Source organism: Dryobates pubescens, chromosome 18 (assembly GCF_014839835.1).
Source record: "Dryobates pubescens isolate bDryPub1 chromosome 18, bDryPub1.pri, whole genome shotgun sequence".
Taxonomy (NCBI): domain Eukaryota; kingdom Metazoa; phylum Chordata; class Aves; order Piciformes; family Picidae; genus Dryobates; species Dryobates pubescens.
In genome coordinates this window covers 16,846,151-16,953,735 of record NC_071629.1, presented here as the reverse complement: position 1 = coordinate 16,953,735, position 107,585 = coordinate 16,846,151, and the positions used below count along the sequence as shown (strand labels likewise).

The following is a 107,585-nucleotide window of genomic DNA, read 5'->3' as shown; positions in this document are numbered from 1 at the left end:
GGAATTTTTGCTGCTGCATTTCTGTGCTCCCGCCGTGCACCGCGGCCTCCCCCGGATGGAGCTCACAATTCTTGTCATGTTCCTTCTGCAAAGCAGCCTGGCTCTGGGAAAAGTGGGTCAGGGACAGGGTCTGGATGTGTGGGACCTCTACTCCTGGGTTGCAGCCCACAGCAGCCAGCCCAGCCCAGCCCAGCCCAGCCCAGCATGCTCTGGCAGCCAGAGACAGCTCCCGGCTCCTCCCGGGGTGGGGGAGAGAAGAAGTGCTGCAAGTTTCAGATTAATTGCAAGTTCAATGACTGTGTGCATGAATATTTAATTACCCACATCTCCCATGAATATGCATGGTATGCAAATGCAGGAGGGAGCAGGCAGGGAGACAGAGCAGGCACAAACACAGGGGGAAGGCAGACAGTGGGAGGCAGAGAGGGAACTTTCGCAGCTCTGAAGTGCGGAGACCAGGAGGGTCCTTGTAGGACTGCATCTGCCAGGCTTCAGGCCCAGGGGAGTCCATCCCTCCATCCTGCTCTCAGCAAAGCCACCGCTGGCCACGAGTCCACCATTCAGCCAGGCGTGCTGCTGCTGCTGCTTCTGTGCCGGGAACAGAACTGAAGCAGGAGAGTGGGGGCGGCGCAAACGCCCACCCCGTGGGCTGGGTGCTCCAAGCTGCTGAGGTGTTCTGCACCAGCATGGGCTTGGGGTGAAGGCTGCCGAGCCGTGAGGGCGCTGGAGGGGCACACAGATCACCGGGCTGGGGTGGGGCTGTGGTGGGACAGGTGTGGGGCAAGGCTCACCACCGATCGCTGCTGGGGATGGTTATTGTGATTAGCTGCTGGCGGCCCGGCTGCCAGAGGCAGGCAGGGGCTGTTATAGATCTGTCAGCACAGCTCTTTTTATCACTTGTAATTACAGCATGAAATAGCTTTTTTAAAAGAAAGAAAAAAAAATCTCCTGGCATTAGGAAGAGCTATTAGGATGTGGGGACAGGGCTGCTGCTCTACTTAATGTTCTCATAAAGAACAGTCGGTGGCTCCTGGGGCACAGGGGCCATGGGAGGAAGCCAGGAAGCTGCCCATCAGCTGGGCTTCGCCTCCCACCAAGACCCATCACAGCCCATGCTGGGGTGTGGTGTGTGCACAGCCCTCCAGAGGGGTGGCCCCAGGCGGGCCAGGTTCTCAGCTCTGCACCATAGGTGATGCTCCTTTTCCTAAGCTTTCATGAGAGCAGCTCCAGATGGACAAAGCATCCTGCCTCAAAGGTTATGGAAGGATGACATTGGTGCAAACCAGCATGTCATGTCCTGTGAGGACAGACTGAAGGAGTTGGGCTGTTCGGTCTGGAGAAGAGAAGGCTCCCAGGTGACCTTATTGTGGCCTTCCAGGATCTGAAGGGGGCTACAAGAAGGCTGGGGAGGGACTGCTCAGGATATCAGGTAGTGATAGGACTAGGGGGAATGGAAAGAAGCTGGAGGTGGGGAGATTCAGGCTGGACTTGAGGAGGAAGTTCTTCCCCATGAGAGTGGTGAAGCCCTGGAATGGGTTGTCCAGGGAGGTGGTTGAGGCCCCATCCCTGGAGGTGTTTAAGACCAGGCTGGATGTGGCTCTGGCCAGCCTGATCTAGTGTGGGGTGTCCCTGCCCATGGCAGGGGGGTTGGAGCTAGATGATCCTTGTGGTCCCTTCCAACCCTGGCTGATTCTGTGATTCTATGATCAGGTCAAACCATACAGCATGTGTACTCTGGATTCACCTGAGGGAAGAAACAAACCTCTCACCTCAGGCTCTGCCCTGGCAGAAGATCACCAGCCTAGGCTTTGGTGTAAACGTGGTGGTTGAAGAGTCTGTCTCACTTCCAAGTCCTCTGAAGATGGGGCCAGACTGCTCTGGCTGCCCTCCCTCTGCAAGAGTGGTGAGCAGATGTTCTCCATTTGCCTTGTCTGTCACCCTGGTTGTCTTGCAAGCCTTGGTCTGGTTGTCCATCAGCCTTCTCTCCAACTGATGGAGCCCTGGCCTTCTCCTCTAGATCCTCACCATCTCCCTCTGGAGATGGGTGTCCAGAACCATGCACAACTCTCTGTGCACACAGGCTAAGTGACAGCATCCCAGCTGCTCCCAGCACCCCCTCAGGTGATGCTAGAGTCTGAGACAGGTGTTTTGTTCCAGCTACTGCTGAGCACTGCTTGAAGAGATAAGTCCAGAACAACACCTTTCCTTGGGGGGTTTGGACATTGTGATGGGGGATCCTTTGTGTCCAAAGGGGTTGTCTCTGCACCCTGACAAGAGAGCAGTCAGACCTGGACAGGGCAGCTGGAGTCCCCAGCTGTCAGCTCCCACTCAAAAGGTGCCATTTTCTGGTCCCACTTCCCCAGTTAGCTCTCCCCCATCAGCCCTGTCACTGCTGGGATTTCCCTGAGGCAGCCCCATCTGCCTTGCTCATGGATTGTGGTGTCTTGTCACCCTCCAGGCTTCCCAGAGGCTTACTGAGCTCTGTATCCATTGGACCCAGCTAGACCACATGTCCTTCTTGCTGCCTTCCCACGACCCCTGGTTTAACCCCTGCTCCCCAGGACTTCTCTGGTTCCAGCTGAGCTTTCCTCTATCTCCTGCCAAAAGAGTCTCCAGAATCTAAGCTGCTAAATCCCTTCTCCTTTGCTGGGGCTTCTCCCAGGCATGGGATGTATTTCAGGGAATGCCACCAGCTTCACCATCTGCTTCTCACTCCTGGGAGACCCCCAGAAGCCCTCAGCTGTGCAGCTCTGCCATGAGCCCAGCACAAGAGGAGAGCCAGAGAAGAGCTGGCATCACAGAGGGTCCAGTTTGGATCATTCCTTGCCTGCTCTGCACCCTGTCCTTCCAGCCATGGCCAACTTGGGACACCCCTGCTCAAGGGTCCCAGTGCCTGAGCACTCCTCAGGGCAGAAGATCAGGCCCTTGGGGGCACAAGCACTGCAGCATGGCTGGAGTTCAGAACCTTACAAAAGCAGCTGCGCCGCCAGGAGTGCCCTTGTCAGTGCACAGTCAAAGGGGATCAGCAGGCTCTGAGCAGTGTTAACCAGGACAGGCCCTTTTTTAGGGACTGGAGGGTGTGAATTATTAATTCTCTGTCTGTCCTACTTTCTCAGCCTGAGAGAGGGAGTTTTACCCAGCGGTGGGGGATTCACTGCCTCTGAGTATCCCTGGCTTTACAGCCCAAAGCGATTCCAAACTCTCTCTCAAATGCCCAGGATGAGGCAGCGTGGGCTGGGGGTTGTCTTTGGCATGGGGCAATTGGGTGTCATCACTTGGGACTGGCAGCATCATGTCCTGAAGGTTCCCATCCCTCCTGGCCCCTGCCGATGGCCAGTGGCCCAGGGCTCTATGGGGCTGTGCTCTGCCGTGCTGGTACAAGGCTCCCAGAGAACAAACTCTGCCATAGACACTGGTTGGATGAGCTCACCTCTGCCTGGTGAGGCTGAAGAACACATAGCTGTGTGCTCCATGCTAGCATCCCTGTCCTTGGCATCCCAGTCCACCCTGGGAGGACAGTGAGTGATGGGAACCTGCCCAGGGCCTGACTCTAGCAGACAGGACGGGGAGCACATGCCACTGAGTCCAGCAGCCTTGCAGAGGACAGTCCAAGGAAGAGGACCTCCTGCATCTACTTAGGAGTCTTTAACACCTCTGAAGTAATTCTTGGGGGCCAGGGAGAGGGCTCACCTGCTGGCAGCTGTGCTGCTTTCCCCACCCCAGTGTCTGAAGGCTGTGTAAAACATCGAAGCTCTTGCTGTAAGCCAGCACTTGGTGTTCTCTCAGGCTGTCTTGGTTGGAGCTTACAAAGGAGCAAACATGCCTGTAGCACCAGCCCTTGGCAGCTGGGTCTCCTGCCCCATGCTCCTGTTGGGCAGTGTCCTCTCAAGGGGAAGATTTCAGCCATATCAGCTCCTGGATCCACAAGAGCCTCATCTGCAGCCATCCCCAGGGTGTCTGCCCTGCCGTGTGTGGCCAGCCCGTGGCTCCAGCATGCCTCCTGCAGACCTACTGTGGCCCTTCACAGCATCCCTCAACCCCTGTTGCAGAGGGGTCCTGCTGGATCCCTGTCCAACAGGCTCCTGGATTAGGTGTCAGCATCTCTGTTGCCTTTGCCAGTGGGCAGTGCTGGTGGTTCCTGGCTTCTCTCAGAGCTTTATTCTTCCAGCACTGCATGGCTCCCAGCATCAATCCTGCTGTCTGAGAAGTGTGCTCAGCACTTCTGAACCCACTGTCCCCAGCACCTGGCCCCAGGTCCCTCCTGCTGATGCCATGTCACACGATTTCTAGAGAGCAGAGGGGGCTTTGAGGAAGGAAATGCCCTCCTCACAGTTCCTCAAAGAGCAGGAGCTGCTCCATAGCTGCTGGGATTGTATCTGCTCCTGGTTTGAATCAGGCTCAAGGTGCTGTCACTGAGGGGCAGAAATGAAGGGACACAGACATTTACCCATAGGGCAAGAGCAGCCACACCAGGTCTGAGTCCCACAGAGCCCCTAGTGCTGCAAAGCTCAGCTGCCAAAGGATGTGGTGCCACCTTGGAAATGCTTGTGTGGCCTTGCAAGGAGCCTCTGCCAGCAGATATTGGCATCAGAACTTGCTCTTCTGCTTTGCCTGCCTAGATTCAACCCAGACCCTCCCAGCCCTGGTTTGTGACATGGCTGCACACCCATCTCACACCACAGGGGAACTGGGGAGGGGATGAGGCAGGAGATCACTCTTTTTTTTGGTCAGTGATGATGCCTTTAAAAGAAACCTCTGGCCAGAAGCAGCAGGGTCTTGGAATTTGTTTTAGCATTCCAGCCTCACCCCAGGAAAGCTGGGAGGAAAGGCAAGGCGTTGCAGCTTCTCCTACTTTTGCAGATCCTGGGCTAATGAATAAATCAGTGGAGCTGAAGGCTTGCTTGCAAGTCACCACAGTAGATCTAAACCCAATTTAGCTACACCACAGCCCTACCAAACAGGACCCAGATCATTGCAATGGGGTGATGAGCTAACTTAACAAATGCCCTCATGTCCACTCGCCTCCTGTGAGGGTCTGGCTCGGTGTTCACAGCTGATGCAGACATCACCTCTCTGTGAATCACAGAGCAGATCCAACAGAGCTTTCCTGGCTGGTGGAGCTCATCCATGAGCTCTGGATCACTCCACTGTGGGGATATGGATGCTGCAGGGTCTCCCTCCTTGACTTGATGCTCCCCAGTTGCCCCATCAGTGAGCTGAAGGAGGAGAAGCAGCATTTTCTGGGGTGATTTCAGCCTGCCAGAGCTTTAAATTTCAACAGAACAAAACAGGCTCCCAGCAGGGAGGGCCTAGAGGGTATCATCTCGGCTGGAGGAGCACAAACCCACCGTCAAGGACTGCAGGACCTTCTGGAAACCTGCCCTCTGCCACTGTGTGTGGGGCAGAGCTGCTCCCTGCTCCAAGAAATCAGGCCTGGGAGGAAGGAGCAAGCAGCCCACGCAGCCTGGGCGTGGGGAAGAAGGTCCTGCCAGGTCCGTGCAGGGGCTGCCGCATGAAAAGAGCACCTCTAGCCCTCAGCCACGCCACAAAGGTCCTTAAGACCTTTGATGCAGAGATGCAGAGCTGGGCAGCTTGCCCTGCTGACAGGGCAGCAGCCTGGGGTGTCCTTGGCAGGACTGGTGCCGCTGATGCCAGGGCAGCAATGCGGGCAAAGCTGGCTGCCCCCCCCCCCGAGAATCTTCTGCAGGATGGGGGCTGAAGGTGTGAGGCTCCAAATGTGTTTCTGGGTGCAGGCAGCAGCAGGGGTGCTTGGCAGCACAGATGGTCTCCTGCTGCTCTCTCAAAGCATATTCCTGTCATCAGAGCCACTGGCACTGATAGAATGGAAAGGTTTGGGCAGACTGCTGGTGGGAAGGTTGGGGATGTCGTGCCACACAGCCTCTGCTGCCCACATCTGCTCCCTGCATCCTCCAGCACTGTCTGCCCAACTTAGGAAGCAATGAGCAACTGCAATTGGCAGGTGAAGGCCAGAGCAGAGGGCACAGGATGAAGCAAAGCCTCACACTGGCCTCTTGTAGGTTAAATCACACCACGAGTCTTCAGCAAACCTCTGCCCTTACTCGACATGACAGCCCTGGACCTCAATGGATGAAGCGTTGCCCTGGTCCTCAATGGATGAAGCGTTGCCCTGGTCCACAGGGAGAGGAGCAGGTGAGGGCCAGTGAGTGTCTGTCTCTCCCTGCAGAGGTAGACAGGTGCCATGGTTTGCAGCTGGCACACCAGACTGCCTGGGTGATGTGATGGAAAGAGGGTGACAAACACCCAGGACAAAGGCAGCCACAAACTGCCCTGATAACAGAATTGTCCTTCGGGCTGCCTCCTGCCCAGAACAGTGACAGATGTAGCCCTTTGCTCGGGGCTGGTGACTGAGGCTGGCCCTGGCCTGGCTCCAGCCCTCGGGCAGCTCCAGGCTCAGGGCTGCACATGGTCCCAGGGCAGGGCAGAGGTTAGGGTCAGCCCAGCAGCGAGTCTTGGTCACAGGCCTCATCTCCTGTGTCTGGGCTCAGCCTGCCCTTGCACTGAGTCAGCACTGAATGAACCAGGCTAAGAAATGAGACAGCTCAGAAATAAAAATAATCCCTCTTGCTCTTTATAAAGGGATTTTCTGGGTTATTTCTTGGTTGGATTTCTTCCCTGCCCTGGTTCACAATGCTTGTCCCTGCAGCGGGAGGATGACGATCAAGGACAGAAGAACAAACTCCCCAAACTGTCCCTGAGGCCACAGGAAGCCTGTGCCAAGCCATGCCAGGAGGGACAGGGCACTGGCTGGTGACCAGCACGATTGTCCCCCGGTGTTTCGCAGTCCAGCATGTCCTTCAGCTAGCGTGGGAGCTCAGCGGGAAGGGACGGAGCTGAGCCAGCGCTGTGTCGCAGCAGATGGGCACAGTGCCGTGTCCCAGGCAATGGGCACAGCCCCGTGTCCTGCCAGAGGGCACAGTGCTGCGTCCCAGCTAGAGGGCACTGTGCTGTGTCCCAGCTAGAGGGCACTGTGCTGTGTCCCATCCAACTGGCACAGCCTGGCCGGCACCGGGCCCCGGGGTGTTGGTGTCTGAGCTACATGCAGACTACATCCAGAATTAACCAGGTTGGAAAACACCTTGGAGATCATCGAGTCCAAGCTATCACCCAACATCATCTGATCAACTAAACCATGCACCAAGCACCCCATCCAGTCTCTTCCTAAACACCTCCAGGGATGGGGACTCCACCACCTCCCTGGGCAGCACATTCCAATGGCCAATCTCTCTTTCTGGGAAGAACTTCTTCCTAACATCCAGCCTAAACCTCCCCTGGCACAGCTTGAGACTGTGTCCTCTTGTTCTGGGGCTGGCTGCCTGGGAGAAGAGACCACCACCTGGCTACAACCTCCCTTCAGGTAGTTGTAGACAGCAAGAAGGTCTCCCCTGAGCCTCCTCTTCTCCAGGCTAAGCAACCCCAGCTCCCTCAGCCTCTCCTCACAGGGCTGTGCTCCAAACCCCTCCCCAGCCTCGCTGCCCTTCTCTGGACACCTTCCAGCATCTCAACATCTTTCCTATACTGAGGGGCCCAGAACTGGACACAGGACTCAAGGTGTGGCCTAACCAGTGCAGTGTAGAGGGGCAGAATGACCTCCCTGCTCCTGCTGGCCATGCTGTTCCTGATCCAGGCCAGGATGCCATTGGCCTTATTGGCCACCTAGGCACACTGCTGGCTCATGCTCAGCCTACTGTCAACCAGTACCCCCTGTTTAAAGCCAGCCTGCAAATGGGGACATTCAGGTGTGCCCAGACTGTTAATGGCAGCCCTTGGCTCGTGCTGGTCACCAGCTCAGCACCTCAGGGTGACTCTAGCCAAGTATTTTGTTCATTTAAATGCTGTTGCATTTTGTGGGCTGAAATAACCCATGTGAGGTTTGATCCTCCATCAGCTTCTGCAGCTCCAAAGACTCAGTCAAAGCTGGTGAAGGTTCAGGGTCAGCATCGTTCCTTCCCTCCCCAGAGCCAGCCCTGCCCAGAGTCAGTGCTGCAGGATGAGCCTGGGGCTGGTCAAGGCTGACTTCAAGCAGTCAGATGGCAACAAGTTATGTTGTCAGCAGCACGAAATGTGCTGTTCAGCTGGGCATCAGCTGGGTTTGTTACCAGACAAGGGTCTGTCTCTGCCTGTGGGAGTTGAGCACACGAGGAGAGGCTGAGGGAGCTGGGATTGTTTAGCCTGGAGAAGAGGAGGCTCAGGGGAGACCTCATTGCTGTCTACAACTACCTGAAGGGAGGTTGTAGCCAGGTGGGGGTTGGTCTCTTCTCCCAGGCAAGCAGCACCAGAACAAGAGGACACAGTCTCAAGCTGTGCCAGGGCAAGTTTAGGCTGGAGGTGAGGAGAAAGTTCTTCCCAGAGAGAGTTGTTTGCCATTGGGATGTGCTGCCCAGGGAGGTGGTGGAGTCCCCATCCCTGGAGGTGTTCAAGAGGGGATTGGACGTGGCACTTGGTGCCATGGTTTAGTAGTCATGAGGTCTGTGGTGACAGGTTGGACTTGATGATCTCTGAGGTCTTTTCCAACCTTGGTGATTCTATGATTCAGAGGGACAGACCCAGGTGGCCTTGACCTCCAGCTGTGACAGTTCTACCCCAGGAGGGGGTCCTCACCCTGGGAACCTCCTTCCCAGCCCTGAAGCTGGGAGATTTCTGGCGTGTTTCCAATGTTTTTGTTTAGGTAGAGAATTGGAGGAGAGGGGTAGGTGTGAACAGCTGGCCCCATGGGAAATGTGAGCTGGTGGTGACTTCAAAGGGGTCAGCAGAAACATCGCCGTAAACAAACCAGAGTTCAACCCAAATATTTTTGCTTTTTTAACCCCAAGGTTTGGCAAAATGTTACAAATGTTACAAAGCAGCTGCTGTGAAATACAAAACCTGAGCAGCGCAGCAAAGCTTTGCCGTCAGGGGCTCTGCTCCTCTCTGGGGCCACAGGCACTAGGAGAAAGCTGAGTTTTTCTCTCCGGCTGCCTTTTGAACTGGGAGCTCTGGCGTCCCCGGAGTGCAGTGGCTCTGCAGGGTGTTGACTATGCAGAGACACTGTGCCAGGAGCTGGTGCCAGGCTCTGTTGGTGCCTCCAGTGGAGACAAACCCCCTCCTGCAGAGCCTCCCCCCACAGGCAGTGGGAAATGTTCCTTCTTCTCTACATCCTTCCCCCCACAGCAGCTCCCTGCTTGGGTGGATGCTGCTCTGGTTCCCAGAACAACTTGCCAGCCCAGCTCCATGTTTAGTCATGGCAATGGGAGCTCTCCTCGGGCTGAGAGCTCTCAGCTCTGGGCAGCATTACCTCCCCCTTCCTCCTGCTTGCAAATGTTCTTGTCTTTTCCCCTCCCCTGGGGCTGGCCTCCTGCCTGTCCCTGCTCCTGAGGAGGCTTCCAAGTACTTCACGTTTGCAGCCCACCGAGGACGACTTCTCCCCAGTGCAATTTAAAGTGAGATCTTCCTCCATGACAGCAGAGAGAGGAGATGCGGTCTTGGTCTGCCCTGGAGCTGGTGCTGCTCAAGGCCTTCCCTGCAGCACCAAGAGAGCAGGAGGGAGCTGGGGGTGTTGGGGACCCCCTTGTCTCCCTGCACCCCTCTCCATTCACCCCTGCTGGGAGGGGGAGGCCACGGATGGGCATTGCAGCTCTGCCTCCTGCCAGTCTTGGCACAGTCCCCTGCCCAGGCTCGTAAATCCGGGCCGCTTAGCGATGGGCATGGGCTCCTGGACTGCATCAATTAAAAACCTCACTGCATTTTAGTTAAGAGAATAAAACAACAGCAGTGATGGAAGGGTCCTTTAATGGCACCTCATGGCTGCAGCTCTTTGCAGCCCCAAATGAAGCACGCTGTGTTTGAGTCAATTAGGCACCATAAACCTCCTCCCGTTTATCCCCTTCAGATGGTAATAAACTCACAAACTCAAACTCACTTTATTTGTAGCTCTCCCAACACCAAACTGCTGTTATTTATACATTTCTAAGCTGTTTCTAAACAGAGCAGATTTTTATTACTTTCTGGCCATGTGCCCAGAATGGGTAAAGTTGGGGGGGGGAGAGAAGACAAACCAGCAAAGGGGAATTTGTCTGATTTCTCTCCTCTGACTCCATAAGCTGTGAGAAGAGGGACAGGGGGTTAACCACTGTAGGGGGTCACACCAAGCACCATGCAGCAGGTCCTGCAGCCATGCAGTCACAGAATCTCCCCCTTGCCCCATTGCTCCCTCCATGGTTCCTGCTTCCTGAGGATTCTTCCTGCTTCTGGAGGCTTCTTCCTGCTTTTGGAGACTCCTTCCTACTTCTGGAGGCTACTTCCTGCTTTTGGAGACTCCTTCCTACTTCTGGAGGCTCCTTCCTGCTTCTGGAGGCTCCTTCCCAAAGCAGGTTTCCTCTGACCCCTCTGGGAGCTATGCTGCAGGAAGAGTGTTGGGGTCATGGTGGAGAGTGGAGCTGGTGATGCTCACAGAGGCTCCTGTGATAGAGACACGGGCAGAGGAAGCACCAAACCTGCTGGGCTGAGGGGCAAGGGGGCACAGGAGCCTTTTCACTGCTGGTGGGGGATAGCACAGTTGGATGGATGCACAGATGGGTGAAGCCTGGAATGAAACTGCCATGAACTCAGTGCTTTTGAACCCACCTGGTCACCAGGACCATGTGTTTCTGCCAGCAGATGAGCTCGGGGTGGGTATTTGCAGCCATGCCTGCATGGCACAGACCTGGCAGCGGTGGTGCAGCTCCATGGTGCAGGACCTGGCATGGCTGCAGCACAGGAAAGGTTTTACCCAATGCAGGCTGATGCTTGCTGGGAGGGACATGCACAGCCAGCACCTTGAAGTGGTGAAGTGGTGAAGCTCCATCCATCTGTGATGGCTTGAAATTTCCACACACCCACCCCCCAACATTAAATTTGCCAGACCAGCTCAGCTGGAAGCAAATGAAAGCTGCATTTACAAGCAAAGCTACAATCTACAATGGAATGCAATGAATAGGTACAAAATATACAGCACTGACAATATTTACAGGGATTTACAACTGATAAACAGCACAAGGACCCCCCCTGATCAAAGACGTAGGGGAAGCTACTAGCTTCTCCCTCCCTCCCTCCCTCTTGCCCTGCTGTACAAAATGGAGAAGAGAAAGGAGCAGAGAAGTTATACTTAGCCAAAACAACGCAGCCAAGGTCAAGCAGAAGCAAGTTAGTCTCTCTCCTAGAGGGAAGAAGTGAGAAGAGAGAGAAAAACTGCTTTGGGACCAAAATCTTCTGGTAGATATCTCTCAGATGGGACTGCTTAGAATGATCTTTATTTTCCTTTGGATGCCCAAGAGTGACTTATTTATGCCCAAGAGTGATTTATTTACTACTTTCTGTCCAAGATCTGTGAAAGCATTTTAAAGGCATAGCCTAAAACTACCACACTGTCATGCAGAAAGCACAGCCTGACGATGCCTTCTCTTCCTTCAGCCTCCGGGCTCTTGGCCCTGCTGTAACACAGCACACCAGGAGCAGCAGCCTGTTATCCATGGTCCATCGAGCCCCGAACCTCCAGGAGACTCAGCTGCCACTGGAGTGGGTGTTGAAGGCGTCCCTGCCTCCAGCACATGTCACAGAGATGAGGAGATGCCACCGAGCAGCTGCCTGCTGGAAATGGCTCTTCTTGTTAGGAGCTCTGCAGAGAGCCACCAGCCCTGTCACCTGCAGCTCTGCACCCCAGCCTGTGGCCTTCTGCCCTGACTGTCCCTCTCCTGATGCAGGGATGAGGAAGAAGATGATCTTCACAGCTCTGCTCCCTAGTCTGGGTGTAGATGAGTTAGAAAAGGAGAGGGGGAATGCCTCCAAACCCTGCTTCTGAGCAATTGCTCTTGGGCTAACCTTGGAGCGGGTCAGTCATAAGGGCAGGTTTGGCACTGGACGTCCCAGCTGCCGAAGCACTGAGATCACACAGCGCAGGCAGCTGGGGCATCTGGCTACCACGTCCTGTGAGGGGGCCAGGTTCCCTCCTGAGGTGGCCTGGGGAGGTCTGTGTCCCTCTGGGCACCACTCTGAGCATATAGCATGGGGCAGGCAGGCTCATAGGCTGGTGTGGTGTGCAGGGACCTCGACGTGGTATCCATGAGGACACCTGATGGTTCTCCGTCTCGGCTGCTCCTCGGTTATTAACTGGTGGCTGAGCTGCAGAGGGACTCATGCTCAGCTCCCTAATTAACAAGAGGGGAGTTTTCTCAACTAGTTAAGTCCTAGCTGTAATGAGCAGCTTCGTGCTGGTGTTGCTGGTGTCTCACTCACCCCATGGAGTGCTGGCAGGTCCCCACAAGGCAGGGCTGGCATGTCCCCAAGGATCCTGCAGGTCCCCACAGACTTCCCAGTGCTTTCTTCTCCCTTCCCCTCTCTCCCCAGTGCTCCTTCCTCTTCCTGCAGGTCCCCACAGACTTCCCAGTGCTTTCTTCTCCCTTTCCCTCTCTCCCCAGTTCTCCTTCCTCTCCCTGCAGGTCTGGAGGCTGTGTGAGGCTCCCACCCCAGCTGAAGCTGCTGAGGGGCTGCTCATGCCAGGTACCCTCTGCCCTCTCTGGGGACTGTGCACCGTGGAGAGATGTTTGGGCCAGGACATGAAGCACTGACATGGGGTTCAGGGCCCAGAGCTGAACAGAGAAGTAGAAATTAACTGGGCTGGCATCACTGAAATTAAAAACAGAGAGAAAGAAGCTTCCAGTTTTCTTCATGCAAAACTCAGCTCCAGCTGAACAACAGATCTCATGGGTGGACAAGTGACAAGGGGGGGATGTCACCAGCATCCACCTGCATGCGCATTTGTGGCTGCATTGATTCTGATCAGCAGCAGCTTCTGCCCTCTTAGCAGAGTCTGCCGCACAGCTGGAGCCAGCACAGCCAGGCCGAGGGCAGCGTGGGGCCAGGCAGAGACACAGCTCCTCAGGGCTTGTGTCCCTCACTGGCACGGTGCCCAGCCCATGCAGCTCCTTTGCCAGAGCCTTCTCCTTCCACAGGCAGCAGCTCAGGGACTAATCCTGCTCTAAATGTCACAGATCTACAGCAAGAGCTCCTGCTGATTTGTCTCCCTTGACTTTTTCCCTCTGGTGACACTGGGTGGTGTGAAGTTTTGTTCAGGAGGAGCCATTCGAGTCACTCACTGTCACCACTGCCCACTGCAGGTCTTGCAGCCCCGGCTGACCATGCCTCTGCTCTCACTCTGCTCTGTCCTTGCCTCCTCCAGCTGCCCAGGGCCCATAGAGACACCAGCAATGGTGTGACACGCCAAACACCTGCAGCACTCTGTCATCCCCAGGAGGCTGCAGTGCCACCAGCACTGGGGCTGGCCAGCCTCTTCCCTTTCCCTCTCTTTGCCATTCATTCAACTTTGCTGTTTTGTTTTGTCACATCTAACCTGCCTGCAGACACACTTGGTGCAGCTGTGTTGGAGCAAAGGGAGATGGGATGAGCCCACAATTCAGTCACACTTTCCTCAGCCCAGGTTCAAGTGGGAAATGACCCATTTCTCCCTCTTCCCACTCAGAAATCCTAGGTGGGATTTTTGCTCCTCACCACACTTTCAGTGCTTGAGAGCTCACATCTTGGTCTGTGTTGGCCTAAGTCAACCTTTGACTTGCCAGCCTGGGGTTCCCACTGCTGGGAGGTAACAGGGACCCTCACACAGGTCAGTACAGCTAGGCAAAGCTGCCAGACACCCAGGGATGTCCCAGCCCTACCAACACATTCACTGAAGCAGGATTGCAAAGCTCAGCAAGCACGATTGCCAAAGCAAATGTGTTGTTCACACTGTCTGGAGATGTTGGCTCGGTGACCAGATCCCACAAGGACTTTTTTTCCCAGGGCTGGGACAAGATCCTAGATGACCTTAGGATGATCTCTGGTGTGACTCAGAGCAGGCTTGGCCAAGTCCAGACAGCCATGCCCAGCTGAACTGTTGCTTTCACAGCATACAGTCCTTGAGGTCATGCTCCTGACTTTCACTTATGGGAAATCAAGGCAAGGAAGGGATCTAGGCTGGGGAGCCTAGATGGAGATGGTGAGGCCTTTGGAAGGCTCTCTGCCATGTTCCCTCTGGTTCCTGGTTCCTGGCTCCTGGCTGTGTCTAGTGCTGATAAGCACTCAGGGGCAGCAGACTGGCATGGCAGGTCCTCTCTGTCCCTCCCCAGGGTGCCTTGTTCCCTGCAGACATGAGAAGCCAAGGACTTGAGATCTTTGGCCTCAAACCCTTAACCCACGCCTGCCAGCCAGGATTCAGCAGCAGTGTCTGGTTTGATCTGAGCTTCAGAGCAGAGCCAAGCTGAGGCACACGTCCTGGGATTGCCATGACTGGGAGCAGGTGACAGGGACCTGCTGTAGCTCACAGCAGTGTCCCCACAGACAGAGGCAAGCTGAGCAGCCCAGCTCCTCCTGCACCTCAAGCTGGCACCTGGCAGTGCCAAGCAGAGAGCATTTCATAACCCAGCAACAGAGGAGGAGATGCTGAGCTGGACACTACTGCAGACACATCTCTGATGATGCTTTGACTCCAAACTCTTTCAGCTTTGGAATGAGAGCTGTCAGGCTGTTAGTGCCTGGTGCAGAACAGAGTTGCCTGGAGACTCTGGGGCGGGAGGGAGATGATGTGCAAGTCAGAGGATGATTCCGTATGCATGTTCTTTTCTTTTGTCTCTTTTCCTAATTCCCCTGAGGCTTCTCAACTTATGAGTCTGTGCACTTGTGTGGCAGCTACGTTGAGCAGCTCTGTCATGTCAATAACCCATGTCATGCAGCGTCCCGGGGAGCTCGTGACACAGGAGAGCACAGAAGCTCATCCAGCCCTTGGTCCCTCCTCCATCCACTTCCAGGGATATCTCATCAATAGAAGCTGACTTGAGCACATGGGATGGGAGCAGCAGGGACTGCTGGAGAGTGCAGAGAAAGTTCAGGACAAGCTGGAGATCCAGGACTGAAATAATCTGGTAAAGGGCACCAGGCAAAGTAAGCAGAAGCAGCAAATAGGAGCCTGGGGAAGAAGCGGAGCTGAGCTGGTTCCAGGACCTGGGAAGCCACATCTGGTGCCAGGTCAGGTCCAAAGAAGTGAAAAGGGACCATAGCAGTGGTGGGCACCATGTGGAAAGGAAAGCCCAGCACAGCTGCTGCAAGCTGTCTGCCTTTCTTCTAGCCTTGGCAGCAAACCCCTGTCCAAGGTGAAGCACCACGCTGTGGGTGCCTGCCAGTGGCTCCCACCACATCATTGCTGAACAGGAGAGGTTCCAAAGCACCTCTCTGCTCTCCCAGGAGGAAGCTGCCTCCCCTCACCTGCTGCACTCTCCCCAGCAATTAGCTGCTGAACACCAGTGCTTGAATGAATTCTCCTCGTTAAGGAGCAAAGGCCTCAGTGCTGGGGGCCAGCAGAGCCCCTGCCCACCCACCACCTGGCTGGACACACGGCCTCTCAGGCTGCTGCTGGGATGGGCTTTGTCGGCCAAGCCCTGACCCCATCTGATCTGCCTCGAAGGTGGGCTGCAGACCCCCCCACCCCAGAAACAGTCCTGAGGGAGGCTGCTTGTGTTTGTGCTGAAGAAGCACACTGGTGGCCCCCACGTTTGCCTTTGCCTCAGATGCCAATCCAGGATGGCTTTCTGAGGTGAGGAAACCTGCTGGGACAAATTCACACCTCCTGAAGGACATCAGCTCACAGGACTACCTGGGAGGGGTGTTTTTCTCCCCAGCCCCACTGGTTTCTCTGACAGCAGCTGCTGGCTGCAGACCCAGCCTGTGTGGATTAAGGGATTTGTAAGGAAACAGAAGAAAATATTCCAGGTGATCATCACCATTCCCAAAGCACAGATCAGCAGTGTGACTTTGACTCACAACTGCCTCTGCCATTCTCCATTGCTGGATGGACCCAGGGCACCCTCAGAGGCTTGGCACCATAGCACCCACCTCTGCCTCCCACCCAGGCATCCATCTCCACAGAGTTTGAGGCCACTTTCACTTTGCTTGGCAGAGATTTGACTGAGCAGCTCCTTGAAGCCAAGGGCATTGCTCTGGGGGGCAGCTCAGGGGCACTGATGTTGACATGGCCAGGCTGAGCCACCAGCCCCACACAGGCATCCAGCCTGCCCCACTTGCCTTGTGCACGTCTCCCGATGGTCAAAGCCTTCCTCTGGAGCCCAGACCCTGCTTTTTTGCCACAGACACAAGACACTTGGAAAAGCTCCTCCACGAAAGTAAACCCCCAGGTTTTCCTTTAATTTCCCTGTGCAAAACAAAAGCAGCTCCCCCACTCTATTTTTAGCCTCCCCATAACAAGCTGCCTGAGCAGGCGAGAGGAGCAGCATGTTGATGAGAAGGTTCTCGTGCTCCCACCGCTCCTCAGACAAGTTGTGCTCAGCAAGGGTCACCAGCAGCCCGTGCCAAGGTCTCTCCCAGCTGGAGAGAAGGAGCAGAGCAATGCCCCAAGCAGCAGCGACAAGCAGCAGGGTTAGGGAAGCTGTTGGGCTCCTCCTTGCTATGAGTGAGAAGTTCAAGCCTGCCCAAGAGGCTGGGGGTGAGGCTGAGATCTGTTGGTCCTCAACAGCATCATCCTGCTGGGACAGAGCAGCCCAGCTGTGGCTGAGCTCACCGTGCTAGGGATTCCTGGATGTGTTTGGAGTCTCTGCTTCAAGCTGAGGTTTGAGCTTTGTGTGCTGGGCAAAATCCCTGTTGTGGGAGCGAAGAACAGCCCCTGCTCGGGGAGGAAAAGCTCCACAGGCACTTCTGGCCCAATGAAACCTCTCACAAGGCAATGACAGAGCTGAAGCATGGCTAGATGGCAGGGAAGGGCAGCACTTCAAGCTCCCTGAAACATTCTACAAAAGGAGGAATGAGCTTGACCTAGATACATGAAATAACGTGGTCCTGGCAAGCAGCTGTGGTGGGAGCAAGGATTTCACACTCATTACCAACCCAACTCACTCGCTGCCCGCAGATCCAGCAGCCCGGCTTCCACACGCAGGGGATGGAAAGGCTTCAGCTGCATCCCGATCCCCAGCCCTGGGCTGGCTCTGAATGGCAGCCCCCAGGAAAGCTGTGTGCCCCACCTGCTCTGCCCCAGGCTGCTGTGCCTGGAGCCACTGTGCCAGGAGCCACTGTGCCAGGAGCCACTGCCCTTACCCATCCTCCAGGGACTTCCCTTGGGGCAGGCTGGGCCATAGCTTGCTCTCCAAAGGCTGGAGGCCTTCAGGAATCTCATTTGTCCCCAGCATGCTCCAGCCACAGCAGATGGTGGTGGTCAGGGGAGTTTATGTCACACCAGGGTGCCCCAGCAGTGATGTTACAGCACTGGTAAGGGTGTATGGGATCCTGCTGTCAGCAAGGAGCAATGGTGAGGTGGGAGCCTTCTTCTGGCAAGACCTGGCCACTGTGGCTGGTTTTGCCCTGTATGCATTTGTGTCCTGCCACATATGATGGGGATGCTGTGCTCTAAAATAGGTGGCCCACAGGTCTCTACAGGTAGTCCATGATGTGTGAGAGGCTGGGAGGCACTGATGGACTCCTTCCCTGGGGCTGCTGGTTGGCATCATTGCTTGTGTGCTCCCAGCATGGTGTGAGGCTGCTCCTGCTGCTTCCATCGCCCTGGGGCCATTCTTGGCTTTTCCCTCTAGAGTGCTTGACTTCCTGAGCTGAAATGAGACTGCTCAGGCCTGCTCCTCATGCTGTGGAGCAGGGAACATAGAGAAAGGAACACGGACCAAGGATCATGGAGGTCTCTAATGCTCATACTGTGTGCAGAACATGCTGGGACTGGCAGAGCCTGTCTGGCAGGGGCTCGTTAGCAGGAGCAGCTCTTCTTTGGCACTCTGGGTTCCTTTTGGAGTTTGGGCACAGCCTCAGCTCCCCACCCAGGAGTGTGGGAATCACAACTGGCACTGCAAAGCCAGAGCAGGGTGCTGAACATGGGCAATCAGAGCCAGGGAAGTGTGAGGGAACTCAGGCCAACTTTAATTTGGGAAGCAAGGAATTTGTGAAAGAATCCCCACCCACAGCCCACAGGCATGTTGCAGCAGTGCTGGCCCAGGTTCCCTCCCACTGGGAATGCCAGCACAGGGGGTTGATCCCAGCCACACAGACTCATCCCATGGCAACGAGTGGGGACTGACCCTGATCCTGGGCTGCTTGGCCCCTGCCCTTCTCAGTGACCAAGAAGAAATGTGTCAGCACCTGGGCTGCCATCTGTGTCAGAGTCAGGAACAGGCAGAAGGCAGAGGCAACAAAAGCCTGGCAATAGTTACAAGGAGGGAAAAGGCCAAGTCTGGGCTCTGTGAGGGGCTGGTGTTCTCTGCATAGAAGGAAAGTGCTCAAGAAAGTCAGTTTCATTTGGGCTCAGTGTCACTCAGGGCTGCACACTGTTGGGAAGCTCTGCAGTGCCACAGGCCCAGGAGGTTGTCCCCAGCTTTGGTCCCTCCAGGGCAGCTGGTTTGGTGGAGCCATGGACGTCTGCTGAGCCCACAACCAGCACAGCCACAGCCAGCTGCACTCGGACACCCAGCCCTCAAGGGCACGTTGCATTAATCTGAAGGGAAAAGGTTGAGGGCTTGGTGTGCTTGGCTTTGCCTACTTTGATGGCTGTTTTTCACCCTGTCCTCTCCTGGCCTTGTGGGAACCTTATTAAGAACATATTTCTGGGCACCATTGATGTGACCCAGCAGGGTCACCACAGAGAGCAGAGAGCAGAGGCAGCCTTGTGCGTGCAGCACAAAGCACACCCCCTGATGCTCAAGGGAAATCATTTGTTGGAGGTAAAAATGTTGTTTCCCCTCTTCTGGTGAGGGGAGAAGTCCCTCCCAAAAGTGATGGAGTTTCCATTGCTCAGAGTGGGAGTATGCCATCCCTTCTGCCCCTGCCCAGCTCACACAGCAAGAGCTCAGCTGTGGTCAGCCTGAGCAGGAGCAGCTCTAACTCAGAGCCTATCACAGGCAGTGAGAGTTTCTCCCCTGGCATCAAGGTGGCTTTTGATCAGGGCTGCACCAACCTGAGTCCTCTCCCTTGATTCCATCCCACAGCTGCTCCTCCTGTGCCCTTTCCCCCCAGCCCACAGACATGAGGACAGTCTGTTGATGTCTTCAGTGACTTTGAGTGCCAGAACCTCTCTTTGAGCTCTTCTTCCTTCATCACCTTTGCAGTGTGGCCCATCCCAGGCAGGGACACTGCAGCTGTCTGGTGTCTGCTGTGCCATTGATCAGTGTGGGAGCAGCAGGCACCCTGCAAGGGGGAGCAGGGGTTACAGCCTGGATGGCTAGTTTCAAGCAGAAGAGTTGAAAGCCTCCTAAACCTCAGCTGTCAGCAGTTCTGAGCTCCTGTACTGAGATCTCCAGTGCTGGGTGGATGAGAGAGCTGACAAGCTCTATCTGGGATCCAATGCTGTCCAGGGTGGCAGTGCTGGCCTCAGGGCTGTTCCCACTGCCTGCCATCAGCAGAGTGTGATGGGAGCCAGGACACCAGGAGCAAGGCTGGAAGAGAGCAGCTTTCCTCTGCAAGAACCTTCTGGGAAACGCTTTTCTCTCTGAAAGCAGGGTGCACCACTCCATCAGCTCTCCATCACTGACTGCCCAGGAAGAACTCAGCCAGAGCCACTTACAGCTTACCTGCCTGACAAATTCCACCTTCATTTGGAGCCATTTTAAACTTTTCACTCTATGTTCCCCCAATATGAGCTGACATGTGCTAGCCTCGCTTTTTACTTGCTGCAGAGCCTGCAGCTCTGATGGGGTTGAGACCATGGCCAAGCCTCTGCTTGTGAGCATTGGCTCCCAAAATGAGGAGCAGATGCTGCTGCCTCCCTTCTTGCCCAGATCCTTTCCTGCAAACTCCTGCAAGATCTGGGCTGGGAAGGCAACAGCCTCATGTGAGTGGCTGCAGCTTGGGCCAGCCACGCTGGAGGTGGAAAGCACAACCCTTTCATATCAAACAGAAAGATAGCTGGGGGGGGGGGGGGAAATTGTGCCCATGGGAAATTTTCTGGGACCTGTGTGTCTAAAAGAGAAGTAAACAAGGTCTGGAGTTATGCTTCTGAGGTATCATTTGGGAATCCAAGCAGAGACAACGAGCTAACAGGAGTTGTAAAGGAGAAATATCTGCAGCCATTAAGAAGGGGCTGGAGCAATGCTGCCTCCTCAGCTCTCATCCCCATGGATGAGGGGTTTTACAAGGTACATAAACGTTATTGTCGCTGGTTTACAGCAGGGGAATTGAAGTGTTTGCAAGTGACATGATTTGCTGAAAGTCACCAAGCAGCATCCAAGCCTCCTGCCAGCAGCCAAAGGAGCTGTCTGCGGAGTGCACCCTGCCACGCTCACCCCCGGTGCACAGGCTCGGCAGGTCCAGCTCCGAGTGCCTTAACCGATGGTTAGTCTGGTGCTAAAGCACGTGTGTGGGGGATGTGGCATGCCTGAATCCTGCTTTCCACCTCTGCCACAGGCTCCTCACACTCCCCTTTCTGCTGCCACACGGGGCAGGGGACAGGCAGCTGCTTCCCTGCATGGGGAAGAGCAGCAGGAGAGAAAAGCAGTGAGATGGCACCAGACCAAGTCCCTCCAGATTTCACTTATGATGGGAACCAGGGCATGTGCTTTGCCTGGGGTCAAAGGGACTAAAACACTCTGGGTGGGAAGCTCCTTCACCAGCTTCTTCTGCTCCTGAGCCCTGCAGCTGCTGCAGTGTTAAGGGTAAAGAGCACACTGGGTTTGTCTAATGCCAGCAGACACGTCTGCTCCAGGGACACTCCTCCCTGGGAAGAGAAGCCTGGCCCTTTGCACAGCCTGGGGTAGCTACTCGTGGTTGGAGGAAAGCAGTGCAGTTGTCCCCAGTAACCCTCTGAGGTGACACTCCTCTTTAAGAAGGAGACAGATTGATTCTTTGAGCCTTTTCTGCAGGGACAAAGGCTAAACAGAAGGGACCTTTCTTCAGCAGAGGGGTCATGGAGAGGGGGATGCAGCCCTGATAACATCTGCCATGTCAAAGCACTACAGCCCCCAGCCCCACCCCGGTGCTGCTCTGCCGGCTCCACGTTTGTGCTCAGCAGATAATGTGATCGCAGCCACCTCCTGCCCTGCCATGGAGCAGCCTGCCCCTGGCACTGCCACCACGTGTGCTCCTCCTGGGACCACACAGCCCTTAAGAACCAGGGATCCAGAAGCACGTGGATGTTTCTGAGAGCTGTAGCTGAGCACTGGGAGGAAGGGAAGCCACAGCTCAGATTTACAGGGCTATGCCCAGTGCCAAGAAAACCAAGGAGTGTTATTATTTAATCTCTCCCATGCTGCAAACCTGAAGGGGGTTGCATGAGGGCAGAAATAAAATGAAATATTCATTTAATTACAGACTAGAGGTCAGGCAGTGGTTTCTTGCAGGAGAGAGGAACTGGAAAGCAATAGGCAGTGGCAGTTCTGTGCCCACCACTTCAGGGCCATCTGAGATCCTACTGCAGACCAGCCTGGGATGACATGGGTGTGGGAGAGCTCAGTGGGGGGCCAGGATCCACAGACTAGTTATTTTAGGAGTCAAATCAGTGAGAACAAACCCTGCTCATCCAGGCTTCTGAAGCCTGTATCTTCCCATCCCTCAGACCCACCAAGACACAGCACCAGAAGCTCAGTCCCAGGCAGTGCTCCTGTCCAAGCATCCCTTCAGAGCCAGGGCGTCTGCTCTCATCATGCTTTGCAAGCTTCACAGTGGAAACAAAATCTTCTGCCTTTGAGCTGTTGCCCTGCAGCCAACCCCAAGCCATGGACCCCCAATTCAACAGCCCCAAAGGTGTTCTGAGAGCACTGGCCTGAGGGAATGGCAGCACCCTGGGTGTTCCTACAGTTGGCCAGAAGAAGAGCTGAACATTCCACGGAGGGATGGAGATAGACTCCTGGACCACTGGCTCTGGGGCCAGCACACAGCCAGCTCTGTGGGTGTCATGAGGAAGGTCATGGCGTGCAGCCTTCACAGAGCAGAGGTGGCTCTGGGGACTGCCAGCTCTCCATGCCCCTCGGGGGTTCAGCAAGGTCTTGCTCCCAGCATTACATCTTCTGTTTTCTTAAGCCCAGTCTGCACACGGGTGGCCTGGGCTCCTCTGGGGACACGGTGTGCCAGAGCTGCAGACAAAAAGCTCCTCAATGAACTTTTCAAAGTGAAAATGCTGCATTTGCAGAGCCAGCCTGGCAATGATGAGGGCTTGAAGGAGTGCTCCGGTGCGGGGAGGGGGAGGGCTCCCCAGTGCCCATGGTACAAAGGATTCCTGAGAGCTTCACCCCGGGGCACTCCTGTCTAATGAATGCACCCCATGCACAGCCCCAGGACACCAACTTTCCCTGGGCAGGATCTGTTTTTTTTTCCTTCTTCTCGGCAACCACTCTTCCCCTCATTAGGAAACCATAACTACGGCTCTGAAAAACCAGGCTAGGCTCAATGTGTGGTGCTGGGAGGAACTGGAACAGGCAGAGAAGCTTTAAAGCTGAGGAGTGGGAAGAGCTCTTTGCAGGACCCAGGGAAGGCTTCAGTTCTTTCCAAAAGAGAAGAGAGAAAACCAGAGGCAGGGACAGAGAGAAGAAGCGACACGTGTCTTTTACAGCTGCTAATGGAAGATTCCCCGAGGCGACCCATCAAGCTGGCAGCCCTCCCGTGTCACTTCTTGACAGGTTCCTCTCTTCCACGGAGCTGTCAGCCCAGACGTCTCTCTGCTTTGGCACTTGGAGGGCTGACAGCCACCAGCGGGAGGGGACAGCAGGACAGAGCCCGGGCTCCAGCGAGACCCAGCACAGCCTAGCTCAGGGACCACGCACACCTCCTGCTGTCCCACCCTCCCCCAGCTCTGCACTCAGACAGGTAAACACCTTCTCTCTTTCGTGGTGGTGACTCTGACTTGGGTAATTGTTTGTGGTTAGGGATGGACTCAGCCAGCCTGAGTGCTGAGTGCCTGCCTTAGTGCTCCATGCAGCACAGCCAACAGAGGCCAGGGGCAGCTGTGGGTTTGGTGTGTTTGAGCTGGTGGGGCTTTGCCATCCTGGCACATCAGCCATGCCCCTGCATGGCCGAGCACAGGGCTGCCCAGGGAGCGCTGACAGCTCCCCAGGCTGTGAGTGGGCTTGTCCCAGAGCTCCTTCTGCATCCCCTGGGAGGGTTGTGGAGGCCTGAAAGTGTGTTTGGATCAAAAGGCAACTGAAAAGCTTTCTGCAAACCTTGCAGAACCTCAGCCTGGAGCCTTCTGCATCATGGGACGTTGATGTGGGGACAGACCTGGCTGTCTCACCTCACACCATGGGTCCCAGCAGTGAGCAGTGTGCTGGGGACAGACAGGTCCAACAGCACCCAGCGTCCTAAGGAGCAAATTAACTAGCCATCAGGGTCTATTGTTAATAGCCCTCTAGTGTCTGGTCCTACAGTGGGAGTCCCGTTGCTCCCAACAGTGTCTGCTGCAGGATGGTTTGTTTAAGCACTGGAAGTGAGGAGTAAAGACTTGTGGCTGCTGGTTCTGGGCACTGCCAACCCTGCCCAGGCAGCTGGGGAAGGTGCAAGTGTGAGTGCCTGCGGCTGCCACCTCCTGCAGCCTGTTGGTTCATGTTTAGAACCAGGGATCTGGAGGAAAAGCTGAAAGTGAAATGCCTCAACTTTGTGCAGAGTGTCCAGAGGAGAGCTCCCCCTCCAAGGCAGCAGCCACTTGGCAACAGGGATGCTCAGTGAAAAACAGAAGATGCATCTAAAAAAAAAACAGGAATAAAAGAGGCTGGTTGGGGTTCCTTTGCCAAACTGAGCCTGCCCTGAGCTCACATCACACACCTGGACTGGAAAAACTCAGAACAAAGTTTGCTGTGGCTGGCCCTCAGCAAAGCAGGAGCAGAATTGCCCCTAAAGCCTCATGCACACTGTGCCCAAATTCCCCTTCTCTGCCTCTGCGTTCCCAGCAACGCAGCAGAGTTTGGGGATGCACTGCAGACTTTCCTGGGAAAACACACCTGAAAAATCCCAGTTGTGAGCCTTGCACTCATCTGGGACACTCAGCACCACGTGATCCACACAGCAAATCATCTGGATAGGGAATAATTACAGCCTAGTGCTAATAAATGAGCAACAAGCTCATAATTATCTGCAGAAGTAATTTGATGAACGATTTAAAAACCCTACCACAAATCTCACTAAATTTGGAAGGGCTCAGAAGCTGTCTGCAGCCAGGGGCATGAGTCAGTGGAGGAGAGGAGCCCTGGCCCTTTGCTCATCACACAGAGCAGGGGGAAGTTGGCGCCAGTTTCCACCGGCAGGTGCTGGGGGTGGATTTTTCTCACACCCCACTGGGGCTCCAGAAAGTTTCAGTTCCCAGGTCCTGCAGAGCAGTGCCTGCCACTGTGTCCCAGGTGTGAATGCTGGCAGCAGGTCTGCCGTGTCCAGAGAAGACTTTGCTTTCCATCTGTCCTGCTTCTACTGGCGCAGGCCCACGAGCTGTGGGCTGCAGGCTGTTAAGCAATTCGGAGCCACAGCAGCTGACCTGAGTTGGTGTCTCCCAGGTGTATCCTATCCCATAAACATCACCCTCGGTATAAAGGGGGAAGTTTGGCAAGGAGGGGGTTTCTTTGGCTCCTGCTTGAGCTCCTGATGGTTCTATTCCTCTTCTGCTGCTGAGGACTGCCTTCCTGTTTGGTGTGACTGCTGCATCTTCACTGGGCTGAGTAGAACTTTATGTACTTTTGATTGGTGTTAGTTTGGCTCTGCCATTAACTGTGATTTGATGTCACCTGCTGGGCCTTCTTTTCCTGATGCCCCTTCCCTGTTGGACAGTGGTCATCAGATGAGAGACCAACTGCTCCAGCTGAGCCCCAGATACAATCTGAGCCTAGAAAACATTGTAGGGAGAGGGGGGAAAGGGACAAATACCCTGGGCTGTTTCTGCTTCTCTGTGACTTCCCAAACTGATGGAGCACTGCTTAGGCTTTGAAGAAGACAGGTCTTTGGGGATGACTTGTTAAAGGGAAATGATGTTTGGGGCATACTTTAGACACTTTCCCAGTGATGTGCAGTGGTGCTAGTGGTGCTGAGACCTGGAGCCACCAGTGCTAACCCTCCTGATGTGGCCCAGTTGCCATCTCCATGACTTGTCTGTAATGCGTGCAGGGGAGGGAGCCTCTGCTTGAGTGCAGGGCAGGACAAAGCCTGTGGAGGGGCTGGTGGTGGATGTTCCTGCCTGTGGGTGGTTTGGATGGCATCAATGAGATCCCCTTGGAGCAGGCTTGCTGTGTGCAGCTGATGCCCTGGCGAGGGATGGCAAGAAGCTGCGCCCATGTGCTGCACCTCTGCTCTCCAGCTGGGAGCTGCCAGAACCTCAGCTGGTTCCCAGCTCCTGCTTATAGGGCAGGGCCAGGGGGAGCCTCCTATTCCAAGAAAGGGCTTGGCATGACCTGATCCCACCCTGAGATAGCAGGAGGCTGGAGTAGGGAGTAACAAGGACTGTGGAGCCTTGCTCTGTGTGCCCATGCATGTCCCTGCCTCAGCATTCAGAGGGGGGCAGATTCCACCAGAGACCTGGATGGAGGCAGCAGAGGCCAGCTTCAGCCACTCCTCTTCTATGCACCTTGCAAGAGCCCATTGTGTAGGAAGAGGCTTGAAGGTTCTTCCACCCCATCCCTACTGCCATCAGCATGGGACTGATGTTTCTGCTTGCCCATGGCTCCTGCAGAGGTGACGCCTGTGCTGTCCCCATCATTGTCCCCACGTATAGATGGGGGGGAATGCTGGAGATGAAGCACATGCTCCTCAGCTCAACTGCTTCCATCTCTGTTGCACTCCACTGCCCTGTGCTGTGATTTGAGCTCCCTTCCAGCTGAGCTAGGGGAAATATTTTTTTCCAAGCTTGTGAAGCTCTGCAAGTGGATGTAAAAGTGACAAACTCACCCCAGCCACTGCATCAACTGCCAGGGCTGAGGGCAGGAGCTCCCATGGCAGCTGCCTGCTGGTGGAGCTTGTTAGGCTCTGCTGTTGGGGAGCATTGAAAAATAAATTGGAAACAAAGATTTTATCGTCCTCCCCTTGCTCTGGTAAGCCACATGCTCCCGGAATGGGAACTCCTGGCTGGCTCATGAGTATCCAGGAGCATTCTGTCACTGACAGAAAGAAATCCCTGAACCAGAAGGGCTCTCCAATGGTCCTTGTAGGCTGTGATTTGTGACTGTTTACTCTCAGCAGCAGAGCAGGATCCATTTCATGGATGTGCCTCTTAAGGAGCACATTTCCCTTCTCCCTGGGAAGTGCAATTACAATAATAAGCTGCAGGAGAGCAAGACCAGCTTCTCAAGCAGCAGGTCTTGTGAGCGGCACAGCTCCTCCATAAACCCTGGGACCTGACCAGCATGACAGTGGAAATGTCTCCTCCATCAAGCCAGCAGCACCAGCTTCCCTCCTCTGGTGTTCTGTGGTCAGCAGAGCTCATGTCCAAGCATGACCCTGCAGGCAGTGACTGCCTCTATCCTCCCCATCATGGACTATGCCTGGAAGAGCTGGAGGCTGCCAGTCTGGCCTCAGTCCTCCACCCAGAAGAGCTGCTGCCACCAGAGCACCACAGCAGGAATTTGGTGCTGCCTCAGAGCCTTGGATGGCTGCACATTGGTTTAGTCTAGCAGGAGCCTCTTGGGGAAACAAGGAGATAAACCACCTCAATAACAATACTTCAGAGCTCTTAGTTGTGAAGCTTTTAGCCTTTTATCTCCATCCAAGTTGAAAATATTTTTGTTTTGCTGTCAGCTGAAGGGACCATCAGCCCTTCCCAGGGCTGGGTTTCAGATCTCTGATGCTGGAGATGCCACCACATCCCTCAGTGAATTGTGTGAGATGCTAACCACCCTCACAACAAGCTGTATGGGGTGTGCTTCTGGCTGAAACTTCCACCTCTCATCTCCTCTGGACCTATGTTAGATGAAAGAGGCTTTCCCCATCCCCTGTCAGCTCCCCCACAGGTTTTCATGGGCAGGACTGGAGTGACCCAAAGCCTCTGAGAGTTCAGAGTTTTGTGATGGCTGTGAAGCCTCTGTGTGGTTTCTGCTCTTGTCCAGGGTGCTCCTTTGCTCTCCAGCCTCCCTTTGGAGGCCAGGCAGCAGCAGCAAGGTCCCAGGCCTGCCTCCCAGTTCTTCTCCCCCTGCCTGGCGTGGCAGTAGCCCTTTCAGCGTGGCATGACATGAGCTCAGGTTCATCAACATGCCAAACTCATCTGTGCTGTGAATGTCTCCTCTGGGACTTCTGCAGAAGTGTCTGCCAAAGCAGTTTCCTGAAATGTCTATGGATGAACATTTCTTGGGCTATGTGATTGAGGAGGGTGCACAGAGAACCTTGGAGGAAACCTGAACTTGTCTAGAGCTGGTTTTAATCCCTCCCCAGTACTGTGCTGACTGCATCTGGGAGTATTGTTGATGAGGCTTGAAGAGGTGCTTAAGAAGAAAGGCTGCCCAGATTCATTCTCTAAGCATAGTGGCTGTCATTATTTCATTCCTCTTTATCAGCTTACTCATTATCCTGTATTACCTCATCTACCTTTAAAAAATGACCTCTCTAGAGTGTCCTGGCAGAGCCTTGTCCCCATCATCTGAGAAGCCTCTGGTGTTACAGGGTGTCTGGAGAAGCAGCTGCCAGTGACTACTGAGTCCTTCAGCTCCTCCAGAGATCCTGCATTCAATTAACTTGAACTTGTCACTGAAACGAGCTGCTGAGCAGCTTCATTGCATGCAGGGCAAAGCAGTGGATGGCTGCACACTGTCACACTGTGTTGGTGCCTGCTCCAGTGCCCATCAAAGGAGAAGGACCAGGCAGTCAATGCATCATACCTGTGCATGGCTTTGTGTGGCTTCTCATCCTGACTCCCACTTCCTGCTGGGACAGAGCATTGCTGTGGTGTGAGAAACCAGCAGGCAGCTACTCCAAGCACCCAGCTCCCCTGCAAAGGGAGGAGCAGCAGCTGTGCTCCCAGTTGGTCCTGCTGGGTAAGGGAGTGCGTTGGGCAGGGTGTTCCTCTCCCAGCACAGAGGAGCTGTGCAGTGCCCTGGGGAGGAGGTCAGGGAGAGGCTGACACGGGGCTGACACCCTGCTCTAAGGTGGCAGCAATAGTCACTGGGAAGGTCTGTCAGCTCCTCCCTCTGTAACCTGGCGCAGTGCACACCCAGTGCAAGGGCAGTGCACAGAGCAAGGAGTGAGGAGTTGCCCGCGGGATGGCTGCGCTCCTCCACCAGGCACGTCCTCCTGCACTGTTTAGTGACCCTCCCTGCTTAAAACCTCCACTCTGGAGTAATGCCTGCTCCTCCCCTGCTCTTGCTCTGCTTGTCCTTGGCCTCTTTCCAACCTCATTGTCCTCCCTGTTGCAGATTTGTGCAGGCACAGCTACCCCATGGGCAAGGGGACTGGGCGAGCAGTCCCAGCTGGATCCAGCCTTTTCTGTGGCACCCTGTGCTGCAGACCCTGCTGCTGTGCTTCCACCTCCTCAGCTTTGCTGCCTGTCCAGTTCTGCTCTTGCTGAGCACCAGCAGATCACACCTGAGATGAGCTTTGCTGGCTCTGGTCCAATTGTTGTTTTTCCACTCCCCGTGGTGGGACCAGCAGGCTGGTTTCACTCCCTCTGGGCTTGGCATGAGCTGCTGGCCAGTCTCCTGCTGGAGAAGGACCAACCACCAATTCCATGTCCAGCTTTCCTCTGGGTTTCAGCCACAGGAGACACACAGCTCCTCAGGCTGCCTGCCTGCTGGGCAGGCTGATTCCCAGCACCTTCCACCTCCCTAACACCTTTGCCTGATGCAGGCTCTGCTCGGCCTCATGCCTGCACCCCACAGGGACCCTGCCTAGTCCAACCTGTGGGAAATCACCCCATGATAAGCCCCCCAGTGACTCCTGAGCCAACACTGCCTTTTGTGACAGCCTCTTCTCTCATGTCCTCACTCAGTACACTGTCTCAGCCTGCCTTTCACAGTCTCTTCTGCCTTGACAGTGCAGATAGAGTTGGTTTGGAACATGGCTGGTGGGCAGCAGCTCAGGATGGCACTGTGTGCAGGCTTGAGCAGCTCCTCAGCTCAGGGGTTTTGCCTTGGCAAATCTCAGCCCCATCCCTGCCCCATGCTTTGCCCAGCAACAGAAGTTCTGCTACCATTTAGTTCTCCCTAAAGATTAGCACTGGTCTCTCCATCACTTTCCAGCTGAGGAGGTGTGAACAAGGAGGAAAAGCCCCTTGCCAGTGCTGATGGCTCCAGGTGGACCTTCCAGGAGGATTTGTACACTCCATGGAGCAATGAGGAGAGCCCTACAGGGCCAGAAAGAGTGGTGGAAGGTGGCTGCCATACCCAGGCAGGAGGGATGAGTAGAGATGGCCCTTTTGGAGTTCTGACTTCATCCCCTGAGGGCTCCCATATTTTATTCCTCTGCCATTTTCTAGGCTTAAAAAAGCCTGAACAGGGAAAATCAGATTGTCACATGAAGCTGCTCTGTGCCCCGTGTGGATAATCAGCAGATCCATCCTCTGGATGCATGGCACCGGTGCCTGGCTGTGGCAGCAGAGGCTCCTCCAGCCCTGTGTGTTCCTCAGGTGGTTCCTACCCTTCTGTGTGCCCCCAGCAGACCCCGGGGGTGCTGTTGGGTTTGCTGCTCAGTCTGGGAGCTCCTGGGCACTGGCCTGTAGCTGGAAGGGAAAATAGCTGCATTCTCTACTCCCTGCGGTGCTGCCTGCAGAGCCGGACCTGTGCAGCTGGCTGAGGAGCTGCTCCATCCTGGAGTCACTGTGGGGAGAAGTGGCTGTTGGGCAACAGGACTCTGGCTTGGTGAAAGTTTGATGGAATAAGGGATGCAGACCAGAGTACTTGTGCTGTGTTTTGGTGGTGAAGGTCCTGGCTGCTGCAGTGACTCTCCAGGGATCTGTGGGAGTCCACCCCTGTGTCTTTAAAATCCAGCCAAAGGCTTTTCCCTGCAAATGTTGCTTCAGGTCTCTCTGCCAGCCTGGAGCAGACAGCATTTTGGCTCCATGCTGTGACCCTGGAAAGGTGGAGGAGACCTGGCTGGGGCATGTTGTGCAATGTGCCTGCCCAGCCCAGTCTGGGAACAAGGGAGGATTGGGGCTTGTCATGGCATGGGAAGGGTTTGGAGACGCCCACCCACCCCTTCCCAAGAGCTTCCAAAACACAAAGCAGTTCTTTCAGACATTTCTGTAGGGAGTTCTCCTCTTCTCTCTAGATCCCAGTTCCATGTCTCACCTTCTCTCTGCTCATTCCAAGGCAATGGGTGTCTTGTATCACACAGTTGTCAGGGTTGGAAGGGACCTCAAGGATCATCCAGTTCCAACCCCCCTACCGTGGGCAGGGACACCTCACACTACATCAGACTGCTCAGAGCCACATCCAGCCTGGCCTTAAAACCTTCCAGGGATGAGGCTTCTACCACCTCCCTGGGCAACCTGTTCCAGTGTCTCACTGCCCTCATGGTGAAGAACTTCTTCCTGATACCCAATCTGAATCTACCCACTTCTCATTTTGCTGCATTCCCCTTAGTCCTATCACTACCAACATCCTAAAAAGTCACCCATATCCCTGCCTCATCCCACCTCACTGCTGCTCCCCAGCAAAACTGGGGGCTGCTTCTGCTGGGAATGGTCTAAGCTCTCCCCTGCAGTGCCTCACCTTCCTCAGGGAGGCCTCTTCTTCCTCATGAGGAGAGAGAAGGGCTCTCTCTGGGTAGGGCTGTGTCTGCTAATGCTTGTATTAGCCTTCAGCAGAACCACCTTCCCTGCAGCTCCCAGGGTGGCTGAGCTCTGGCAAGAGGGAAAGCAAACATGCAGCTGAAACATGGAGATGGTCAGAAGATGGTCTGAATCCTGGCTAGGCAGTCCTGGCCTATCCAACCCTGACTCCTTCTCTGAGTGAGAACTTTGCTCCCAGGGGAAGCAAAATGATTGATTACTCACAAATGTGGTGCAAGATCCTGCCCTATAGACACTCCTTAAAGAGCTGGACTGGGTTGGGAGCATGCTTAGGACTGATTTGTGTGCAGAGATGAGATGCACCATGCCCTGGAGAGGACAGCTCTTGCTCTCTGGGGCAGCTCAGCTCTGCTGCAGGTGCATCTGCAGGAGGTTGTTGAACAATAAAGCCTTAACAGAAACATCACAGCTGATTCCTTTCGAGATGAAGAGGCATTGGGCAAGTGGCTGCTGAGCCAGAAGAGCTTGTTTGGGGGCAGGTGAGGCCTCTGGTTTCCTCCCCATGGGAGAGAGAGAGCTGGAGCTTGGAGCAGGGTCTGAAATTCCAGGCCTCAACATCAGGTGGTGCAAAGCATCCACATCCCATCCGTGAGCCGGAGCTGCGCTCCTTGTGCAGCAGCAAGGAGAGGAGCTTGAATGCCTTTGGGGAAGAGCTGGAGATAAAGGAGGTGCTAATGAAAGCGACATGAATGGAGTCATCAAAATACAAAAAGGACGAGAAGAGCTGCTTCTGGGGGCATTTAGCCATCCCTGCTCATCTCCAGACTGCCTGCTCTTTGGAAGCAGCAGGACAAGGGGGTGCAGAAGTTAAAGGCCCCTCTGTGCATTCCACCTAAGAACACATTTGGAGGGGGAATCCTGCTCTGTCCCTGGTGTTGTTTATCCGGTGGCATCCCAGGCACGTGGCGCGACCCGAGCGTCTCCATTCCTCCTGCGAACGGCGGAAGCTGACGCGTTCCAGCCTTGGGCAGGATCACCTCTGTTCCCTGCGTCCAGCAACGTGCTCACAGCTGCCTGCTGCAAAACCTGAGACGTGCACAGGTCCTGCTGGAAAGGGCTGCTGAGCCTCAGACCAGCTCTGTTGGCAGGAGATCTCCCCAGCCCTGAGGAGCCTGACTCACTCTGGAGTGGTTAGCACATTAGCATGCAGAGCTCGGCCCCGCCGCTGCCCTGCTCGCTCCATTAGCGTGCCATTTGGACCTGATCCACACAGCACCCCTGTAATTGTCAATATTTGCCCAAGGTCACCCCTGGCACCTCCAGCTTTCAGCGAAGAGGCCAGGCTCATTCCAGTGCTCATCATGTGGTGAGCTGGGCTGCAGCTGTAGGTCATCTCTTATGAAAACAGTTTAGGGCACTCAAAACCCACGTCCTTCCGTCACTCAGCTGTGGTCTGGTGGGTCTCAGCCCACTTGGATCTGTTCTGCAGGCAGAGCCTCAGCTCTGTGTTCCCATGGCTGTTCCTTGGCCTGTGAGAGCACCAGCAGCAGCTCTGGGGCAGGCCTCCATGGCTCACCCAACAGCTACTGCAGCTCCTGCCATGCTCCCCAACCCTGCCAGCTTCCACCAGTGCTGGGAGCTGCTGTGACATTGTGGTGCTCCTCAGCTGTCCCCCACTGCAGGACACTGTCTGGGGTTGCTGCTCCCAGGAATGATGTGGGAGGAAGCCTGAAAGTCTTGGAGCTTGGGTAAGAGCTGAGCTGCCAGCCCCTGCTCCCTGCCAGAGACCAAGCGGGCAGGCTGCAGCTGGGAGTCCTTGGGAGTGGGGCTGTGCTGTGACCTCCTGCCATCTGCTCCCTGCTAGCAGCCTTCTTTCTCTCACAGCCTGTGCCTTGTCTGGGGGCTGCACATCTGTGCTGTCATCCTCACTGGTTTGTCTGGATGCCAGCACGAGGGGTGCTGAGCAGCCCAAACTGATCCCTGGGTGACTGCAGTGGCTGTGGCAGTCCTGGGGTCAGTCTTGCCCATCCAGCCAGAGAAGGACATAGTTGTGCCAGGTTTTGCTCCAGCTGTTTGTCTGCTCCAGCTGCACAGATGCAAGCAGTGAGGAGTAGTCCCAGGATGGCAATGGATGATGTGACTTGGCCATGGCTGCCCAGACTGTGCCTGTGCTGCCAGAGAAGCAGAGGGAAGGTCTCAGGCAGTGTCATCACCCAGCTGGCACAGCCTCCACGGGAAGAGAGTTGGTGGGTTCTCCACAGAGTGCAGCAAAGGTGGACTTGGTTGTGGCCGTGGTGTTGACCTCCACTGCTTGGCCCTGTGCAGTCACCTTGTCCCACCAGGAGGTCCCAGTGTGACAGCTACAGGGTGTGCAGGGTGGCTGTGCAGGTACAGAGTGTCTGTCTGTCTCTTTGTCTGTGCAGTGATGATGGCATCAAAGTGTGGTAAGGGCAGGGAACAGCTGCAGGTCCCTGCACACCAAACCCTTTTCCAGCACCTCCCTGTCTCACCTCAAGGAACTCCAGGAGCCAGGCTGCGTGTCCCTCATGTTTATTTTAAGCAGAGGGCTCATGGGGCACGTGGGCAGGCCTCAAACACAAATAACCCATAAGATGCAGACCCACCTCACCGGGGGTGAATGCACACGGGCTCCCCACCCTCGTTTGCCTTTGATGTCCCTGCTGTGCACGCACACACACACCTATACGCGCATGCCTGTACACACACCCCATACATGCCTATACCCCCCCCGCCTCCCCCCCCACCCCTGCCTACTCTTCATGCGCAGCAAGGCAGCCTCACCCAGCGCTGCTTCACCCTGGGGACAGAACCAGGACACCCTCTGCCTTGCCAACTAGGAAGCAAACCCCTGCTGCAACCGATCTTGCAGCACTATCTACCCAGGGGAACACAAACACATTGCAGGTTTTGCTGCTGGGGAGCCAGGGCTCAGCGTGAACGGGAGAATACATGTGGTGCTCCGGGACGTAAGAGCATTCATGATCCTCTATGACACGTTCCTTTGTGGCTTAAGAACATATGTGGCTCTCCATGACACAAGAACGTATACAGTGTTCCATGACAGGAGTATATATATATGTTGTTCTCCAAGATGTAAGAACATATGTGGTCCTTTGTGACATGAGAATATATGTGGCCCTCCATGACATGAGAATTTATATAGTCTGCCATGACATAACACAGATTGTTCTCCATAAGAACACACATTGTTGTCCATGACATAAACACGTGTGGTGCTCATGGCACAGGAACGTGTATCACCTTCCGTGCATGGTCCCTGTGCCATAAGAACATGCGCGGTCCCGTGTAAGCACTCACGGGATCCTCTCCGACACAAGAACATCTGTGCACGGCGCCCGGTGCCACAGGCACACACACGGTTCTCCATGACGTAAGAGCGCACCGTACTGACACGGGAACCGCTCCCCGCCCGACGGTCCCGGCCGCGCCTCCCCTCTCCGCCGGTTCTTCCCGCAGCGGGGCTGGTCGGGTGCGCTCCTCCCCGGCGTAAACGGCGCTGCCCGGGACCCCGCGGCCAAACCTGGGGTGTGGCGTGGCCGAGGCGAGGGCGTGGCCGGAGGCGGGGCCAGGGGCGGGGCGGAAGCGGAGCGCTGACCCGCCCACCAGCCCCGCGCGCCGCCGCCGCCGTCTCGCTCGCGCCTGCAAGATGCCCGGGCCGCGGCGGGGCTGCCGCAGCCCGCGGGTAGGTACCGGCGGCACCGGGGCGGGCACCGGGCAGCAGCACCGGAGGGGTGGGAGCGGGGTACTGGCACTGTCGGCCGAGCGCGGGGCCCCGCCGTGTCCCTTCCTGGGGCTCTGCAGCAAGTGGCGCGGGCGGGGGGGGGAAGATTTCCTGGCCTTCCCGGGAGCCGACGCCGGTTGGTTGGTGCCCTGCGCCTCCACTCGGCACTCCCGACTCCGGAGTGTCTTGGCGATTCTGCCCCGGCGGGGATAACCGAGGGGCTGCTCAGCGCCCTCCTCTGCGGTGGGCAGCGGGAGCCCCGCGTCCTTCTCGGCCCTTTCCGTTCCCGGGAGCCGTCCTGCCAGGAGCGGGCGATGGTCCCGCCGGCGGGAGCGGCTCTTCCTCGGTTCCCCCCCCACGCCATGCCAGCCCCCTGCTCCCGCGGGGCTAACGGCCCGACACCTTCCTTGTCCCCCGGGTTACACCTCCGGTACACCCGGTCCCGTCCCTTCGGCCTCCGAGCCCGTCAGCCGCGCTTAAGAGCCTGGCATGTTTCGGTTCCCGGCTCCCGCTGCTGTCGGAGAGAACCTCGGTGCGGAGCCGCTGCCTTCCGCTGTTTCCCGTTCACCTTCCCAGCGGCATGTCACGATTTCAGTCGCGATAAAGTTTGGTGAAATGGAGGCGAGGAGGTAACGGGTCCTCCCGGGACTGGCACTAGGAGTGGCACAGGAGGAACTGGTTTGAGCGCCGCTTGCACCGGTGCGGCCCCCCTGTGGCACCGGGATCCGGGCGGTGTTAGGTAGGACACTGCCTGGGCATCGCAGCCCACTGTGTGCGGAGGTGGTGCGGCTGGCTGGCAGCGGCACTGGGAACCTGCTGTGGAAAGGTGCCCGGGAGTTGCGTGTTATTTTCCCGCTTCATTTATGTGTTTTGCCCCCAAAATGCACTGCCCCCTGTGCCATCGTGGGGATGCGCAGCTGGAGGTGTCTGTGACCACGCTGGGGTGGCACAGGGCAGCTCGGCCAAGCGGGTGCTGGAGTTTGAGCGGAGGGCAGATGGTTCATGTTGCTCCATCGCCTCCTCGAGTCCCGACACGCCAGGTGCTGATGGCTCCGGCGCTGCCTGCCTGGCTTGGCACTGGCCCAGGCCTCGGCGTGCTCCCAAGCAAGCCCCTGAACCTCTGCCGAGCCCTTCTGGTCGGGAGGAGGCTTAGGGCAATCGGCTGTGCTTGAGGAGCTGCTGAGGCCAGACCAAAGCTGACAGCGTCGTGGTGCCAGCCGGAGCATGCCCGTTGCACTGGGGCACTGGTGGCTCCTGGGTGGCATTGGCTGAACATCTGGATCATTGATGGGCAATGCTGCCAGCCCCTCACCTTGCGTGCACAGAGTCCAGTGGGGCTTGAGCTGCTCCTTGACCCATGTAACACAATCGGCGATGCCCTTCCGTCCGTCTGTCCTCCCTGAGCTCCTCTGCTCAGTGAGGCGTGGTGTGTGCGCCACGGTGGGCTGCCTGCACAGGGCTGGGCGCAGGCAGAACCCCCCAGCTTCTGCCAGTGCTGTGGGCTCTGTGCTCTGCTTATTGTGGCTGTGTTTCGCTGCTGGGAGCAGGCTCCAAACTCCTCGCTGGGCTTTTCCCCGCAGTGAAGGGGTGACACCAGCCGTGACACGGAAGGAAGGGTTGTGGTGGTCTCAGCAGGGGAATGCTCCTGTAGCCAAGGGTGCCATTCCTTGAGGATGCTCCTGGGAAAAGGCAGTGGCATAGGGCAGAGGTGTGAGGAGGAAAAGCCAGCGCTGGCAGCAGGAGCAGTTGCATCAGTTCAGGCAGGTGCTGTGGTTGCTACAGAGCCCTGCCTGTGCCAGCTCCTCTCCACCAGCATTACAGGCAGGTCTGTGCCCTGTGGAGTCTTTTGTGGCACCGGGTGAAAGCAGAGAGTGCGTGCAGGGTCCCAGGGCTGGCACTGCCTGTGCTGGGAATGGTGCTGTGGGGAAAGGAAGGAAGCTGCGGTGGGGGGTGAGTTCCCTCCCAGGCAGAGTGTGTCTGCAGGCAGGTGGCATAGGTACAGCTTGGGGCTGACATGCTGATGGTTTGTGTATCGTACACATACATGTGTGTGAGCAGGGTGGGATCAGCCCTGACACCATGTGAGGCTGATAAATGACTTATTGTTAGAATCGGGATTGTTTTGTCCTTTGATCATCTCCTGGAAGGGATGGGGGTTCCAAAGCTGTGCTTGGGTTTCTTGTCCTGAGCCTGACAGGCCGTGCTCTGAGTGGGTTGGGGGCCATGAGACTGGCTAGGGGAGAGGTGGGGGGATTTGAGCTGGTTAGGTCGGCTGCTAGGGGTCCTCACATCTTGGAGGCTGGTGGCAGGAGGGACCATAGCTCACAGCTGTCCAGCAATGCTGGAACCAGAACTTTCTCTGCAGGCTGCACAGCTGGTTCTGTAACCGAAGCTAAGGAGCCCTGGGATTATTTTGTACCCTTGGAGGGAGTTTCTGCTTCCGATAACCTGCCCACGGTTGTTCCCTGGAAACCTCCCATGGGCTGGTGCCCCCTGCTTTGGGGTGAGCCAGCAGTGCCTCAGGAGGGGTTTTGGTGAGGGAGGGGGGGAGAAACAGCTTGGGGAGGTTTGGGGTCAGGGCTTGAACCTGTGTTTGCTGCTTGTCCTTGCTTTCAGTGCTGTTCTTCTGGCAAGCGAGTGCTGTCACAGCCTGACAAGTGCCAGCCTTACCCTCAGCTCTGCCAGCCTCTGCCATTAGTGAGGGGACGTGGTGGGGCAGCTGATGGCACCGGGGGAGGCTGAGAGCGCCATCGCCTGCTGCTGTGGAGCCCGGGGTGCCGAGGATGCCAGGGCAGGGGGTCACCGGTGGGGAGAATGGGGCATCTGTGTGTGGCTGAAAGCTGCCTTGTGCGGTGCGAGGGCGCCGGGGCCGCGGCTGCCGGCGGCTGTGGCAGCATCGCGTCTCGCCCTGCGGATCCTCTGCCGCCTTCCTGTTTTCTTACACCCTGCTGCCAGGAACCAGCCCCTTGGCTCTTTTTGCCAGCGGCCCAGGACCTGCTTCTGGTCTGCTGGGAGTGGAGAGGGGCACGGTGCCCAGCCCGGAGCCCATGGTTTCTGTGGTTTTTGGGGGTGCCGTGAGGCAGAACTGGGGCCCTGCCACCATCACTGAAATGTGTAACGCTTGTTTGCCCTCCCCCTGCTCCTCACCCCAGCCCTGAGCAAGCTGGGGAGCGAGGCCAGCGGCAGAATAGCTCCTTTTGTGCCTCTGGACACGCTGGCCTTGCTCAGGAAACCGCTCATTGTGTTCTCTGGCAGCGCCAGCCTCCCCATCGCCTCCGCTCCTGCTCCTGCCCCCGCTCCATTCCTGCCCCAGGCTGCTCTCAGCCCTGGCTCCCAGCTTGTCTTGTGCCTGGGGGCACTGGTTGGGATGAGGACCTTCTCCCTGCTCAGCTGGAGTACATAAAGCTCCTACCCACCGAGCAACACCCACAAGTACAGTGGGGAGAAGCCTGGGATATTACCCCTCAGGACTGTCCTGGTGTGGGGACAGGGCTTGGTGATAAAGAGCTCACTGTGCCCAGCTGCCTCTTGTCATGCCCAGTACAGCCATGCTGTGCCCCTTTGCTCTGTGCTGGCTGACAGCAGACCCCATGAGGCTGGGATGCATGCAGTCCTGGTGTGAGGTCTCGGGATGGGGGTCAGGCATGTCTGTGTGGGAGTTTGAACTTCTTTTTGCCCTCTGTCCATGCCCCATTTCATCTGCTTGGTACTGGCAGCACAGTTGCCCTCACATCACCAGCTGGGTTTGGCTTCCTCCTTAAGCAGACCAACCCACCATGCCTCTGGGCACAGAAGGGCAGGGGGCATTCCTTTGACACCCCTTCCCCTACTCCCCTCTCCCCTTTGGTGTCTTCTTTGCAGCCAGGCTCAAGATGTTGTCCCTCTCTGGTTCCCTCAAGCATTTCAACATCCCCTTTAGTTCCTCTGTGATGTTCCCTCCTTCTGCACAGTGGCATTTGTAGGGGATATATCCCAGCGTCACACCAGCATCGCAGGAGTCATCACTCCCCCATCACCCATGTGCCTCGGAAGAGCTCTGAGGCTGCTCCTGGCCTCAGCCAGGGGTAACCTGGGACAGTCTGGTCATGTCTGGGGCTGTGCTGAGCCAGGGGAGTCTGGAGTTGAAGAGGAAATGGCTCGTGGCGTTCAGGGTATTTCTGATGTGACCAGTGCTGGCTGGGCTGTGTCCAGGGAGCTGCTTCGGAGCCTGCAGTGGGCAGCCTGCTCTTTCCTGGCTGCCTCTCAGCTGGTTTCCTTTTTGGGGCATTTCCTGTGGGATTTCCTCACCTCGGGAGGAAGGGTGGGGTCTGGTTGGAAGGGGATCTTCAGCCAGAGTCCCTGTGATGAGCTGGGACCCCGGGTGGACTGAAAGCGACGCTGGATGTTTTTTGCTCTCGGAACTAGGGAGCAGGGAGACTCAATAGCAGGAGGGGTGGCTCTGGAAGGGTTTTTGATTGTTTGGGGTTTTCTGGGTGGTTTGGTTATTTTACAGCAGTTGCAGAGTTGGATGCTGTGAGCTCTGGGGTCCCAAAGCTGGGTATTTTATTTATCTCACTGCCTGGATTCTGCTTGAGAGGGAAAAGGGAAACCCAGCAGCTTGTGCAAAGCCAACGTGAGAAATAGCAGGAATCCTGCTACGTCACTGAGCAGCTGGGGGCAGATCTAGGAGAAGCTTCCTGCAGGCCGTGCAAGCAGACAGCTCCAGGTCCCTGTGCCAGCGCTGCGTGCGAGGGGCTCGGTGTCCACCGGGAGCGCCGGGGCTCTGCCGGCTCTCGGTGGCACGGCTTGGGCCGCTGCTCTGAAAGGAGCTCTGTGCTCCGCAGAGCACTGTCACTGTTGTGACTGGAATCTGCGTCTGGAGACGTGAATTGCTGGCTCTGTTTGTTTACTCCTCGTCTTGCAGACGCAGGAACTTGACCACAAGCCGGCTAATGGCCCGGGAATTACATTTCGTTTTAATACACAAACCCAATTTTGTGCTGGTTTGACCAAAGGGAGGAAAATTAACTTCAGAGAGCGGGCAGAGACCTTCCTGAAGTAGGGCTGAAGCTCAGCGTGATGAATGTGAGCTGGCTGAAGATCTGCTTGGGAGCAAAGATGCATGCATATACACTCCTCTGAAGCGCAGCAGGGCAGGGAGCTCTGCTGCCTTTCCCTGTTCCTCCTGTCTGTCTGGGATGCTGTGATGCTCCAGGCACAGGGGTGGGATGCTCCAGGTGCAGAACACATCCAGAAGCTCTGAGCTGTTGCAGAAATACGTTGGCTCAGGCCACTTGAAGGCATTTTGTTTATCTCAAAGCGTCCAACATGTTCCTGGGGCTGGCGCTGGGGAGCTGCTGGAGCTCTGGCAGCACGTCCTGGGAGCAGCCTGCTTCTGGCCCCTGAGGCCTGTCCATGAACACGGCCACCATCATTCTTCTGAGGGCTTCTCCGCAGATTTACTGCCTGGAGCCGAGCAGGGCTGGAGCACCCAGCAGGGCTCCACAGCACCCAGCTCACCGCACTGGTTGAGCAGCCTCACCCCACTGTCCCTGGGCTTGCTGTGCATTGAGGTGCAGCTGCAGCTCTCCGAGGCCTGGCCCCAGCTCTCCAACCATGCCTCTCTCTGCTGCTTTGCTTTTGTTCCCTTCCAGAAATGGGCTCTGATTTTTATTTCCTTCTGCTCAGGGGTTTCCCCTGGCTCTGTGTAGCTCTGGCTCTTGCTCCTTGCTGCTGGAAGTGCTTGCATGCTGCAGGAAGGAGAGGCTGCTGGGCTTTGTCTTGCAGGAGGGTGGTAGGCTCCCAGCTACACGACTTGGGGTCTTTTCCATGGCTGGCAAGCCTGGCCACAATCATCTCGCTTGGTGTGTTGTGTGACTGGTGGGTGGGAGAAGTCCTTTGGGATCTCTGCTGGCCCCACAGCCATGCCTGAAGTTCTCCCCAGCCCATGCTCTCCTCTGCTTTGCCTCTCGGGCTTGCTTTCCTCCTGGGAAATGTCCTGTTTCATCCCTTCATCCACAAGGGACAAGCTCCTCTTCTTCATCTTCTCTGGGATTTTTCTTCTCAGCCCCCTTGAAAGGAGGGAGTCTAGCTTCTGGCTGTCATTGGAGGATGCTTTTTTGGATGCTGGCTTCTGTCACCTTCCTGCCCCCTTGTCTCCATGTGTGACACATGAGCACTTTTTGGCATGAGATACATCAGCCTCTTTTCATCCCTTTTAGCTGGCTCCTGAAGTCCTTTACCAATGCTTCATCTGAGTAATCATCAAGCAGTGTTGTGGCCCTGCTTGTCAGGAGGTGATTGGGGCTGGCCTGGGGGGTCGTTAGAGCAGGGTGATGTCTGTCACTGATGGAGATGCTCCGGGGCTGGTGTATCCTCAGAATGTGGGGTGGTGATGCTCTCTGCCATGCCAGGGCTGCCACATGAGCCCCAGCCTCGTCCCAGGGCACCTCTCCAGCGTCTGTGATCGTAACAGATGCCAAGTGCAGAGTTTCCCTCTTCCCTCAGATCCTGACAAGAGCCTTTCGGTGGCACAGAGTAGGAGCTGTCTGTGCCCTGCCTCTTGCTGCTGCCTCCCTTCAGCAGCCTGCAGGCAGGGGGGGGCAGGATGGTAGGAGGAATTAATCCCCTTTGTAGTTCCCTGCTTCATTTTGTCAGCTGCATCTGAGGAGAGCTGGAGGGGAGCCCTCCTGGGTGCCCCTTAGAGCAGGGAGAGGTGCTGGGCTTGGTTGAGCCTCTCTAGCTAGGAGTGTGGGATGCCATGCCAGGGATCAAGGGTGGTGGGTCAGCCTGGATGTCTCCAGGACACAGGGTGGGATTGTGTGGGTGTTCACTGTGCTGGGGATGAGCTTGTGCTGGGCTCTCGAGCAGCAGGTCGAGGGCTGTGCTGTGGTCTTTAGCTGCATTCTGAGCTGCTGGTCCTCACCCAGCTGTGTGCTCAGGACCTGCTTTACTTGGTGTTTAATTGTCTTCCTGTCATGAGCCATGGGACTGCTGGTGGACCTTGCTGCTCCTGCTGAGGGACCTTACTGGTCCTGCTGATAGCCTGGCTTTGATAGAAAACTGATTGAGAGCCTAGGGCTGCTCCAGAGGATGCTGAGTGGGGCATCACTGGTGGAGCATCCTGTGATTTGCCACACAAAGGCTGAGGGCCTGGGTGCTTCGTGGCATCCAGAGCAGAGGGTGGGACATGGGGCAGGTGACAGCTCTGCCATACTGGTCCTCTCTGTGTGCTGGAGTCTCCTTGCTCACGCTATAGAGCCTGAGCTGCATTGCATGCCCAGGGTGTTGTGTTAGCAGCTGGAACCTGGAGCTGGCCCTGCTGTGCCATGCACCTTCCTTCCTCTATCCCTGAGCCTGTGCCAGATCTGGGCTGCAGATCTTTCCAGCCTGGCATTGTGGGGTGGGTGACAAAACCAGCCAAGCTGGAGCTGCAGAAAGCAGAGCTTGGTGCCTGCTGGTGGGTGGGCATCACACAGTGGTGGCAGCACCAACAAGCAGAAAACATCCAGCTCTGAAAAAAGCCCAGCACCACCTGCTCTGCTCTGTGCTGATCCTGGTGAGGGAGTCTGGGGAGCTATGGACCTGCCAGCAGCTCCGTGTTACTGCAGCAGGGTGGCTACCGGGGGCAGGTTGCCAGGGACAGGGGCTGGCTGCTGGGCTCTCCGAGCATCTTGCTTTGAGCCCAGGGCTCCCAGCGTGGTGGGGAAGAGTTGCAAATACAACTGCAAAATAATCCCTGTGCTGGCTGGAACACGGCTGGGGAAGAGCTGAGCTGGCTGAATTGGTGCTTTCTGGGTTGGGTGGTTGGGGGTTTTTTTTTGTGAGATGAAGGCTAAAAATGCTTATGTGCAGAAGTGATTGAGGGTTGGAGAGCCCTCTCCAAAGGGATGCTAATGGCTGTGAGTCACCTCGGAGTGAAGGAGCATTTCTTGAAAGGCTTCAAATGACTTGTTTAATGTGCTGGCAAAACACCCAGGGAGCTCTGACGTCCCTGTCCCTCTATCACCCTGCAGTGCTGGGAGGAGGACTGGGAGATCGAGCTCGCAGAGCACTCCTCAGGGGCCAGTGTAGGAAAATGCTTAAAAATATTGCAGTGACTTGAGGACAAGCCTTGGTTTGTCCCTCTCCCAAATGAAGAGGTGGGCACTGTAGCAGCAGAGGCTCTCTGGCATCCTCTGGCTCGGTGGTGGAGGGAGTACAATCTGGAGCTGGGCTTCACCCTCCATTCTGGAGCCTTGCAGCAGTGTGGGAGCTCTCTCAAGGGTTTGCCCATGGCTGTTATGGTGTATCACTAAAAAGAGACTGGATAAGGCACTTAGTGCCATGGTTTAGTTGATTAGATGGTGTTGGGTGATAGGTTGCACTTGATGATATCGAAGGTCTTTTCCAACCTGGTTAATTCTGTATTCTCACTGTGCCATGCTGGAAGTGGAGCAGGGCTGGGACGTGAGTGCAAACTCTGTCCCCAAACCTTCTGCACTGGGACCCTTGGCATGTGGGTGCCTGCAACCAGGGTGGTGCCTGGAGCTGCTTGCTCTGGGAAAAACGTGTCCCCAGAACGTGTGCCTGGTGCCCCAGCCTCCTTTGCTCCAGGATTCCCCTTGCAGGGAAGTCCTGGGCTGATCCCTCGGTCCCTGGCATGTTGCTTCATAGAGCAGACTCATAGAACCATTAAGGTTGGAAAAGACCTCCAAGATCATCAAGTCCAGCCTTCTACCCAGCACCTCCATGGCCACTAGACCATGTCCCCAAGTGCCATGTCCACACATTTCTCATACACTTCCAGGGATGGTGACTCCACCACCTCCTTGGGCAGCCTGTTCCAAAGCCTAGCCACTCTTTCAGGGAAGAAATTTTTCCTAGCATCCAACCTAAACCTCCCGTGGTACAGCTTGAGACCTGGTAAGTGATTTGTGCCTCCCAGCTGTGACCCGTGGGCCACGCTGCACCAATCTGGGTGTCTCTTCCTGAGCCTGGCAGGGGGGAGGGTGTGAAAGTCCAAAATATCTGCTACCTGCATTGTTTGTGCCCTGAGGTCAGCGCTAATTATTCCCCCATTGTCTCCAGTTCCTGCAGGAAGCTTTGTTTGTCCTTGTTTATTGTTGGTTATCCTGCCTGCCCTGCCAGGAACCCTATCCCGGGAGCTGATGGATTCAAACCCGCGTGGGGCAGCACCACAGCCTGGGAGTTCCCTGCTCCCTGGCAGCCCTGCAGCCACCTTGGAAGGGTTGTGGTTGGAGGCTGGAAGAACCTTTGAGCTATAAGATGGCACCACAGCAACATCCTCTGCAGCTTTTCCATGGGCTGGGGGCTGGCACAGCACCAGGCACATGTGCTCTGCAGATCTCTGGCTGGGGGCATACCACAGCCCTTTGCAGGCTGAGAGTGGATGGAAACCTTGATCCAGGGAGCCACTCCTGGCCCTTTTGGAGCCATGTCTTCCTTGCAGTTAGAGTTTTCTCCCAGGGCCGCTTTGGAGCACGGTGGGGGGATGCCAAGCACCAGGCTGGCACACTCAGGCTCTGCACCTGTGCTGGGATGGGGCTGTATCCTGCTTGAGGAACCACTTTTTGGCTGTGGATTTGTGCCTTGAGGCTCTCTGGGCAGCACCACTGATGGCCCAGCTCCTTGCTGTGCCATGCTCTTGTTGCAGCAGCACTGGCACCTTCTCAGGTTTGGCTCTGTGTCTTGGTCTTCTCCTGACCCTTTCCTGCAGTGGACTTTGCCATGAACCCTAACTCATTGGTCATTTCTCAGCACCTCTTTAAAGCCTGCTTGCCTGTGGGTGAGCGGTGCTGGTGTCCTGCCTTGAGACTTAGTGGCCCAGTAGGAAATACTGGAGTAGGGGTAACTCATGGGGTGCTGTCCTTAGGGGTGCTCTTCCCTTGGGACAGTGCTGGGGCTGCAAGCACTGGAGTAGGCTGCTGCTTCTCCAGCCTCTGCAGAGACCAAGGGTTTCACCCCTGAAATGCAGTGCTCCTCAGCCGCCCTGCTGCTCTGAGCTCAGGGGAGGTTACGTGGTGCTTCAGCTCGCTCTGCTCTGAAGAAGGAGCTGAGCTTCCATGGTTGGTGCAGGTGGAAAAGGTGGTGGTGGTGGCTGTGGCTGTGGGCTGGCAGTGGGGCTGCGTGGGTCAGGCCTTTGTCTTTGCCAGGTTTCTGTGCAGCATCCGTCTAGGGGATGAGAGCCAGGCTTGCTCCTGAGCCCAAGAGGTGGTTCTGAGGCAGCAGCTGCTGCTGTGCTGGGTTGGCAGCTGTGCCCTCCCTTGTCCTTGCAGGGCCAGGGGCCGGTGCTGGGCTGGAGCTGCAGCTGCATTGCAGGCTGAGGCAGGGGCAGGACTCAGAGCTGCAGGGTGCGCTTGGAGCAGGGCTTGGAGCAAGAAGCTGCTGCCATGTGTGGCCTGGCAGGAGGCAGCCGGGCATAGGTCTGTCCTCGGGAGCTGACGTGAGTGCCGTGCGTGCTCTCTGCCGGGCAGCAGCCACCCACCCTGCTGGGCAGTGGAGGAGAAGACCTGGACCTGGGTGACAGGACAGCAGGAGAGGTGGTGAGACCTGGGGCAGGGCACAGGGTCAGCAGGTGGGGCAGGGAGGATGGCAGGAGATGGCAGGGCTGCTGGTGCCAAGGCCACGGGAGCCCTGAACGTGCCAGTTTGGTGGCATGCCAGGTCCCCAGCTGCTGCTCTCAGTGCCCGGGCTGTGAGTGGCTCGCTCGCAGCTGCTCCGGCTGGGGAAGGTGGGGCTTGCTCCCGGCGCCGCTGCAGCCCCTGGAGCTGGCTGTCTGCGGATATCCCTGGCTCTGGCATCGCTGTGACCTTCCTGCCATTGCTGTGACGACCTGGCTGCGGGGCTCCAGCCCCTGAGCTGTGGTGGCAGGTGCTGGCAGAGGGGCTGGGGAGGCTGTGGCGGACGGCTGGACATGGCACGGTGCGTGGAGAGGTCTGTGAAGGGCATTGCCCCCCAAGGCTCCTGGAGGGCGATGGGCACCGTTGCTGTGTGGGGCTGAAGCACTGCAGCTGCTGAGCAGTCTGCACGGTAAGGGACTCATGTGCCTGGCTGCAACAGCTGCAAGCAAATTGCAGAGATCTCTCCCTGCCTTGCATGCTATGAACTCCCGATGCCAGCCCCCTCGGGAGCCTTTGGGGGACACGTGGTGTGCCGAGGTCCCCCGGGAGCGCTCGGGAGCTGTCACCTCGCTGAGCAGGGCAGGGCAGGGTGCCTTGTTTACCTGCTGCTGAGCCTGGCACTGCTTGTAGGAAAGAGGTAGAATCTTCCCTTCCACCAGGATGTTCCTGGAGAAAAACCAGATGAGCTCTGTTTGATCCTTGCCCCTCTGATGTCTTGGAGGTGAATGAAGGTTTGGTCTGGTGGAGACCTCATGGGGCTTTGGCCAGAGCATCTGCGTGCTGTGCAGGTACCTGAGACAAGCTCCTCGTCTCTGCTTCTGCTTCCTGGTGAGCTCTAAGTGTGAGCATGTAGGGATCTGCCTCTACAGGTGGAGCTTTCAGCTCCATCTGTGGAGGCTGCTGTGGATGCTGGTGGGCTTGGGGATGCTTTAAAGGTCCCAATAAATCCAAGTGATGTGCTACAAGGCTGGCCCCTGATGACAGTGTTGGGGAGCACAGCGTGGTGATGGCTTGAGTTCCTGTGTGGGCTTAAAACAACACCCCAGCCTTTTGCTTCATCTTGCCTTGCAACCCAGCCAGACTGGACAAACAGGACATCAGCAGCTGATGGTTTCACAGCAGGCCAAAACTCCCCCTGTTGTCATGAGCCCTCCCTAACTCCTGCTGCCCGGGTGCACCGGTGGTGGCTGCAGGTGGCGAGTTTCACAGCATTGCCAGGACAAATGGTGCCATCAGTTGATTGCCCAGCTGTTGAAGTCATCAGCCTTTGGAACCCATGGGGAAAGTTCAGTCCCATGCTGGCAGGAGGGCAAGGACAGCAGAGCAGGCTGGGCAGGGGAGGTGCTGAGCTGAGGAGGCAGCTGTTTGGGGGAGCACGGGGGAGAGCTGGGTTGAAGGCTTCTTGTTTGTGTAGAAACTGCAGCAGCCCTAGTGTGGTGATGGGTGGTGGAGGCTCATGGAGCTGCTTGACAGGCAGAGATGGTTTGGGTGGGAAGGGACCTTTAAAGGTCATCTAGTCCAACCCTCCTGCAGGGCCATCTGGACTAGAGCAGGTTGTTCAGAGCCCCAGACAACCTGACCTGGGATGGTTCCAGTGATGGGGCATCTCCCACCACTCTGGGCAACTTGAGCCAGGCTCTCACCACCCTCTTATTCAGAAGAGACAGAAAAGAGGATGACAAATGGAGCACCCTAAAGCAGGGCAGCTGGAGGGACTGCAGTGGGGATGGCTGCTGGGGGTGCTGGACCCGTGGTGCATGGGTTGGAGCATCCTAGCTTAGGGCAGTGCCGGCATGGGTGGCTGCCGAGGTTGTGCAGAGCTTGCAGGGGGAATAATCCCATTTGGGGGGAAACCCAACCAAATCTGTTTGTGCAAGCTGTCCGAGGGGCAACCCACCAGCTGGGCATGGAACCCTCCCAGCCCCACGAGCTCCACATGGGCATGGAGCCTGGCAGGAGCAGTTGAGGAGGAATGTGAGGAAGCGGAACGGTTCCGTGCCATCAGTCAGGAGAGCGTGGGCAGCGATGAGGGTGGAATTCCCCAGGGCAATGAGGTGCTGTGCTCAGGGAGAAATTAAAGAGCAGCAGAGGGCCACGGCTGGTGAGCTGCAGCCAGCAGCTCCGGAGGAGTTTAACAGCAAGCAGAGAGTAAGCTCTCATTAAATAACTGCAGCGAGGGAGTGCAGCTTCTTCTGCCCCGTCCTTCATTTGGAGAGGCACAGGAAGGAGTGGGAATTGTGGAGCTGCCGGCTTTATGGTGGCAAATTGGCTGAGAAAACAATTAAAGCTGGTGTGGAAGTGCCTGTGCCTTGGTGTGATGGATTAAGGACAGCAACGCAGGGCTTTCATACGGGAAATCCAGTTTAATCAGGGCTTTTTCCTCCTCCTTTCAGTACTGCAGAAAGTGACTGGGAGAGCAGCTGGAGGATGAGCTATTTGTCTTTGCAGCCTTTGGACAGGTAGCTGAGCTCCTGAAGGGACTGTTGGGGCAGGAGCTGTGGGAAGGAAAGGCCACATTCAATGCCATGCTTTCAGGTTTATGGGAAGGAAGGAGCAGGTGAAAGGGCAGTGCTGCAGTGATGGCCTGGCCAGGGGCATCCTCGTAGTCAGAGGGGTGTTGATGAACCAGAGGGGATGCCCAAGGTCAGAGGGATACTGTTCAACCAGGGGGGCACTGTGGTCAGAGGGATGCTGGTGAACCAGGTGGGGATGCTCATGGTTGGAGGGGATGCTGGGGGACCAAGGGAGGTACTCATGGTCAAGAGGGATCCTGGGAGACCAGGAGAGGTGCTCATAGTCAGAGGGATGCCAGGGGACCAGGGGGAATGCTTATGGGCTGGGGGGAACCTCAAGGTCAAGAGGGATGCTGGTGAACCAGGTGGGGATGCTTGTGGTCAGGGGGAATGCTGGGGGACCAGGGGAGATACTCATGGTCAAGAGGGATGCTGGTGGACCAGGAGAGGTGCTCATGGACCAGGGGGGATACTCATGGTCAAGAGAGGTGCTGGGGGACCAGGAGTGATGCTTATGGTCAGAGGGATGCTGGGGGACCAGGGGGCATGCTCAAGGACTCGGGGGAACCTCATGGTCAAGAGCGTTGCTGGGGAACCAGGGGATTGCTCAAGGTCAGAAGGATGCTGGTAAACCAGGGGGAATACTCATGGACCAGGAGGAATGCTCACGGATCGGGCAGGATGCTCCTGGTTGGAGGGATGCTCATGGACCAAGGGGGGTGCTCAGTGGGCTAGGGCCATGCTCGTGTCCAGGAGCTGCTCCTCAGCAGTAAGAGCTTTAAGCCTGCAATCCCCTGTTAAACATGCACAGCAGCTCCACACGCAGCAGCCTGTCGAGGTTGCAAGCCAAGCACAGAAAAAATGAGGAACTGCTCGGCCTGAACGGGCTGACTGAGCCCAACTGCCTCGCTCTGTCCCCTGAGGATCTTGGCTAGGCAGGAGCTGCTGCTAATTGCATGGCCAGGGGCTGGTTTTCCTCCTAGGACCCTTGCTTCTCCTGGGACAGACCTCTCCCAAGGGCAGATGTAGGGCAGCTGGTTTCAGGGCTGTTGTTTGGGTAGCAGGGGGGGTTTTGGCAGGGTTGGGGTGTAGCGGGGGGGGGGAGCCCGTGCCCCCCTTAAACTCCTGCTGCTGCCAGAGGGTCCCACTGACCGTGGCAGGGCTGCGTGGGAGCTGGAGCTCCTCGGGGCCGGGCTGTGGCTGCTGGATGGGTTTTTATTTCTCCCTGAAGGGTGATCCAATTTCGAGCTAATTTTCACGAGGACAACAAAAAGCACACAGACAACTGCTGCCTGGGTTTCATATCCTGCTGTCGTGCAGCCAATTAAAGGAAGGGTTCCATATTTTATTTTATTATTTAAGGGTTTTTTTTTAAGCACTGGGGTGGAGCAGCGTGGCTGTTCCTGAGCCTCTTTCTTGGAAGTGGCTGAGCAGTTTTGGGCTGCAGCCTTTCTGGGAGGGGGGCTGAAAAAAAGGGAGGGGAGAAAGAACGGGGGAAGGAAGGAGAAAAATAAATCACAGTTGGTGGGGAAGATACCAGCCTGAAGAGTTAACACAAAGGGGAGAGGTGGTTTGCAGCGTGGGGCTCTGAAAGCCTGGCAGAGCCCTGCCCAGTTTCTGTGCTGGGGGGGGGACCAGGAGGAATTTCAAGTGGGCTCAGCAAACACTGGGGCAAGTGAGGCTGGTGGAGAAGATCAGAGGTGTGCTGGAGGGGAAGCCTCACTGCAGGCAGCTGTTGGTGGGTGTAAATGCTGTGCAGTGGTTTGGGGAGGGGGGTACTGCTGTGTCCAGCTTGGCAGAGGCTGGTGCTCACCAAGGCACGTGGCCCTGTGCCACCAAACAGCAGTGACCCCAGATGCCAGGCGGGATGAGATGTTGTAGCCTCATCAGCCATCACCAGATCTACAGGAAGGATGTGCTGGTGCCTGGGGAGCACTGAGAACTGCACCCTAAATCAATCGCACCCACTGCTTGCAGGGTTTGGGAAGGGCTGTGGCATCCCTGGGCCATGGAGATGGCCCCGGGCAGGGGCAGGGGGACTGACCCAAGATGCAGTTGTGGCCAGGGAGTGAGCAGAGACTGCAGCTGTTGGTTTTGAACACAGACATAAGGCTCTGTCTGGATGTTTGGTATCCAAACTCCACGACTTGTGTGGTGTGGATATGTGAGCAAGAGCTGTCCTTCAGCAGGGGCAAGGGGAAACTACAAGCAGGAGGAGCAGGGGCGATGTTGGGCTGCCTGGAGATGGTCAGTGGGACCAAGGGGAATTTTGGGGTGGTCTGGCATGGCCTGAGGTGATGTACAGCAGGATGTCCCCTCCCAGGTGTATAGATGGGGTGATGTGAGCAGTATCCCCTGCTGATGCTTGGTTCTCCCCTCCTCCCTTCTTTCCTTGGTGACAAACCTCTGCATTGCTCAGGAGGAGCCTCTGAGCTGGAGGTAGCAATGAAGGGTGTTTGTCTTTGATCTTGTGAAATAACTATTTGTGAGAGGGAACCTTTGTGTCAAACCACCCTGGTGTGATTTGCTGAGGACACCCCACGCACCCCTGGGGCTCACCACGCTTGTGCTGCTCCCACTCAGAACCTGGGTTTTGGAGCCCATCAAAAAAACAGGCTTGCAGTCCAAATACCAGTCACCCTGTGTCCTGGCAGAGCTGGCAGCTGGCTTTGCCACCACTGTGGGTGCTGTGGTCTTGGCTGCTGTGCTGGTGTGGATGTAGGCCAAGGGTGCCTGAGGATGCTGGAGGGCTGCAGGGGCTGGAGGTGTTGCTACCAAGGGCTGCCGACAGGCGGAGGAGAGCTGGAGTGCAGGTGCCGCTGCTGGGCTGGCACAGGAGCTCTGGGTGGTACCCGGCAGGCTCCCACCACCCTGAGCTATGAGCCTAGTAAGGAAGCAGGGACTGTGGCTACACCATCTGTCCTGTGTTTGTCCCCTCTGGCAGTTGTGTCTTGCCCTGCCAATAACCCAGGAAGCAGGGAGGTGTGGAGCAGCACGTGGGAATGTGTGACACCTGTGGAAGATAATTTTCACATTGAGGCTGATGAGAACCTGGCCCAGGTTGCCCAGAGAGGTGGTAGCTGCCCCATCCCTGGCACCATTGCAGGTCAGGTTGGTTGTGGCTCTGAGGAACCTGCTGTAGTTACAGGTGTCCCTGCTGCCTGCAGGTGGTTGGACTGGATGACCTTTAAAGGTCCCTTCCCACCCAAACCAGTCTGGGATTCCATGATTCCATCTCACCTGCTGCACAGGCTGGCCTCCAGCAGTGCAGGTGCCTGTGGGCTGGTTGGCACCCACCTAAAGCCACTCCTGGCTGCCCTAGCACTGAGCAGAGGACGCTGCATGCCTCCAAGGGTTATGCAATGGGACAAATCCCACCCACAGCAGGACTGTTTGGGTTTATGTTGCTGCCTGTGTGTCCGCAGCCCTGCCCAGCTTCCAGGAGTGTCCCCGGTGCCAGCTGACCCCTGGGCACAGGTGACATGTCTCTGTTTGTAAACAGCATTAATATGTTATAACCTTTATATTTAGGGAGTTAATGACTCCAAATAAAGCAGATTTTAATCTAATCAGCCATTCCTCGTGCCACATCAATCCTGGACATCAAAGGGAACATCAAAGGCAGAGGCATAAAAGGCTTTGGAGGCAGCACCAACTGCTTCGCCCAGGTGCGTTGGAGCTGCTGGTCCCTGCTCCTGCCCTGGATGGGTTCTGAGGCCCCTCCCAGAGCTGGGGGATGTTGTCCCGGGAAGAAAAACAAGATTAGCATGAGAACAACCACAGGAACAAACCAAGAGGCTGTTTACACCCTTTTTCCTCTCCGATGGCAGCTAAGCCATCAGGATGCGATGTTGACTTCATGGGGGATTGTGCTGGCTTTGAGCAGCTCCTGCTGTGCCCTGCAGAGGCTGTGGGGATCTTCTCCCACCAGTCCTTGTTTTTAAATTCTTTCCCCTGATGTTGCTCAGACTGGAGCAAATCCCATTCTTATCCTTCTTCTTCCTTGTGTTCTGCTGGCTGGAGAGTACCATGGCTGCAGCAGGGAGGTGAGGGCTGTGCCCATGCTGGGGCTGCCCAGGCAGCTGGCAGCATTGGGTCCTGCAGTGAGGCAGCTGCTCCACATGCACAGGAAGGGACCAGCCTGGCTCAGGGGCAGTTTGTAGGGGTCTGGACTGGGAGTGCTGGGAGCTGGCAGGGATGGCAGTGTGGGGATTGTGGCCATGCAGCGGCAATCCCTCTCCCTGCCCGGCCAGGAGCCCGGTGGATCCAGCTGGATCGGGGCTGGTGCTGTGGAGCGCCCAGAGCCTGGGCAGGCAGCCAGGAGCGTTTCCTCCTGCTGCTTTCCCATGGCCCAGACAGGCTCAGAGGCCTGAGATGCAGGGAGGACGCTGCAGGGAGCCTTGGTGCTCCTTGGCTCCTCTGGTTGCAGCTGCTGCTCCACTGCCTCTCTGGGGGAAAAAGAACCTTTATTTCAGAACCTCTGTGACTATATCTGCCCCAGCCTGGGGTCTGGCCGGGCCTGGGGAGGTGACTGCAGCACTGACACGTCTCAGTACTCAACTGCTCCATTTTATCAACCCTGGAGCCGTGCAGGAAGAGCTGAAGGTCTCCTCCAGGTACTTGCAGATCCTCTTTCAGGAAGAGCTGGGGCAATGGGCAGGGATGGGCACGGGCAGGTCCCAGCAGGACGCTGGGTGGTTTGCCGTTGGCAGGGCTGGCTGGAAGCAGTTGTCCCCCCAGGGGTGTTTGGTTGCCGTTGTGTTGGGGACAGCTGCCAGCACCGCTCGCACTGAAAGGGCATGGGTGTGGGCAGAGGCTCTGCCTTGGCTTTGGGTGGTTGGTTGGTGTCTGGAGGCAGCAGAGCCATGCCCAGGTCTCAAGCGTGGCCTAGTGTCCATCACACGAAGCCTGAACCCTTTGGTAAATGGGAGAGGGATCAGTAGTGCCCAGTGCAGTGTTGCCTGTGAGCAACCAGGTGACAAGCACCTGTGAGGGGTGGCTGGCACTGTAGCTTGAATTGGGGATCCAGGAGCTGTGGCTGATGGCTTCTGGTCTGTGATGGGACAGGCAATGACATGCAAGGGGATGAAACAAGTGGAGAAGCCAGGGTGGCTATCCCCAGGGGATGATGGCATGTTCCCTGGGTAATTCCTATGGCTGCTTGTCCCCTCCTGGCTTTCACTGTGTGAGGAAGTAAAGCTCTGCTGCTGGGGAAGGCTGCTGGGATGTGGGCTGATGAGAGGAACATGCTTTGAGACCTAGGGCTTGATCTTGAGAAGGTGACTGGTGGTGCACCTTGGTGCTCTGCAAAGGCAGAGCTTGGAGTCTCTGTGGGAGGAGGTTTGGTGACCCGCAGCGAGCCTCCTGCAGGGGAGGAGATCTGAAAACAGGAGGTGGTTGTTGCTGGGGAGCAGCAGAGGACAGCTGAGCTGGAGTTTGCAGGCTGTAATTTTGCTGCTTGTCCTTCCCTGCCGTGCTCCCAAAAGGCTGGAGAAGCACAGAGCAGGGCACGGTGTGTTAGAGCTCCTGGCTGGCTTTGCTCAGTTTCCAGGAGGTGATTCACCTTTTCCCCCTCACCGCAGGGACAGGACCGCGTGGCTGCTCAAGGAGATCTTCAGGGGTTTATCTCTGCTGTGCCTTTGTGCATGGAAAGCAGCACAGCCTCTGCTCCTGTCTTGAGCAGCACTGGCCAAAAGAAACATGAAATCATGTGGTCTCTCCTGGGTTTATCTTTAGTCCTGCTGTCCAAGTCCTCTTTCTTGACTGGACTAGGAGCAGATGGAGAGGAGCTGGCTGTTTTCTCTTCTCCCTTCCCTTTCAAAGGGCTCTCCTGCCTCACAGCATCCCTGGGTGCTGACCCCAGCCAGATCCTCGGCTCAGGTGGTTGGCATGGTGAGGAGCAGTGCTCTGGCAGGACCTTGGCTGGGCTGTAGAAGCAGTGTAGGGGTGTTGCAGATGTGAGGTGTCTGACTCCCCTGGGTATCTTTCTGGTGGAGAGGAGCTGCCCTGGAGTGCTGCTGCCTCACGTCTCCACTCTGCTCTCCCTCAGGTACCAAACCACCTTCCCTGGATTTTGATGCTGAATCAGAATTGTTTTCACTAAAGATGGAAACACTGGAGTCAGAACTGACCTGCCCAATCTGCCTGGAGTTGTTTGAGGACCCCCTCCTGCTGCCCTGCGCCCACAGCCTCTGCTTCAGCTGCGCCCACCGCATCCTGGTGTCCAGCTGCTCCTCCAGCGAGTCCATCGAGCCCATCACCGCCTTCCAGTGCCCCACCTGCCGCTATGTCATCTCCCTCAACCACCGGGGCCTGGAGGGCCTCAAGAGGAATGTGACCCTGCAGAACATCATCGACCGCTTCCAGAAGGCGTCCCTGAGCGGCCCCAACTCCCCCAGCGAGAGCCGCCGCGAGAGGACCTTCCGCCACAGCCCGACCATGTCGGGGGCCGGCGAGAGGATCGCCTGCCAGTTCTGCGAGCAGGACCCGCCGCGGGACGCCGTCAAGACCTGCATCACCTGCGAGGTGTCCTACTGCGACCGCTGCCTGCGGGCCACCCACCCCAACAAGAAGCCCTTCACCAGCCACCGGCTGGTGGAGCCCGTGCCCGACGCCCACTTCCGCGGCCTGACGTGCCTGGAGCACGAGAACGAGAAGGTGAACATGTACTGTGTTGCTGACGACCAGCTCATCTGTGCCTTATGTAAGCTGGTGGGCCGCCACCGCGACCACCAAGTGGCGTCCCTCAGCGACCGCTTCGAGAAGCTGAAGGTAAGCCCCCGCCCCCCCCTAGGGAGGGCCCCTGCTGGGATGGTGTCACAGTATAGAATAGAACAGAATTAACCAGGTTGGAAAAGACCTTTGAGATCATCGAATCCAACCTACCACCCAACACCATCTAACCAACTAACCCATGGCACCAAGCACCCCATCCAGTCTCTTCCTAAACACCTCCAATGCTGGCAGCTCCACCACCTCCCTGGGCAGCACATTCCTATGGCCAATCTCTCTTTCTATGAAGAACTTCTTCCTAGCATACAGCCTAAGCCTCCCCTGGCACAGCTTGAGGCTGTGTCCTCTTGTTCTGGTGCTGGTTGCCTGGGAGAAGAGACCAACCCCCACCTGGCTACAACTTACCTTCACGTAGTTGTAGACAGCAATAAGGTCTCCCCTGAGCCTCCTCTTCTGCAGGCTAAGCAACCCCAGCTCCCTCAGCCTCTCCTCACAGGGCTGTGCTCCAGACCCCTCCCCACCTTTGTTGCCCTTCTCTGGACACCTTCCAGCATCTCAACATCTTTCCTAACCTGAGGAGCCCAGAACCAGACACAGGACTCGAGGTGTGGCCTAACCAGTGCTGAGCACAGGGCAGAATGACCTCCCTGCTCCTGCTGGCCACACTATTCCTGATCCAGGCCAGGATGCCATTTGCCTTCTTGGCCACCTGGGCACACTTCCGGCTCATGTTCAGCCTGCTATCAACCAGTACCCCGAGGTCCCTCTCTGCCTGGCTGCTCTCCAGCCACTCTGACCCCAGCCTGAGGCACTGCATGGGGGTAGTATCACAGTATATCAGAGGTTGGAAGGGACCTCAAGAGATCATCAGGTCCAACCCCCCACCAAAAGCAGGATCACTTAGGGTAGTCTGCACAGGAATTCATCCAGGTGGGTTTTGAAAGTCTCCAGAGAAGGAGGCTCCACAACCTTCCTGGGCAGCCTGCTCCAGGGCTCTGTCACCTTTACTGTAAAGAAGTTTCTCCTCATGTTGAGGTGAAATCTCTGTTCACGTTTGAACCCTTTGTTTCTTGTCTTGTGCACCACCCAAAAGAGCTTGGCCCCCTCCACTTGACATCCACCCCTCAGATATTTATGCACATTGATGAGAACCTCTCTCAGTCTTCTCTTCTCAAGACTAAACAGCCCCAGGACTCTCAGCCTCTCTTCACAGGGGAGATGCTCAAGTCCCCTAATCATCCTTTTGGCTTTCCATTGGATTCTCTCCAGCAGTTCTCTGTCTGTCTTGAACTGGGAAGCCCAAAACTGGATGCAGTATTCCAGATGTGGTCTCACCAGGGCAGAGTAGAGAGGAAGAAAAACTTCCCTGCTGAAGGGTGGTTGTCAGAGCAGAATCTGGTTCTGGATGCCCCAGGTAGCACCTCTTGGTTAAGCCAAACAGTTCCTGGAAGATGTGTGGGCTGAAGGATGTGGCTTGTGGGCTCCTCCAGGATGCTGGTCCTAGGGGGCTGAGCTGGGTCTTTGCTAGTTTATTTTTCTCCTGTTGGTGTGTGTGTACCAAACCCGGGAGCTGAAGCTCATTGGTGATCTTTGCAGCTTCTCTCCAAACACCTGGGCAACAAGGCATCTTTGGGTACTGAGGGACCCTGTGGCTGTTGCCACAGGACTGTGGCTTTTCCCTGGGGTTTTTCCTGTCCTGTGGGAGGTGGGGTGGCAGAGAGTGGCCCAGGGGACTGTGAGTGTGATCCACCAAGGCTGCTGTGCTCAGGCTGTGCCTGTTCATCCCTCTTGGGACAGTACAGGTCAGACTGCGGGCAGTTCCTTCTGGAAAGCTGCAATGTGTTTAGTTTACACTAAAAGAGGGAGATTCAGACTGGACAGGAGGAGATTTGTTATGCTGAGGGTGGTGAGAGCCTAATCCAGGTTGTTCAGATAGGTGAGAGATGCCCCATTCCTGCAGGTCAGCATGTTTGGGGCTCTGAGCAACCTGCTCTAGTTGCAGATGTCCCTGCTGACTGCAGGGGGTTGCCCTGGATGACCTTGCAAGGTCTCTTCCGAGCAAAACCCTTCTGTGAGTGTATGAGACAATGATGGAGATTCCCTCTGCTTCCCAAGCACCCCAACTCCTTTGTTCTTCACCCTCCCACAGGATCTCAGGGATCTCTTGGCAGGTGCCATCCCTGCAGGGACTGGTCTGAGGAGTCCTCTGTGTCTCCCAGAAGGACCATGCCAGGGCTGGTGCTGTCTGGCAGAGAAAGTGGCTGAAGCCTGACCAGGAATTTGATTTTTGGGGTCTCCCTTCCACCCTCTTGTGCTGAGACCAGTGTTCCAGCAGCAGTTCTCCTCTGGACAGCCCGTGTTTTCTATCCTCATTTCCCCTAGCTGGAGCAGCAGAGACAGGCGCTGCAGCCCCTTCCTTTCAGTCTGTATCGATCTGAGCAGCTGTGGTTCTGTTGGTGGAGGCAGGAGAGAGCCAGGCTCCTGGGATCTCCCCGGGGCACTTTGAAGCTGAATTCTGCTGCGGTGGCTGCGGTGGCACAGAGTGTTGTGTGAACCCAAACGGATGATGTTTGACCTGTGTCAAGTCAGAAATCCCTCTGTCCCTCGTGCACTCTGCATGAGTCTGCAGAACTCTTTCAGTCCGCCCCCTTGAACAGTGAAGGAAGCCAGGGCTGGTCCCCTCTGAGGTGACACCGGTGTGGCTCTGGCTGCAGGCATCCTACCCGCATTAGCACCCATCTCATGTTTCCAGCTGCCTCATCCTTGGGCCTTTCTGCCTTAATGTTCTGGGCTGCTTCTGACCCTAAAGTGCTTTGTTTTTGGCTCTTTGTCTTGTTAATGTTTTGAACCAAATCGATCCCTCCGCTGTGGTGTCTTTATAAGGGCAGAAGAAACGCTTCCATCGCTCCAGCAGAAATGCAGAGGACTTCTTGTGTGTGTGTGCTGGACAGGTTATCTTCTGCTCGTTTCTGAAAACAAACTGATGCCTGGGAAGAAAGCCCTCAGGCTGTCCAGGTTCTTGGGCTGGTTTCCCACCTGTCCTTCTCCATAAGCTTCTAACCCTGCTGTGACGTGCCCAGGGATGTGAGCTTTACAGCACAGGATGATTGCGCTGTAGGATGTCCTGCACTCTATCTCAGCCTCCCACCACGTTCCAGCCCCAAGGTCTGTGTCTCTGGTGGGTGCTGCCAGGTGGTCTCAGTGCCAACAGGTGCCTGTGAAGCACCATGGGTCCCTGGTGGCTGGATTTGCCTCCAGACCCTGATGTGCCTGTCTCATCTTCACATCCCACCTCACCTAAGCTTCCGCTGTGCGCAGAGCAGCGCCAGCAGCCCGGTCCTCAGTCCAGGACATTCTTTTTCCATGAGGAAATGTCTCAATTAGCAAATTGGAAGCCTAAGGAAGAAACGACCATGTATGTTTGCACGCAGTAACACCCGGGGATAGACATTAAACCTCCTTGAATATTCCCCCCCCCAACCCAGCCCACGTTGGCCAAGCAGGCAAATCCGTCCTGAGACAAAACCCTTGACAACCTGAATTGCTGCTTCAACCAGCCAGAGTCTGCAGGTTGCCAGAACACCATTTTTTTCCCCCCTCTTAAATAGCAGGCTGAAGTGATTTTGGACGAGGAGGGAGCTCTCCTCTGCTAGGAACATTCTTTCTGTGCTATTCATCAGTCCTGATGATCGGCAGGACCCGGAGCGGGGAGCGGGTGGCTGTGGGGTCAGAAGTGGCTTTTCCCCTGAGGCACAGCTCCTGCCTGTCGTCCCTGCCTCTGGCTGTGCATGGGTCAGGCTGTTTTTGGATGGCTTTGTACCTCCACTGCGGGGATTACACGGGATCAGTGCCCAGTTCTGCCAGCCGAGTCAATATTTGCATTAGGATTCGGTGTCGTTTTTTCCCCTTGCAGCCTCACTCTGTAGCTCTGACCACGGCGTGCTCACTGGCAGGACCCCAAACCCTGCCCAGCATCAGACATGCCCCAAACCATCAAAACTGGTAGTGCTGGGGATGCTGCTGCCCAGGAGCCTGCAGCTGATGGAGCTTCTCTCTCCACAGCCACTCTGTTCATAGAATGATGGGTTGGAAGCCATCCAGCTCAAAGCTATTGCCCCTCATCCTAGCATTACAAGTCCATGTAAAAAGTCCCTCCCCAGCTCTCCTGTAGCTCCCTTCAGGTACTGGAAGGCTGCTCCATGGTCTCCCCAGAGCCGCCTCTTCTCCATGCTGAACAGCCCCAGCTCTCTCTGCCTGTCCCCATAAAGGGGATTGCTCCAGCCTTCTGATCATCTTCGTGGTTTCCTCTGGACCTGCTCCAGCAGCTCCATGTCCTCCTTGTGCTTGGGGCACCAGAACTGGATGCAATGCTTCGGTGGCAATAGAGGGTCCTGCCCAATCCCCCTGTGCCCTACAGCAGGGCTGCCTGTGTGCTCCCCATGGGGCTGTGTGTGTCCCCAGTACCTCACAGCAGAGCTCTGTCCCCTCCTCTCTCCCTGTGGGTTGCTAATCCCCGAGCCCGGGTGCCTGCAGCCGGTAGATCCGTGCTCGCCTGGGTGTCGAGCAGTTGCTGCTAATCTCTGGCTTTGATCCCGCAGCTCGAGCGGAGCTGGAAGCGCCTTTCAAGTTGTTTTTCTGATGGGAAGTGGGGCTTTGAAGCGAGCAGCTCGGCTCTGTCAGCAGGGCTGTTGCTTTCTGCAGAGATCTTTGGCAGGAATTAATTTTTCTCCTCCTTGGCAGAACAGAAATCCTGGAAACCACTGCATGCTCTGACCCCTAAAGCATTGCCCAGTACTCCTCATCCCCTTTGGGCTGCTTTCACACCAAGGTGTCCCTGCCTATGGCAGGGGGGGTTGCACCTAGATGGTCTTTAAGGTCCCTTCCAACCCAAGCCATTCTATGAATCTATAAATGTCCAGTGTATGCTGGCAGCGTGGCTTTCCCATGGGCACTCTGCAGTGACCTGTTCATACTGTGCTGCACACCTCAAGGTGCTTCAGGGACCAGCTTTAATCCTTTCATGGCTGTTATTTTGTGCATCTCCAGCTCCTGTAGCTGCTGTTACAAAGGAGCTGGGGAGTGTGAGCAGTTTCCTGGGCTGTGGTTAATCCAAGTCGTGAGTGTCCCTGGGCTGGGGTGCGGGACCCGCCCTGTGGTTGCTCACATCGTGCTGGCTGTTTGGGATGAAGGAGTGCCGGCTCTGATCATGCTGCTGTTTGCCAGAGCACCATTCTGTGCCTGCTACTTCCAGTCCCACTCATTGGCTCGTCCATTAATGCATCTCTGTTTGCTGTGGGCCTCACCTTGGACATCACTGTTGCCTGCTCAGTGATGGTGCAAGCACCAGGGATGCCGACCAGGCAGGAGAAGCTCTGGGTTTTTCCAACCCTGGCTGTCTGATGATGTTGAACTTTCCATGGAGGAAGCATCCACATGTTTTTAGGATGGACAGGGAGGGTTCTCCCAGCTCCCCTCCTCATGCTGGAATTCACAGGCTGGCCCTGGTTGTGAGATGGGAGCCTGGATTGGGAGCATCCAGATTTCAGAGGGGATCTCACGGGATGCTGAGCAGGATGGAGTAGAGGTTGAAGCATAGCCAGGAACTTCCTGAAGTGATGCCTGGGCTGGATGCATCCTGCTTCCCTTGGAAGGCTGCACATCAGGGATTGTCAGCTGCAGAGAACACAGAGGAAGGGAAGAGCAGGTCTTTGGATGGAAAAGTGGAAAAGTGCTTTGCAGAGAGCAGCTTTTGCCAGTGCTGGGCTTACAGGGCTTGGAGAGCTGTGGACACAGGAGATGCAATGCTTAGTGTGATATCCTGCCAGGGATGGGGTGGGTGAGTGGATGATGTGGGATGGACCTAGAGAGAGGGTAGGCAGGAGGCCTGATACTCTGTAGGGGCTGGGTTTCTGCCCCTGGTTTCTGCTTGCTTTGAGGTTTCAGCATTTGCCAGTCATGAGCTCTTTGAGTGAGTCCTGCCATGGTGTGACCTCCGGTGCCAAGGACTCTGCACCAACAGACGCTGCTCCTCAGCCAGCAGAAGGGCTCACAGAGTCATCTTCTGCTGCCTTCTGTTCACTCAGCTGCCATGGCAGGGAGAGGAGACAGAGCTCCTTCCCTTCTTCCTCTCCAGGCACGGTGGCATTTGCATCACTGCTTACCCTGGTCCGAGGGCATGGGCATCTATCTCTGCTTCCAGCTGCTTGGCTCAAGTAGAGTCTGGGCAGGATCCTGGATGAGAAGTCATTTGGTGACATAATTACATCTGTGTAGGGCAGATGGCTCTCATTCATGCTTGGCTTTGAGGTGGATTCAGATGGGAGGAGAAGCACAGAATCCCAGTATGGTGAGGTTGAAAGAGACCTCAGGAGATCATCCAGTCCAAGCCCTTGCTAAAGCAGGGTCACCCACAGCAGGTGGCCCAGGTTCACAATGTCCAGGTGGGTTTGGAATCTCTCCAGAGAAGGAGATTCCACCATCTCTCTGAGCAGCCTGCTGCAGGGCTCCAGCACCCTCACAGCTAAGTTTCTCCTCCATTTCATATGAAATGAGGTGGTGCCTTTAGAAAGTGCTTCTAAGTTGTTGTTGCACATTTGAAGGTGCCTTTGTGTCTCTTGTCCTCTTGCATCTCACCTTGCATGCCTCTGGCTGCCCAAACCCCTTCAGTGTGAGCTCTCAGAGGTCCTGGGGTCCCACCTAATCGTGTCTTTTGAGTGGTGTGCTGCTCAACATGTCCTTGCTCAGCTTCAGACTACCTGTCCTGCAGCCTTGTGCAGCCCTTGTGGTGGTGGTGAAGCACCTGCTAGCAGCATGGACCAGGCTCATTTCTCCAAGCTGATGGGCAGCAGGGGCTTGTGTGTGGGCATTTCTGGGGCCCTCAATTCAAGAAAGATATTGAGTTACTTGAAAGTGTCCAGAGAAGGTCCACAAAGTCTGGAACACAAGCCCTATGAGGAACAGCTGAGGAAGATGGGTCAGTTAGCCTGGAGAAGAGGCTCAGGGGAGACTTTTTTGCTGTCTACAACTACCTGAAAGGAGGTTGTAGACAGGTGGGGGTTGGTCTCTTCTCCCAGGCAACCAGCACCAGAACAAGAGGACACAGTCACAAGCTGTGCCAGGGGAGATTTAGGCTGGGTGTTAGGAAGAAGTTCTTCACAGAAAGAGAGACTGGCCATTGGAATGTGCTGCCCAGGGAGTCACCATCCCTGGAAGTGTTTAGGAAGAGCCTGGATGAGGCACTTGGTGCCGTGGTTTGGTTGATTAGTTGGTGTTGGGTGATGGACTTGATGGATCTCGAAGATCTTTTCCAACCTGCTTAATTCTGTGATTCAGTCCAAGTGCCTCAGGACTTGCTGCTTGCTTTCCCTCCGTGCCTGCTCACGAAGGGTCAAGATGTCAGGCTGATGTCCATGGGCTTGGCTCGCTGGCTGGAAATCAAAGTGAAAATGGGTGCAGACTGAGAGCACAGCTAACGGCTTGACCTAGATAAGGCGAGTGCCTGGGACAGCAGCACACTATCTGCTGTGTGGAATCTCAGCCAATTAGAAACCCTGATTGCTGGGAACTGCTAATTAGGAGCCTCTCTGTGGGGTCTGCCCTGGGTCCTGCCCGCGCCGGGCACAGCTGCAGGGGCATGCCGTGCGGTGGGGAGGTCTCTGAGGAGGAAGGAATCACTGAATCAGCATTAAGGGTGGAAAAGACCTCGAAGAGCATCGAGTCGTGGCCATTAAATCTTGTCTCCAAGTACCGTAGCCACGCAGTCCTTGAGCACCTCCAGGGATGGTGACTCCATCACCTCCCTGGGCAGCCTGTTCCAGTGCCTGACCCCCACTTGCAGGAAAGGATTTTTCCTAATGTCCAACCTAAACCTCCCCTGGTGCAGCTTGAGGCCATTTCTTCTTGTCCTGTTGCTAGGAGTGTGTGGAGAAAGTGTTTTGCCTTAATTATTCGCTGCTGTCCTTTGCTTCTCCATCTGCTCCGTTCCCTTCGCAGGAACCAAAGAAGGGCCAGCTTGGAGGAGGCTTCTCCTTTGCTGTTGCTGAGGCTTCTCTTGACTGACAGGCTGGAAATACCCAAAAGAAGGGAAAGCTGTGTTTTGTAATGCTTTTCTATCTGCTCTTTGCTAAGGGAAGAGCAGCAGGCCAGGTGGAAGCCTGTTGTCTGTTTTGGAGGTGCCTGCAGGGGATTTGGGTGGGTGGGACTCTGTTAAAGGCACCGAGGAGCTGCCCGTGCCAGACAAATTGTGTGCAGGGAGCTGGTGGTGATCACGAGGCTCTTAAGAGAGTGGTAGGGTAGAAAAATGAGGAAAAAGCCTTCTTTCATGCTTCAATGTAGGACTTCTTCGCCTTGGGACTGGTGAGCGTGTTCTCGCTTGCGCTGTGAGTCACCGAGATTGCTGCTCAATGCATAATTTACTGCAGAGCCATGGGGCTGAGCTGGGCTTCAGATGCACGCTGGTGTTTCCCACCACAAAGAGGAGGCAGCTGAGAGCCAGGGCTTGTGGTCACGACTCCCACACAGCACGTGGGGGGCTGTCACCAGCAGAAGCTCCCAAAGCTCTGGCTGCGGTGTTGCTGTTGGCTCTTTCACCCCCAAGCCTGCTCCAGACACCCTTTTGCTGCTTCTCATGAAAGAAGGAGATGCAGACCCAGCTTAGACTTGCTCCAGACTGTAAAAGTCTTCCCCAACACCAGACCTGGTTTATGGTGGTGGGAGCTGGAGCAGACCTGCCACTCTGGGCACCTGGTGGCACATAGTCACAGGCAGTGGTGCAGGACCAGCCCTGTGGGGAGAGGGGCTCTGAGCTCTTCCATGGCTTAGAGTCATAGAATCATCACAGAGTGTTTTGCAAGGGACCTTTAAAGCTCATCTAGCTCTGTTGCCCATTGCCTGTAGTTCATTGTAGTTCTGCTTGTATGGCATGGGGTTGCTCCCTGCCCAGTACAAGGCATCAGCTCCTGGGGTGCTGGGTTGCTGTGGGGGGGCCTTGTACTTTCTACAGCTTCCTGAAAGGAGAATGGAGCCAGGTGGGAGTCAGCCTTTTCTCTCAAGAAACAAGTGATGGGACAGGAGGAAACAGCCTCAGGTTGCCCAGGGGAGGTTTAGATTGGGCATGAGGAACAATTTCTCCTCCTTGAGAACTGGCAAGGCCTGTCCCAGGCTGCCCAGGGCAGTGGCACAGTTCCCATCCCTGCAGGGGTTTCAAAGCCATGGAGATGGGGTGCTGAGGGACATGGTTCGGTGGTGACCGGGCAGGGCTGGGTTAACAGTTGGACTCCATGAGCTGAAAGGTCTCTTCCAACCAAAACAATTCCATGGGAAGCCAGCAGTCCAGCTTGCTGAGCTCCCATCTCCAAGCTCTGGTCCTCTCCCTCCTGCCTGGTTCCCACAGCCCTCCGGTTGCTGAAACCACCGCTGGCTTTGCCCAGAGATTGCTATTCCTGCCCTGAGCTGCTGCTGTTTGATATTCAGGATCTGCTGCAGGATGGGCACAATGAATATTCATGGTAGTGATTAGCATAGCTCCATTAATTGCACCCTGCATGCCACCGGGCCCTGCTGGCTCTCCTTGGACCCTGCTCAGCCATTCACGGCGTGGACCCTGCCTGGAGATGTCCCAGGGAATTGGGAGTCATTGGCGTGCACTGGGGCTGGCCTCATCTGAATTCCTCAGCAGCCTTGAAGTCATGCTTGGAGGTGCTGAATGTTGCTGTCATTGTCACATCAGACCCTTCAATAGGCTCTTCAGGTGCTGTCAAGTGACTTTGCCACCGCAGCTCACGAGCTGCTCTAAACCCCACCCTGAAGATCCCGTGGGGTGGGGGATGTGCCCTGTTACAGCCATGAATGCACTGCAGCAGCGCTTCTGCTGCTGCTGAGACACTGCAACGGGTTGCCCTGGGAGGTTGTGGATGCCCCCTCCTTGGAGGTGTTCAAGGCCAGGTTGGACAAAGCCTTGAGCAACGTGGGCTAGTGGAAGGTGTTCCTGCCCACGGCACAGGGATTGGAAGTGGCTGTTCTTTAAGGTCCCTTCCAAGCCAAACCATGCTATGAACCTGTCAATCTGCTGATGGAACTCCTCCTGTGCTGGCTGTGGAAGTGGATCCTGGGACCTTCAGCTGAGGGATGTGCAGGGCTACCTGCTCTGTCCATCCATCCAGCTGCTCCTGGATTGGCTTGGCTCCTGCTTGGGGCTTTTTTTCTTCTCAGCATGCTGGCTCTAGGGAGGCTGTCCCATTGCTGGAAGGTGCATGTTCTCCTCTGCAGAGCTGAGCATGCCCCATGGAGCTAGACACATCCAGCTTATGACAGACAAATTGACCAGCTGCTTGACCTTGAAGTTCTTTTCTAACCTGAATTCCAAGCTAAATGATTCTGTGAACAACTGGTAGATCAGCCCCCCTCAGCCTGATCTTTATCTATAAGCAGGTATGTTTGTGGTGAGGAAAGCTGAGGTGTGTCCCCAAAATCTCCTGAGCTGGCTTCTGGATGAACAAGTTTGTGCACCTCTGATATTTTTTTTTTCTCAAAGCTCCTGGCTGGGTGGTCCATATGAGGCCACATCTGTAGCAGCTGGAGAGCCCTGTCCTTGCAGGATCTTGTGGCTGCACCACGCTATGGGATGTGCAGCATCAGCAGTTCCGCTCCGCGGGTAACGTGTGGTATCCGTGTCAGGAGATGGAAGCACCACCATGGGTTGTGCAGCCGAGCTGGGTGACAGAACTGGGCTAGCACAGAGTGAATTCCTGATTGCTAATTAAGCTAACAAAGAGGTCAGTCCTCCTGACCTGCCTTTCCCCTGTGGTGGGGCTCTGGCCGCGTGCTGTGGGATTAGGGCTTAGCCTTGTGACTTCAGGAGCTGATGTGATGGGTTTGGGGCCCAGATTGGTGTCCTTGTCTCTGCTGCTTGGAGCAAAAGGTGTCCTAGAAGAACAGGGATATTTCTGGTCATCTCTCCCTCCAAGGCATGGATTAGGTGTTTCTTCTGCTCCTGCCTGTTGCCTGCCTTTTATTTGGTTGGTTTGGGAGTGTGTTTTGCTCTGATGGGAACCTGCCCACCAGATGTGCTTGGGAGGGACATCTTACCCTGTCCCCCATGTGCTGCTCCACACAGCTATGGTCTGTGGGTCATGGTGCCCAATCCTGTCATCCTTGTGCAAGCAGGACTTCACTAAGTGTGCTCCAGAGACTAGAGCCCAGGCTGCTGCAGGGAGACCTGAGCAGCCAAAGGCAGGACAGGCTCCTCTCTGGCCATGTTGGTGACCATGGTGGCCAGGGACCTTGCAGCACAAAGTGTGAAAGTGATTGAATTAATCATATCCTGGTTTGGGTTGGAAGACACCTGTCAGATCATGGAATCCAACCCTTACCCCAGCACTGCCCAGCCACCACTAAATCATGTCCCTCAGCACCACATCTCCACAGCTTTGAAACCTCTCCAGGGATGGGGACTCCATCACTTCCCTGGGCAGCATGTTCGAGGCCTTGACAACCCTTTTGTGGAATAAACTGTTCCTCATGTCCAACATAAACCTCCCCTAGGGCAACATGAGGCTTTTTCCTCTTGTCCTATCTCTAATCCTGCCATTCCCTCCATTCATAGCCCTTTGGGAGCCCTATCCTGTGGAAGAAGCTGACCGCAGAGCAGCTTTGGCAGGTGGAGGGATGCTCTGCAGCCTCACCCTTGTAGGGATGTGAAAAGTGACCAGCCCAGCTTCCTGCTTGTTCTCCACGTGCCAATACCCTCCCATTGGGGACAGCAGATGTCTGCTCAGAGGAAGCACGTGTGGTGGTGTCCATGGCCAGCTGGCCGCAGGACAAGGAGGGAGGTTTTGCCGTGTCCCCTGGCTCTGCACCCAGCGCTGTGACTTCCAAGGTGGATCATCTGGGTGTGAGGGGCCAGGATTTAGACATTTAGTGTTCAAAGGCAGCCTGATGAGCAGCCAAGTCCTTGAGAGCCTGCTGAACCCATTCCTGCTCCTAGGGGCATCTCGGATGGATGGGGTGAGCTCAGCAGACAAGGCACAGAGGCACAGCTTGTGCCAGAGCAATAAATCCAGATTCCTTCCATGTTCCTCTGAAGGCCTTTGGGAGCCAAACATCCGGCTCCAAGAGGAACGTGCATGGGTTGTCCTTCAGTGTGTGCTCTTTGGCTCTATTTATTTATTTATTTTGATGGTGATGGTTGGAAAATAAAGGTCAGGAGGCGAAAGAGCCTGGTGGAGACGCCCGCTGCAGCTCTGCGTCCTGGCAGCCGTCTGACGTTTGTGGTGGAGTGAGCCATAAAAACCCAGCCTCTCGTGGTAAAACATCAGAAAAAGCCCAAATACCCCCTCTTTGGCCTCACAAAGAAGGAATTCTGGCCTGCTTGGAGCTCTCCCAGAGCTCTGAAGGAGGAGATGGTTCCAGGAGCATTGGTTCGGGGGTAGTGGGGTCTGCAGCATTGATAGGACACAACTAAATGCTCTTGCTGGAGTGCACTTGTAAAGGTTCATCTCAAAATAACTTCCCCTGAGTGCTTCCATATTGCTTGGAAGCATGTTCTTCACAGCTAACTGGCGTGGGGAACCAGTTTAGTGAATGCTGGATGGAGCCTTGTGGATTTATTGGGTGCAAAAGTTTCAAACTGGATGTTGTCTGATGGTGTCTGCAGGCGCAGAAGTGGGCAAGGCTCTTGGGGAAGCCGTGAGCCCTGCTGTGGTGGCCAGGGAATGCTCGTGTTTTATGAGACCAATCAGTGGATTAAAGCCATGAGAGAGTTTTAAGTCTCAATTCCTTTCCAGCCACACCTAGCCCCTGCCTTTCTTGCCAGGAACTGCTGACCCTTAGATCCTGGTTGGGAAGCTGGGCAAGGCTGGAAAACTGAAAGATGCGTAGAGATGATGTCATGGAGAAAGAGGCTTGGACCAGGGGGTCCTGTTTAAGGAGTGCTGTTGCAGTGCAGACATTCTGAGTCTGTTTAGGGTGTGCAAGGTGAGGACCATGCAGAAGGTTATTTGTGCTTCTGAGTGGTATAGACAGGAGATAGGAGATACTGATGGCTTTCACTGAGTTCTCTTCCCAGATGCTCTTGGGCAGTGGTGTAGAGACTGTGATGGTGTCCTCCAGAGGTAGAACCAATGAATGAAGTGCAGCTGTGGTTGCTGGTAACTGCTGAGCCATGAGCTGGAGCCTGCCCCATCTCAGTCTCCAGAGAAGTGGTTTACCTTTCCCAGCTCCATAAGTGCTGCTGGCTTGGCTGCTGGAACTTGCACCTTGGACAGTGGCCTCTCTCCGTGCTTTGCAGATGTTGCTGGCTCATCCATCAGTGAGGTCAGGACCTGCAAAAGCTGCAGGAAATGATACCTTTCCTAAGAGGGCTGCCTCTGTGAGCACATTGGGTCATCCCAGCTCCAGCCATCCCTCTCCATATGGAGCTCACAGGTCCTGGCTGAAGCTCCACCATGGAACGAATCACAAAGGCCACTTGCCCGTTTGCAGGGCACATGACCTGCATGAGCAGAGGACTTACAAAGAGGTGGTGCTGGCTTTGCAGGTGTGGTTGGTGCTGCCTGGGCAAAGGAGGATCTCCTGGCCCGTGTCTGCTCATTTCCACCTGGGGAGCAGCCATGCAGAGGTGTCAGCAGGAGTCACTGGAGCAGCTCAGATTGGCTCTCATAGAGCAGCAGCTGGCTCAGCATCTTGCTCTGGCTGCATGTTGATCTGTCAGGCATTTGCTAGGAAGATGAGCTGTGGAGGTTTTGCTTCTCTAGAATCCAGGTGGTTTGGAGCATGGAGTGTGAGCTGTGAGGACCTGCTGCCCAGGCCTGCTGTGCAGAGGGTGCTGCACCACCTCCCACTAAGGCTTTACCCACCCATGGCCTGGTCTGTTTCTTGTACAGCACTTTGATTCCCCCTTGATGAGCAGAGCTTCTGCTGGGAGCAGGGATGGGTGATGGGGATCCTCCCTGAGCAAGGGCTCCTGGAGATGACCTGAATCTCCTGGGACTACAGCCTGCAGAAATTCCTTATTGCCCTGAAGAGGCTTTTGAGTTGGAGGAAGAACTTCATCTCTGTCAGTGTCGGTTTGATTAACTTCACCAGATGGTAGGTACAGATGCTGTCCTAGTCCTTCACCCCTGGCCATGAGCCTGCTCTTATGGCCATGTGGTCCTCCTCATGCTAGCTGGACAGGCTGTCCTCTGCCAGCTGTTCTTAAGGTAGCTGAACCTCCTGCTCCTTGCTTGCTCAGGGCAAGTTCTAATTGCCCTGCCTCAGTTTCCCATCTTTGAAACAGCGCAGCATAAGGGTGGCATTTGGAAGGCAGAAGGTGGCCCAGAGGAGCTCCTTTGGAAGGAGCTGGTGGAGGGAAGAGCTATTGATTTTTCCTCACCTTGCTTTCAAATGGAGTTGTCAGTTTTCCAGCTGACTTTCCATGCCGTTAATGATTTGCTGTCTCCACTTCAGGTTTAAGTCTCTCTGTTCACCTTCTGAGAGGTGAAGCATGTGAGAGTCAGCACCCAGGAGGCAAGCTGGGGAGCAAGACACCTTCCACCTCCTGGGTCATGTGTTGTCATCTCAAAGAAAAAGAGCAGAGTTGTGCAGGAAGGCAAAGAGGGGCTTCGTTTGCTCGCTGGCCATGAAGACCTTTGGGGTTCTTGCTGTCCCTGGAGAACACCAGCTGTACTGGAGGGACTCCACATGAACCAGAGCACATGGATGGATGTGTCCTCACCCTTGGCCATGCTCCATCTGCTTTTCCTGGGTTGAGGAAAGTTCAGCTAGTTCATTGCTCATTAAACAGAGGGAAAGTCTTGCCTTCTGCTTGCTCTTGATGCATCCTTGACTCCAGCTCCTGTGTCTCAGGTCCAGCCCTGTCTGGAAGCAGTAAGTGGTGGTTTGGGTCAGATGGGGTGGGGACACAGTGTGGCCAGATTTGGCCACGTGCTCACAGCTTGGTCTGGGAGAGTCTGTGCTGGTCACTCCAGCCAGCTTGTGGCTTTGCTGCTGGAGTGCAAGAGGGAGGAAAGTGGAGACACCCAGTGCCTGCTTGGCAGGTGTTGGAAGTGCCTCTTTGGGCCCTCTGTGGGTTTCTGCATGCCTGAAGAAGTGTTGGATTTTCCAGAGCAGCTGGTGCTGCTGCCAGGAGGAGAGGAGAGCACTGTGTCCCTTCCTGTGTGTGTGAGGATGCTGTCAGCATCAGCTTAGACTCTGCCTGTGCCAGGATTCCTGCATGGGTGGACTCTTGCCCTGGCCCCTGCATTCACTGGGTCTCAGGAAGCTTCTGTCTGCAGACAGAAGCCCAAGGAGTGGGCTGTCCTCAACCACTCCTTCTGTGTTTGGAGGCTCTGGAAGCTGCAGGATGCAGGTGAGCCAGGACACCCAAGATGTGGCCAGCTTTCCAGGGATCAGAGGGTGGCACATCCTGATGTGAGATGCTGGTGTCTGAGTGGCTGAGCTGCTCCTGTGTGAGCATCATGCTGGTGTGACGCTTGGCAAGGTGCCACTTTGATGTGATCCTAGTGACAAATGACTCCTCAGATGCTCCCAGGCTTCCCACAGCTTCTAAATGTCAGCTCCTTCCAGCACATGAGAAGGTTCCCATCTGATCTGATTAGCTTTGCTGGGCGTGAGGGGCTGCGGCTGTTCCCTCGTTGCTGGGGCACTGGGGGGTGCTTGGGCTTTGTGCTTTCATCTGAAAAGCCATTAAAAAGGCTGAATGTTGGGATTTTGACAGCAGGGCTTGGCTGATGTGTGTCATCTCCCTAGTATCAGGTGATGGAACGAGAGGAAATGGCCTGAAATTGTGGCAGTGGAGGTTTAGGTTAGAGACTTCTTTCCTGCAAGAGTGGTCAGGCGTTGGAACAGGGCTGCCCAGGGAGGTGGTGAAGTCACCAGCCCTGGAGGTCTTCAAGAAACTTGTGGACATGGCACCTGGGGACATGGTCTAGTGGCCATGGTGGTGTTAGGTTGATGGTTGGACCTGATGGTCTTAGTGGTCTTTTCCAACCCAAACAACTCTCTGGTTCTATGACTCGGGCATGCTGAAGGTGTCTCAGCCCCAACCATGAACTCCCAAGGTGCTGGCCTGGCCACCACTGCAGGGGGAGCTTTTCCCATAGGAAATATCCATGTCTTTCCCACAGGGAGACAGCAGGCACCGTTGCCAAGGCCTGCTGGGAGCTGCTCACACAAATCAGTGCTGGTTGCTGGGGGCTGGAGCAGCTTGTGGGGAGGAATCTCCTTGTCTGGCCTGGGGCTTCTGCTGCAGATGGAGGATTGTTATTGGCTCCCTGGCCTTTACCTCCTGCTTTGGCTGCTCTTAGTTGTGTTCCCCATGATGTGCACAGGGGCTGCTCCCCTCAGGGGGTCCCCAGCCCCGTGGTGCAGCGTTTCCCACCAGTACATTTCCACAGGGTACAGCCAGGATGTGCTGGCTGTTCTGTGGGGGGTGGATGCTCCCAGTATCCCCAGTTTGGAGATCTTGGCTCCTTCTCCATCTCCTCACCATCTCCTTGAGCCCCCAGACCTTGCCAGCTGCAGCCTAGCTGGAAGCTCCTGGGAGCAGAGGAGCAAATCATTGCTATGAGCCCATTTGTGTGTCCTTTGGGACGGAACAAGGCATCCAGCTCTGCTGCTGCCAGCTCGTGCTGCTGGAGCTGCTCCTGCCTTCTGAGAGCACTGAATCAGGGTCTTGATTTTGCTATGCTTCCAAGGTTGGCCAAGGCACTGTCATCTTCAGTGGCTGGTTTGGCACTGATGTTGTGGGAAGCTCCCGTGCTCTTGGTTGCATCTTGCTGCAGCCATGGGCTGGCATGGTGGTGCCATGAGCTGGCACAGCATGGATATGGCACAGGTGCTGGCAATGTCCCATTGACACCTCCAGACACTCATGGGGGGCTGTCCAGGGGTTGAAGGGCAGCTGGAAAACAAATTCCTAATTTTGGATTGGGAGGAAGACCTTGGAGTCCTAGTGGGCAGTATGGTACCCATGGGACTGTAATGTGCCCTCGTGGACAAGGGCATCAAGAAAAGTGTGTCCAGCCGGTGCAGAGAGGTTCTTCTCCCCCCCTACTCTGTCCTGCTGAGACCACACCTGAAATACTGTGTCCAGTTTGGGGCTTCCCAGTTCAAGAGAGACAGGAATCTACTGGAGAGAGTCACAGCAGAGGCTACAAGGATGATGAAGGGACTTGAACATCTCTGCTATGAAGAAAGACTGAGACACCTGGGGCTGTTCAATCTTGAGAGGAGAAGGCTCAGAGGGGATCTTATCAACGTCTCTAAATACCTGAGGAATGGGTGTCAAGGTGAAGGCTCCAGGCTCTTTTCAATGGTGCCCAGTAAGAGGACAAGGAACAACGGGTACAGGCTGGAACACAGCGAGTTCCACCTCAACGTGAGGAGGCGCAGGCTGCCCAGAGATGTTGTGGAGTCTCCTTCTCCAGACTTTCAAGACCCATCTGCATGTGTTCCCATGCAGCCTGCCCTAGGTAATCCTGCTCTGGTCAGGGGGGGTTTGGACTGGATGATCTCTAGAGGTCCCTTCCAACCCCTAACTTTCTATGACCCTATGAAGGTGAGAAAGGGTGGCACAGCCCTAGGACAGGTCCTTGGCACCTTCGCAGCCATGCTGCTCTGCCAGGACACCCCTGCATCCACGCAGCAGGAACGGCTCCAACCCTTCCACATCATTCCTGGCTTCAAAAAGAGCTTTTGCCTTTTCATCCTTAAAGCTGTGATTCTGCAACAGAATAGAATAGACCAGACCAGGTTGGAAGAGACCTTCAAGATCATTGAGTCTAACCCATCATCCAACACCATCTAATGAACTAAACCATGGCATCAAGCACCCCATCCAGTCTCCTCCTAAACACCTCCAGTGATGGTGACTCCACCACCTCCCCAGGCAGCCCATTCCAATGGGCAATCACTCTCTCTATGAAGAATTCCTTCCTAACATCCAGTCTAAACCTCCCCTGGTGCAGCTTGAGACTGTGTCCTCTTGTTCTGGTGCTGGTTGCCTGGGAGAAGAGACCAACCCCCACCTGGCTACAACCTCCCTTCAGGTAGTTGTAGAGAGCAAGAAGGTCTCCCCTGAGCCTCCTCTTCTCCAGGCTAAGCAACCCCACCTCCCTCAGCCTCTCCTCACAGGGCTTGTGCTCCAATCCATCAATGCTCCTTGCCAGCCCCAGCAGGAAAAAGTGTTTGGGACCAGTTGGGAAACAGAGAGCAGGGTGGGGGGGTTGGTGGTGGTGGGGGAACAACCCAAAAAATTAGCAGAAGGTTTTTTCACTTCTTTGATCTGCCTTCCTTTATTTATTTATTTGACCAGAAATAAGCTCAGCCAGGGGACAAGCGATCCCCTGCAATCTGTCAGCTCTTGTCAGGCTGCTGGAGGATGGCACCAGCTGGGCTGCTAAAAGAGTCTTTAAAAAGAATAATGCCAGGCGTGCGTTGGCAGCGAGACACCGGCGCTCGCCGAGCGCGGGGGTTCAGGCTTCCCCTTCTCTCTCTCTCTCTTTTTCTCTTTCTTTTTTTGTTTGTTTTGGGTTGTTTTGGGTTTGGTTTCTCTTTCTTTGTTTTTTCTGTTTTGTTTTTTTTTGTTGCTGCATCCTGGTCAGGGGCTGGGGGTTGTGGTCAGGCAGGAGCTGGGTGGGTTCGTGATCCACTCGGGCCGAGGGGATCCTGAGGTGCCTTAAGAGGAGTGTGTCCTGGAGATGGAGGGAGGTTCTTCACCCTCTCTACTCTGCCCTGGGGAGGCCACACCTGGAATATTTCATCCAGCTTTGGGTTCCCCAGTTCAGGAGGGACAGGGATCTGCTGGGGAGAGTCCAGTGGAGAGCTACCAGGATGACTGAGGGACTGGAGCACTGCCTTATGTGAGGAGAAGCTGAGAGCCCTGGGGCTGTTCAGTCTGGAGAAGAGAAGACTGAGAGGGGATCTAATCAATGTCTATAAATATCTGAGGGCTGGGTGTCAAGAGGGAGGGAACAGACTCTGCTTAGTGGTACCCTGGGATAGGACAAGGGGCAGTGGATATAAACTACAGCACGGGAGGTTCCACCTCAGCATGAGGATGAGCTTCCTCCCTGTGAGGGTCACAGAGCACTGGAGCAGGCTGCCCAGAGAGGTTGTGGAGTTTCCTTCTCTGGAGACTTTCAAGACCCATCTGGATGCATTCCTGTGTGACCTGTGCTGGATTCTATGGTCCTGCTTTGGCAAGGGGTTTGGACTCAATGATCTGGAGGTCCCTTCCAGCCCCTAACTTTGGTGTAGGCTTTTCCTGCACCATCTCAGATGTAAGTGGAAATCCATTGCACTGCTCCTACAACCTGGGTACCACTGGAGCGAGCATCTCCACCAGCATGGAGTGCTTTGAACCTCTCCAAAACAGGGTCTGAGGAAACCTGGGCAGCTCTGTTCTCTGTGTGGCTGACCAGGTCGCTGCTTGCACTGCTGGGAGATGGTTCCAGGTTGGATTTTCACTTGGGTCCTTGCCAGGTGCCTGGCTCTGCCTCTCCTTCACATGCCAGGCTGCCCCAGTGCTGCTCTGGGTGCATTGCTGGATGAGTGATGGCCAAAAGCCACGAGGTCCCACATGTGTTGCTGTGTGGGCTGGTTTGTGCCCAGGCTCTCCCTCTGGGCTCTTTTGGGCTTCAGAGAGGAGGAGCATCCTTGAACAGAAGGCATCCTTTGACAGATGGAAGTAAAAATGGTTATTTTTGCTCACAGAGCTGCTGGCCCAGCTCTCCCTTGGGTCATGGCTTCTGAGGTGATGGCAAACATTGGCTTGATGACACTGCTCCGATGGAGCACAGGGAGGACAATGCCTTGGGGTCAAAACTGAGTGCAGGGTTTTGATGTGCTGAATTTGTACTGCTTGCCAAGAAGGATCTTTAGTCAGAGCATCTCTGTGTGTCCCAGGAGGGTTTTTCTGGAGGACACACATGCTTGGGGATTGGTCTGCTCCTGGCATGGGAACCCGGAAAGTCAGTGTGGGCAAAATGGAAATGTCCCATTTTGATGTGTCAAAGCTGCCTGTGCTGCCTTCCTCTCCTCTCCCTGCTGCTTTGCAGCCTTTGTTTCCATGTTTTCTCCTTTGCTGAAGGGCTTGAATGAGTCCTGGAGCTTCTTGAATGAGTCCTGGAGCTTACTGAATGAGTCCTGGACCAACCCCCGGTGAGGTGTTGCACTCAAACTTCATTGAAATAATTGTCTCATAAATTACTGATGGAAGCAGCTCCTTGGCTCCAGTGTTGCCTGCTGGTGTCCCAGCAAAGGAGCTGGGTGGCTTCAACACAGCAGTGTGGACAAAGCCTCTTTTATGTCAGACCAGAGCCCTGGGAAAGGAGGATGGAAAGCCGGTGTGGGAACCACCCCCTTTCCCATCCATCTTCCCTTCCATCCCTTTTGGAAGGCATTTGGCAGCATGAGGTAGGAGTGAGCATTCTGCAACCTCTCCTGACCCCAGCTCTGTTGGCATGGACCAGGATGGGGTTTTCTTCCTGCTCCATTTCATCAAAACTCAGGCTTGAGCAGAGCAGAAAGGTGCTCTGCAGAGCTGCTGCGCTGTGGGGTGGCCAAGGCCTGGCAGCAGCCAGGACAGCGTAGGGTTGTGATGAACATGCGGACAGGAAAACATCCCATGTGGGGAGGCCAGCCCCAGCTCCAAGCCCCAGTCACTGCTGGGCTGAGGCATGTGGGAAGTGGAGAAAAGTGGGGAGCATGGAGAGGAATAGAAGTGATGGCTTTGGAAATAACCCAGATGTGAGGCTTACCCAAGCAGGGAGCTCATCCTGTGCCTCACCCAAGCTGGGCTTTGTCTGACCTGTGGCCACCCATCGTGGCTGGGTGAGGAGGAGATCTCTCGCCTCAGCAGTACATGTTGGTGAGTGATTTGTGTTCAGCATCAGCTCCTCAGACCCTGGGAAGCACCCCTGTGGAAAGACAGGATGGAGGTCGTCGCTGGGCTGGTGCCAGAGGCGGTGGCAAAGCCTCTGGCAGGAGATGGATGTGCCCAGGCACGCTGTGAGCAGAGGGCAGAGAGTTCCCCTTGGCACAGATGAGCTGCTAAAGGGGAGTGAGGGGGGCTGGGGGGGAAGAAAGGGAAGGAAAGTAAAGCAGGGAGGAGTTTTCTGAGTACTCCTCTTTATGCAGGGCTCTGTTGGGAAGGTCCTTGGGCTCCTTCCTGAGCCTTGGCAGGGCACAGTCTGGATGAGTCCTCTGGCACTGGGCAACAGGCAGGAAGGGAGCTGCTGGAGGGGGAGTGGGCAGGGATGCAGGCAGGGATCAGGGATGCAGGCAGGGATCAGATGGTCAGTGTGCCAGAGTTTTTGTACCATAATGCAGGGATTTGGCACAGGCAGTCTCTGGGCTGCCTCAGCTCAGCTCCTGTGACAGTGGCAAAGCTGTGGAGAGGGGATACTGCAATTCTGCTGGGTGTGGGGACACCTCTTACTCCCTGGAGTCCTTGGACTGTCCTTGTGAGAGTCTTCCCAAGCCGTGGCTCTGGTGCTGCCAGGGCTCTCAGTGCCCCCTCTCTGTGCCCACTGTGGTTTGGGAGCGATCCTGAGAGCTGAGGATGCTCTGTGGCAGCTCCTGGTGCCATTAGCACCAGGCTGCTTCCCACCAAAGCCAGGTAAAGCTCCAACCTTCCCAGTCACCAGTGAACTGCCACGGGGGCAAATGATGCCACTGGTGCCAGATCAGGATGTTTGGAGAGCCCACCCCTGGGGAGGGGATGTGAGACACTCCACTTTCAAGGCACAGAAAGCATCCCAGGGCTGGTTTGAGCATCGTTCTGAGAGGCTGGAGAGAAGCTCAGAAGCTGGCTCCGCTCCACTCCAAAGGCTTGCAGGAAGATCTGGGAGGCACTTGAAGAGTGCCCACGAGGTGTTTGTTTGTTTTCTGAAACTCTTGGGATTTTCCAGCCCCAGCTCGTGACTCACTGGGCTCTGACTCACCCAGGCTGAGTGCCTGGGCTTGGCAGCCTGGGATTGCTGCTGGGGCTGGGAGCTGCTGCCGGGGATGCCACCCGCCGCACCGACAGCTGGTGTCTCCCTGCTGTGCCCAGGGGATGCTCTGCTGCGCCTTGCCAGTCCCCAGGTGTTGGACTTGTGGCTCTCACGAGGTGACAAGCTACCTGTCCAAGGCTTGAAGCACCACTTGATTCAACCTGGAAAATCTTGGGTGTGGGGAGGTGGTGGTGCTGGCACTGTGCCCCTTGGCAGACCCCAGAAGGGTAAGGGGTGGCCAAGGACTGGTTTGGGTTGAAGGGACCTTTAGAGTTCATCCAGTCCAACCCCCTGCAGTCAGCAGGGACATCTGCAACTACAGCTGTCTGCTGTTGCTGTCTACAACTACCTGAAGGGAGGTTGTAGCCAGGTGGGGGTTCATCTCTTCTCCCAGGCAACCAGCACCAGAACAAGAGGACACAGTCTCAAACTGTGCCAAGGGAGGTTTAGGCTGGATGTTAGGGAGAAGTTCTTACAGGAAGAGAGATTGGCCATTGGAGTGAGCTGCCCAGGGAGGTGGTGGAGTCACTGTCACTGGAGGTGTTTAGGAAGAGACTGGATGGGGTGCTTGGTGCCATGGTTTAGTTGATTAGATGGTGTTGGGTAATAGGTCAGACTCAATGATCTCAAAGGTCTCTTCCAACCTATTCTAGTCTAGACTATTCTAGTCTATTCTATTCTACAGCAGGTTGCTCAGAGCCACAAACTACCTGACCTGCAATGGTGCTAGGAATGGGACATCTGCCTCCTCTCCAGGCCCAGGCTGAACCATCACCCCTTGTCCTGTCACAACAGGCCCTGCTCAAAAGTCTGTCCCCAGCTTCCTGATCAGCCCCTTGAAGTACTGCAGTGCCACCAGAAAGTCTCCCTGGTGCCACCTCTTCTTCAGCCATGCCAGAGAGCAGGCCTGGGTGATGGTTACTGGGGTTTGGGCTGATGGCAGGAGGGAGGTCAGTAAAGCAGTGCAGTACTTGCTCCTCCCTGAGCACGGGGGCTGGGAGGGGCTGGCTGCCCCTCTACTGGGGGCACAGCAATGGCTTGGGGTGGGGATGGATGCAGCTCTTGCATCCACGTCAGTCATGGATTCCATCAGAGCCACCTCAGCCACACCTGGAGCTGGGCAGATTCTTCCATTTGGAAGTGGCCAAGATTTTGTGCTTCCCAAAGCTGGTGCCACCCCTGGCAGTGCAGTGCAGGCTCTGCTGGGGGTGTGGGGTGCGAGCGCCGCCGGTCGCTCGCTCTGCTTCCTCCTCGCTCAGCTGGGGCTTGTGGTGGCTTTGCCAAACTGTTGCTCTTCGAGGGTGAAGTTTTCCAGCTGAAATTGGGTGTGGGCTTTGTGATGCCTGGATTTTTTTTCCTGTGTTTCTGGAAAGTGATTTGGTTGTGTCAGAGCCCAGGGCTGGAGGAAGCAGTCACAGCACTTAGGAAATAAACCCAGACACCTCTTCTCCAGACATCCCCTGCTTTGCAGAGATCCCTTCCCCTTTGTCCTTCGTCTTGTGGGCCTTCTGTTGCTGTCCTGCTCCATCCTTGGGCTTGTGTGATGTCTGAAGTGACAGGTGCTTGGGGAATGCTGTGGTCCCAGCAGCCAACATCTGCCTAAGTCCTTTATTTGGGCACTGGTGGTGCTGGGTGGGTGCTCCATGCCCTGGCAGGCTGGGCAATGCAGGGGGTGTTTGCACCCTCCCATGCCAGCCCTCCCCATCCTGGTGTGGGCAGAGGCAGGCAGGAACTGAGCTGGGAAGGAGAAAAATGGAGAGCTGGGAGTGACTGGGACAAGGACAGCGGTGGCACTGGGATGGCAGAGCCCAGGCTGCTTCACCTTGAGAGGTGAGGACTCCATGGCAGCTTGCCAGAAGTCCCTGAGGGGTGCCCCAAAGCCTGGTAGTAGCTCATGGCTTTGGGTGTTTTCCAGCCAGCCCTGCCCTCCAGACTCCAGCTTGGGCTGGGAGTGCTATCCTGAGAGTTTTCTAGGGAACAATGGAAATTTCAGGGCTTTCCCTCCTAGTCTGGAGGAGGAAAGACAGTTTTTCCTTTTCTCATTACCAGAAATGGATGGGGTTTTTTTCTGGAGGAAGGAACAAGGTCTGACAGGAGATCTGCATTTCAGTGAGGGAGGTTTTAGCCAAGCTCAAGAGCTGCTGGAGCAGGTTCTGGCACCAGCAGCTCTCCACTCTTAGCTCGCTGGCTCCAGCAGTCCCTCCCCTCATGCTTTCCAGATGCTGCAGCTTGCTGAGAAGTCCATCTTTGGCTTAGTTTTGGCCTTTCTCCCCAAGGTGGCCTTCAGAGAGGCTTCTGCAGGGTCTGCTCAGCAGTGTGGGGAGCTCCTAGTGTGCCCGGTGCTGCCCGGATGTGCCAGCTGGCACAGGCCATGGTTTGGGAGCAGTCAGAGGGCTCCTGGTGCTGGGCACATGGTCACACTATCCAGACTGCCCCAGCTTGCTGTCTGCAGGTGTTTGGACACATCTGCCAGCACCACAACGTGTCCCCAGCCCTCAGGAGGGCAGCTGGCAGTGGGCAGGGCTGACTTCTCCAGGAGGCAAAACTTGTCCAGACCTTTTGTCTCATGCCTGTTGCTGTGAGACCTTGGAGCTTGTGCAATCCTGGGGCTGGTGCCCGAGATCTGGTGGATAAGCTGAGGAGACAATGGTGTTTAGCCAGCACAGCTCAGGGAGGCTGCAGGGACACAGCAGGAAGCTGCAAGCTCAGCCCCATGATCCTCAACCTCTCAGAGCCCCCCTAACTGATGGGAACCCACTGGTCTGACAGGACTCTTGGATTTATGAGCTTTGCAAGTGTGATGTCCCTGTGCATCTCTGCCAAAGCCTGCTGTGGCCTCTCACCCGTGGCAGGGGTCAAGGAGGTCCCCAGGCAGTGTTGAGGCTGGTAGCTTTGGTGGCTTTTTGATGAGTTCAGGCATTTTGTTTGCTTTTCCAGCAGCAAAACTGCAGCAAAGGGAAGAATCAGGCAGGAGGAGTGGATCTCTCTGCACAAGGAGTTAAAGTCTTCTCACAGCTGCAGTTGGTGTTCACCCCAGGCTGGGTTTGTGCTGGTGTCTGTCTCAGCATCTCCAGCTCTGGCTTTTGCAGTCTCACTGTGGCTTAGTGTAAGCAAGAGAGCAGCCAAAGCAAGCCCCATCCTGGGCAGTTGCTTGGTGCTTGGAGCTGCTTCCAAGAGAAACCTGAGGCTTTGCGTCCTCCTCAGCACTCTGGCAGCTCTCCCATGTGCCCTGCCAGGAGCAGCCCAGCTGACGTGGCTGGGAGAAGGGAGTGAGCCTGGTACCTGGCATTGCCAGGGCCCCAGCTTTGCCACACAGCCAGGTGCTGGGCTGGGATGAGCCTGAGCATTGCCTGAGCCATGCAGCTCAGAGGCTCCTTCCTTCTCCCTGAGGCTCCTTCCTTCTCCCTGAGGCTCCTTTCTCTCCCCGAGGCTCCTTCTCCCCATGGCTTGCCTCAAGGTGAAACAGGGAGAAAACTGGGGCAAGTTCCCCATGGAATGTGGGATGTCCCTGACTGAACATGGACTCTGGAATGTGTCCCTGAAGGCTCTTTGTGTGCTAGTGCCAGGAAGGGGGAAAGGGTTTTTGTGCAGGCAGGTCCGGCACGAAGCAGGAATTTGCAGTTATTTAGGGAGCACTCTCCATGGGCTTTGCTTCTGTGCCCCTTCTGCCCACCTCACCCTACATTTTCCATCCAAATTTCTTGCACAAAGAGGTGAGGAGCAGAGCCTTTAGGCTGCCATGGTGGCCCTCCAGCCTGTCCTTAGCTGGCTCCCCCCCAGCCCTTCCACTTAAGGAAGCAGCCTCACCGCGGGAGACAACTGCAGACAGAGCAAAGTCCCTTGGTGGTTAGGTCTCCCAGAGGGCATGCTGGGCTTAATGGTTCCCATTTGTCACTGTCCTGCCTTTGCAGGGCTGGGATGTGGGCTTCTGTGTCAGCCTCAGGGACTCTTCTTGCTCTCATGAACAGGAACATGGCAAATGTCCTGGCGCAAAAACGTTTTCCTGCCACAGCTCACACCTCACTTCTCAGGGTGTCAGAGGGACAGCAGCTGGGTTCATCCCCTCCCCATTCAGCAGAGTGAGGTCAATCCAGAGCAAAGGAGGCTGCAGAGGCTGGATAGGGACAGAGGCTCCAGAACATCCTGGTTGTCTTCAGTGTCTTCCAGGATATTCTTGACTAGAGAGGGCTCTGCCTGGCTCAGCGCTGGGCTTTGCCCTCCAGCTGCCCTTCCTCCAGAGCCCATCTGGGTGCAGGGCTGGGGCAACCACCTCACTGGGGTCCCCATCCTGCTGAGTGCCACAGGGCATGGAGAGGTCAGGATGGGACAGCAGCTGTCTGGTAGCCTTTTCACAAGCAGCTCCAGGAGGGACAGTGTAGGGGATTCACTCCCCAAGTGCCATCTCTGTGCTGTGCAGGGTGGGCAGACCTGGCCCCCTCCTTTGGCACGTGTGCCCAAGGGGTGCCAAGGGGGAGCTGTTGCCATGTGAGGTGAGAAGAAGCCTTGGGGAGGGATGCATCCAGCCCTTGGGGAGGAGTAGATCTAGCCCTGATGGCAGGGTAAATCCAGCACCTGATGAGGGGCAGATCCACCTCTCATGGCAGGGTAAATCCACCCTTCAGGATCATTTTGCTTCCGTCCTTTCCAGCCCTGCTGCCCAGTCACTGACAAACAGTGGCAGGGTTAGGGAAGCCTTTCCAAGCCTGATGTTTTGTGACAATTAATCTTGCTATTTATCTGAGTGTAATTAGCCAGGTTATTAACATTATCAAGGCGCCAGCGCGCTAATTACACGTCTGCATAAGGCCTGCTGCACATGCAGGCTGCTGCTGCCTGACACTGTGCCCACCAGCACTGCTGTTTGTTGTGTGCTGGGGAGGATAATTTGATGCCTCTAACCGCTCTGGTGCCCATCAGGCACCGTCCCCACCGCCCCAGGTCCGGGCAGCGATGCCACCAAGTGGTGCAGCTTTCCTAGGAACGTTTCCCCCTGAAACCTTCCCCATCTTGGGGGTCCCCACTCTGTCAGGTTCTCCCTTGGGGCTAAGGGGACCCTTGCGATGTCCTGCCCCCACCCCGAGAGTGAGTGACTGGATCTTTGCTCTGGGATGTGGAGGAGCTTCTCTGGTTGGTTGTCTCCCCTTCTGCTCCTGCCAAGAGCTGAAATGTTTCAGGTTTGAGGTTCATGCCTTAAAGATCCTCTGCCTTTGCTGGAAACGTGGCATTGCAGGTCTCAGTGTGGAACAGGGTGCCTGCACATCTCCTTCAGCACTGAAGTGATGGGCTGAGCACCAGGGTGGGCTTCCAGCCTTCTCCTCTGTGGCTTCTCCAGTGCTGATGTGCCACAGGAGTGATGCTCAGCTGCAGTGGGCACAGACACTAGAGGTCCCTGCAAGACTGTGACCTTCCCAATCTTTTTCCTTGCCCTGTACATGCTCCATGAGGCTTTATGTCTTGGGCAGCCACATGTCTTGGGCCCTTGGGTTTCCTCTGCCTGGCGTGCAGACATCCTCACCTGGATGGTGAGGGCCTGGTCCCCTAAGCATCTCCATCCCCCCCCAGGGTGATCCCATCCCTGCTGCCCACCTGTCCACCTGCCCAACCCCTGGGGAAGGTTCTAAGCTGAGATTAGTCCTTCAGTGCAGGGCAGGCAGAGATGTTGGGAGTGTTGATCTGCTTGAGAGTAGGAAGGCTCTGCAAAGAGCCAGGCTGGATCACTGGGCTGAGGTCAATCACATGAGGTTCAATAAAGCTAAGTGCTGGGTCCTGCACCTGGCTCACAACAACCCCATGAAAGCTCCAGGCTTGGGGCAGAGTGGCTGGAAACTGCCCAGCAGAGAAAGACCAGGGCTAGGGGTTGATTGACAGGCAGCTGACCAAGCCAAGAAGGCCACTAGCATCCTGGCTTGTATCAGCAAGTGTGGCCAGCTGGGCCAGGGCAGGGATTGTCCTCCTGTACTGGGCACTGGTGAGGCCACATCTCAAAGATGGGGTTCAGTTTTGGGCCCCTTATTCCAAGAAGAACATTGAGAGGCTGGAGTGGGTCCAGAGAAGGGCAACAAAGCTGGTGAAGGGTCTGGAGAACAGGGCTGGTGAGGAGCAGCTGAGGGACCTGAGGTTGTTTAGTCTGGAGGAGGCTGAGGGGAGACTACATTGCTCTCTACAACTACCTGAAGGGAGGTTGGAGTGAGGTGGGGGTTAGTCTCTTCTCCCTAGGTCACAGGAGGAGAGGAAATAGCCTAAAATTGTGCCAAGGGAAGTTTAGGTTGGAGATTTCAAAACATTTTATGCCAGCCAGAGTGGTCAGACGTTGGAACAGGCTGCCCCAGGGAGGTGGTGGAGTCACCATCCCTGGAGGTGTTCAAGCAAAGTGTGGCCGTGGCGCTCTGGGACAAGGTCTGTCGGCCACGGTGGTGTTGGGTTGATGGTTGAACTTGATGGTCTTTGAGGTCCTTTCCAACCAAAACAATTCTGTGATTGTGTGTTGGGTTCCTGCTGCTGCTGCTTCAGCCCCTTCCCCTCCCACTGCTCATCTCTCTGCTCCTGCTGCAGGGATGGGGGAAGGAGAAACCCAGGCAGCTGCTGCGCGTGTGCAGGAGTTGGGTCGATGGGGAATCACAAACCAGATGCTGGAATGTTTGATGGGCTCCTTTGATCCTCCAGGCTGGGAGCTGAGCTTCCAGCCCATGCTGGCAGAGGGAAGGCAGCAAACAGCAGCTCTGTGCCCCCATGCCAGCCTCCTGCAGCCGCCTCGGTGCCCCCACCAGCGTCAGACCCTGAAAGAGGGAGCAGGGGCGGCGAGGAAGGCAGGCAGGAGGAGTAAATATTTAAACAGCTCTGGTGATGTCTGGGACCTGCCAGCAGTGCTGGGAGAGTGCTGCCTTGGGCAGGTTGTTCTGGTGCTTTGGGGATGCTGAGCCCTGCTGCCAATTGGTGCGATGCACTTGAGGTGAGACGTGAATGTGGCAGCTCTGTGCCATCCCATCTCTCGCTGCAGGGTCTGGGATGAGCTTTGTGATGGACAGAGTTTCCAGGGACATGGTTTGGTTTGTCCCTATCCCCAGCTGGGGGTGGCTGTGTGTGGCTCTGCAGCATGGGGATTGAAGTGGGGTCCCAACATGACCTTTTCTCATCACTCAGCCCCTTGCCACCGCTGGAGCAATGCAATGAGGGACCTCAAGCAGGCCATCACTGTCCACTTTGGTCTGCCTGGGAATGGGCTGTGGCAGAAGAGGGGTGGCTGGGTGAAAAGCTGGGAACTTGCCTGGGCTCTTCTTTCACTGGAGCAGGCAGGGAGGTTTCCTGCCTTCTGGAGCACTTCCTTTGGTATGAACCTGCTGCTCTCCTTATCGTTGCTCATGGGCACCAAGTGCTTATGACCTTTCCCAACACTGTCCTCTTCCTAAACTCTCATCCCACTCTCTGGGACTCACTCCACTCAGCATGGACCCATCTGATATCCTGTGCAGCTCTCCTGTGTCAGGCTGTGCCTGCAATCAGCTCCTGGCTGGAGGAACCAGCAGAGAGAAGCTGTGGAGGGGAAAGTTGAACCATGCCATGGTGAGTGGAAGTGAAGCAGAGATAAAGACAATAAAAAGCCATCAGTGCAAAGAGGATGAGACCAAGCCTGTGCACGAGGTGGGACTGAGGGGCAGGCTGGAGGAGGAGCTGTTTGCAGACACAGTTTGTGCATCTTGGATTAAAATCAGGTTCTGCAGCCTTTTGGCTCAGGTGTGTGTCCTGGTCAGGAGCCAAGTCAAGCTGCCCCCCACACTGATTCCTCCCCATCTCTGCCACTGCCCCCTGGCGCTGCCTCGTCCCCAGCTCGGCAGCATTCAGCACATTTGCTGCCATAATTGGGAATGCAGCAGCTCAGGCCTCACTCTGGAGCTGATTTTGTGTTTGTAATTCAAGGCACCTCCCCAGTGCTCAGCCCTGAATTCTTCTTCGTCTCCTCCATCCCTCACCCCGTGCTGGAACAGCTGGGTCCAACCACTGCCGTGCAGCGTGGGGAGGTGGGGCCACAGGTGCCTTCCTTGCAGGTTTTCCTTGCTTTTTTGCTTGGATTTTGCTAATTTGGGTGTGGGAGGTGCAATAGACATCGGGTGAAGTAATTAGTGAAGCTTTGATGAAGCTGCTTCCCTCTGCTGAACGTCGCAGAGCGTCTCTCTTGTTGTTGAAGGGAAGCCAGATGTTCCTCAGAGACGTTAGCAGCTTCCACCAGTGTGTCTCCAGCACTGCCCTGAGCTTCCCATTGGCTGAGGGCTTGCCAGGTCCCATCTCCCCCCTCTTGCAGCAGAACCTGGCTGTTGGTCGTGAAGTGCAGCCATGGGCTTGCATAAATCAGGTGCCAGGTTCCAGTGTTCCTGCCCACAGCCTCAGGCTGGGTGTCCAAGATGATGTCGTTCATCAGAGAGGCTCTCAGAGCTCAGGCTGAGCTCCACTTCAGTTCACAGGCTCACAGGGTGTTAGGGGCTGGAAGGGACCTCCAGAGATCATTGAGTGCAACCCTCTTGCCAGAGCAGAATCCAGCACAGGTCACACAGGAACACATCCAGATGGGTCTTGAAAGTCTCCAGAGAAGGAGACTCCACAGCCTCTCTGGGCAGCCTGCTCCAGGGCTCTGTGACCCTCACAGGGAGGAAGTTCCTCCTCATGTTGAGGTGGAACCTCCTGTGCTGGAGTTTCTATCCATTGCCCCTTGTCCTCTCACAGGGTGCAAGTGAGCAGAGCCTGTCCCCTCCCTCTTGCCCCCCAGCCCTCAGATATTTGTAAGCATTTATTAAATCCCCTCTCAGTCTCCTCTTCTCCAGACTGAACAGCCCCAGGGCTCTCAGCCTCTCCTCATAGGGCAGTGCTCCAGTCCCTCAGTCATCCTGGTAGCTCTCCATTGGACTCTCTCCAGCAGATCCCTGTCCCTCCTGAACTGGGGAGCCCAAAACTGGATGCAGTATTCCAGTTGTGTCCCCCTGGATGCTCCCACAGCTCTGGGGGATGTACCCTGCTCTTGCTGGGCTGCCACCTGTGTGGGACAGGGACAGGAGCCAGTGTAGTGCATGGTGATGTCATTTGCTCACTTATTGCACCTTCTGCTGTGGGCATTGTTGGTCATCTGGTCATGTGGTCATACTGACCATGCTTCTGCCTGCATCTTCCACGTCCCAGAGGGGAAATGCAAGTGAGCTTCTGCCTGATGAAGTTTCTTGGTTGAGAGGCTCCCCTGGTGCAGCTTAAAGACTGTGTCCTCTTGTTCTGGTGCTGGTTGCCTGGCAGAAGAGACCAACCCCCACCTGTCTACAACCTCCCTTCAGGGAGTTGTAGACAGCAATAAGGTCTCCCCTGAGCCTCCTCTCTCCCCATGTTGTTCTTCCTCACAGTTCAAATTCACACTGGTGTCTCACATTCAAGGATATTTATGGTCTTTATCTTTTTTTCCTTAGGAAGCTTTAATGCCAAAAATGTCCTCTTCTGCCTTTAATGATTGATCCCAAACATTATCAGGGACATGGAGCCTCCTGCTGCTCTGATCTTCCTGTGTGCCTCAGATCAGCATCTGCTGTGTTGTGGAAATCCACCCCCTGGAACTCCATCCCTGTGTGACTCTCACATATCCACAGGGATATTCCTGAGTGCTCTCCCAGCCTGAGCAGTTAACATCAGCACACAGTTAGTGAACCCGGGAAGCCTCCTGTTTGCTGGAGCTGCTCTCTACCTTCCCTTCTTCTTCAGGGCAGGATCCAGGGGTGACTTTTCTCTTGTTCTTTGTCTGTGCCTACCATGTATTCACATCAGACCTTCAAAGGAGGCTCCTGCCGTTCCACCAGCGAGCCTGCCACCACGAGGGCATGCATATTCATGGCCACAAAGCTGTGGTGTCTTTTGCACCTTGAAAGGAGTTTTGCTCATTTTGGCTTCAAAGCCCACCAGAAGCGAGGTCCTGCCAGCTTCAGTCCCATCCCTGGTGGGTGTCTGAGAGCCCTTCCTCAGCTGCAGGCCAGGGTGACTTTGCAGGCTGTGTTGTCTCCTGGGCTGATCGATTGTCGAGCTGTTGTCATTAGCTTTGTTCTCTAGTCGCTCTTCTGTGCTCAGAAGAGGTCCTGCAGGTGCTCAGTGTGTTCTGGTTTCTCCTCCTGTCTCCATGTCTGAGGCTGTTAACCCACATTATGGGCTGTGATTTGTGGCAAGTCCTCAGAAGTCTCTGCCTTCCCAGGGTGGTGTGTGCAACTTCTGCCTGACCACACCAGGGCAAGTGCCAGGGCATGGCGTTGACATGGCTGCAGGGCTGGTTCCCACCAGCCCCCTCATCCTCCTGCACTCAGAGTGGTTTGGGTTGGAAGGGACCTTGGCTGGGACTGCTGCTGGATCCTTCAGCATGATCTGTCCCTGTGTGTGGACTCAGGGTTGGGGAACATGGGGAGGTTTGTTCCCTAGCAGCCCTTCCAGCAGCTGCTGGTGGTACCTGCCATAAGGCAACAGAACAGGAGCTCTGTGACCTCCTGGTGCTGGCTGAGTAGAAACTAGAAAATCCCTCACTAGGGGAAAATTCCTGGAAGTGGGCATTGCTTGGGGCAGTGGGAATCTTTTCCTTCCACTGCCTTTTGAAAGGATTGCAGACAAGTGGTGGAAAAGGCAAGCTCGAGGCAGTCTGCCATAACCCTGCTCAGGACTCACGGTGGCTTGGCCACTTTTGCAGCCCATGTGGCCACTTTAATGAGGTGTCTGAAAAGCACATCTTTCTGAGCTGGGGAGTAAGATCTCAGAGTGCTGCAAGAGGACGGCTCAGAGCAGCAGATAGTGGTGAGGTGGCTCCAGGAATGGAAACCAGCTTTGGGTTTGATGAAATATTGAAGGAGTTTCCAGCAGCGCTGCGGCGATGCTGAAAATCTGCAACAGCATCCAGCGGGAGCAGAGCTGCTGGGGAGAGATGAAAGGAGGCAAACACCCAGGGACCGCCAGCAGCTGCCTGGATTTCACAGCATCCCAGCCTGGTGGGGCTGGAAGGGACCTCTGGACATCATCCAGCCTAAAGCAGGGTCCCCCAGGGGCGCCCTTCCCCAGCGTGGTGCAGCTGGGGACCTGTTCTGCTGCAGCGCCGAGGGTCGCGGCAGGCACTGGGTGTGTGGGGAGGTGCTGGCAGCTGGCTTGGCTTTGGGACATGGTTCTGGGTGCACATCTGGTTTGTGTTTGTGGAACGTGGAGGCAGCAGGGCCGGCTCGTGCCTGCTGTTGGCAGCAATGACAAATGAGCAGGGGCACCTAGAAAGCCCTGAATCCATCACTGGGAGCAGACGTGAGCCAGCTCCACTGCCTCTGCATGGAGATAAACGTGGAGAACTGCTCCTGCACTAAGGCAGAGCCAGAGGACCTCTCCCGAGCCCTCTCTCCCATGGAGCAGCCCTGGGGCTGCTTCCAAGTCAATGCTGGCCCAGATCTGCAGCAGCCAAAGCTCCCCTGTGCCACCAGCACCCTTGCACACCCGTGTCTGAGGCTTTCCCCAGCGACAGGGCGCTCCAGGTCCTCCTGTTCCACTCACAGGGGTTCCCACTGGTGGAGAAGACCTGGGACTTGCATGGCTCAAAGCCCATGGGAGTTGGACCCCCATCACCAAGAGCAGGTCTGTGTGATGCTCTTGAGTGGCTTGGTCTTGGTGGGGACCAAGGAGTCCCCCAGCCTGCCCAGGGCCCAAAGACTGCTCTGCTCCCCTCCCTGCCCTCCATCCACAGCCTGGCAACATGAGAGCACATCAGCTGCAACATCAAAGTTCCCAGTGTGACTTGGGGATCTCATCAGTACTTCAGGGGTGGGTGTCAGGGGGATGGGACCAGTCTCTTGTCAGTGGAAGCCATTGACAAGGGGTAGCAGGCACAAAGCCAGAAGTTCCATCTATACATGAGGAGGAACATCTGTAATGGAAGTGGTGCCATGGTTTAGTACTCATGAGGTCTTGGGTGACAGGTTGGACTTGATGATCTTTGAGGTCTCTTCCAAACTTGTTGATTCTATGATAAGTGATGGAGCACTGGAGCAGGCTGTCCAGAGAAGTGGTGGAGTCTCCATCTCTGGAGACATTCAAAACCCACCTGGGTGTGTGACCTTCTCTAGGTGACCCTGCCTTGGCAGGGGGGTTGGGTTTGATGACCTCCAGAGGTCCATTCCAACCCCTCCCTTTCTGTGCTTGTGTGAGCTGGCAAGGAGGGGGGTGGTGAGCAAGTGAGGTGGTGCTGGGGGCTGTGGCCAGGTGGTGTTTGATGCTGTGGGGCTGCGAGGAAGGAGGGCAGCAAGAGCTCTGAGTTGTGCAGAGCACTTCCCACTTACAGAGGACACCTTGGGTCTGGTTCCATCTCTCCAGCCTCTCATGGCTGCAGTGCACAGGCTGGCAAATGAGCTGGAGAATTTTAGGCTGGGTGTTTTTTCAGGAGTGGATGGGGCTGGGGCTTCCTGCCCACGGGTCAAGTCCTCTTGCCTAGCAGCCCTGTGTTGCCCAAGAGTGGAGCCAGGACCATGGCCATGGACCCGCTGAGCCTAGATGAAAGCCTTGGGCTGCAGATCCTGGCTGAGGAGGAGCAAACAAGCCACAGGGATCTTATTCCAGCCCTGGAGTGTAAAATATTGATGAGGTATCACTTTCCCAACACGTGGGGCAACAGGCAGCAAGCACTTTGCCATCAAACTCTTCCTTCTAGTGTGGTTAATGGAGCTGCAGCATCACCTGAATTATTGATACCCCAAACCATGAGTCCACCAAGTGTCCACAGACACCACAGCTCTTCAGAGGGCTCTTCCCACCCACTCCCTGGATCCCCTTCTGCTCCAGGAACTTGTCATCCTCTGGTGCCAAACCAGCTAGGGATCCCAGGGGATCCCTGCACCAGGATCTGCTCCCACAGCAAAAGCTGGGAGCTGGGAAGGGAAGCACAGGCAGCTTGTGGTGGTGACCACAACCTTCTCCTGGGGCCTGTCATCTCCAGGACTGGTGGAGGGTAAGGAAAGGAGAGCAGGGAAGGAGAGCAAGGAAAGGAGTGGTGGGAAGTGGCAGAGGTTCACTTGGCATGGGCAGGCTTCCCACTGGCTGCTGGAGCAGGACAGCTCCTTGTCCTCAGCAGGAGGTGGAGGGAAGGAAGGGCTGATCTCAGGTGGGAAGGGCAGATTTCAGCCAGGTTTCAGCAGCTGTGGGCAGGCCCATGGGAGCTGGCAGGGTTTCCCAGAGGCTGCCCATTCCTGGCTGCTCATGCCAGGCCAGGTGTCCCCACAGCTCGGTCTGGAGCCTGGCCTTTGCCTCTCCTGCTCTGACAGGGGTGGGTTGGCAAGGAGAGAAGTCCCTCTGTGGTTCAGTAGGCTCTTGTTTGGCTCTCTTACCACGTGTGAAACAAAACTGATGCTGAAAATACCCATGCTGGCTTCCTTCCTGGTGGGAACACAGGGAGCAGCATGCTTAGGCTCATCCACCTTGTCAGAGGCTCCCAGCAGCAGTGAGTGCTTTGAGAAACTGAGATGCTCCTGGGGTTTTCTATGGGGTGCAGGAGAGTCTCTGTTTTGCTGCAGGAGCACAGCCCACCCCAGCTTCTCAAACCATCTCCACAGGAACAGCAAAGGGCAAACACCAATGCTGTAGCCTCCGACTGGTGACCTCCTTGGGCCACCACAGTGCTGAGTTGAGTGGTTCCCTGTCCTGGGCCAAGCACTCCCACAACCTGCCAGCTTTGCTGATGACCTTCTTTCCTCTCTTTCTCCTCTGCCATGTCTGGACTCACAGCAAACCCTGGAGACAAATCTCACCAACCTGGTTAAACGCAACAGTGAACTGGAGAACCAGATGGCCAAGCTGATACAGATCTGCCAGCAAGTGGAGGTTGGTGAGAGCAACCAGGGGACCTGGTGGGTGATGGGGGGACATTGCACTGGGAAGCTTCCAGCAGGAGCAGTGGGATTGCCCCAGTGTCCTTTCTCTGGGAGCAGAGGTGGATGTGTGGTGGGAAGCATCACTGATGCTGAGGGGTTCCCCCCAACTGAGTTGTTTCAGAGTTTAGTCCCAAATGAAGGAGGACACAAGGATGATTCTTGGAGCTCTGTAGGGTCCAGCTGCTGGGCTGGATGAGGAAGGGAGGACTCAACAGGTGTTCTCTGTGTGTGGGGCCAGCAGCTGTGTTTGGGGGAAGCCTGGGTGATGCTGAGGGTGCAAACAGCTCTTGGGGAGGGGGAGTAGAGGTGCCCCTCTCCTCACTACCTCCTGCTGTTGGGCATGGTTTTGCTAGCAGTTGCTGTTCCCTCTGGAGCTTTCTGCTCTGGGGGCTGTTGAAGCAAACTGATGAGTCCCTGCAAAGCTCTTGGGCATCCAAGTGTTGAGTGCTCCAGGAGAGCCCAGAAGGGAATTGCTGGTGGTGTCTGTGGAGCAGCACTGGAGCAGTGGCCATGGTGGCAGGACCAGCTGTCCTCACCCTGGCACAGGGAAGCAGTGGTGGTCACTACCTGCAACTTGTAACACAGCCACATGTGCTGGGGGAGTTGCGGAGCTGCCCCAGGGTCCTTCAGGGCTTCATGCTGCTCATGCTGTGCTGAAGAGCCTCCCTGCTTGTTAGCGCTGGTTTTGTCACCTCCAGTTCATCCCCAAGCCAGGACCAGCCTCACCCTGTGGCAGTGTGGATTCAGACTCTTCCCCAGCCCCTCGGTGCAGACAGGGACATTGTCCCCATCCCTGCTGTGAGAGCAGCTTGCCCTCACAGGGCATGGCTGGTTCCAGCAGCTCATCTTCATCCCCACCTTCTCCTCTTCCCAAATGTGCTCACTCTGCCCCCCTGCACTCTTCTGCTGCCAGGCCCTGCAGCAGGATCCTGGAGCAGAGCAGCAGCACTTGGGCTGCAGCAGCAGTGGGTGGGAGAGGCTTTGCAGGGGGATTAGGGACAGTGCTGGAGGACGACAGGACATCACCCCTCATCCTGCTGGAGAAAGGCAGTGCCTGACCCTGCTGCTGTGACCACTTACCTGTGAAACTGTGCAGTCAGCCATCTCCTGCTTGCATCAGCAGCCAGGGAAGGGTTTCATAGAATCACAGACTGGTTTTGGTTGGAAGGGACCTTAAAGATCGTCTAGTTCCAGCCCCTGGCAGGGACACCTTCCACTAGACCAGGGTGCACAAGGCCTCATCCAAGCTTGAACACCAAGGTGGGCTGAGGAGCAGGAGCCTGTGCCTGCAGCTCCTGAGCCACATGGGGCCATGGGAAGCACCGGGAGGAGGAGGGTTAGTGCCATGCTGCCGTTCCAAGGTGCGTGTTCCAATTCATAGCAAATTAATCTGCAGCTTTGTTTACTGGAGTGCTACATGGAGAGGGGCTGTCCAATTAGCTTCCTTTTAATGGGCTATTGATGGTTTTTTTTGGTTGCTGAGTTAAGCAGCAGCTCCAGGAGCCAGCACCAGGGGAACAACTGCGCCAGGCTGCTGGCCAGCGTGGCTGGTGTGGCTTTGGGAGGAGTTTGCTGGTTCCTGAGCAAACACAGCAGGCAGCTGCTTCACCCCTGGGGCACCCCAGCCCTTGCTGGCAGGGCGTGGGGAGGGCTCTGCAAGCTGCTGGGCTCAGGGCCCGGTGTCCCTGTCCTAATGCCCTGTGCCTGTGCTGTTGGTGGCCAGGTGAACACAGCCATGCACGAGGCCAAGCTGATGGAGGAGTGCGATGAGCTGATGGAGATCATCCGCCAGCGCAAGCAGGTCATCGCCGTCAAGATCAAGGAGACAAAGGTAAGGAGTCACAGAAGCATCACAGGATGTTAGGGGCTGGAAGGGACCTCCAGAGATCATCCAGTCCAACCTCCCTGCCAGGGCAGGGTCACCTAGAGCAGGTCACACAGGAGCACAGCCAGGTGGGTCTTGAATATCTCCAGAGAGGGAGGCTCCACAACCCCCCTGGGCAGCCTGCTGCAGGCTTCTGTCACCCTCACAGTGAAACAATTCTTCCTCATGTTTCCATGGATTTTCTTAGGCCTCAGCTTCCACCATTGCCCCTTCTGCTGTCACTGGTCATCACCCAGCAGAGCCTGGCTCCATCCTCTTGGCACTCACCCTGCACATCTTTATAAACATGAATGAGGTCACCCTCAGGCTCCTCCTCTCCAAGCTGAAGAGTCCTCAGCTCCCTCAGGCTCTCCTCATAAGGAAGATGTTCCACTCTCTGAATCATTTTTGTGGCTCTGCACTAGACTCTCTCAGGCAGTTCCCTGAGGTCCTTCTTGAACTGAGGGGCCCAGAACTGGACACAATATTCCAGACGTGGCCTCACCAGGCCAGCATAGAGAGGGAGGAGAACCTTTCTTAACCTACTGACCACAGCCCTTCTAATACAACCCAGGACACCATTGGCCTTCTCGGCCCCAAGAGTACATTGCTGGCTCATGGTCAACCTTCCATCCACTAGGAAGCCCTTGGGCTGGAAGCAACCTTCCAGATCATGGAGTCCAACCATTCAGAGAAACAGAGAATCATGAAGGTTGGAAAAGACCTCTAGGATCATCAGGTCGAACCTTCTACCCAGTTCCTCCATGGCCACTACACCATGGCCCAGAGTGCCACAGCTGCTTGTTTTTTGAACACTTCCAGGCACCCCAGCACTGAACCATGTCCCTCAGCACCACAGGAGGAGGCTGAGCACCAAAGAAGGGACCAGGGCTGGTGCGTTCACGGTTCAGGGGTCCCCTCCTGCACCCATGGGGTGCCCACTGCAGGGTCACAGTATCACAGTATAACTAAGGTTGGAAGAGACCCCAAGGATCATCAAGTCCAACCTGTCCCAACAGACCTCACAACTAGACCATGGCACCAAGTGCTATGTCCAGTCTCCCCTTGAACACCTCCAGGGATGGCAACTCCACCACCTCCCTGGGCAGCACATTCCAATGACAAAGCCCATTCCAATGACGAAGGGTCTGCCCCTGCTCTGGAGACACAGCCCAGCAGCTGGGCAACCTGTGGTGCAGGGATGTCCCAGCCACACTCTGAGGGCTGCTGGTAGCCTGTGTGGCCTTGCCCATGGAGGAATTTCTCTGGGCAGCTGGTGGTGCATGCGACTTCACCTCCCCCCAACCCCATTCAGTGTGGGAGTCTGGGTGTTCCTTGCTGTGCTGTCCCCAGAGCTTCTCCACCAAGGACAAGGTGTGTGCTGGGCATGGCTGGAGGAGGGACAGCATGTTGATTTTGATGGCAGTTGGCTGGGGTTGCTTGGACACCCTCCTTGGGGCTCTAACACTGTGGTGCTAACCTGGGATGAAAACTGAAGGTCCACCTGAGCCCTGTGCTGCAGGCAGAGGAGAGGCCACGTGCTCTGCAGCATAGCTGTGGGTGAGCTGGGTCCTCACTCTTCTCTTTGGGGGTGGTTGGATCCTTTCTCCAGTGGTGCCAAGCAGTCTCCTGCCAGTTTTGTGTGCTGGGGAGAGGCTGGAGGGATCTGCTGTAGCTTTGAGTGGTGCCCACTCTGGTGTCTAATGCCTGTAGACCAGCCCTTTGCCTGAAGGTGCTTTCTGGTCCAGCTCTGCGCCCACCCTGGTGCTGATGGCTGAGCAGGGCAGCAGCATCACCAGGGATGCAGGTTTTTTGCAGGCAGAGGTTTGGCAGCAGGTTCTGCTGGGTGCTTACACAGGACAGCCAGCTCTGCTCTGGGACCCCCTGGGGGAGCTGGAACCCTCCTGGGCTTCTCCCAGCCGCTTCAGGGAACATATTTCCTGTAGCGGTGCCTTCTGCTGGTCCATCTGTCTGTCTGCCTCTCACTTCCCACCCCCTCCCCTGGCATCTTCTGACCACGCTGTCCAGTTCCAGCCCTATCTGGCAGGGAGCTGGAAGGCTCAAAGATGTTATTTTCCTCCAGCTTGGCAGCTGGGTGAGGAGAGAGCCCTGGGTAGCGCCCAGAAGCCTCAGCAGAAGCAACGCTTGGCTGCTGATTAAGTGCCAGGGTAGGAGCAGCTAGGTTGTGCCTTTGGGGCTGCAAACCCAGCACTGCACCAGTGGGAGGTGGATGTGGGGATGGTGGTACTGGCAGTGCTGGGTTTGGGTTCCAGAGGAGCCTGAGTGCTGGAGTAAGCCTCTTTGCTGGTGAAATCAGGCTGGAGATGGCAGCGTGTGGGTTGGCAGCAGCGTAGTGCCCCTCCGTGCCCCCTGGTGCTGACTGTGGGGTCTGGGCACACTTCCTCTGTTGCTTTCACACCTCTGAGCAATGGTTTCCAGGTGTGAGGGAAAGCAGCTTCTCTGAGGAGCTGCAGACACAAGCACTAGGGAGCTTGAGAAGCTTGGGAGGGGGAAGTGCCAAGCTCTGTGACTGCCACGTGAGCAGCTCTGCTTTGCTGCCAGGCCACCCAGTGGCTTCCTGCATGTTCCTGCTGCTGGTTCTGACACATGGCCCGGCAGATGCATGGCAGCCTGATCCCAGTGGCACAAGGTGCCAGCCCTGGGCCTGAGAAGGGAAGTCTGTGGAGGAAAAATGCCAAGGCAGTAGTTTGTCTCCAGCCAGAGCGTGGTACTGGGAGGACTGGGCTGCCCCATCCCAAGGTGCTGTGGTAGCTGTGGGATGGAGCTCCTCTGCCCCACAAGGCAGCGAGAGAGCTGGAAGGAGCAGAGCAGCAGCCTGAATGTTGTGTTGCTGTGGCTGGGAGTGAGGAGTGCCCAGTAAGGGTGCCCTCAAGGTGATGTGTGCCATGCTCCTGAATAGTCCACCCTTGATGTGAGGAAGCTGTGACTGTCCTGTAGCTGTCTTTGATTCCAGGAAACCCTAACAAAGAGCTCCTAGGTGCATCACATAGGTGTCTGTGGAAACCCACCAGAGATCAGATGCTGAGGAGCCCACATGCAGCTCTGGGCTGGGCTCACACCTTGCAGGAGTCAGCTTTGTGCTCTGCCAGGGCTCAGGTACCACCACCCATGAGACTGGGCATCACCCTGTGACCAGCATGGCACTGGGGGGCTGGGGAAATCACCCAGGAGGCAGAGGAAATTATCAGGGAGGATGTGAGAGGAGGAGGGAAGCAGCAGCTGGGCTGCCCTGGAGAGCTCTCCGCCGGTGTGGATCCAGCGGGCGGATGCCAGCGCCCACGTCACCTGCCCAGGGCACCACAGGTGCCAGTGTCACAGCCCAGCCCAGCTGGCCTCAGGCCAGGCCATCTGCACCTCCTTCCCCTTGCCTGGGACTGCTGCTGCATGCTGGGCACCACAGCTCCACAGGCTCTGCTGCCCTCCCTGCCCCAGAGCTCCCCAGCCCTCCTGGGGGACAAACTTTGCCTCCTGTTCCTTGTTCTCCTGTTGATGTTTGTTCTCTGCCAAGCCTGGCCATAGTCTGCACCATCCCCTCCTGTGTGACACCCTTTGGGGTGGTTCCTGCTGGCCAAGCCCAGCCCCTGCTCCCCTGGCAGGTGCTCAGGGTCTTGTTGAAGTCAGGGTCCCAGGGCAGCCACATTTGAGGCTGACCTTGCTGGGAGGAGGCCAGGAGAGTTTGGGTTTGGGGGTGATTGCTGCATCTCAGGAGGGGAAAACACCCCCAGGGCTCCTTGGCTCTCTGAAGGGTGCAGAGGTGCCAGCTCTGCTGCCCCAATGGAGAGGTAGAGTAAGACTGTGGCTTTGGGGTTGGTTTGGGGGCAGTAAATCTCCCAGGATGGGTGATGGAGTCTGGCAGGTGTTGCTGCTGGATGGGTGATGGAGTCTGGCAGGTGTTGCTGCTGGATGGATGGGTGGGTGAATGGATGAAGCAGGGAGGTGCTGAGGGCATCCTCGCCACAGATGGGTGATGTCCTTACTGATGCTGACCCTTCAGTGGGTGCTCCCCAAGAGGTGCTTCACCCTGGGTGTCCTTTGGGGAGCTCACAGTGCTGGCTGGAGGATGCTCAGGTGTCCTCACCTTGTTGCAGTTTCTCCCCAAGGCCCCCTCCTGCTTCATGGCTGGGTGTAGCCAGGTGAGTGCCATGCTGGTCCCGTGGGGCTCTGCAGCTGACACCTATCCATGTTGCAGGGTGGGATGGAAGCCCTGAGGTGTGTCCATCAGGAAAATGTCACCACTTTTTGTTTGACACTGAGGGTGGTGAGACCCTGGCCTAAGTAGCCCAGAGAGGTGGGAGAAGCCCCATCCCTGGAATCATTCCACGTCAGGTTGTCTGGGGCTCTGAGCAACCTGCTGTAGTTGCAGATGTCCCTGCTGGCTGCAGCAGGGTTGGACTGGATGAGCTTTGAAGGTCCCTTCAACCCAAACCGTTCCACGGTTCCCAGTTGCAACCCAAACTTACCACAGAGGCTCATCGCAGCTGCCCTTCCCTAGAGTCTTTAGGGACGTTTCTGTGCCGTTCCACCACTCCTTGCTCCCCCTGAGCAGCCCCTGGCTCAGGGTGGGGCTTCCTCTGTGCTTGCCAAGCCGTGTGGTGGTTTCTGAGCAGCTTTGCCCCTCTGGCAGGTGATGAAGCTGCGGAAGCTGGCCCAGCAGGTGGCTAACTGCCGGCAGTGTCTGGAGCGCTCCACGGTGCTCATCAACCAGGCCGAGCACATCCTGAAGGAGAACGACCATGCACGCTTCCTGCAGACAGCCAGGAACGTGGCAGAGAGGTGGGTGCCACGCTTGGCTGGGACACCGAGCCAGGGGGACGCTTTGGGCATCCACACCTGGATGTGACTGGAGTTGTCCCCTGGCCGCAGGTCCCTGCCAGGGATGCCCTGTGCTCCCCGCTGCACACTTCCAGTGTCCTGCCCTCAAAGTGGTTGGGGGGGCCACCAGTTAGCTCCCTCACAGGGCTGGAGGTCCATGGCAGGTCCTGACAGAGCTGAATATCTGCTGTGGGAGCAGACATTGTCCCCTGGGGCATGGATTGGTGCAAATGCTGCTCCAAAGAGAGTTTGGTGGGCAGTCAGGGCTGGGACCCCCAAGGATGAAGCTCCTCCACCTCTCTGGGGACCTGTCCTGGGGGCAGGAGCAGGGGCTGGTTGGTGTGGACCCGTGTCCCAGTGGTGTGTGATGTCTCCACGTGCTGATGGCCTCCTCTTCCCTTCCAGGGTCGCCATGGCAACTGCATCCTCCCAGGTTCTGATCCCAGATATCAATTTTAACGATGCCTTCGAGAACTTCGCTTTGGATTTCTCCAGAGAGAAGAAGCTGCTGGAGGGTCTGGATTATCTAACTGGTGAGTGTCCCCCAGGGCTGGCCCCTCCCCTGCACCCCACTGGCAAAAATGGGGGTCTGCAGGACCTGAGGAGGAGTCTGGTGGCCAGAAGGATCTAAGGGGTGGGTGACAGGGAGGGGAGAATGAATTCACCACTTGTTGCACTGCTGATGTGCTGCCAGAGCTGCTGGAGGTGGCAGTGGAACCCCTCGTACAGCACACCCAACCACACTGCCTCTGGGCATTTTGTCATCAAAACAAACAGTTTAATCACAGATTGCATCTGGTTGGAAGGGAGCCTCAAAGGCCATCTTGTCCAACCCCCCTGCAGTGAGCAGGGACACCTCCAACTAGATCAGGCTGCCTAGGGCCACACCAAGTCTGATCTTGAATGGCTCCAGAGATGGGGCCTTAACCCCATCCCTGTGCAACCTATTCCAGTGTTTCAGCACTCTCATGGTGCAGAACTTCCTCCTAATGTCCAGCCTGAATCTCCCCTGCTCCAGCTTCAAACCATTGCCCCAAGTCCTATCATCACAGGCTCCTTGTAATGGTGGGAAACAGGGAAAAATGACAGAATCAGCCAGGTTGGAAAAGACCTCAGAGATCATGAAGTCCAACCCATTACCTAATATTTAACACCTCCTGACAACTGAACCCTGGCTTCAAGTGCCACATCCAACCCTTTTTTGAACACCTCCAGGGACAGGGACTCCTCCACCTGTCCTCTTGTGTCCTCTTGTTCTGGTGCTGGTTGCCTGTCAGAAAAGACCAACCCCAGCCTGGCTACAACCTCCTTCCAGGAAGCTGTAGGCAGCAGTAAGTTCTCCCCTGAGTTTCCTCTTCTCCAGGCTAACCACCCCCAGCTCCCTCAGCCTCTTCTCACAGGGCTGTGCTCCAGACCTCTCCCCAGCACTCACTGCCCTTCTCTGGACACGTTCAGGAGTCTCAGTGTCCTTCCTAAACTGAGCCCAGAGCTGGACACAGTACTCAATGAGGGAGTAGTTGTTGGGGGGGGGAGGGGGACGACTCTGCTCCCCCAGGGAGGCCCATCCCCATCCCTGAGGGAGCCAAGCAGCCCTAGGTGTGCCAAGAAAAAGACAGGCCAAGGCGACTGAAAGGTCTTCTCCGCGGTGTCCGCAGCGCCCAACCCGCCGTCGGTGCGCGAGGAGCTGTGCACAGCCTCCCACGACACCATCACCGTCCACTGGCTGTCGGAGGACGAGTTCAGCGTCAGCTCCTACGAGCTGCAGTACACCATCTTCACTGGCCAGGCCAACTTCATCAGTAAGTCACCCCCACGGCTCCTGGGGCCGCCACGGGAGGGCTCGGGGAGGGGCCGGGAGCGAGGGGAGGAAGCCGCAACAAAGGTCCTCCGAGGACGCCTGCTCGGGGCTGTAACCGAAGCCACCACGCTGGAGGTCCATAACTGAGCTGGTCTTGCCCCACATGTGGTGTCTGCAGCCTCCAGCTTGGTGAAGCATCACAGGTTTGTCATCCATCTCACAGCTCAGAGCTGGATCTCTGACAGGGCGGCCGGGCAGGTGGCTGCTGTGGGCTGGTGGTTAAGTGTGATCCGCAGCCTCCATAACCGTACTGAAGCATGGCTCCAGGTCGTTGTGGCAGCCTCAGGCTGTGCCTGGAAACATTTCCAGGCCTGTGGTGGTACTTAGTCACCTGGGACACTGTGGGCAAACAGTGCAGCCCAGGTCACAGCAGCCAGCTCCAGGTCGTGGTGGCAGTTTCAGGCTGTGCCTGGAAAGGTTTTCCACAGATCTTGACCAGACAGTAGTAGAATGTAAGTGAATCACCACTGGGTGTAACTTCACCATTATTTTCCTTCTCACATCCAGTGGTGATTTATTTGCATTCTACTACTGTCTGGTCAAGATCTGTGGAAAACTTTTCCAGGCACAGCCTGAAACTGCCACAGCCATTTCCCCTGAAATTAACTGCCCTACCTAATTAATTGTCCACCCTGCCACAGAAGGGATGTGAGGACTGAGGTGGGCTCCCACTGCTGGTCTGTGGTGGTACTTAGTCACCTGGGATGCTGTGGTCAGACAGTGCAGCCCAGGTCACAGCAGCCAGCTCCTTTAGGAAAGCCTGGGCTGTGTCGTGTTGTTTTCCATGCTGTGGGATCTTCTGTCTCTGCCTTTTCCCCAAAACTAGGGGGGGGTTCATGTCCTGGAGGAGAGTTAATCTGTGGGGCTGTGTCACAGGAGAGAATCCAGGGGCACTGCTGGTTTCACTGGAGGAAAAAATATAGGACAACCAAGGCTGAGCTTGCAGTTTGTCCAGCCTGAGGTTGTGCACTGGAAGAGTGCAGCATCTCCTGGCATAGCTCCTGCAAGGAAGGTTTATTCCTGGGTTGTCACCGTGGTGGGAAGTGCTGATTAAAAAGCTTCAGGGTGGAGCTCTTGGGCTGCTGTGGGTTTATCTCCCTGGTCAGGAGGTGTCAGTGCTGGAAGCTCAGTGTCATGGCACAGGAAAGCTGGGGAGTGCACTTTAAAGCCTGCAGGAAGCTGCTGGAGAAAGTTTGTGCTGGTGACTTTCCTCCCCCAGGCATGGCCCTGCCTTGGAAAACAAGGTGATTTGTTTCCCCTGGGTCAGAGGTCAGTCACGGGTGCTACAGCAGCCAAATGTCCCCTGCTCAGCATTCCTCTCCACCTCCAGCCTACAGTGTGTTGGCTCCAGCATTCTGTTTTTCTCTGCCAGCCTGGGAGAGCTCAGCAACCAAAGTGGCTCTGTTCTTAGGTAGCCAGCATCCTCCATCTCCCCTGCACCTGCCAGCTGAGGAAGAAACATGGACCATGCCAGCACTGAGTTCTTAAGGTTGAGAGGGACCTGAAGGTCTCTCCACCAACTCTGTATAAGCTGAGCTGGCTTAGAGCTCAGTCAGTGTTGCTCAGGGCTTGCTTCTTGAACATCAGCCTTCTCCAAGGATGGAGGGGCCCCAGCTCTCAGGGCCCCAGCTCACAGTGCTAGCTCTCCCTCAGCCAGAAGAAGCATTTCCTTATGTAACCAGGGTTTCCCCTGCTCCAACTTGTGCCCTTGCCCTGGGGCTGCCCTTGGGGAAGGGTCTGACTGCCAGCCTGCCCCCACACACCGCTCTGGGCACATGGCTTGACCTTGGATCCATCAAGGGGTTTGGAAGTTGGTCACCTACCCTTCTTTGGGGGCTGTAGGGATTTGGCACAGGTGTTGAGAAGGTGGAGGGTATGGAAGCCATGGGGGTGCCCAAGGGGCACACGTCTGGAGTGTCCTGATGTCTCTGGTAGCTCTTCCATAGGAGGAGGAAAAGGACATTAGTTAAGGTCTCCAAGAAGAAAATGAATCATGGATTGTCCCTTGGAACAGCATAGCCTGCTCTGGGCAATGAGAGCACTTGAACCCTGCCAAACTCATGCGTGAGGAGACCCTGGGAAGAGTGCACCAGAGCTCACCCAGCTGAGTTTGAGGAGGCCTCCCATGTCAGGAAACACCTTGTCAGCCAGCACACAGCTGCCTGGTGGAAACTATCCCTTCATGCTGCCTGGATTTAAATCCAGGAGCTTGGCAGGAGCTGGACAAAAGCTGCAATGAAAAGGATCTTTGAAACTTTGGCAAAGAGAGAAGCCCTCAGTCTTCGAGAACAACAGCCCCTTCTTGGTTGTTTTGGGAAAGGAACCTGCTTGGGAGGCCAAGTCCTTCCCTTCTGAGGAAAGACCCAAAGCTGGTCCCTGTCTGCAGGGAAATGACACCTCCCAGTGCTCAGCTGAGAGCTGTGTGCTGCACTGGAGGTAGCTCTGCATGAGGACACCACTGGGTCACATCTGGTTTGGTTTCCACTTCAGAGAGCATTGCCCTGCTCCCCTGGGCCACCTCCACCTGCGCTTCAGACCAAATCCAGGCTGACAGCCACTGCAGCCTGCCCTTGTCCTGCAGCTGAGCGAGCCACCCGAGATGCAGAGCCACCCCAGTGGTAGCCCAGGAGTTCTGGAGTGTTTCCCAGCCATGCACACATGTGCTGGTGGCAGGCTGGACATCCCCCTCCAGTCACCCTGAAGTCACAACCTGCTCCTCACATCTCATCTCACCCTTATCCACACTGGCTGGATCCAAGCAGCCTCCAGCTGCTATTTCTGGATCACAGGCTCACAGGATGTTAGTGGTTGGAAGGGACCTCTGGAGATCATTGAGTCCAACCCCCCTGCCAGAACAGGACCATAGAATCCAGCAGAGGTCACACAGGAATGCATCCAGATGGGTCTTGAAAGTCTCCAGAGAAGGAGACTCCACCACCTCCCTGGGCAGCACATTCCCCTGGCCAGTAACTCTTCCTGTGAAGAACTTTCTCCTCACCTCAAGCCTAAACCTCCCCTGGCACAGCTTGAGACTGTCCTCTTGTGCTGGTTGCCTGGGAGAAGAGACCAACCCCCACCTGGCTACAACCTCCCTTCAGGTAGCTGTAGAGAGCAAGAAGGTCTCCCCTGAGCCTCCTCTTCTCCAGGCTAACCACCCCCAGTTCCCTCAGCCTCTCCTCACAGGGCTGTGCTCCAGACCTCTCCCCAGCCTCATTGCCCTTCTATGGACATGTTCAAGTGTCTCAATGTCCTTCTTGAGATACTATAATAATTTAATTTCATGATTTAATCTTGGGGGGGATATTTCAACCCACCACAATCACCTCTGGGCATCTTCCTGCAGGCACCCTGACTCTCAGCTGCTGCTAGGTCAGCCTGAGAGTCGGTGAGCTCCACGTGGTTGCTGGGTGAGTCAGTCCTTCCCCCTCTCTGCCTTCCCACAGGTCTGTACAACTCCATGGACAGCTGGATGATCGTCCCCAACATCAAGCAGAACCACTACACGGTGCATGGGCTGCAGAGTGGCACCCGCTACATCTTCCTGGTGAAGGCCATCAACCAGGCGGGCAGCAGGAACAGCGAGCCCGCCCGCCTCAAGACCAACAGTAGGTGCTGGGCGCTTGCTGGCTGCTGGCACAGCAGCTCCATGGCTGCTCAGGCCCTTGGGGCAGGGGTGGGGGCATGGCTGTTGTAGTTTAAGCTTTTCCCAGAGTCCAAAAAAGCCCAAGTGGAACAATGCATGTGAACTGCAGCACCTCCTTCCTCCCTCCATCGCTGAGCTGTGCCGCCGGGCAGACGCCTGCCGAGATCTGCCTGCACGGCGATGCTGGCAAACACCTACCCTGCCCCTTGTGCCTCCTCCTAACAGGTCAGCCCTTTAAGCTGGACCCCAAGATGGCTCACAAGAAGTTGAAGATCTCCAACGATGGGCTGCAGATGGAGAAGGACGAGAGCTCCCTGAAGAAGAGCCACACGCCCGAGCGCTTCAGTGGCACAGGCTGCTACGGCGCTGCAGGCAACGTCTTCATCGACAGCGGCTGCCACTACTGGGAGGTGGTGGTGGGATCCTCCACCTGGTAGGCAGCACCCTGGCCTTCCCTCTCCCTCTCCTAGATTCCCTCAGGTGACCCTCTCAAGGGCAGGGGCTGCTCTGCTGCCACTCCTGGGAGGTGGTGGTGGGATCCTTGACCTGCTAGACAGCACCCTGGCCTCCCCTCTCCCTCTCCTACAGGCCCTCAGGTTTCCCCAGAGATGAAGGCAACCCTCCCAAGGGCAGAGGTTGCTCTATTTCCTCTCACCCCAGCACCCCCCTGCCTTCTTCCCAGCACACTTCTTGGAGATGCTTGCACAGAAGCACAGTCCCAAGTGCAGCTTCTTGGCCCCAGCAGCAGCCAGGAGCGTTCTTGACCCCTTTGGCACCTCAGCAGCTGCCCCCAGCCTGGGCTTGCCCTCAGGTCCAAGTTGCTGCCCACAAGATTAGCAGAAGGGATGGGTCAGGAGCCCAAACATGTGCACCTGTGATTACAAAGCAGTTTCTGGCTTCAACAGCTTGGTCTGTGAGGTGTTGCTCAGCAGCAGTTGTAGCTGGAGCTGTGCCCTAGAACTGGAGCTGTTCCAGACGTTGTTTTGCTGGTGGCTGAACGCTGCAAGAGCTTCAGAGGAGAGCTTTCAGATCTTCAGCAGCTCCTCAGGCTGGGCAGAAGGCTGGGGCTGGGGCTCAGGGCCAGCTCAGAGCTGTGTCCTGGTGAGGCTCATACCAGCATGTTTTGATCAAAGCTGAGTGGGACCTGCAGCTCTTGGCAGCTTCCAGTGCCACCTCCCATGTCCCCATGCCTCAGCCCCACAGCCATTTCCTGATGGCTTTGAGAGCAGAGGGACAGTGGTCAGAAGCCAGAGGTGTACAGCACTCATTCTCTTCATACAATTGTGGAGTGGTGTGGGTTGAAGGGACCTTCAGAGCTCATCCAGTTCTACCCTCTGCAGTCAGCAGGGACATCTGCAACTAGAGCAGATTGCTTAGAGCCCCAAACAACCTGACCTGTAACCAGAGCCATCAAAATCCCTGTCCCTGACCCCAAAGGCTAGCTCAAGCTGTGCCTGCCTCCCCTCTCTGGTGGGGAACTGGGGTTTGGGGGGGCAAAGACAGCAGCAGCCCAGCTCAGAACCCCTTCCCAGTGCTCCCTGCCATTGGGTTCAGCCTCCCACCCACCCCAGGCTGAAGAGCACCTTCACCCAAAGCATGTTTTGAAGTGAGACAATGGTCTTTGTGATGAGAAAGTCCCCACCAGGCAGGTCCCCTTTGCTCCCCAGCTGAGCCTGGAGATGTTCCAGCAGTGCTGTAGAGCTGCTGCCTCGTTAAAGCTGCTTCTGCCACACAGCAGGGCTGAGATGGAGGGGTCCTGCTGAGAGCATCCAGCTGGGCCACCTCTGCCTGGCAGCAGGAGGTTGCCTTGGGAAGGAGGGAGGGAGGAAGGAATGGAGGGATGCCATTCCTAGTCAAGCCTCTGGAAGCAGCTCTTCAGCTGCATAAAAAAAGCTGTCTAGAAGAGAAGGACCTGGGGGTCCTAACCGAAGGTCAACTGAACCTGAGCCTGCAGTGTGCCCAGGTGGCCAGGAAAGCCAGTGGCCTCCTGGCTTCTGTCACAAATGCTGTGTCCAGCAGGAGCAGGGAGGTGATTGTCCCCTGGTACTCAGCTCTGATTGAGGCCACACCTTGAGTGTGGTGTTCAGTTTTGAGCATCTCAACACAAGAGAGATGTGGAGGTGCTGGAGCAGTGCAGAGGAAGGCAAGGAAGCTGTGAAGGGCCTGGAGAGTAAATCTGATGAGGAACGACTGAAGGAGCTGGGAATGGTTAGTGTGGAAAAGAGGAGGCTGAGGGGAGGCCTCATTGCCGTCTACAACTACCTGAAAGGAGGTTGTGGAGAGGCTGGTGCTGGTCTCTTCTCACAGGTAATTAGTGATAGAACAAGAGGGAGCAGCCTCAAGCTACATCTGGGTAGGTTTAGACTGGACAGTAGGCAAAAAAATGTCACAGTAAGAGTGGTCAGGCCCTGGAATGTGCTGCCCAGGGAGGTGATTGAGTCACCAGCCCTGGCTGGACTTGATGGTCTTTGAGGTCTTTTCCCTTATTGATTCTATGTGTTTAAAGGTGGTTGGGATGTGGTGCTTGAGGATATGGTTTAGGGGTGAACCTTGTAGAGTAGAGTTCTGGTTGGACTTTGCGATCCTGAGGGCCTTTTCCAACCTGAATGTTGCTGTGGTGCTGCTTCCAGAGTCAGGAGGAGCCTTAGAGCAGGAGGTGGCAGCAGCTGCAGGGGAGGGCTGCGCCGTGCCCCGGGGCCGGCGGGCTCTGAGCGCAGCGGCTCCCGTTGCAGGTACGCCATCGGCGTGGCTTACAAGTCGGCCCCCAAGAACGAGTGGATCGGGAAGAACTCCTCGTCCTGGGTCTTCTCCCGCTGCAACAACAACTTCGTGGTGAGGCACAACAACAAGGAGATGCTGGTGGAGGTGCACCCGCAGATGAAGCGCCTGGGCGTCCTCCTGGATTACGACAACAACGCCCTCTCCTTCTACGACCCGGCCAACTCCCTGCACCTCCACACCTTCGAGGTCTCCTTCATCCTGCCCGTGTGCCCCACCTTCACCATCTGGAACAAGTCCTTGATGATCCTCTCGGGGCTGCCCGCCCCGGACTTCATCGACTACCCGGAGCAGCAGGAGTGTAACTGCCGGCCCCAGGAGTCCCCGTACGTGTCAGGGATGAAAGCCTGTCACTAGGCTGCCCTCGCCCTGCCCGTGCCCCGCGCTGGCGCCGCCCGCCGGGTGCCGGTGGCCGGAGCGCGCCGCCGAGACGCTCCGGCAGGAGAGAGCCTCCCGACCCAGCCCCATCCCTCTCCGGGGGGAAGGGGAAGATCCTCTTCCCGCGGCTGCAAATAAACTCCCGTTGGCGAGCTGCGCCTGTGGCCGGCGCGGCTCCCACAGCTCCTTGGTGCCGTGCTCCCCGAGGGCACCTGGGATGGTTTTTGTCTTCCCGTGGCGGGGCTGGAGAGGCCGGGGCAGGTTTTGGGGTGCCCTCCCGAGGCGCTGGCGTGGTCAAGGGACATCTTGTGCGTCCGGGCAAGGCGCAGGGTGGAACAGGAGCAAGGATTGGGATTCTGGAGCCAAGTGTTGGTGGCTTGTCTGGAGGGCTAGGTGGGACCTGAGCAGCTTTATTCTGGGGAGGAGCTTCTGCTTGGCTGAAGTCGGGCAGGGTTTCGCTGGTGGCAGATGATGCGAGCGCTGGCGGTGGCTGTGTGGTGGTGATGTGGCAGGCAGTGGTTTCCTGGTGGGGGGCAGTGGTGGTGATGTGGCAGGCGGTGGTCTCCTGGTGGGGGGCGGTGGTGGTGATGAGGCAGGCGGTGGTCTCCTGGTGGGGGGCGGTGGTGGTGATGAGGCAGGCGGTGGTCTCCTGGTGGGGGGCGGTGGTGGTGATGAGGCAGGCGGTGGTCTCCTGGTGGGGGGCAGTGGTGGTGATGAGGCAGGCGGTGGTCTCCTGGTGGGGGGCAGTGGGGGTGATGAGGCAGGCGGTGGTCTCCTGGTGGGGGGCGGTGGTGGTGATGAGGCAGGCGGTAGTCTCCTGGTGGGGGGCAGTGGGGGTGATGTGGCAGGCGGTGGTCTCCTGGTGGGGGGCGGTGGTGGTGATGAGGCAGGCGGTGGTCTCCTGGTGGGGGGCAGTGGGGGTGATGTGGCAGGCGGTGGTCTCCTGGTGGGGGGCAGTGGTGGTGATGAGGCAGGCGGTGGTCTCCTGGTGGGGGGCAGTGGGGGTGATGTGGCAGGCGGTGGTCTCCTGGTGGGGGGCAGTGGGGGTGATGTGGCAGGCGGTGGTCTCCTGGTGGGGGGCGGTGGGGGTGATGTGGCAGGCAGTGGTCTCCTGGTGGGGGGCAGTGGGGGTGATGTGGCAGGCAGTGGTCTCCTGGTGGGGGGCAGTGGGGGTGATGTGGCAGGCAGTGGTTTCCTGGTGGGGGGCGGTGGTGGTGATGTGGCAGGCAGTGGTCTCCTGGTGGGGGGCAGTGGGGGTGATGTGGCAGGCAGTGGTTTCCTGGTGGGGGGCGGTGGTGGTGATGTGGCAGGCGGTGGTGGTCTGGTGGGGGGCGGTGGTGGTGATGAGGCAGGCGGTGGTCTCCTGGTGGGGGGCGGTGGTGGTGATGTGGCAGGCGGTGGTCTCTTGGTGGGGGGCGGTGGTGGTGATGAGGCAGGCAGTGGTCTCTTGGTGGGGGGCGGTGATGGTGATGAGGCAGGCGGTGGTTACATGGCGGATGGTGGTTATGGGGTGGTTGGTCTGTGAGTGTGAGGGCAGCGTTGAGAAGGATGGTTCCACTGCCTCTCCTGGCCATCAGTGTGTTCCTGCTGCTTGGCTGCCTTTGCAGTGGAGGGCACCCACCTGCAGACCCTTGCCCCACTGTGCCTCTTCCTTTGGGAGCCCACCAGGACTCAGGGAGGACTCCACCCTTCAGCACCTCACCCCTGGCACAGAGGCTTGGCAGATGCAGGGTCCAGCTGCATCCCACCAAGTGCAGCTCCCTGTAGAGTCCCATCAGTGCCATGTCTGGTGCCCTGGCACAAAACCCATGTCTTCCCATGCTGAGCAGATGGTCCAGCCCTGCCCAGAGACCATCCATGCTGTGTGACCCCAGGTCTTGGCTTGTTCTCCACCATGGTGGTGTGAGCATGGAGCCATCCTGTTTGCTCTGTGGTAAAGGACTGAATCCTTCCTGGGAGCTCTTCAACTGCCACCAGTGCCCACAAGCACCAAGTCCCCTGGCCAAGCTCCAGTTTCCATATGTGCTTTAAAGCCAGGAGAAGCTGGGCTGGCTACCACTGGTCCCTG

The 107,585-nt window shown here is 56.3% G+C and overlaps 1 protein-coding gene across 3 annotated transcripts; it reads left to right on the top strand.

Moving 5' to 3' along the window:
* The first annotated feature begins 22,719 nt into the window (after positions 1-22,719).
* MID2 (midline 2) lies at positions 22,720-105,531 on the top strand. 3 transcript variants are annotated; one of them, XM_054169663.1, is made up of 10 exons: positions 22,720-22,842; positions 53,588-54,309; positions 90,018-90,113; positions 91,887-91,994; positions 96,673-96,821; positions 97,266-97,393; positions 98,516-98,659; positions 102,162-102,323; positions 102,587-102,794; positions 105,094-105,531. In XM_054169663.1, exons 2-10 carry the CDS (start codon positions 53,644-53,646, stop codon positions 105,494-105,496), a joined length of 2,064 nt encoding a protein of 687 aa, XP_054025638.1. In that variant the 5' UTR covers positions 22,720-22,842; positions 53,588-53,643; the 3' UTR covers positions 105,497-105,531. The 3 variants fall into 3 exon arrangements, with proteins under 3 accessions (XP_054025638.1, XP_054025637.1, XP_054025635.1); XM_054169662.1 differs by lacking the exon at positions 22,720-22,842 and adding an exon at positions 34,305-34,385; XM_054169660.1 differs by lacking the exon at positions 22,720-22,842 and adding an exon at positions 44,920-44,947.
* Positions 105,532-107,585: the final 2,054 nt, after the last annotated feature.

What these genes read in the sequence shown, in the direction of transcription:
- MID2 (XM_054169663.1), top strand. Translation starts at nt 53,644, where the DNA reads ATGGAAACACTGGAGTCAGAACTGACCTGCCCAATCTGCCTGGAGTTG. An exon ending in TCAAGATCAAGGAGACAAAG is followed by an intron (nt 91,995 to 96,672) that starts GTAAGGAGTCAC and finishes CCCCTCTGGCAG; the next exon opens with GTGATGAAGCTGCGGAAGCT. An exon ending in GGGTCTGGATTATCTAACTG is followed by an intron (nt 97,394 to 98,515) that starts GTGAGTGTCCCC and finishes CGGTGTCCGCAG; the next exon opens with CGCCCAACCCGCCGTCGGTG.